This window comes from Neopsephotus bourkii, unplaced genomic scaffold (genome assembly GCF_033783945.1).
Source record: "Neopsephotus bourkii isolate Nb327-2 ecotype Australia unplaced genomic scaffold, CSIRO-AGI_Nbou_v1 NB_1630, whole genome shotgun sequence".
NCBI lineage: Eukaryota > Metazoa > Chordata > Aves > Psittaciformes > Psittacidae > Neopsephotus > Neopsephotus bourkii.
In genome coordinates this window covers 11,137,923-11,255,793 of record NW_026902105.1, presented here as the reverse complement: position 1 = coordinate 11,255,793, position 117,871 = coordinate 11,137,923, and the positions used below count along the sequence as shown (strand labels likewise).

Below are 117,871 nucleotides of genomic sequence, written 5' to 3'. Positions count from 1 at the left end.
AACTCATTTTGAGGCTCTTGGCTGATTTGGAGGCACACTGAGCATCCTCTGAATGACTCTTCAGGTACTCATTGTTCATCTGACTCCCCTTGTCCAGTTTAATACCATAGAGTCACCAAAAAGAGATTGTGGACTTGAGCTTCTTGAACTGGAAAGTCTTGGTCCTTATTAAGTACACCAAACAGAACAGTGTGGCATGTATGTGCCTTTTGATTTTGATCCAACTGCAGAGAGTCAGCAGAAGAGCCAAGAATATGAAATCAAATGCTTCTAAAATGCTTCGTCTCTCGTTCTTATCGCTCTGTCTTGGTGACAGCTCAACTCAACTCAACTTGGTAATGTGGTGTTGCCAGTGACTTCATGAGAAATGGAACCTGTTGCTTCATTCTGTCATCTAATTGTCACACTGGGAAAACTGAGAGGCTTTAATTTGAAGAAATGCATATTGTTTGAAATACAAGATTTCTTCTGTGTTTATGTATCACTGGGTACCTTATCGGGGTGGGGGGGGTGGGGGGGGGAGCTGCTTTGCCTTGGTGGTTAAGGTAGTGAGCTGGAGAGGTACACACTAATTTACAGTCTGAAGCCTCTGCTATAACAGATCACTTAATGGCTTTGTAAATCCTCTTCTGCATCCATAAAATGACAATGATTCATAGTCTCCCTTGTTCCGTGCTAGGCTTAGGGTGATGGATTAATTTGTACTTGCTGTAGTATGGCAGAGTACTGATTTTGGTGAAGGTGTTCTTCACCTGTAGTAGTAAATGGCTTTTCTTGTTTTGTGCTTCCCTAGATTTGTGTTTTGCCATGGATGATAGTAACAGTATGATCTGGAATTCAAAATTGCGTCTATTGTCATGATTTTGTTCAGTTAAATGTGTAATACATGCATATTAAGCAGAAGTACTTACATCTAAAAGGTGATACACTGTTTTTTAGAATTTGAAAGATGAAAACGTTTCAGCTGCTTGTATTTTTCAAGCACAGTTCGGTTGGTGAAAGGACTTCTGTTCACAGCAGTGGCTCACCCTTTTATCATCTGGAACATGATCTGGGAGGAGAGATGACAGCACTTGTGAGCAAAAGCTGTATAAAAGGAACAGTAACTGTGGGATGCTGGCAAGGCCTCTGTAGAATCTTCTTGATGTTGGAGGGGAAAAAGTGATGATGAAACCTTAACTGGTGCCTGCAGATGGTTTGGGTTTTTTGTTTTGTTCCCTCTCAAGGACAAAGCCCTTGCAAAATGCCATTAGAGCTCACATCAGCTCTGAAGGCCAGGTCTCTCTGCACTACTAACCAGGCTAAGTGTACCATGATGAAGACCATGGCAACTGGAGGCAGTGTTTAAATCAAAACCACCACAAGCAGTTTTCTTTCATCTGAATGTTTACATTTATTTCTTAAAAGGGATGTGTGCTTTTACTTCCTGGACCAGCCATGGGTTAAAGGGCAGGGGATGAATCACTGCGTTGATGGTTTCACTGACTTGTGGTAACCGGAGATGTGAGGATGCTGCCTGTTGTCATGGATAGAGTGATGCACTTCACTTGTAAGAGAGAAGCAGCAACATGTTTACTGATGTAAAACAGGGTTTGATAGTAAACGTGACAGTGGTTTAACAAGATTCAGTGGCAAGGTACACTTGAGTATTTACTGCACAGAGGACAGGGTCAGACAGAACTGACAGAGAGACCCTCCTGTTGAGTCCTGAGACTCAGAAAGGAATGTATGTGTGTTGGTGGATGTATGAGGTAGGGAGGCCTAAGGTAGTGCTTTTTGGAATAAAATATATTGTAATTCAATCAAGGAGGGATCTAAAGATGCTGAGGAGTTGGTTTTTAATTGCAGTTGAGAATGGGAAGAAAAAAGATTGTATCAAGGACCATATTTATTGATCAAAGAACGTTCTGTGTTTTTCAAAGTGCTTTCCCCCCCCCCCAGTATGGGCTCAGAAAGCGGCAGTCTCCATTCAGGCTGAAAAAAAGCAATGCCTGATGCTCTGTCCTCACATACTGAATCCTTAACCCCACAGCAGGTGGAGGGGTGAGATGAGACGCTGTTTACTATTTGTACCTGCAGCTGGACTGTGGATAAACCTTTCTCTAGAAGGAAGTCTTGAGCAGTGTCTGTAATGCTGCTTTGCCTATTGTTTGTTGACTCTGTACTTACTGCTGTTATGAACTCAAGCAATTGCGAAAAGAAAATGGCAACGTGTGTACTTTGGGAGTTGGCCTTGTTTGGTTTAGGGGCTTAAGCTAAGTTGTTAACTAACCAATGTTAATGTCAGTATTTTCACTTAGGAGCTTTTATGTACAGTATGATTTTCTTTAAAGCTTATTTGAGGCCGGGATGCTAGAGGGTTTGGGTTTTTTTAATGTATAAACCAGTAGCACAGTTAGTCTTGGCCTGTTCTCTGTTCCATCTTGCCCTTCTTCCCCAAGGTATGTAATTTGAGATAAAAATATAGTTAATGTTGGAAAAGTACAGCGAGATTTGGGGGCAGCATCAAGAAGCTTGAACACCCCAAAGCTTTATGCAGCTGATGGCATAAAGAGTTTGTATTGTTCTTTTAGCCCTTGTGTTGTGTCAATTCAGAAAACATTAAATCTTACAGGGACTGATAATCTTAGAAGATCCTGATCAGAACCTATGAGCAGAAGAGCAGCACTGTTGCAAGAGTTCAAACTTCTGCTGAAGCTGAAGTGCTCTGGATTGTGCAGTACAGCAATCTTTACTCTGCAGCCCTGTCTTAGCAACGCTCAAACCCAAGCGCAGTCTCCACTTGTTCACAGCAGTGGATGTGCTCCTCTCTAGCTGTGTCAGCATCTGGTTTGGCTTTAATAGTCCAAGGTGTGTGTAGCCAGGGGCAGGGGCTCCCCAGGGAGACCAGCACACCTACACACAAAACTATGATCTGTGGGAGCTGCATTAAGAGGAGGGAGAGTGCCGGGTGTGAGCTGACAGTCAGTTTGCTTTATTTGACTTTCCTGAGTTGGCTGTGTTGAACTGGTGGGGTTGCACAACCCAAAAGGGAGTAGGATAGGCAAGGATGAGGATGTGGTCGTTTGGCACCTCTGGTACAGCCTTTCCCAAGGAGCTTCAGGGAAGCCTCTTGGGATGTAAACTGCTGTTCCTGAAGGCTGTAGAGGGGGAGGTGACTCCTGGTGTGAAAATAAGGGGAGGTTCCTAGCTGGAGAGCAGACTTGCATGTGCTGCACTGGAATTGTGTGTGTAGGGGGCAGATTTGGAACGTGAGAATATTTCAGTTGGCTTATACTGGTGATGATTAAATGCTTCAGGTTTTTACATCTAAAATAACTTTTTTAGCTAAGTTAGAAGATACAATGGTTTTCCTGTTTGCTTTTAGAGCTCAAATCAACCCTTAAAAGCTGAAATTAGAGCCTGCTATTTTGATGGGGGCAAAACACTTCTGCAGCCTTCGTTTCCAGAAATGTTGTAGTGGTGACTTTTCACTGCAGTAAATAAATCAAACATATATATTTGTGTCTCTTGCCCGAGATGGGACATGCATGTTGGATCAATGTCAACAGGTTTCTAACTCCTTTGCTCTGTGAGCAGGGAGAACCTGGAGAGGTTTCAGAACCTATAGCTTCTGGGCAGAGAGTCTCTGCATTCCTGCTGAAAGCTTCCTAGCACGTCTGCTGCCCTCACTGGGGTAGGTACAATCCCACTTTCAGTTTTCCTGTATGTTTTAGTTAAAGAAGTATTATTTCATTTAAATCTCCTTTTCCTCTTTCTGATCTGAAACTGCACTCAAGGAGTTAAGGCCACATTTAATGTTTCTCAGTAGCACAGGAGAAAGAGGGATGTTCTCGGCTCTACTGCATTGTACCGGCACCCACTGCTGGTGTTCTGCAGAGGCAGGGAAGACTTACAGGAGCCATCAGATACACCTGCAAAATGTAAATCCTCATCAATTTAGAAAGCCTGAGCAGGCTGTAACAGGGATTCTTCATCCATCGCCTCCTGTGACAGCCATCGAATATAAAGAAGCGCTTCAAACCATTTTGAGAAGTTGAGTCTTGGTACTTAAGATCATGTGCTGAGTAGCAATATTGGGTTTATAGCAATTTATAATCTTTTCTTGCTTCCTCTGTTGGCTGTCATACAGGCAGTAAATTACCCATCTTTCTCTCTCTCTCTTCCCCCCGTTTCCTCCCCTGCAGGTGATAACCGGTTTAATACCTCTCCATTGCTTACATCCATCTCTGTTTTCCAGGTATCAGCTACTTGCTCTCTCAGATGGCCTGATGAATGTAACTAGTTAAACTCAGTGTACACACTTTGTCCTCAGATACCATACGTGATTTTAGAGCCTGTTCCTGCTACTTCAGAAGAGCTTTTGTGCTTTCAGTCTTGCTCATTTTTTTCTAGCTGTGTTAACTGGATGTCTAATGAATTCTTCATACCTTCTCCTGGTTTCTGTTCCCCAGAGTCACCCCATGAAGATGTGTATGAGCTGTTTTGGGAACAGAGGACAGTGTGAAGGGCCATGGCAATAGCGTGTCATTGCAAAGATACCACTGCTCCCAAGCAGAGGGGAGGCTGTTGCTAACCAGTGACCTCTGGTTGCTTCTTCCCTGGACTGTCTGGCGCTGGGAGTTCCCACCAGGCTGTGGAGTCCTTGCATGGATCGTTGCCTTCACAAGAGGTGGATTTTTGGGGTTCAGGGAGCCATGTGTTAAGAAACAGCTTTTCTCATCTCTAACAATGCAGTTTCCCCTCTGTCGCACCCATCACTCTGCCCTTTTCAAACAATGAGTTCTGTGTAATGTATGATTTCAAAACAGAAGAAAAGGCAAGAGCAATTGATACAAGTTGATGCCATTTAACCTTTCTGGGCAAGGTGATGGAGGATTTTTCTCCTTCATTGCTACTATCAGAGGTGTACATGGTGTGGTGATAGTGCACTTGAAGGTCTAGTAAATCTCTAAGAACCCTATCAGTCTAACTTCTTCAAAGCAGACAGATAACAATAGGCCCTACAGCTGTATTACTTGGTTGAGTAGCTACGTGGATAGGGGCACATTTTAGCTGGATGCAGTCCCTGTGCTGAAGGATCTCAGAAAGCTCTGTAGCTCACTGGGACCAAATAATTACTGTATAATTTAATGCCAATGCAAACAATGTAAGCTAATGCATCTGCTCCCATATAGAAATGTTTTGTCCTCTAAATATGCTCCTGCCAGTTCCTCAAAGTCATTCTACAGCTTTGCATGTCCCCTCATGCATCTTAAATGAGATCGATAACTTCCTAGTGGAGTGGCTCGCTCCACAGAGCTGCTTTCTGAAGCTGAAAGCAATGCAATCCCAAGGAAATCCTGCTGAGTAAGGAGAGTTTCTGTTAATGTGTAATCAAGTTGTGATAAGACTAGCTAATAAAGATAAGGTTCTCAAGAAGTGGCACGGGACAATGAACAAGGAAATGGAGTATGGAAAACCTTGTGATTGATCATGACCCTTGGCTGCATTGTTCAGAGGAAAAAAAAACCACTCCAAAGAGGATGTGTGGGCATGTTACTTAAGGGGAGGGAAAGCAGGAGGAATCTAGGGGAGAAGAGTAACAAGCAGAAAAGCAACTGCACCTCTGTGACCCTGGGGAAGGCTGTCTAAGGATATAGTCTTGATGCCTTCGTAGTGGAAAGGCCAGAGAGAATTCAATCACACTCATATGGGTTTATCTGGACTTTTAATGCATGGAGATGGGCTTGTTCCTGCTTTCTCTCTGGGGTTTCAGTGGGAGGTGAGGGGCCAGGCAGTGGAGAGGCTTGAGAGGAGCACCCAGCCCTGGAAGTGCTGATGTTGGCAGGACCTGGAGCAGCAGTTCAGGGCTGTGCCTCTCCCTGCAGCCAGAGTAAGGGCAAGACAGGAGGGAGCCATCCCCTTGGTATGTGGTGCTCTTTAACTCAGGGCTGTTCTCATCGTCAGGATCACTCACACTGGATATGCACCTTGCTGTATTGCTGCTGTTTGTTTGATCCAAAGTGAGAATTAATCTGCGGGTGAAATCGCTCGCTACGTGGCCTATGAAAGCTTTAATCTTTTCCCCTTTCAGAGGAGTATCTTGACATTGCAAGCTGTGTTAAAGTAAATGCTTGAAGGTAAGCTTACTTACTCTTAGGTGTTCCTTGCTGGGCAGGGAGCAATTGTAAACTGTATGTTGCTCAAATGAGGGCAATTCTGTGGGCTTGCATTTATTTCTGAGTATACCACTGTGTGTCAGGCTTCAGCTTTGCTGCGTTTGCCAGAAAACAGCCACTGACTGGTGCTGCAGCCTCAGTAAAGAGCTGGTGAACATGGGTGGGAAAGGAGAAGACTGGAAGAAAGTAGTATATTAATGCCCTGCATCTGCAAGCCCTCTTTCTGAATATCAGCTGCAACAGATAGGATGGGCATAATTTGCCCCTCTACCCCTGTATCTTTGTCTTGCAACCTGAATGGTGATGGGTTTAGGAAGCTGGTAGCCTAGATCCTATTTGAAACATTGATCTAGTGTGCATCAAGCATTAATGTCAATAAATGAATTGTTATTTACACATGGTAATTCAGGAAGAACGTAATTCCAACGAGCTGCTCATCTTTCTTGTCTGTGAGTTTGTTTTTTGGTTTGCTTAGGTGCTGGCGGCTGTGGTGCAGGAGCAGCACATTGAAATCAGTTATGCAAGGCATGGGAAGTAGGGCAGTTCTAGCGTGCATCAGAAGATGGATGGTAAAAGCTTCATAAGCTCTGAGTAGCTCTTATATTTAGTCTCATGCTTGTTACATTAAAAAAACCCGATGCTGTGAAGATGAATTAAGAACTTCAATGTGCAGGATGTTGAGGAGATACTGAGTTTGGCTCCACTGTCGGAGAACTGAGATGGGGCTTGCTGAGTGTTGCTGGAAGAGCCTGTTAACAACAGGCGAGCAGAAGCTGTTTGTGTATGAACTGCCCCATGCCTGCGTCCTTCAGTTCTTTTGCAACTGTTCAGGTAAATCAGCAGCTTCTGTCAAGAAACTGGCATTAGAAGGAGAGCTTGGAGTTATGACCCTGGCAGGCTGAGGCTGCAGATGGCCACAGAGAGCGGCTCTGGGAGAAGTGGGAATGGCTTTTTTCCTGAGGGGGGGTCAGCACCGCAGTGAAAGTTGAAGCACCGTGTGAGTTTTGCCTGTTGAAGGTCAGTGTGGCAGCATCCGCAGCTATTCTGAATTGGTGGGTGGTGCTTCTACTGAGCAAAACCGTTTCTCTCCTGCCAAGGGCCACCTGGAAGTTATTTGTGAGCAGCGGAGGAAAACTTCAGCACCCTGTATGGCTTCAGTTCCCAAGGCACTTGTGTTAAAAAACACACAAACAACCTCTAATCGAATAAGGGCTGAGTGTGTAAGAAACCCAGGAAAGCAATTCAACCCCTGAAAGGCCAAACACCTCATCAGTAACCCTGTTCTGCAGCATGACTTGCCACTGCCCAGCTGAAGGCATACTTCGGTGCCACCACCCCACTGCCTGCTTGCTCAGGGAGGGCTGTACTTGGTCTTTGTTCACATGCTGAAATGCCCTTGAAAGCAAAATCCCCTGAGAGGAGGTGGCTTGGGGATAAATCTGTGCTTGGGACTGCGATGAGCTGCGGTGATGGTAGCTGGCACTCTGGGATGGAGCTTAATGCAATTAAGCCATGGCCAGCACTGATGCTGAGTCCAGTGTCCTTCCCTCACACAGCATAAAGTTGATGTCTGTGAGTCCAGAAAGAGAGCAGCGATGCCCAGGTTCCAGTGCAGGCCAAGTATAAAGAAAACAAAACAAAACCTCTGCACCTCCTGTGATTTAAATGGGCAAAACTCCTGTGCCGGAGGCCAAAACCACGCTCTTTGGATAAGTGCTTATCGTTCTTGAAGCTGGCACAGCACAGCAGAGCAGAGCAGAGCAGCCCATGCTTCAAAAAGCAAAGTAATTAATTCTCCTTGCTCCCAGCCGCAGCAGTCTCCGTTGCGCAATGCTGCACCGCAGCCAGGCATGGAGAAACTTTCTTTCCAATCAAAAGCAGTATTCATTTCTTTGCTCCGACACAGCAGGGTTGGTCTTCCTTTTAATATTACTGAAGACAATGTCTGCCTTGCCGTTCCGTGACCTTCAGCCTGTGGCTGTGTGTTAACATCTCCATCCCCCCACATTCGAATGCTGGCATTAAAAAAGAAAAATAAAAGATTAAAATTCCTTTTGTTTAAATCCCTATCAGGGAGCTTTACTGCATGCTGCCCTTCAGAGGAGGGGATGTGTCTTGGCTTCTTGCACTGCTGGCCCTGGGCTCTTCACCTGGGCTGTTTTGGCAGTGGGAAGGTGGGTCAAACCCATGGACTCCCCAGCCCAAGTGCTGTGTGTGTTCCCTGTGTGCCCAGTTGTGGTTGAAGTCTGGTGGTAGCTGAGTCTGGGCTGGAGGATAGCACTGTGTGTCCCAGTACAGGCTACTTCTAGTCACCTTCTGTATAATGGGGATAATGGTGCCAAATTCTCTGGCATTCTCTTTTTTTTTGCAGCTGCTCCAGATGTGTCCCTGTGCTCTTAGCGTGTGCAATGCCCATCCCCATCTCCAAATGTGTCAGAGGTAATAACAACATCAGTGGGTCAGATTCAGTGGTGGTTTAAATTCCTGGTTGAAAGGAGCCTCTTTGGCTTTTATCCCCCCAGCTTTTGTGGAGACCATGGGGGGGAACATGGCCCTCCAGGTGAGGCAGCAGCCAGCCCCTAGGGCTCAACAACTGAAGCTGTGGCCAACCCAATTGAAGGCTGATGTTCAGAAGTGCCCTGGGAGAACTTGGAGCAGAGCTGTAGACAGCAAACCATCAGAGAGCATCCAAGTAAACCTGAAGCTGTGTGAAACCCCATTACCATGAGCAGGCCCTGGGGAAGATCACCTTAAGAAAAGATTTAACAGTTGGGTGATGTGATGCTGCTGCTTAATGTGTGTCTTGGGAGCAGGTCAAGGCAGGAGGCAAAGGCGAGTATTTCCATGTCACTGGAGAACTGCACCATCATTCACCCCAACACTGAGGTGGGAGGGACTGCCGTGGTGAAAAAACCCCAAAATACGTCAAATCTGAAATATTTAGGTACAGATGTATGTTGAATGCTACTGTGTGGCAAAACACCTTTTGGTATTAGTGACTGTGCATGAAAGGTTCAGGGAGGCCATAGAGGCTGAACGGCTCCATACCTCTCAGGCTGAAGAGATAGCAATGTTCTTAATGCCAAGAGGGATTTAATCACACATGCGTGCTAACGTGTTATAAAGCACCCCGGGGCACGCCACGAGCTCCTGCTTTAAAGGGAGGAGAAATTCCCCCTCTGTGGGAACAGAAGGGCAGCTGCAGCAATGGCCAAAACTGCCAGTTGTGCTGGGGTAGAGTTAACTTTCTCCACAGTAGCTGGTATGGGGCCGTGGTTTGGATTTGTGCTGGGAAGAGTGTTGATAATTCAAGGATCTTTTCCTCACTGCTGAGCAGTGCTTACACAGAGCCAAGGCCTTTTCTGCTCCTCACACCACCCCACAGCGAGCAGGCTGGGGGTGCACAAGGAGTTGGGAGGGAACACAGCCAGGACAGCTGACCCCAGCTGGCCCAAGGGATATTCCATACCATATGGCATCATACTCAGCATATAGAGCTGGTGGAAGAAGAAATGGGAGGACGTTCAGAGTGATGGTGTTTTGCTTCCCAAGTAACCACTACACGTAGAAGCATAGAATCATAGAATAGTTAGGGTTGGAAGGGACTTTAAGATCACCAAGTTCCAACCCCCTGCCATGGGCAGGGACACCTCACTCTAAACCATCTCACCCAAGGCTCTGTCCAACCTGGCCTTGAACACTGCTAGGGATGGAGCATTCACAACCTCCCTGGGCAACCCAGTCCAGTGCCTCACAACCCTTACAGTGAAGAACTTCCTCCTTATATCCAATCTAAACTTCCCCTGTTTAAGTTTTACCCATTACCCCTTGTCCTATCACTACAGTTCTTAATGAAGAGTCCCTCCCCAGCATCCCTATAGGCCCCCTTCAGATACTGGAAGGCTGCTATGAGGTCTCCACACAGCCTTCTCTTCTCCAGGCTGAACAGTCCCAACTTTCTCAGCCTGTCTTCATAAAGGAGGTGCTCCAGTCCCCTGATCATCCTCATGGCCCTCCTCTGGACTTGTTCCAACAGTTCCATGTCCTTTTTATGTTGAGGACACCATGATGGATCCCTGATGTCCTGGAGATGGCTGAACACCTGCCTTAACATGGGAAGTGGTGAATGAATCTCTTGTGTTGCTTTGCCTGTGTGTGTGGCATTTGCCTTACCTATTAAACTGCCTTAATCTCAACCCACATGTTTTCTCACTTTTACTCTTCTGATTCTCTTCCTCATCCCACTGGGGGTGAGTGAGCGAGTGGCTGTGGAGGGCTTAGCTGCTGGCTGGGGTGAAACCATGAGAAGCCCCAAAACGGCAGTCACTGGAGATGGGAGACTGAGGGAAGATGTTTATGGAGAGACTTAAAGGTGGAGGAAATCAAGGCAGAAAAGTGAAAGCTTTGCCCAAAGAGCTTTGCTAGGTAAGAGGGATGCCCTGGTGGGATCATGCAGGATGCAGGTCCCTGAGGACCCCCAGTCCCAGCCTGCTCATTTCTGCCCTTATGCCTTTGCCTGTTAGAAAGGGAAAAGCTTTGGATGAAAGAGTAAGAATCCCCATAAACAGCAATGATTTGGTACTAACATAAAATGAAGCTTCCCTGCTGAGCAGTCAAGACAAGGCCAAGCTGACCTCCAGGTTTTGCCTTTAGCGTGTTTGTTCTTCAGTCTTGTGAATAATACATACATCTCTCAGTTTCGCTGTCCATAAACTCGGGTTAATGGCATTATTCCTTTGCTGTTTCATGGCTGTGTTGCAAAACCAATGATATTTTTTAGATTAAGATTGCTGCATGTTGAATTTTTACACTATATATTGCACTGGCATGATCTAGGCTTTTAAAACAGAGGAAAAAAAAAAGAGTAAGGAGAGGGTGATTTTATGTCCTGAAGAAGCTTCACAGATGTCTCATTTACTGTGCTTGAGCCAATTTGCTGGCTGTGTGGTTTTCACAGTAAGCTTAAATGATGAGAATTGTAATATAATTACAACTACCATTTTGGAGCATCAGGTCTGATGGAAATCAGAAAACCGTGGAAAACCCCTGCTTCTGCTTAGTGTGCTCGAGATGTGTGCTGTGTGATTAGGGCTGACAATTACCCGGTCACTCAGCTCCTACCTCCATCCTTGCTAGAGCTTGTAGTAATCTTGATTGGGATATGGTTCAACTGTGCAACACACAAGTTGGTGTTTTTATGCTGCTTTTTCATTCCTTTGTTGTGTATCTCACGTTCTCTTGCTCTCGAGACATTCACCTCTCCTGCTGTATTATGAGTTTCAGAATTATGCTCAAGAGCCACAGGCCCCATTCATAAACAATTTCCATTAGTTACTGAGTACAGAAGCTCTCCCTTCTGCTGCTCTAAATGGTTTCAGGTCTCTTTTTACTCAGGAGATGATAAAAAACGTTCATTTCCATCACTGGTGTGCTCCTTCCTTGCTATCAGGAAGCCAAATGACTTCCTACAATGTTGCCTTATGTGCCTTTGAAATGAATCCTTCCCCCCCCCCCTTCTGTAAGCTAGTAAGATTTCAGGACGTCTCTTTCTGATACCTAACAAGATGTGAGGGCTACAAGGAGACGATAGGGAAAGTTTCTGTGGTTAAATTTTCCGCTAATGGCAAATAACACATTACCATTACTTATCTTGATTGCTTCTTTACCTGTATATTTCTCTATATGTTTAAGTTATCACCATATCATTATCATCATGCTGACAATTACCATAATAACTCAGATTTCTTGCATAACTGAGCACTTCCCCCCTACCCTGTGAAGGTCCACATGTACTGGGGTGAGAGAGAACCCTGTAGCTGCTGAGTTTCACCCTGCAGACACAGACTTCTTGTACTGCTCACTACCTGACCCTCAATGTGATGCATGAAATGAAATTCCCAGAGGTCACTATTGGAGATGGGAAGTTAGCAATGGTGTCACTCCAGTGATGTGGTTCAAAAGTGAAAACCTTTTAACTTAGAAAACCCCAACCAACCCAGGATTTGTAAAAAATGAATCATTTAGACTGCAGCAAGGTCAAATCTACACAAGTTTCTGCCCCAAAACTCTCCCAAGGCCAGGGTAGATGGGGCTTTGAGGAACCTGGTCTAGTGAAAGATGGCCCTTCCCATGGCAGTGGTGCTGGAACTAGATGATCTACGAAGCTTCCTTCCAACCCAAACCATCCTGTGATGTGATAATCTCTGCTCTCTGAGTGGTTTCTCACCATGATCACATTTAGTAAGGCCTCCATCTGACCTGTCCTAAATTGTAGCTGTGTTATTACATGCTGGAGTCCCCAGCTGTCTGACAGCAGTATGGAGCTCACTTACAGAGCAGCACTCTTCTCACAGACCAGGCAGGAGAAGTAATGTGTGTATACAATGAAAACCCATCCTCTTGTCAACATGCGATCAGTCTCTATTAGGAAAGTAGAGGCTGCCTAATCTAATTCATTGCTGGCTTCTGAGTGATGGATTTTTCTACAAGCCGCATTTAAAAAAATAAAAAAATATAAAAAGTGTTGCCCAAGTGCAAAAATCTGACTTTTATTTTAATTTGTGTGGTTTTGTGCTGATTTCTCTGATTACAACATTTCCATAGACCTAGCCTCAAACAGCTTATGGGAGATGCCAATGAAAACCTGAGCACCAGGGGCTGCCGGGGCACCCTGCCCAGGAAAGGCTTTTCCTGAGCCGCCTCCTCGCTGCAGGACTTTGCCAGGCTCAGGGGCAAGGCTGTGTGGGAGGAAACCCGGTGTCAGCAGCCTATTTTCATCCATGGGCAATGAAACCCCGCAGCCAAGGCCGTCCCTGATGGCCGCCACGTACAAACAATGTCCCGATTGTGCCTCGCCGCTTGGACTCTCCTAGAAACGCAGCCACTGCGGCCGTACTAATTGGAAACAAAGCCTGCTCACAGCGCCCGCCTTGGGAACCCGCTCCGGCAGCAATCTTAGCTTAAATCTAAGCAAACAGTGGCCATGGGATCAGCTTTCCCCGGTGAAACCTGGCCTCGGGAGGTTTGGTAGCGCACCACACAACCTGCCTGCGCACAGCGGCTCGGCACCGCCGGTCTGCCAGCGCTGGCAAGGCTGCACCAGTCTTTTGCAAGCCTGTTTTGTTTGCTGGGGGAGAGCTTCAGCTTTATTATCTGTGCAGTGACAGACTCCAGGGCCACTGCTATTGTTTTATTTGCATTGCAGAGATTTTAAAGAGCCCCAGTCCTGGGCCTTAATCCCACCGTGGGATCTGGGTGGTGGGGCCAAACAAAACCCCCCAGGTGGGTCTTGTTCTTCCTGAAGGCTCACTGGGAGCCCTGCTAGTTAAGCAAAGTAGGTCAGCACTCCAGACACGCAGCAGTACACTCACATCAGACAGGAGAGATGCAAACTGGAATATTAAGCTGCCAAGTGGCTGTTAAAAACTGCACAAGGGCAATTAAAGTATTAGCATCCTTTCATGTAAGCAAAGCAGACAGAAGTGGCAATTAGTTTCAGTTACAACTTTGGAGTCCTGGAGGAGCATCCTCAGAGGCATTTTCTTTTTGGCCACCTGATGCTGGCATCCATTGATGTAACAACCCGAATACGACTGTGCAGGTATCTGCCTCCACATGTGCAGGAATACGATGCACGCCACCATGTGTGATGGGACATGTGTACACTCACTGCCAGGCTGCTTCTGCTTGTGGAGGAGCAAAGGCTGCTTCCCTATCTCTTGCCACTGGCCTGCAACATGCAAACATAGCAAGTGCTGCCCCATCCAGTCATTCCTCTGGCAATGCACTTGGACAACTTTAAAGTAAGGAAAGTCTCCGAGTGCTTGCTGCTGCCCACTGCAAACATCCCTTGATATGTAAATGTTGTGCTGATGATCAATAAAAGTTAACTCCCTATAAGTGAGCTATGGGGATGGTTTCTTTCATTCAGGTTGTGACTGCAACTAAAATAAAGGTGTCCCCAAATCCCCATTTCCAGGCGCTATCTGATCCCCAGCATTCCAGTACTGGAGAAATAAACACCAATAGTTCACCGAGTTCACTTCAGTGTTTGCCAAGCTGATTACTGCAAAACCAGTTAAAACCCTAACTGCAGTTCTAAACACACTGAGCTCTTGTGCACCAAGGAGAGAGCTGGTGGGGGAGAAGTTTGGGTTCTAAATGGAATAAAATAAATAGAAACGAGAAGAGGTTACCAAAATGTTCAGCCTTTGTTTTATTGAGTTACAACAAATGAGCAACAAGTTAGAAAAGTTGGATTTATTCAAACTCACTAGCATCCTATTTGTGCAGCGTACTGAAAGGTGGGCAAGGTTTCTGAACCCAGCTCGTCAGAGGAACGCACCAGATGGCAATAGCACCCGCTCGCCTATGCACCCACAAGCCCCATCTCCCTCCTCCTCCTCCTCACACGTGCACGGACAGACACCTCCACACAACCCCAAAGTAGCAGTATTGGTAGGCAAAGTGCACTCGGGAACCTAGGATTGACCTCAAAATTTAGTGGCAAGGGTTAATCAAAAACATCTTTGTGCGCTACAACATCTAAAGCTGGAGGGCAGGCTGCTGCCTATGGCGTCCATCATTGTACCAGCCAAAGAAACACAAACCAAGTTCAGATCATGAAGCATCTTGATTTCCTCGCTGCAACCCCTCTGGGGGCTGTACTGCGTTTTTGAACAAAAAGTGCTAAAAAAAACCCAAACAAAAAAGGCACCCTGGCCAAATCTTCAGAGACTCACGGCTGGGGCTGGCTTGTGAAGTACAGGAGTGAGAGAAGATTCGCCTTGCAGGAGGAGCACGGAAAAGCAAGAGATTTAAATCCTTAACCAGTAGCTGGTGGCCATAAAACAAAATAAGTCAAAACAACAAGAGAAAAAACCCAAATCCCAACCACTCCAGAAGGACCCTCCCCAACCCCATAATGCGTTCAAGTGGGCTGAAATGTAAACTGCGCTGGGGATCTGGGCTCAGATGCTGATGCGCACCAATAGGACTCCAAAACTCTGTCTTAAAACACTTCAGGAAAAAAGAAATCTCCTCTCCCTTCCCCACAAAAGATACGTCCCTCCCCCAACCCAACCCCAAATTTTGCAGTGGCATGATATGCAAGAATAACTTGCACCTATTAAAAAGTTAACAAAATCTCCACGTTGTACAAATCTGGTCCAGTAGAGGAAGAGGCTCGGCAGGAAAGTGGGCGGGAGAAAAGCAAAGGAGAAACTTATGTACAAGGACCCTTTTCTCTTTCTTTCTTTCTTTGCTTTTTTAATGCAGTAGTAGGACTTTGGCACTATAAACGATCCCATGATGATGCTCTATAAGAGTATTTCTTGCTGTGCCTCCACAAGCAGGGTTTGAGAGTTGGAGTCACAACACGCTACCTCACCCCAGGCAGGAAAATAAGAGTTTTCTTCTATTCCCAGACAGCATTTCCCCTTCATCATCAGGACAGTGCAGCTGAGGAGTACCCCTGTAAAAAGTATAAAAGCAGCATATTATTTTTGAAGGCACTATGAACAAGTACTTGAGCTGTCAATGAAATACAGCATCCAGTTTACATCCCTGCACAGGCAATAGCATTGTACCCTGAAACCTATCCCTATCACAGCATGATGCTGCAATAAGGTGCTGGATGTAAATTCTGTAAGTAACCCAGCTAATAACTCCCTATAGAGTTCTGACAGGCACATATACCCCTTGACTCTGCTGGGCCCTCACGACTACATACCCTGGGCAGATCCTCACTCACACTGATCAAAGACGATGTGCACATGGGCTGGGGCAGCTACTTTGCAACCACAGGATGGATGGGGCCAAAAGTAAGAAGACTTCAGGTCTTCTTTCCCCAGTAAAATCCTCTCATTAAATACTTCTTTTTTGCATGGTTTTAGAAAATAATTTGACAAACTGCAAGACAATGGAAAAAACTCTATGTGCTTGTACTCTGCAGAGTAGGTCCCTCGCTCCGCTACAACTCCTGCATCTACATAAAGGCTGCACCATGGACTGGAGACTAAAAAATGAACACCCCAAAACCAACCTTTAAATACACACCTACCTACACTTATCCCCAGTTCCCAGCACAGAGCAAGGGCTCTGTGACAGCCGTCATGTTCAGCTATTTTTTCCCCATTGAGGTATAAATGTGCAAGTGCAAGCACACACTCAGACTGGAGCTGCACTCAGGGCAAGGTGGCTTTCCTGCACCACCCTCCTCGCCCATCCTGCAGCAGTGCTTACCAGGACCTGAGCTAACCTGTTATTTCACACCTTTTATGATTGTTGCTACCAGGTCTGTTATTCCCACAAAAGCAGTGAGCTCTGCCTGGCACCTGCAATGCAGAAAGCAATGGAGTCAAGCTCTGTAAAAGTCCTCCATACTTCGGCCTCACTTCCTGAAATTCTTTAGGATGACCAGAGTTCCACAAAAAACCACTGGTCAATGCCACTCTGACCTCAGGATGGAGCCTTGGAGCCCACCATAAGCTACTGGCACTATAACTAGCCTTATGGTTGAAACTCTAAACCAGAAGAAAAATGGGAAATTGGATAGAAAAGGAGGAAACCCCAGTGCTGTTCACTTTTACCAGCTTCAGACAGCAAGGAATGCATTGGGCCACCAGGATCTCAGCTCCTACAGTTGTACAGAACAGGCTGAAAACACCAAGGACCCAGACCACTCCTGATGCCCAGTACATGCCAGTGGACACTGCACACAGCAGAAGCAAGGGGTGACTTCCTCTGGACTCCTTTTTCTGGTGTGCAACTCCCAGACATGGTTTTCCATTGGCACATCTCCACAGAACAGTGGTCACAGCCATCGAGAGCCAGGGCACGCATCTTTTGGGGTATCCACCTACCTCGCTCCACCGTGAGCCACCAACTTTGGTGCCTACATCTTGCAGGGTTTGGGCTCAAAATGGATGGAGATCATGAGATAACTCTAAAAAAGAAAGTTTATGGCAGAGAAGGAGGTGGTGGGGACAATAAGAAGTATGCTTCTGAGAAACAGAACAAAAGCTCTGGGCTGAGGAAACACTGACCTTGGGAAAACCCCACAGGGAGACAATGCTGTGAAGAAAGCCAGCGGTAGCTGCCAGCCACTCTGGCACGCTCCAGTCCCGCTCTCATGCCTGAGCTGCAATTTGCTGTATTTAATTTAGGATCAGTTGCTGTTTGTCAAGCTTGTGCAAATGGGGACAAGAAACCTAACTTTGACCCAGGCTGTTGGAAGGCAAAATATCTCTGTTGATGGAAAAAAAACTAAAGCACACTCTTGACAGAGCAGTTGCAAGGGAAATGCAAGGCTTGTTCTGGAGCATCTTCAGTGATGGCTTTAGTGGACCCTACAGCAGCCACCCAGAATCTTGAAGGCCCTGATACCCTATGGGGAACGGGTCTCCAGGCCTCACTGCTCAGGAAACCTGACCTGCTCCATGGAGTAAATCCAATTCTGCCAAAAGCTTCAGATATGTACTCAATAACAGAGCCCTTTCTTAGCCCAGGGATGGTATTTTAGAGCCTGATGTGAATCCTGCTCTCACCAAGGCCAAGCGCTCATGAAGCTCCCACTAGCTTCACTATTTACGCTCATGGCCCAGCTAGTATGTTGTACACCCGAACACAGATCAGTTCCGAAAAAACTCCATTCTCCTAAGGCCTAAGTCTGTCTAGGCTGTAACACAGATACTCCCTGATGGAGTTTCTGACAGTCCTAAAGCCACGCACCATAGCAGATAGTGACCAACATGGTCTGGAAGAGCTCTGGTTTTACAGAAGCCACACAGAGATTCAGCCAACAACAGGAGTATGGAGATGTTCACTTTAAACTACATAAAACTAAGAAATTAGCAACACTATGAACATCAAAGGAGGGCTCTGACTAATGTAGGGCTCAGCAGTGAACATTTCACGTATGACTGTGGTGGTGTGAGAATCAAGAGGAGGAGAAATCCCTCATCAGCTCTCCAGTCCACCTCCTATGTGTGACCAGAACAATGGGAGCCCTCTAAGGTACAGAAAAGCATGATGTTAGGAAAAAATCAGACTTTCATACAACAACAGGCAGAAATAAGCTCTGTCAGGTCTTATGCAGTCTTTGCTTTGCAGTCATACTCTGGATGTCACCTAAGATAACACTTTCTTAATTTAGCACCAAAGTTTTAGCTAAAACTTACATGAGACAGGCTTTGCAAAGGTAAGAGTGAAAGCTTATCCTAAAGGAAAAAGGAACCAGTAGCTGGGATTTTTCCATGTGTCCCATCAGCATGGGGTGCTTTTGTGTCACAGTGCTTGCGACAATGCCTTCAAGAGGGCACCAGAGGTGCTTGTGTAACTGGGCTGAGATTTAGAGGGAGAATAAAAACGAATGAAAGAGAAAAAAAGACTTTGGGCTTTTGTCAAGTCCCCTGGCAAAGAGCAGGCAACAAACTGGTCCTCTGATCTCCCTGCATGGTCTGTGCTGTGGGTGCGCTGCTCCAGCGGGTCTCTTCTCAGGTGGTGTACTTTACAACCAGGCACTGGAAAGCTCCTCATCAAAAGAATGAGCCAGCAAGAGTTTAACCGAGATCAAAGTTCTTATTAAAATTCCTCTCTGACAACACTTGAGTACCTCCACAGCCCTGGAGCTTTATGAAGAGCTCTATGTCAGGGCATAGAGGCAGGAGGTTCACTCCAACGGACCCTACACTGCTTGCAAGGATGAAACTGCAGACACCAAACCCACACTGCTGGAAGAGAGTTGCTGCAGAGCTTGGTTTCATAGTACAAGAGGTTTGTAAGAAACAGTGGTTTCAGGCAAGCCCCCTCTTCTGCCCTGCTCCCCTTTCCCACAGCTGGAAGGGGGAAATGATCTGGGACTTAACAACCATGGAAAAAAAGAATCCCACAATGCATGTATTCATCACGCATTTCATTTTGAAAGGCAGATCAGATCCTGCCTCTCCTTTCTTATGTGGCTGCACAACAGTGGCACCCCAGCGTGCTGCCGGCTGATGTTCCCACCTCCTTCCTCCTTTAACCTCTGCCTTTGCCGCACAGGTAACGCTGCTCCTCACACCCTTAATTACCAACTTCTGCAAGCATAACAGAACCTTGCACTGCAGCATAGAGCTTTAAGATTCTGTGAGATACTTTGTGATACAAACACTGTGATTTCTCAAATCAGACACCACAACACACAGTTCAAAATAAAACCAATGCAAAACCTCTTCAACTCCGAGAAAACATCCAGGAAACCTCTGGACAAGTACTACACAAGGAGAAAGTGGAGGTCTCTGTGCTAGCCAGCAGGGCTTGCTATGAAAAACTGCACCTCTGCAACACATAGTAGTTCAGTTCAAGTACTGCCTGCTGCGACAGTAAAAGTCTTCAGTGCAAGTGTGGAGGGACTTCTACCAGTCCTAGCTTCCCCCCCAAAAAAGTCAATTACTATTTAAGAAATGCTGCAGTGTATTATACTTCTTAGACACCAGAAAATTACAATCTCATTCTAAAATAGGTGTTATCCCACTGTGGTTGTTAATACAGGAGTTGAGCTTTCTGTAGGGTACATTCTAGCTTAAAGAGACTCCAGTCTGGGAGAGACTGAGTTATACTGAGCACAAACTGTTACAGGCTCCAGTGAACTCAATTCAACATGCAACTCAATAAATGCTGACAGTGGTTGCTCCAGATTTATACCTGTGCAACCGTGATCAGAAACAGGCTTCAGGTCCCCAAATAACATGTCCTTTCACATTGTGAAAAATTGTATAAAACACCCTTAAAGAAAAGCCCTGCAGCTTGCTTTTAAATTCAAGGTCCTGTGAAGAGGAGCTGCTAAAACACCCACACAGCTTAGTCTGGGGCATTTCCTAAGCCTCTGGAGTGAGCAAACAGAACAAAGCGAGGTCGGAGACAGTTCTCACCTGCAAGAGGAGGAGAGCACACTGGTTTTGCTTGCTAATGCATAAAGAAGCATCTCCATCCTAAGCCCTTCCCCTAGCAACCTTTTATACTGAGCAGGATGCTGCAAAGGAGGGACCTGAGGTGCAAAACCAGGCACAGCCTCTATTCACAGGAGATCAATGATCTTTTAGCAAGGGGTCTATTAGCAACCAGTGCCACTATTTCTTTGTGTGGCTCAGCTAGCATGTTGTACATCAAGTGTTGCAGAGGTTACATAGGTCAATCAAAGGCAGAACATTTAATGTTTAATCACTTATTGGAAAAAAAATAATAAAAGATCTCCCTTATCCAGGGCTTGACCCACAAGGAAATAAGAAACAAGGCAAACGGCACTAAACCCTCCCCTACCATGCAGTTGCTTTAATTTACAAGCAGGATGGGTCTCCCTTTTGTTCAGGCATCCAGCAGGCACAAGGATCCGGCAGGGATGGGCTCCAGGGATTTATACCGAAGAGGGGCTACAGGATGCTGGAAGCACACCCAGACAGAGGCAGGCTCACAGAAACAGGGCACCATCAGCATTACCTGTCTATACGTGGGCATTTTCTCCAGATATACTTTCAGAGTCAAAATCTGCCAGCTCTGCCTGGCCCTCGGGTGCCGTTTGGCTCCAGCTGTCTGTACAGTCCGATGCAGCATCATCCTCACCCACCGTCACCTCCACCCAGTTGACCTCCGCTGGCTCTTCGTTCTCCTCGCTGCCATGGCCGTCGTGGCTGTTGCACTCCAGCCTGTCCGTTCCCTCTGCTTGATTCCCCAACAAAGAGTCTTTCAGTGGTTCGCAGTCTCTTTTTGCTCTCACCACTGGTTTCCCCCCATTCTCTTCATTCAGTTTTTTATGCTCCTGGTAATGCTGCCGAGACACCTCATTACCATTCTTTGCACTCTCCATGTGTTTTGAGCCCTTTTTCTGGCTTTGCTCGTTATGACCATCAACAACATACTGCTTCTGGTACTGGTCTATCCATTTAAGTGACCCTGTTCTTAGTGAAGACCGGTTTTCCTTGAACCAGCGAACAATTTCAGTTCTTGTGAGCCCAGTCTGAGATGCTAACTGGTCATACTCCTGGGGCGACGGCCACTGGGTCCTTGCGAATGTGCTTTTCAGTAGATGACTCTGCTCTTGAGTTTTCTTCAGTGTGGTGGAGGATCCAGATAAAGCACCAGGGAGCTGAGAGCTACTCAGCAGTTCTGCTTGGCTTATTGCACCATTGGGAGTTCCTTGCTCCTTAATTTTTCTATATGATCCCATTGAGTCCAAGACAGCTTGCTCCATGCTGTCCCTTATCTTTCTCCGCTCAGAGAACCATGAATCTATCTCCCTCCTACTCAGCTTAGTTTCTACTCGAAGCCTGTCCAATTCTCCTTGGGTAGGAAAAGAGCATCTTAGGAAGCTCTCCTCAAGGGCTCTAAACTGCTCTTGGGTTTTCTCTTTGAATCTCTGAGGAGCAAAATCTGTGTACGGGTGAAATGAGCGGCTGTGTCGACCAGCTGAAGGTGCTATTTGATCCTTCGCTAAAGCATCGCCAGGGATGTGCACAATACCCCTTTGACTTCTGTACCTATGGTCACTGAACCACTTCTTGATCTCGCTCCTGGAGAGACCTGTTGCCTCTATCAGCCGATAGACTTCTGTATCATCAGGAAACTGGCTTGCCATGAAACTGGCCTTCAGCTCTGCTATCTGCTCCTTTGTCTTCTTTCGCTCACTGGCTGGTGTCAATGGTACAGCAGTCAGCTTGGCAGGCATCTCGGGCACCTGAACCACGTGAGGACGCTTGGCCTCTGGGGCACTTGATAACGTCTGCATTGCCCTCTTCTGCCCCTGGTTTGGGGCAACAGCAAGTGTAATCGGTGAACAGGAAACAGTTGAACCATTTGACACAGGAGTCAAAACCAGACCAGTCTGGCCCAGTATCTGACAAGGCAAAGCTGTCTGGATGATGGGCTGGGGCATTTTTGCAGTTGTCAAAGGAGCTGGCAGGACGGTGATGGTCTGAGGGACTGCCTGGATGGTACCATTGAACATCTTCTTTCTCGCCTCCTCCACTTCTTCAGGAGACCAACTTATACCATGCTTCAAACGTTGTGTGGCAAACCAGATTCGGATTTGTTCTTCGGGATGTTTTGATGCTGCTGTCAACCATGACAATTCTGCTTGTGTTGGGTAAGGAAATTTATTAAAGGAGTTGATCATGGTCGCATTAGTGTCCAGTGCAGAGTTGTATTTGGTACTGTTCAGAGGTACCGGGACCTTGGGAACAAGGTTAATATTTGGTGGCAGCTGTACAGAGGGCATAACATGGGCTAGCACATCATGGAGAAGGTCTCCATTTATACAAGCAATAGCTTCAGTGGCTTCAGTTATGATACGGGGGAGAGCGCCATCCACGTGGTTTTCTGTAACTCCCTCCTCTGGCTTTTTGGGTCCCTTCTTGGTTTCCCCTTTAGGCTTTCCCGGTTTCATCATTGGTGTTTTATTTGCACTAATTCCCCCATGAAGTGAATCATCACACTCTGCAGTTTCTAGCCCACCGCTTGTGACAGTGACATCGTTAGCAGTGGTCTCAATAGACTGCTCTAAAACAGTCTGATTATTGCGCTTAATTAATTTCAGTTTAAAGTTAGTCTCCCCCGGGTGGTATTTTGTGTTGTGGTCAGATAAAGAATCGTATTTTTTGGTTGTGAAGTTGCATTCAGCACAGACATACAGGGGGTTCAGAATGACATTTGGATGCTGAGTGTCAACATGCTCTGTAAATTCATTTAAGTTCTGTGTTGAGTAAGGGCAGTATTTACACTCATAACCACCCTGGGGCTTCTTGGATTGACTTTCAGCTGGGGGCTTTGCCTCGACCACTTCGCAGTCTTTGACTGAGCTTTCTGAAGGCCAATTCTTTTGAGAGTCCTGCTGTGGTGTGCCAGACTCCTTCTCTTTAGGAACCTCCGCGCCTTCAGTGCCTTCCTGCTCCATGACTTCTGAAGTTCGCACCATGCAGGGAGTTGTTGATTTTCTCTTGCTAGCCATCACAGCCGCTGGCAGCACACTGCCGTCCCAAACGATGGCTTTTTTGACAGGGTGAGCTGTCAAAACTCAACAGATCTTGCAAACACCTCCAACTTTCCTTAATTATTTTACTCTGTTTTACTTAATGAAGACTTTCTGTCCCGGCTGTGACCATCAGCTCCTCCAGTAGACCTGTCAGCTGCATGACACCTGCAAAACAAAGCACACAGCATTAGGCACTGAGCAATAAAACACAGATTCAGCAGAAAGCCACAGCTCAGGATATGTCCATTTACAAAGCCCATTTTGGACAATGCTGAATTCTTCTTGCCCTGTTATCAACTTAAGAGTTAAAAATCTCCCCACAAAGAATAAAAGCAGTGGGTAATTCGCAATGAAGTGCGCCAGGGGAAGAAAATGGCTTTGAAACAAGTTAAGATGAACAGACAGGGGATTTTAATCTCCACTCAATGTGTTTAGCTGGAAAAGCAAGAAGATGCTGCTATAAATACTGCATCTTTTTATAGAACCCACGGTTTCTATTAATTATTATTTTGAAGCCTGCAGATTTTAAATTGAGTGTGATTTATATTAAACTTAATTACTTCCCACTGTCACTTACCTTGTAAATATGTCTGCTAAATGATTGTGGTTACTAATGATGGGTGATTTCTAAATAAAGCTATAGGGCCTGCCTCGGTTGTAAAAGTAAAGGCAGAAAAAAAGATTTAATGCAGATCAACACTTTCAAAGCTCTGTGTCTTGATGAGAGGTGGGTTCAGAGAAATTGCAGCACATCTATGAGCCCTATCAAGCCTTTTCTTGAACTAAGGTTTCCTTAAAACACCACTTTCCATTCAATATTGACAGAGGTAGCTAGCAAAGGTCACAGAAGCCCTTAGATAGCTTTTAAACAGGTTCCCTTCCTGTGACCCTCTTGATACTCTCAGCAAGACCAAACTGCCCTTCACTCCCTACAGAATTAAATCAATTTTAAGCATGATTTATGCCCTGAAATGGTTTTGGAAGCTCCCAAATGCAACAATTCTGAAAAACATTTGTAAAAGTATCTGAGATCAACATCAGAACCACCACAAAGAAAAAAACTGCACCAGCTGTTTTAGGATCCATCTCTGCTCACCAGGAGTGGGTGGAGGGAAGGAAGGGAATTTAGCTGTCAAAACAGTTTCAAAAACTGAGGGGAAAACAAAAGGTAAGACCTGCACTGATTTTTGTGGAAGTGCATTAAATGGAGAATCTGAGCTAGAGATCTAATGAAAGATGCTCCAGCCCAGGGCAAGAGCATGGACTAGATGATCTTTAAATGTCCCTTCCAACCCTGACCACTCTGTGATTCTATCCTCTCATGTCTAACCAAACAAAGATTTTCTCACTGTGAAACCTGTAAATGATTAAATGCATCCAGTACCCAGCAGACACAAAGATCAAATGAGATAAAATCCCACTGCAATCACATCTGGACACATCCAACATTCGCAGTTTATAGCCACCTCAGTGCTGTCCCTGAACCTACCTCTCCTCCTTCTGCACTGGCATGAGAGCCAGAAATAGTCACTGTGAAAGCAGCCACTAACTTCTCAATTCTGTTTGCAGCTGATGAATACTTTGCAGGTCTCCATAGCACGTTTCTGCCCCTCTCCCCATCACGGATCACACCACTCCTGTACATATGGAACCTCATGATACACTGCCAGAGGAAGCAGCTCCAGCTGAGGACAAGAGCCTGGATGGCAGCTTCCAGTCTGATGTACATAAAACCCAGCGTGATGAAATTCTCCATACACTAAGAACTTCCTCTACAAGTTCTCTATGAAGTACCTCGTGAAACAGTAAGTGTGCACCACAGAGCAGATGCTGTGCAGAGGTGCTATTTGTTATATTGTGGATACCCCAGCATAGCCACCACTGCCTGACAGAGACCAGGGATGCTCCCACACGCTCACTCTGATTTGGTGAAGCACTGGAGCATGTAGTTGACTTTCAAGGGTGCCTTTAAAGGTTCTTCCCTGGGAACAGAGTAACTGTGCTCAGCTATGTGAAACAGGGATGGGGCTGCCTCACTCAGGACAACAACACAGCAACATTTTCCTTTAACCTGGGATGACCAACATTGTTATTGTTATTTCTCTAAGCATCAGCATACCTCTGAGCCCATGTAACCTCTCTTGTTTCCTTTTTCCCTTCTCCCTTTTAGTAATAAACAAGCAGATGAATGGTGGAAGAAATGATGCCTGGTTTTCTACAGAGTTGTGCTGACTGATCTTTAAACTAGATCACACTGAATATTCTCTATTATTTCCCCGTATTCCTTCAAACTTCCCTTCTACTTCCTCTCACAACCATCTTCTGGCAGAGTATTTTGGCTGCGATTTGTGGTTTGCTGCATCCCACTGCAAATGCGATCAGAAATGAGAGGAAACCATGAAACTGTCCAAATACCTGTCTTCCTGGCCACCCGTTTTAACGATACTTGCAGAAAATTAATCACCTTTGAAGCTTTTTTTCCTTTGTGCCTAATTTAGCTGAAACATGCCAAAAGATGAGAGAAGAGGCAGAATGGGCTCTGTAAGCCTGGCTGCTCTAGAAGCAGGGTGAAGTCAGCCAGGTCACCTCACGCTCTGCCCTTCAGATCCCACTGCATTTGCAACACTGACTTTCATAGATGAGGGAAGAGAGGTGCAAGGCAGTGCCTGGGGACAGGGTGGTGCAGATGGGGATGGAGCCACATCTCCCGGGATGCTCCTCTGCCGATTGCTCTCCCTCCCAAGCCATGCAGCTGTACTCAATGGTCTGCTGCCTTTCTGATGTGTGACCTGCAAAATTCATGTGGCAACATCAGCAAAAGGAAGAAAATTCAAAAGACATCAAAGGCAGAGCAAGGCTGATTCATATTTCACTGAATATCCCCACACACAAAGGAAGAAAGTGCCAAGAACAAAACCAGAAAGGAATGGGATGGAAGAGAAAGAGGGGAGAATGAGAAACATCTAGGTTACAACTCTGAATCAATCATAGGTTTCCTAAGAGGCAGACTAATGTTGAATTCCACAGGCTCTGGAAGCCCAGTAAGCTCCCTGCTGCACTAAATTGCTGTGCTGAGCTCCCACCTCTCAAGAGCACATGAGGATCAGCCCCAAGCAAGGATGCTCTGATAAAGAAGAAGAGTGAAGGTCCATCCAAAATGTGTATCAATGGGTAGACAGATGAAAAATGCTCTCTGCTATAGTTTTACTAGAAAATTGTCAAACTGTTGCTTCTCCTCTATCTTCTACTCCACAGGGCAGTGTTCTGCACATATAATTGCTGGTTTGCTAACCCTACACTTTGCATAGTTTTTCTGCCACATGAGAATCACTACCCACCGCAGAAATCAAGCCCAAGTCAAATGCTTCTTTCTGGAGGTCAGTAACAAACCCAAATGCGTTTCAGTCCAAGATGCACAGTTTGGGGAGCTCACGAGCAGCCAGAGACTTTGTCCCTTCAGTCTGTGTCATGAAAGGGAGAAGAGATGAGAGCCAACACCTGCATGAGCAAGGAGAGTGTATTAGGACCTCCAACCCACGTCCCCTTCAGGACCTTGGTAAGGATGTCATTTGGGATAAATCAATACACAGTTGCTAAGGAGGATGGACCGCCCCCCATTGACACATCTCTCAGAGTCACATCACGTATGTTTGCAGGGGCTGCCACGTTTCATCTGGGGACATCAGAGAGCAGCAGGAGCATCTCACAGGTTTCAAACATGAGCCACTCACCAGAACACCAAAGCCCCAGCAGACAGCTTTAGATATATGGTGTTCTTCCTGATAAGAATTCTGAAATAAAGTGATACCACTTCACCTGTAGATGGCTTTTCCTCCAGCTAGTGACGGCTACCGAAGTTTGCATGGGGAGAGAAGATATCCCTCAGCAACAGCCAAGGCTTGGCAACCAGTGCATCCTAATGGGAACCCAAGCTACACATCATCACCTGAACCACGCCAACAGCATACCCATCCTTTTGAGAGGCAAAATTCACATCTGATGCTCAATGAATGGGGCTGCACTATGGACAGGTCAACACCCACCGTTACAGCTGGCCTGGTTCACTTTATGTGTTCTTATAGAGAGGGCCCTGGACAACTGACCTCCTTTTTGGGTTGCTGCCACTGCAGGGTACCCACAGGCATGGGGTCAGAGATGCAGCCAGTTCCCCCAGACACAGAGAAGGAAGGCAGCCCTCACCTCCAGCTCACCTGCTGCTTCTGCTGGTTTTGCCACATTGTGAGGGGTTGAAAAAAATCAAACCACCTCATTTTTTGATTTGATTTTTTAAATGAACACACAAAGCAGTAAAGGGCAACCAGCTGAAAACCAGAAGTGCTCAGCTCCAAGCAGACAGCTGCCATTGTGAACAAGGTCCAAACCAAACCACAGAGAGCCTGTGTGCAGGAACAAGAGCTTTTGATTTGATTTGCTTCAGTAAAGCCACCTGGGACATGAGCATACAGGTCAGAAGCTGCGTGGTGTTTTATACCTATTTCCCCCAAAGCGCACCACAGCAGTTATGAGCGAGGCCCTCCTCTGGTTTCGTTTAATTTGTGAAATCTGTTCAATTAACTGCATAACCCAGCCACAGCCCTCTGATCTTTCAAGCCCCTGTGAAAACGGCTCCACAGCATCTGACGTGAGAATGAAGTGGGACCTTATTTGGCAAACCTGTGCACAACTGAGGAAACATCGGGCTGGTTCCTGGTTGCTTGGCCCCAGACGGGGGAGAACCACACAGGGAAGACAAACCATGCTTTCAGGCACTGGAAACGTTTGCCTGTGTAGCAATGCCATCTTCCAGCAGTGAAAGATAACTGTTGAGTTTAAACAAAGGGGTGCAAAAATAAATCACTAACCTCTCTCTTGCTGAGCATTGAAATCTTTTCACTTTCCCACCTTCCCCTTGCACACATAGCTAGTTTTATACCACTCACCCCCTAAAAAGGCAAATATTTGGGCACAGACCGAACTCCCTTTCTGCAGAGCTGTTCCCACATGGACTCCTCCGTGGTGGTGTCAGAACAGGAATTTTCCATGGCAGCTGGGACACAGCCCGGTCACACAAAGCATTGGCCAAAACCCTGTGAGCTGTGGCTGGGGAAGTGGTAGGGCAGTGGAGAGACAGGGTGAGATGCTGTCTGTCTCCTCTTGTAGCCCAAAACCATGAGTGAGTCTGAGAAAGGCTGTCCAAAGACAACCAAATTTGAAGAAACTTTACATTAAAAAGCAGGGAAACCTTAACTTTGGCAGAAAAGGAAAAGCACACCAGAACTATCACCACTGCATGCTGCATCTTGCTTCAGCTAATGGCTGGAAGAAAGTAATACCAGAGAGGCTGGAACACGTTGAATCCTCACCCAGTGCAAATGGATCTTTCCTTTTCACAGATACACCTTGCCTTATTCATAAACAAAACAGAAAGAAAACCTCTTTAGTGACACTTGTGTGCTTTGTCAGTGTATCAGCCACCACCATAGGGATACCTGCAACTAAGTGCAGAAATACAGGGGCTCATGTGCAAGGACCAGCTGATGTTTAAAGAGGGTGGAAGCATTTTATTGCTTTTACTGCTTAGGAGCTCATGTCCCCATGAGCAGCATGCTCTCTGCTACATTGGACAAGCAACAGCAAATGACACTCTTGTAATTTCACACACCCCTGTCCCTCAAAAACCCTTCCCCATGTCTGAACATTATGTTTAATGTCATAAAGGTACAAACTCCTTACAGCTTTCCCATGCACCTTCCTAGAGCTTGGGGATGTAACAGAGGAGGAGCTCAGCACAGCACCAATCAGAGCTCACTAGCAAGGACTTGTTGGACACATGTCTTTTGGTTCCTGTTTTTTCTTTTTTGGGATATTATCCCACTTCATCATGCAGTAAATGGATCTCAGCAAACCTCAACACAGATGCCATGCTGTGCCCTTGGATGCCAGTCAGGCCCTGCTGCCCACCGCCTTGCAAACACTGCAGGTTGCTTCTTAAAGCAAAGACACCACTGCACCACTTCTTCCTTGAGTTGAAGACTGTGCCCCCCCCTCCAGGACGCATGACCATCCACACCAGGGTGAACCCCGCTGTGTTCATTTCTGGCTACTTTCAGTGGTCCTCTCCCTTTGATGACCTTACAAGCTTGCGGGTCCCTGGCCTCAAAAGTGTGTCCCCCTATGAGCATCTCTGCTTTTAACACTTGACTCCAACCCAAGTGGCTGCCCAGAAGTAACGTCCTTAAGAGTTTAGAGCAAAGCAGAAATTGATCTTACTTGACAGCATCATAGCCCCCACACAACCATCTACTCTTCACCCGTGAAGGCTGCAGCAATGCGAACACATGCAGCACAGAGCACAGCTCTCATCCTGCTCCGTATCGCAGATGCTGAACTCACATTCATTAACATCGCGGTAATACTATTCTACAAATCCAAGGATGAGAGGTGAGATACGCATTTCATGGTGCAAAAAAGGCACATGCCTAGGGTGATGTTTTTCCTTTCTTACAACTGTTTTTAGCATGCAGCTGCTTCAGTAATATCAAAAAGCACATCAGCTAGCACAGCAAAAAAAGTGCTGTTGCTCTCCACTGCGATAAAACACTTTAAAAACATTGCTTAATTATATGCAGGAGAATAAGCAGAAGCAAACCAGGGCAAATAATTCCTGCGTGGTGGATCAAGACCGTAACGATTTACAGAAGAAAGCCACAGAGAGGCAGGTTTTGTGAACTAGAGCAGAGCTTTTAAAACAGCATTTAAGTGAGAGAAGCCTGGAGCGCCGACACTTCCGCAGCTCTTTGTAACCTGAATAAAACACAGCTAATGGGGAGGTATACAGATTGTTACAGCAATAATTTTTGCAGACATGTGAAAAAATACATTTGAAATTCCTATACATTTCCACGTAGGTCAGTGTAGACATTTTTAATAAGAAAATAAAAACAACAAACCCATGTAGATGTTAATAGCAGGGAGCCCTGGCCATGAATTTTTGCCTACAGAGAAGCAGCAATTCATCATTTTTCTTTTATTAAGGACCAGAGGCTCACACCTTTCAAAGGCAATCAGCAAATCAAACTGCCTCCAGGACTCCTGGCTCCGCCGCCAATGGGTCCTGTGAAACCGCATGTCAACACATCTGAATGGGGGCAGAAACAAACCCAGCACACATCCCACCTCTGCCTTGCACCCCTACAGCACGGTCACTGCAACAACACATAGATAAAACAAAAGTGAGGGTTTCTGGTGGAGATGGGCTGAGGGGAGGATGAAACAGGGTTTCAAAAGGCACCAACAGTAGTAGAAATCCCTGGAGAGCCGTGTGCCTAAGCCAATCCACATGAAAGCGGCATCTTTAGCTTAGCAGCTCAGCTGCAATGTGACCACTGTGTAGAGATAAAGAAACTTACTCTGGAAAACACAAGATATTCTGGAATAAAACCCCCCATCCCTCTGCAGGCTTTACCAGAACAGGTTGTGTCAGGCAGTGCCACACAAGAGACGCATTTCAGAGTACACCACTCACAGGCTATTCTTTTGAACTGAAACCTTAATTGCACAGCTGAAGACATGGGCAATATGGTGGGGTTTCTGTGCCGCGTGTTGTATGAACGCAAGAGGCCAACCACTTCCCAGAAAAGGGGAAGTTGAACATTGTGTGCTGTGAATTTTCTATTATAAGCACTCATCTGCAATCACTGGCTTCTTGGGTTTGGTTTTTTTTCTCCCCTTTTTTAAATGCAGGCTTAAGTTTAGTTGCTAAAAACTGGATTAGACCTGATTTTAGTGTTTGCAGTGGAAAAACGATAGAATAATCTACTTGGACTGCTTCATGCCCTAAAAAATATATATTTATATCGTAGCAACGATCATTTGTCCCAGACAAGACAGTGGCTTTAATCTCAGGTTAGGCAGGAGATGGCCCCTCTACAGGAGGGCACACATCAGAGTGGATGGGGCGCGCAACAGACAGGAGGGAGAACACCAGAGTGCCAAGGTGGGGACAAAATTCCAGGTTTCCTTTCTTCCCAGCCAGTGCCTTCTTCTCCCCCCAGACAAGGGCTGGTAACCAACAGCCTGCACACAAAAAGGGGCACACAGGCAGCCACAAGGGCTGCAGCTCCCACTGGTTTCTGAAGTTGGGCAACCTGGTAAAAGCCTTTTTCCTTGTAGTTGCATGCTCCTGCCACAGGCACCTGCTCTGGTGTCTGCTGAACGCACAGCTCAGCTTGTGTTCTCCACCTGACATGAAGATGCTAAGGGACAGAAATGGACCCAAACTCCCAGTGGCATCTATGACTGCTCAAAACCCAAAGGGAGATAATAGGTGCAACTGCTGGGACCTTGCTCCCTCCTTTGGTATGGAAAAATATAAACTGACTTCTTCCAAGCAAGAAGATCACAGAATAGTCTGGGTGGGAAGTGAACTTCAAAGGTAATCTGGTACAACCCTCCTGCAATGAGCAGGGACATCTTCAGCTAGATCAGGTTGCCCAGAACCACATCCAGCCTGGCCTTGAATATCCCCAGGGATGTGGCACCCACCATCTCTCTGGGCAACCTGTGCCTCACTATAAAAAATTTCTTCCTCACATCCAGCCTGAATCTCCCTTCTTTTAGTTTAAAACCATCACCCTTCATCCTACCTCAACAGACTCTGCTAAGAAGTCTCTCCCCATCCCCAAAACTGAAAGGCCACAATAAAGTCTCCCCAGAGTCCTCTGTTCTCCAGGCAGAACAACCCCAGCTCCATCATCCTGTCCTCAGAGGAAAGGTGCTTAATCTCCCTGATCATTTTTGTGGTCCTCCCCTGGATCCTCTCCAACAGGTCCGTATCTTTCCTGTTCTGAGGATTCCAGAGTTGGACACAGTACTGCAGGTGGGCTCTCCCCACAGGAGAGTAGAGATGCTTGAACCACCCATGCAAGATGCAGCCAGATACACCATCAGATATTCTCAACACCTGCAGAGGGGCTAAACCTCTGCCCAGTGCCCTCCATCAGTGGCTTTCAATGACAGCGAGCTCCAAAGATGAGTCATGTACCCTGTCAGAATCATCTCTTTTAATCAGTGTGTGTTTACTCCTAGGGTGGGTACTTGCATGTTCCTAAGAGAGAAATAAAGACCAACAGATTTCTTAAGAGAGAAATAGCAACACTATAAAAACATTCATTCTAATTAGTTTAATTACTTGTCTGTGCAGCTCACTGAATCCTCATCATCGGACTGGATTAAACTCACTAGATTGAAGTAATTCTTCCTATTGAGTTTTTATCCACACCATGTGGTGGGAGGACGAGATCGTCACAGACACAAACCAAAAATTATCTGTAGGCATTATCTTCAGCTACATGGGTAAAACCCAGATGTACCCCAATTTCATGCAGGAAAAAATAGTTTATTCTATTTGAATGTTCAGCTTTATTTCTTTTCAGATATGTTTTGAAAGAGTGAATTATTTTTATTCCTGGGAAAGGGAGGGGTGTTGAAAATGTATTCTTTGCTTAAACAAATTTTAGTAATCATTTCCCATTTGCTCAGATCAAACACCTTCACAGCAATGTCTAGCCCCTCTCTCCTTTGTGTCATTCATCAGTCCATGACACTGTCATCCAGGCAGGTTACAGCTTTTTACATTTCCTATAATAAAATGTGTTTTATAAGTTATTACATATTCTTTCTTCAGATTTATTGTTATTATAGGGACTCCATCAGTTAAATACTTTCAAAACAGAAATAAGATGAGCTATCACAGGATCAAGTCATTTGATTTCTTTACTCCACATGCTTACAAAACTTAAACAGTACAGAACTTTTCCTGCTTTAGTACTTCTCCCAGTGCTTGTCTCCTTTGGCAAACTCTCCTGCTCTGGTAACCTCCAGCACCCCGCCTTTAGTCAGCTCAGGGTCAGCTTCTTCCACGTCAAATTATCAAGGCACTCACAAACGCTTTTGCAGATGAGCTGCACAGGGGAAACCCAAGTAAAAATCGCACGCACATTCTGGGCATCTCTCTTGCCTGGCTGCAGGGGAGAAATGAGCTCTAACTTTCTCAAATAACAAGCTTTCACTTCTCAAGAAGTAGCCCCCAAAGCCCCACATCTCTTGGCTCAGGCAGCACCGTGACACACATCACAGCAGGAAACAGAGAAAAGCACCCAGAGGACATGACCAAGGGAAAGGAGTAAGGGCTGAGGCCAGGGAATGATTTGGTGACCACTTCTTAGAAGGGTTTAGACTTGAGGGAAAGGGAAAGGGGAAGAAATCTGTCACCAGGATGTCATGTCCTAAGACAGGCAATACATGCAGACTTACAGGATGTTTAGCCAACTCCATTTGTCCAATCTGGGGAGCAGCCTTGGCATCAGCCTCATCCAACACAACATCAGCATGAAGGAGTCTATGGAGCTCCCAGAAGAGAGGAAGGAGCTCAATAATTAACACAAAACATTAGTAACCTGTGTGTGTCTATAGCTGCACACCTCCCCCTTTGACTCATTCACGATGTGTTAGGAAAACGCAGATGGTTGTGATTTATAAAGCTGATGAGTCACTGTACCTCTTTGCTTCCCCCCCAAGGGCTTCTCTGTATCTTCACATTCCCCGATGAGGAGTACGGATCAGAGGATAAAAAAACTACAAAGCAGACTAGCGTAATGTCTCCCCTCCCACACGATGGTTTTAACTGTGTCCCCTAAACACTGCCATTCTTCTCTCCTGCCCCCATTTCCCCCTCCACTCATTTATGCTCCAGTGAACTCAACAGCTATCACTTCAAGCCATCCAGATTGATACTGCTTATGCAGTCCAAACCTTTGCATCACCTGGGAAAGCTTCAGTACCCAATAATTTCCCCTTTTAAAACATGGCTTGTAATTGTAACAACTAAAATTATCCACTTCCTGAATGGGAAGTCTTGGGCTATGGTGCCAGATGCTATCAACGGAGGCCAAAAGCTGGGTTTGGGGTATGGAACAGCACCTCAAGCCCACCACACTAAATACTTGCACAGTGATGCAATGGAAACATTCATTTGGACATTTCTGGAAGCAGGAATTTCAACACCCCTCCTTCGAAACCAAGCCACCCCTGGACACTGCCAGACTGATTATCACAGGACCTGAACACCCAGTGTCCTCCTAACACAGCCAGAGGATATCAAAGGAATCTGAAGTCCACAGCACTTCAGGACAGCTCCCATTTTAAGCACAAGAACAGTCAGCTGTTGGCCTAACTCACACGGTTCAGTACCCTGATGAACCAAGGAGGCAAACCTCAGGCATCCAACATCAAAAATGCCATGTTTCTGTCTGGGAGTGCACGTGCTGGCTCTGGAGAGCACACTGCAGACACTCATGCTGCCTGTGCCAACAGCCAGGTCAGGTCTCCCCTTCCTAGCCAAATTCAGATGAACAACTTTAAACTGCTAGCAGATGATGCACATGCGTTTCCCAACCCAGATCTCTATTTAGGAGACTCCTGTGATACAGATGAGCCCCTGTGTTGCCAGGAAAATAAATCTCCTTCCTCAAACCTGACCCTATTTCTTCCCAAATAGCTGGTGCCCACTCTCCCAACCAAGATAGAGATGAAAAGCAGGTGCATAAGGTCAACAGGACACATCTCTGCCATGCCTGCACACAGGAAGGTGGCTGCTGCTGGTTAAGAGGAATGAGGTGCTCAGGCAATTACTTGCCTAATGCAGTGCTTTGCATTGGTCTGATCTCCTCAGCTCCCTCTGCCCTGGTGATGAGCAGATCTGGTTCTGCTGAGGAGCTTTGGAAGTATCTTGGTGTAAATAACATTCAGTCTCATCGCATTTAGCATTAAATTTCATTGTGCTCTACTTGCTTAAAGGAGAGTTTCAAAAATGGCCTCATAATAAACCATGAAAGACACAGTTCCTCATTTGGAGGGTTTTCTTCTCAAAAAGCAATAACATGACTTCTACTGACTATGTAAACCAGGTATCTTTTCTTAGTCCTTTCCCCTCATGTAGGAGTCTGCCTCAGAAACTTAATGACCTGTGGTGATCAGAGGATCCCTCTGGCCCGATATCTGCAGGCTTTACAGCTGTTAAGCCACCAATCTCACAGCAGACCTGTGAATTAAAGCACTGCTATTATTCCCACTGCTCAGATGGGCAATTAAGGCATGCAGACAGCGTGGCCAAGGCTTCGTTCAACGGACAAGACAATTTATACCTTTCTGTCACCAAAAGGGATGGGGTAGTGACAGTGCAGAAATCATGCCTTACCCAAGGGTCTTCAGAAGGGCTGGAAACTGCATTCAGGTTTTCCATGCTATAGGCTACTGCTCCATCCTCCAGTAAATCCAGGTTATCCTCCTGTCTCTCAGGTTCAAGATATTTAACAGCCTCCACTAAAGGTGCTGGTACTCTTCTCTTCGGCAAATCTGATCTCTCAGCAAACTAGCACCGAAGTTAGAACACCACCACAGCTCTCACCAGCAGGCTCACGGGAGGAAGCAAAAGTCTGAAGATCAAAGGTCTGAACTATCTGCTTTCCTTCAGAAATCACTCATCAGGCCAGGTGCACGCACACAGCAGAGGGGCCTGTCTGCTTCCGATGGTGCCAAACCTCCCTCCCTTTTAGCTCGGGTCCTTACACAAGCCAGAAGTTACCTTCCTCTGCAGCAAAACACATCGCTAGTGAAGCTGCACGGATTCTTCCTAGTCTTCCTTTGCCTGAACATTACAGTTCAATAGCTCTTCCAACCACTCCCTAAATTCTGGGAAAATTTAGTATTTTAGGGAGGGTTCCCATGTGATGAAGACCTTAAGACAATCCCATCTCATTTGAAGTCTCTGGGTACCATCAACATATTCTTCTCTTTCTGGCTCTGGAGGCTGTGGAAGAGTTGACCCACACCTCTTTCAGTCAAGCACATATTTTTTCCCTGCTGTTGGTAACACAAGCAGAGCATTCCTACCATCACCACATTATCCCTTCATCAGCTCCTTGGTCAGCTCTGAGGTCAAATACTGAAAAAGTGACCCTCTAAAAGACGCTTAGCTACTCCGTTTTCCATCATCCTAATCACATGCTATGGCTGTTGAAGTTTTATTACATCTGCTATACTTCATCTCCTGCAATTCCCACTTAGATCACCTCTGCACATCATTTGCCCCTTATTGGTTTCAAATTGTATCTCAGCACTTTGTTTTCAAAGTGTATTTAAATATCTCTCCTTCCTTTAGTAAGCACCCAGACCTCGTACTTATACAAAACACTTTGGTTTAGTATAATCCTATTAACTGTGTGACAGAGAACCTACCACATGTTCAGCAAAAGAGGCAAAGGCATAATAAATAGCAAGTCCAGCAAGATACTTTGAAACATCCACATGCTTTTGCTTCACTGAAGGTCAAAAAACACCTTCCTCAGCTTACAGGGCATTTAAGGCACCTAATACAAGACCAAAGGCCACCAACAACTGTCTTCACTGGAAATCAGAAGCCAGCTGATATTCCAGATGTCTATACCATCTGAAGCTCCGAATTCATAGTTATTCGTAGCTGAAGGTATTAATGAAGTAACACTGCTCTAATTACTTCTGTCGTCCAACAAATATGCTGCCAATCAAATATTTATCTTCCTTATGAAAAATCACAGATTAAGGCATAGGATTTTTACATTAAAATAAAAAGAAACAGAACTAGAAAGCCTTTCAAAACTGTGTTTGTGTATGAGGCCTGTCTTTCCATGTGGTCCCTCTGTGGTTTTCGGTGGGTGTGCACAGTGTATTAATCATCCCTACACACACCTATTAAGCAGTGCAAACAAACGTATTTTGCCCCTGTGGATCACGGGACCTATGAGCTTCCTCTTCCTCCCTGCAGCACCCTGTTGCTGCTGTGATTTGTCACAGGGCAGAGCCACTGCCCTCTGTGCACAGTAACAGTTCTGCTGTTGGGAGAATTTGGCACGGCCACAAAGGACCTTTGTTCGTGCCAGAAGTTGGGCACACAATGCAATCCTTCCCCCTTGTCACACAGAGTTGGGTTTCCACAGCCGGGTTAGAAACACTCCCCGATGACTGTAACCCACAAACCCAAATACCGTCCCCATTCCCAACACGAGATCCTTCTTCCAACATCAAGTACTGCAGGATGGAGGAGAAAGAGGGGAGCAGTCACTGCTTTTTGGGGCACTAATTCCTGTGAACTCCAACCATACTTGCAGCAAAGATGGGTCTGGCAGACTGCTGAAGCTTTGCTCTCAGTCTCTTTGAAGGGCTTATTGCTATTGGGATACTACAAGACCACCTGAACAGAAGGATCTCCAATTTCCAGGTATATTCTTGTCCTCAAGAGGTCAGAAACTTGGCAGATAGAGCTGATCTAACATTAGGTGATTCCTTTGTGCTTAATCTGACAGCCTGTGTGTGCATGTGTGTTATATCATTACATATATATATTAATCTATTTCAGCGCAGCAGCTCTGGAGCACTGCTCTCAATCCAGCCTGTCCCACCTTTCCCTCAAATGGCCCTTTCAACAAGGCTCCCTGGACCAGCAACCAGGAGCTCCATGAGAGGATGCCAATATAGAGGGCAGGGGACAGAGGGTGAGCACATCCTGACATGATGCTGTTGGAAAAAGAGTGGGATTTTGTGGGATGCAAATATCTCTGCATTTTCACCCAGTCAATAGAAAGAGATGATTACTGGATCACTCACAAATTATTTAAGATCCCAGTTCAAAAGAAGCAGTGCTTCTTTTGGAAACACGCAGAAAAGGATCTCTGGAAGTAAATGAAGTTTCATAAGACCCGATTATGTACCAAAAAATAATAGACACACTTGTAAAGACAATCAGACCAGCACAGTCCATGCCTTCACAGACTTTTGCCACAGAACACACCACAAAGGACACATTCTGTTTCTTCCACTTCTTGTTTTAAACATTGAGGAATGCAGAACAAACCAGTTCCTGCTTCCAAAGCTGAGTTTGATCTGGACCATCCAAAGCTTGGATGCTTTGGCATCTGCTTGGAAGGCCCCTTATGCTCCCAAACCACAAAAGGGACCATGTTGCACCCAGACAGATTATTACTGTGCTGGAGAATAAACTGCCAAGGGAAAACAAACAAACAAACAAACAAGAATTGGCAAAGCCTCCCATTCATTTAGTTCTCACCAGTGGAAGCGTTTGCCATCAGAACACCTTTAAAGTGTGACAAAGTACATTTGGCAGTTGCCTCCTCCCATCTCCTCCCACGTTTTAATCTGGGCATACTCACTATTCCCGGTGCAGGGCCAGAGTCATCGCAGGAATCGGCATCTTTGTCTCCCTGGTGCCTGTAATCCCCCCGGGGCTACTTCATAGCACGTCCAGATGAACAAACTGTAACAATGATGCTTGAGCAATACTTGAGAAATGCAGAAAAGGAGGAGAACTGCTCCTTAAAACAGTTTCTTACTAAAGAGTATTTTCTAAATCCCTGTTTTCACCCCTCTTTTCTGTTACGCTGGGTTTCTTCTCCCGTTTTGGGGAGGCCAGGACCAGGTCTGCAGCAATGTGCCCAGGGGTTATGCTTGCTCCCACCCGCTCCAGCAAACCCTCCTCCTTCCTACCCTCTCCTCTCTGCTACAAAACAGGCTCCAACCAACCAGTCATCAAAATCCAGAGTGACACTAATATTCAGTATTTGTTTGCCAAAACACATGTGCGCTCCTTCCAAGGGAAGAAAGAAAAGAAAGAGACACCCTTAATGATATAATTTCAAGAGCCACTGATTTTGTGACCAGCTTGCCTTAATTTAGTTTGTCTCCTGGGTTTGTAATGTTTGTGAAAATCCCTCTCTCGCAAAGAAACAGCCACCAAACACCCCACTATGAACTCAGTGCAATGTGGCAGCTCTTTCCATGGCAACCCACCAGCACTGAGCCTGCTTTTTGCATGGACTTCGCTGAGCTGGGAAGGAGGGCAGGGAAAGAGCCTGCTGAAAAGCTCCGGCTGTCGACTCCAGCCTGGCAGTCCTGCCACCCCAGGGAACCAAATGCACCAGGGAAAGGCAGCACTTTACAGCCTTGCTGCTAAAACCTGTCTTTGCTCCAACTGTTAACCAGCTGCTCGGTCATTTGCAGGTTGGTTGGTTTGCCTGATTTGTAAATCACAGTCAGTGTACTCTGTTCCCTAAACAGCATGGAAAATTACTTTCTTTAGTCCCAAAATCATTCTCCTCACCAGAAGGGAATGGAATTAGGCAACTGGGCCATGATCTCAGATGCAATAGCAGGATGCTTACTGGGGATACCTCCTTTTGGAAGAGAAGTTGTGTCACCCCCAGAACTGTCAAGACAACCATGCTGGGCCCACCACTGCCATGGGCAGCCTGGACAGTATGAAGGGCAGGCAGGGTGCTTGTGAGCTCCCTGACTGCCCCCAGAAGCCATCACTAGATGTTGTGCCTGATGTTCTGCTAGGACCAACCTGCCACTGCCATTGCTACGGCATAGCTATGCCATAGCATAACTAAACATGGGCCAGGCTCCCAAACTTGTCTCTGCAACCACAAGCTTTCCTCCAAAACACACCCCACCACCCTTTGATGAATACTTCAGAAATTCAGCCACCAGACATGTGGGAGCTCAGACCTCCTGTCGTATCACGTCTTTGGCTATTCTTCAACCTAACCACGTAGCTAAACCTTTTGCATAACTAACTCAGGATCCAAAGCTGACACAAGCCAGCTCCCAAGAATTTCGCCCCTTCCCTTCCCTGCAGCATTCCCTCCCTGTCTTATCACCTGCTTAAGATTGTGCCTTAAGCACTATGATTACCCAGATTGGAGCAATCCAGGGTTATTTCTCCTGAAGCTTTATGTGAAAGTTTCGCTGCACAAGTTTCTGAGGGTTAGGAAAAACCACGTTCCACAGCAAGAACTGATGCTATTACTGTAAGTCACTTGACCCCAAAATCCAAATAAGAAGGGGAAGGGGAGAGAGAACAGTCTGGTTGGTAAGGTTGGAGATAGAGATCTGAAATAGCATCTCAGAGAAGCATTCATCAGCCATCACCTCTCCCAAATCCACTGTGGGCTTCAAGCCTCTTTCCCAAGAAATGCACTGGAAAAACACATGTGTATGTAAAGAGCCTCAGTTCTAGCAGACCAGTTGCCTTCTGATGGGGAAACACTTGCTCAGGAATGTTTCCTGAAGCAACTCCAGCCTCAGGACTTGTGATATTCAGTGAACTAGATGAAGACTTACTGCATGCTCCTCACCTGAGAGAGGAGCCCAAGAAAAAAAACAAACCAAACCAAACCAAACCAAACCAAACCAAACCAAACCAAACCAAACCAAACCAAACCAAACCAAGAATTCTTTAATTCCTTCTGTTTTTTTTTCTCCCCATGAAGTTCCTCTTCATGATTTCTTTGTCTCATGGTCGTGATTTGCTTCTCCTCCAATGCCTTTTGCCATCACCCCCACCCTGAATTGTTCAGTGGTGAGGGAAGATCGGCAGAAACCAGACAAACCGCTCACATAGCTCCCAATTTGTGTGGCCTCTAGAAATGCTCCTGAGAGACAGTCCTGTAGATGAGGGCTACTTCTGGCTAGGGGAGGAATCAAACCCGATATGACCCAAAGCATTTAATTCCCCTGGTATCTCCTGTGGCCCCACAACAGTAAATTAAAGGGTAAAAATCAGAGGGGAGAAAGGCAACAAACAAGAAGCCATTAAAATCTTGTGGTACTCATGCAAGCCACAGGCCCCTGCTCTCCTTCTGAAAACATTCATTTCTACACCAAAGTTATCCCGTGCATGGTACTGCAAGAGGAGGAGAGACAGCCAGAGAGCGTGAAAAGGCTGCGGAGCCTGTAATGGAAAATCCTCACTCAGTCACTGAGCAGTCCTCTCGTAACACTTATTAAAATAAAGCGAATATGATGAAACACAGCCTAATTGCACACGACGCTGCTGAGAAATTGGATCCAGCTGCTGAAATCGGCTCCCAAACCCCTCCTCTCCAAATACTGGTGGTTCACATCAGTTAACCACATCCAAACCACCCCTGAGCAAGAAAGGGTGAGAGAGACAAAACAGAATGGGCACCCTGTGTTTGATTTACCTTCAGAGCAGGGATGGCGTCTAAATCTTCTCTAGTCTCTTTTGTCACTTGCCAAGGGTCTAACACAGCATCTCTAGCTGCTCCCTGATGATGAAAGGTGGCACTAACTGAAAGAGTTCAAGGGCGACATCCATGGGACTTGGTATCAAATGTTCCATGAGCGAGTGAGAAAGAAGCCTCAATATTAGGACTGGGAAAGCAAGTTAAAAAAGGGCCTCTCTGTTTTCTTCTCATCATTTGCTTTTAATTCTAGATCTTATTCTTTCAAAACTGAATTCAAACAAGAATAGACATTTTTACTCCTTTTGTGGGATAAATCAGCCTAACTGCTGAGGTCAGTGTTTTCAGACCAATGCATAAAAGCAGAAGACCCAGCTGAGGAAATTCAGTGCTGGCTGATTCATCCTTTAGAAAGGATGAAGAACAGCCATCCCAGCACGTCAAGTTTGTCCTTTGAAGGTGAAACAATTTAGTGTTGGTATTAGATGGCAGGAATAAGAAAAAAAATGCAAACCCTTTCCAGAGTGCCCCAGGTATCTTTTGAGGGCTTCAAATGCTAAACAATGGGATAGCCCCCCTGGTCCATTGAGCTTCCAGTGAACCGAAGTGACATGAAAGGCATCCTTCCCCATTTGCTTCTTGGCATGGTGGTATCTCCTGCCCCATACATGCATACAGAGACTGGGGCAGCAAAGCAGAGGAGAACCATAAATTACTTAACCCACGGAAAGGGATTTTAGATGGGGTCCACGCCTCGTGTTTCAGAGGAACGAAAGCACAGCCTGAGGCTTGCAGAAACAAAACCACCATCAACACCCCCAAAACCACACACAGAAAACCCATCTAAAGAATACTATGAGAGAAAAGGGAGAAGACTGGGGGGAAGTACAATGATATTTCATTCTGATCTGAAGAAATCAAGAGGGTGTTTGCGTGGGGAAAAGAAAGTCCTCCTTGGACAGCCCTATTTCAAAATGCAGGTGCATATACACACTACCTGTATCAAGCTATACAAAACCAGCACTTGCCATATCCTTAGGGTGTAAATAGCACCAGGAAAGAAACACCTTTCAACTTGGTCCTCTGTTTGCTTGCAGTCTCAAGTGACTCAAAGGAAGGGCTGTCTGAAGATGCCCTGTAGTGGGTCAAACTTACCCAGCAGGTAGGAGAGCTACAAATCAATCACTTTAAAATAAAAAACCAACAAAAACTCCTGAGGCTTGCTGGGAAGAAGTAAAATTTTGGGGAAAAAAGGTAAAGATGAAAAGCACCTGTAATGTCTTTAACACAGCACTAAAGTTCTTCTGAAGAGAAAGCACAGAAGTGCTAAGAAGAGAAAAGAAAGGAAAAGAAGAAAGCAGCTCATTGACATCAGCTATAGATACATATTTTTTAATGGGCATTAGGTCAGCAGGGTGTTTTCCATGTGCCCTGCTTCAACTAGAGCTTTGATGATGTTACATGTGCCATTTTAATACAGTATTTATCTTGTTGGGACCGTAAGTTTATTCTTCGCATGTGCACATGCGCACGGATGACAGTGCAGGGTTTTCCCCGGGGAAAAAGGGAAGAAGGGTGATTTATACGCAGATGAGAAGACAGTAGATGTTGGGATGCACCTCAACTGGTTTTTGGGTTGTTGACAAGGGGAAGGCGGGAGAAATAAACAAACAGCATGTTGGTCAAGGCAGCAGTGATAAAGCACATTTTTTGCTGGGTTTTTTTATCTCTAGATTTGCATCTACACATAGATGAAGACACCGGAGGTTTCCTCCTTCACAAAGACTACAAAAAAGGAAAGAGCATGAATCCACATTCTCCTTTCCTTTCAAATTCCACAGTGCTTCTCTAATCTAATTCAATAGGACTGTGTAAACAGACTGGAGCCCGTAAGAGTTCCCAGTGAATTAGCTGCTTGACTAACAATGTGGAAGTTAAAGAAGATTAGCTGGAAGCTGAGATCAACATTGAAAACACAGACTAGGGACAGACTGAGCAGGTTTGGAAGCTAGCTTTCAGAAAAGCCTACCCTACAACCATAGTATTAGGATAGTATTACCATAATTAGAATAGATTATATTTTTTTTCTTAAGGTGTATAAGAAGCCTGGAGAACACCATTTGTGCTGATTGACTGTAATAACTGCATGCGGTACACTCAGCTACACACAATACCTTTTATAGTTGAATATAGCCTATAAACCCCAAACAAGCCCAGAGAATTTTTCTGATTACATTAGACACAGCAGTGGTATTACCCACTGTTGAACAGCTGGCAGAGACAAAGACCAAAGCAGAGGACATCCATACCTCTGTGAGGAATCTCCACTACAGGCAGCATGGGTGTAGTGATGATATAGATGGATGGTGCATGGATTTGCTTTGCCCTTTGGCAGGTGATGCTGGGGCAGGAAAAAGGCATAAGACCCACCAAGAAGCTTAACATTTGAAAGTTGCTGTAAGAACAAGTAAGGGGTTAACAATTTCCAGTGGTTTTACGTTACAAGGGGCAAGACAGAAATGGGGATACATTTTCAAATTTAATTTTACATTCCCTGAGGATTATATTCCAGGAAATGACTCTGTTATGTGAATATTGTTACTGCATGACATTTTGGTCCCATTATCTCAGACTCTTTTTGGCATGTATGTCAGATGTGATTCACCATATGTTTAATGACATGCAACACACTGGTTCAAATATATCCTACTAATGCAACAAGCCAAGAGAACCTTTATTTTCTTATGCTTCAAGTTACAACTTAACTCAGAAACGCTTCAGTCACATAGTCCCCATCCAATTTTAAGATCTCCCATGTAGATTTATGTAACTTTAAACAACAAAAGAAAACCTCCTGAGACAGATAAAACTGTTTTTCATAAATCTGAGAATGACAGGATATGGTTTGACTGTTAGCACTAGAAACATCCTGATCCCAAGACCTTCTTGAGCATTTCTGAGCTATTCATGTGAAGAAGTTTCTCTATGACTGTTAGGCAGGTTTATCATAGCAAGAAGGTTTTCCCAGATCAACAGCTTCGACTCAATCACAGCTTCAGTGCTACAAAACTAAACAAGCCCCAATCCCTGTCCCAAAGGGGTTACATGGTATTTCCCTGCTCAAAGGGGAGTTAGGAGGATTATTAGCTGTGAATTGCTTTGAAGGGAAAAAGATAAGTGCTAAATATTGCTGTTTCCATGAGTCAACACACATGCTTCAAATATCCTTACTAGCCATTTACACTATGATGAAAATGGCAATTTTGAGCAATAAGCTAGATGCTTTACAATCAGTAGTTCAGGAACAACAAGCAACACAATGCGTTACTACCTCTGTCCGTAGCCCCTTGCAGACAGATCTGTTTTAAGGTTAAACCTTAAACTCATTCATTTCAACTCATGCAGGCAGCCAAATTTTGTTCAGAGCCCCTTCAGGGAAAGGGCTGAGTGTGCTTCTGCAGAGGGCAAAGAGCAAGTGGCGCCCACCAGAATGTGGTCAAACTTGTGAAGGGGTAACTACCCTTTTGGACTTCCTATGAAAACACGGCTTGCCTCAGGTTAACCACTGCAATTCTGAAGGTGCAAAGAGCAATGTGGAACCAGCCCCTGCCAAAGAGGGTCTCAGATAAGGGGATAAGGAGCAGCAGAGGAACACCAGCCACCCTCCACTTTCCACACTGGAAAGGATACACAGGGGAGCAGTGTGCGTGGATCTAGCCATACTATCAGTCACCCTTTTGACCAGGTAAGAAAAAAGTCCACCAAATTCACTCACAGGAATACAAAGCCTCCCCCTCCTGAGCTTCCAATTGCTTGGATAAAATCCAGCCTTTGTAAAGCAGCCACAGACTGATTTTCAGTTGTGTCCAGTACACAAATATCCAAACAACTTAATGGGACTCCCAGGAGTTCAGTGTCCTGGAAAAACATGGAAGTCCTATGCATTTCATACAGGAGTCTGACACAGCACTGGTGCCTAAACCCTGACCAATACGCCAGCTATGATGTTATCGGTCTGCGGTGCCATCCCAGCCAAGGCTCCCACCAGCAGGAAGAGCCAGGGAAAGCACGAGGACACACACCAAGGGCTTTACATAATGCCCTGGCTAGCCTCACTGAAACAAACTGGCTCCTTCGCTCAAGTAGATTAGGTGGTATCCCAAAAGGAAAGCACAGCTAGTTACATGAACTCTTTAAACAGCAGTGTTTCCTGAGAGGCATCCCTGAGGATTGTCCCTCTTTTTAGAGTTCTCAAGGCTGTTTGAGGAAGAGCAAAGGCACAGAGCAGTGCTGGACAGTGCCAGCAACATTAATCCTGCTAAAGCCTCCTGAAAAGCAAAGTGAGCTGACTGATAGCAACTGATGGGGCTGCACAGAAGAGGGTGGTTTCTCCCCCAGAACAGACCATGACACAAAACATGAGCATGCTGTAATGCTCAATGCACCCCAAGAGCAACCTCCACCTGAGCAGATACTACACCAGAACCAGGTGAGGCCACAGACATGCACTGCAGGGGCAAGAAGTGATGCATCTTGAAATCATCTATTACAAAATCCAGGGTTTGAAGGCAGCATGAAAGCAGTGTGTTTTAAGGGAGGCTTTCAATAGCCAGCAGGTAGCTGGTATGGCAGCACCTCGGCACTTAGGGTGTTGGGAAGGGATCTTGGAAAGGGACTCTGCAATTTTCCAGCAGCTGTTGTGCTGTCAATGCCGTATGTGGTGCAGGGTTCATTACATTGATGGTACTGCCGCTAAATTTACAGGCATATGTTTTAGGCAGCCGTGGAAGAGGACAGGATGCTTGAGCCCAGTTCTCTGTCCCACTGACATATCACACAGCACAGTAAATAGACCAGAGCAGAAGCAACAGTTTCAACACATACCTACGACTGGCCAGAAGCCTGATGGGCACTGCTATGTATTCGCTGGGAGACAAGTGACAAGTTGAAAGGCCACGTGTCGGAACCAGGGACCGTGATGTGCAGGGGTCATTCACCAGCTAAACCTACTAGTTGGGTTTTGATTTTTCATATTTGCTGAATGGGAAGCCCCAGCCACTGCCAATGGCACAGTAAGCCCCCTCCTGCAGACGCAGTGCCTCTGGTGTAAAGCCAAACCTTCACAAGCCTGATGCAAACCACCATACAGCAACGATCACATGGCTCCATCACCTGTAAGCACTGTGCTATGCAGCACACCTAGCCCAGCAATGCTGCTCAGGGCTGCAGCCCAGAAGCTCCCCATCCTTATAAGTGAGTTTATTCCATGTTTATTCCTTTTGCAACTAGGTTATGAAACCCTCAAAAGATCTTGCTAATTGCATATGCTCTTTTAGAGTCACCCACCCTTTTACCAAAACCAAAAGCAGCTAAAACACTGTTTTCTTCCCCACTGCCACCACGGCAGCTGTTTGGATGTCACCATCTCCCTCTCCATGTATCACATCCCCACGCACAGCTGTGCATAGACCAGATACATCAAGATCACAGAGTGGCACTGAGGGCACTACTGGGGGATGAGTACAGGATTTCTTTTTGCCTGGTTGGCCTCAGGCTTAAGGACGCATCAAAGCCATCCTCCATGGAAAGGGGGATGCAGACCATTGTCCCCTTGTGCCTGCCTGTACCATCACCATGGACACACAACATATGGCAGGGGACGTAAACCCAGCTTCCAGCCTGCCCTGTCTGCCTCTCATGATGAAAACCCCTCTCTGGGATCCCTGAATGTATGTTACAGCTGGCTTTGGAAGCTTTTAACACACAGAACATACCTCTGATTTCACCATCACCTCCAGTGGTCAGGGCTAGTGAGAGGCTAAGGTATGCAGACAGTAGTTCATCCAAATGACACAATTACTCAGCCAGACTTGGCTTGAAAGACGTGCTCAGAGAGCCTCATAACACACATGAAATGCACCCTTCAGGTTTTCACAGACAGCAATGTAAGGTACTTTTGCATCTTCTCATATGCCAAATGGCACAGTTTTTAGAGTGACAGACCAAAACTATTGCTGCAACAGGCAATATGGTACATTACTGTGGCAGAAGGCTCTTTGGCTTTGATAACATGCACCCAAAGAACTGCGTTCATAACGAAGCAACATCTATAAAGGGTGGGCTCCCTTCTCACAACACGCATAAGGCCTGCTTCTCACCTACTATACCTAATTAATATATACCAATTAGATAAGATTATAGAAATATATATAACTAACAGAACTATGTTCTATGAATCACAGAATAGTTAGGGTTGGAAAGAACCTTAAGATCATCTAGTGCCATGGGCAGGGACATTTCACACTAAACCATATCACCCAAGGCTCTGTCCAACCTGGCCTTGAATACCGTCAGGGATAGAGCATTCACAGCTTCCCTGGGCAACTCATTCCAGTGCCTCACCACCCTTACAGTAACATATACATCTATTATCAATAAAAAGCAATAACAATAAATGCAAGACCATTCCCCATCATACTGGAGCTTGAGTCTCCTTCTGTAGTAGACCCTGAGCACTGCACTTGCTCCTCACCCTTCCTACACACGCTCACAGCAGCATCTGAAACCCAGAGCCCTGAGTGTTGCAGGGTTTGATTCATCCATAGCAAGCCTGGCTGGATTGAAGAGTGCAGCAAACACAGCTACAGTCTGTGTTTGAGGCATGCAAGCAGAAGACCATGCTTGCAGAAGTGCAGACAGGAAACATGCCGGATTGTTTATACCTGAGTCATGATTAATGTTGACAGTGAAAATCAAGACAATTCAGAGACCACTACCGCACTCAGTGCCTATGCGAAGCTCTTGCCTAACTGCAGCAACAGCAAAATTGGGACTAACCACATGTTACCCATGCAAGTATCATGGCTGCGTTGCATGAAACTATTAGTGATGTAAAGCACATGATGCTCACCCCTCTCTTTATTTGCTGGGTTAGGAGACAGGAGCAGGTTTTCAACACACAAGCAGGCTCACGGATTCAAGCACTCCTGCTTTCAGGATATCAGCCTTCCTGATTTTCCAACAGGCACCCTAGCGAGCGAGCAGCCACTGAGAAGACAACACTACCAAAACCTATTGACAGCACGGAAGAGAAAAGAAAGGTCTGGGACAGGTGGAAATGGGAAGCTTCAGGAAAGTTCCCTGCGATTTTTGTTGCTTTCGATCTCTCTCAATTCACCTGACTCCATCCTTTCATGGTCTGGTTTACCAGGCAGACATGGAAGTAGCACTTTGTGTTTTAAGTCAGCTGCGACCAGTAAAGAGGAAAGCTAGCAAAGCCTGGGTTAGCTTGAAAAGTAGGGGGTGAGAGGCTGGGTGAAGGGAAGAGACCCCATGCTTGATTACATGGGGATTTGGGACAGATCACTAACTTGCAATACCAGGTGCATGCATGGATCCCAAACCTCCATAGAAAAAACAAAAAACAACAACCAAACAAACCAAAAGGCCCTCAGGCTTCAGTCTGGGGAGTCCTTGTTTCTGCAACATCTCTCAACACTTGCTTGGGAGAGATGTGCCCTTTGCTCCCACACAGGGCTTTTTGCCAGCTTGGATCCAGCCTCAGCCTCAGGGGTGGGAAAGTCAGACCTGCCACAGTGTGCGTTGTGCCTCTCCAGAGGATGTGCCAGGCCCAAATAACTGTCAACTGAAAATCCATACAGCACATTACACCCATACAGAGAGGCTGAGCTGGGGAGCAGCAGGTAAACTCTTTTACACCAGCCTGTGTTTGCAGTGGAGATTTTATTTCCCTTTGCAAAACACGTTTCAGCTTTTCCAGAATGACTCCAGTACATGTCTACCCAAATAAAAACATAGGCTCTTCTGTTCAACACACACACACACACATGCACACCCTTGACTAACCTGATTTCCCTCTTTGGGAACAGTTTTCCAGGGCAGATCTGACCATGCAAACCTACTACCCACTGTGGCACTCAAGCAATATGCATCAGGGATTCCCTGGCTCACTCGCTGCTGGGTCTGGTCCACCACACAGGCTGCTGGCACAGCCATCCCTCCCCAGGAGCCCACTGCTCGCCTGTGTGCCCCCACCACTCGGAGATGGCGGTGCTCCTGACCTTCCATGTTTTCCCATCTGCTCTGCTGTCTGGGTTTTGGCCATTGGCCACAGGTCTGTCACCCGTAACCTAGGAGCATTTCTCTTACACCCCAGCACTTAGCCCAAGCAGGATCGCTATCCTGCAGCGTTTTTCTCTGTATCCTTTCCAAAATATGGCCACAAGATGAAAATTCCAAGTAGAAATGTTATTTCTCTGCCTTCTCACCACAATTCCCATTCAGCTACTTAACCATTCACCCTATGATATTCAAAAGCACCACTGCTCAGACCCCTACCCACGCTAGTCACTGTCACCAAACCCTTCTGACCTGCTCAAGGGAACAGCTCCCCTTGTCCACAGTGTTTGGTTCAAACCTCTCAGCCCCCCTTGTCCCTCTGCAGTTGCCTGATGGCGTTTGTTAACGTCGCAGCGCTAGCCTCCTCCGCTCCACCAGCAGTGCCAGCTTCATCCATCTGCTCCTCAGCTTCTCCCACAACAGTTACTGCTGTCCCTCACGCTGCCCCTCCGGCACGGCAGGACCTCATGCCATCCGTCTGCACAGCCTGGCCTGCAAGCCTCATGGAGACCCATGTCCGCTATCAAATCAGTCCAATTTCATTTCTGCAGTGTATTTCAGTTCCTTGCTGGTGGGACCTTGCCAGACCTACTGAGAACCAGCCGCTGACATGGGTGCCTCCAAGAACGTGCTGCTCTGTGGTTGCTGTTATCCACCCAGAGACCCTGCTCCCGTCACATCCTGGGATTGCCTTTGGACTCCTTGAGGTTGCCATCAGCTGGCAAAAGGGTTTAAACAGAGATCAAGAAACTTATTGCACTAAGAAGCATAGGATGTAACTCAGAAGAATGCTTTAAAGAACGGCCTAACACACCCATCCTGTTTGCAGTGTTACTGCAGCAATATATCACTACAATTTCAGTTGCAACAGCACACCATCAGCATAAATAGGAAGAAAGCTTAAGGCTAACTTTCTTCTTGGCTTGCAGGAGGAGTTTGAGCAAATCTCTTGCACCTTAGTTTACATGTCTGGGGACTGGGTTTGTACCTCCTTCTGAGCTGCTTAATCCCAAATGCCAACCCATCAGCCACATGTGGCAGAAACTGGCTGTGCTGCTTTGGAAGGAGGACCCAACACTGCGTGATCAGAACACTGTAACGACTGAAGACATCCTTCAGCTTGGACCACTTGTAGAAATGGGTACAAAAGACATCTGGTACAGGATGGTACTTCTCTCACCTAATTTTCACCATCTAGTTTATGGCTCAGAGTGACTGGGGAAGAGATGGACAACCAAGGGTTATGCCTGCAACCTGCTTCAAACATTTGTCCTAAAGCAGGATGCAACGTCTCTGCAAGTGGTGCAGTCTCTGAACCGAAGCCAGAAGTGGTTACACAGCTACTACAGAATAACTGCTTAGCCTAGAAAGATCCAGGGTGAAACACATCCTGCTCCATCTCCCTAGGTCTATCTTTCCCACCTACAAGATGGGATAACAGCACCATGCCGGCCTTGGGAGAGCAAGAGGCCAACTGCATCAGTCCCAGGGACCTGGCAAGAAACCACAGTGACACGTGACAGAGGAACCTATAGCCTCAGACTCCTCTGCCTAAGACGAACATTCAACAGCCTTCCTCTCAGGAAATAAAGGTGTTATCATCCAAACAAGGCTTCAATACGATATTAAGGAATGTGATGTGAATAGAGATTAAGTGTGCAATAGTGAACCACAGAAAATAGGGGCTGGGAGGGAATCCCATGAGAGTGACACATTTACTTCATTATTATATCACACATGACATTAAGTATCCACCAAGTCCCTCAAGGCACAATTCTTGCATAAAAAGCATCCTCGCTTACTAAGCACAATAGAACCTGCAACCCCTCTACAAATCAAGGGTATTTACAAAGAGAGCTGTTAAATATTTATTTTTCTCTGGAGACAGAGATCTCTGCTCACTTGTTTCCACTGCAGAATCAGGGAACAGAGGAGCTCACCTAAAAAAAGACCAGGAACCAGTCCAGAGCCTGATCCGGACACAGCACCAGCCTCCTCGACAAGCTGGCGAGTGAAAAGCATCCAACCTGACACAGAGGGAACATGAAGCAAACAAAATGGGAATGATCTCATCCAGGAGGCAAAGGTAGAAGAAGGAATGCCAGTGACAAAGCAGCGCTTAATAAACACTGTCACACCGCTCTGTCCTGATAGAGCTGGCTTGGCAGTATACATTAATGAAGTAACAACCTTCAATTGTGAAGGGTAACTGCAGATTTGCATTACATTTGCTTTCTGTCTTGGGAACAAGCATGGGTTTCTCAACTAATAAATTAGTGATTTTTATTTCTTTTTCACCTTTATAAAAATTATTGTTTGGAAGCTGACAATTTTTTTTGGGGGGGGGAGGGGGAGGAAAAAACCCAACCAAAAAACCATGGCTCTGAATTACACTTCACTGCTAACCCTTTGTAGTAGTAATTGTAATAGTTCCTACTCCAGCTTGCCAAAAGCTGAGTTTTAATTAAATATTAAAAAGCTATTTGTTAAAATAATGTTGCCATAGCAACTAGAGAAAGCTAAAATACCCTGGCGTTTCTGACTCACAGCATATTAATCAAGCACCAGCCATTATATAATGAGCACCCCCCTGCAAGCGCCCACAGGAGCCACAGCCCCGAATGCCCGAACCCACAGCCCCAAGCTGGTTTCTGCTCCTGGATGGACTCTGCCCATCTGCAGGGCTTGGTAGTTATCCAGGCTCAGCCCAGGAATCACGTGCCCAAATATTCTGGGGAAGCCATTCTGGAGCACTCATGGTCGGTATGTCCCTATGGACACATTGGGCAAGGGCAGGTTTTGGTGAGGGACACAAGGATGGTGGCTCCCCAAGTGCCTGCAGCATCAAGGAGCTTATGTGGCTCCTTCCCAGTGAGCCTCAACCATCTGCCTCCAGCGCTTGTCTCTCAAATGTGATGCTCACATCAGATCTAGTTCTGTAAAAATGACTGTGTTTTTAATTACTGGAATTATTTCCTGCAGCAGGTGCCTTCCTACCACCAGGCCAACTGTGCAAAACTCCAAAGACTATAGAATCACAGAATGGTTTGGGTTGGAAAGGACCTTAAGATCATCCTGTTCCAACCCCCCTGCCATGGGCAGGCACACCTCACACTAAACCATGTCATCCAGGGCTCTGTCCAACTTGGTCCTGAACACTGTCAGGGATGGAGCATTTATCACTCCTTCGGGCAACCCATCCCAGTGCCTCACCACCCTCACAGTGAAGAACTTCCTCATATCTAACCTGAACTCCCCCTGTTTAAGTTTAAATCCGTCACCCCCTGTCCTATCATTGCAGTCCCTAATGAAGAGTCCCTCTCTGGCATCCTTGTGGGCCCCCTTCAGATACTGGAAGGCTTCTATGCGGTCTCCACGCAGCCTTCTAACCTTGCGAGATTAAACCCTGCAAGTGCAAACCAGTTCAGCTGCCCACCCAGAACAGCTTAGTTACACATTTAAACCAGGACAAACAAAGTAACCTCAAACCTCATCCCACCCAAGCTGAAAAAACCATTCTACACTCTGTCCACACACCAGCAAGGATGGCATGGCTTAGTGTGAGGTGTCCCTGCCCATGGCAGGGGGGTTGGAACTGAATGATCTTAAGGTCCTTTCCAACCCAAACCATTCTATGATTCTATGGAAACTTCAGCCATCCATCCAGCTGCCGAAGCTTTCTGACCCGTGGCACAGTGGCACTCACTGCCAGCCCTGGGGGAGGCTTTTCCCAGTGGACACAGTTTGTGTCAGAGGCGATGGGACTTTTCCCATTGCTTCCATCCATGTTGTGGCATCAACACATGGTCTGCAATGATGGGAACAGCGGCAGGAGGGAGCCAAGTGATTGAGGTCCAGAGCAACGTTGGCTTGGGGGAACAAAACCAGGAGGGAGAAGGGCAGCTGGCTGCTCAGATGGAGTTGGGGACAACTTTCCTCCCCCTCAATGATTCAATTTTGTGCTTTTAACTCCCCTTCCTCTTTTTTTTTTTTTTTTTTTTTTCAATGGAAAATAAGTACCTAACACACGTACTAACTGAAAGGAATGTGATATTACAGCATTTGTATGCCAGCTTTGGTTTCCTGCTGCTTTGTTTGGGTGTCACAGGCTGTGACTATGACAACCAGAAGCAGTTACTGGACTGATGTCATTTGTGACATCATGCTTAATGGAAACAAAAAGGAAGAAGAGACACTACCAAAAATAAGGAGAATGGAACAAAACCTGCTTTTGCCTCTTCAAGCACCATCAACTCCTGTTTATGGAGTAATGTCCCAAAGGATCACCACACTGGGGTGGCTGGAGAACCAGGCAGCAGCAGCCCTGTTCTTACCAAAGCCTGGGCTGTGCTAAGCACTTGGGAAAACCTGCTCTCTTCTGTCTCTTGGCTGCAGGATGAACTGAGAGTCTGCAGTTGCATGGAAGACATTTCACCCCTTCCCGGCTGGGAACCACTGGCATGATCCAAAGCTTACGCCTGGCTTCCAGGTCTGAGATGAAGGGAGCAATGGAGGCTTTTGGCTAAACCTCATCTCTCCTGACTCAGTTTCTCCTGCTCTCCAAACAACCTCTCCTTTCCGTCTCTATTCTTCAGTCATAGCAGTGTTCCCCCCTCCCTTTTAAAAATAAGGCACAGTCTGTCCAACATTGCTGGAGAGCTGCCTGGCTGAGCACGGGCAAAACGTGCACTGACTTTGTGAGGAGTGCAGTGCTCACAGAGGTGGCTTTTCTGGTGACAAGCCTTACAGGGCTGCCCCATCTGGAGCCCAATCTCTCACCCCATCTAGGAGCAAGGAGGCAGCATCACCACTGTGGTTCACAAAGCCATTACTGTGAGTAGCACTGTCACTCACAAGGCACCATGACTAGAACTGCTGTCAGAGCCTTTCCGTGCTTTGACAGAAAATGTTTACAAATCCACTTCTCAAGCTCCAAGTCACAAAAACCCCCAAACCCTAAAGCTCCCATCCCATCTATACCTTACCTGGCAGACAACAGTCCACTGCAGCGTCACCTTTATAGGTACACATCCAGAAGTCTTGACACAAACCAGTTCATTTTTTCGAGTTACTTTTCCCAATACATGGAAAGTGCTCCTCTACCCTCTGTGCTCTCCTGCTAAACCCACTATACCTTCACAGCACAATGTTGCATCCTGCTCCAGGCACTCCCAGGGCCCCACTGATCTGTAGCCAACCCACCAACCTGTCCTCACATGCGGTGTCCCAGAGTGGGAGAGCAGCCACACCACTGTGATACAGCTCAAGATGCTTCTCCTCAAGCACATACAACCTGAATCCTCCCAGAGCTTGGTCCCCCACAAGGAGACGGCTCTGCCTTGCACTGCCCAGAGAATAAATCCCCATCAGGGGGATCTTGCCCATTAAAAAAGTGGATATTGCTTTTAAACAGCAGAGCAGAGATGCTGCCTTGCAAAGGGGAGGTGGGTAAAGCCTAACAGGTAAAGCCATCACTGCTCTCTGCCCTGCCTCTTTGTGCTCATCAATGTGCCCAAGCCCACTGGAACCGGCAGGAGCTACCCAAGGAACACCATCCCTGACTGCTCATAAAAGCACATCAGCACCTGGTGCTGGTCCCCTCTGAATGGTGATCAGCTGGATGCAGCAGTGGTTTGGGTTTGGCTTCAATGCTGCCAGCCTGCTGCATCCCATGCTGCCACCCCTCACAGGGGACAGCACCTCCAGGAGCAGCCACAGGGAATTTTCACCTCTGGGTGTTGGGTGGGAAATAGGAGAAAGGGAAATGTCAAGCAAGCCTCCTTTCCCTTCTCACCATCAAGTCTCCCACTGAACGCCTGATCCTAACACATTTTCCAGGACAATACTTGAAAAGGATGCAAAGAGCGGATGTACAGGAATAGAGCTCCTCCAGCTCTGGTTTCTCTCTGAGCAACTAAGGGCAGAGAGTTTCTTGGTTGGCATCACCTCACTGCAGCCATCTCTCACTCCTCAGTTCATCACTCAGGCTTCTGCCACCAGGCAAAGCATTATGAGAGAGGTAAATGGGAATTTACAGACTCCTTTCACTGCTGAGCAACAACTACATCTTGCTGCAACAATTTCAGAGCCATCTGAAACCATATACAAGTCACCTAGGCAGCCTTCCAGGCAGCCTGCTCTTGCTTTCTTTCTCACCCTCTTAATACAGCTGTATCAGAGGCACCCACAGGCTGCATGCTGCCCTCAGCATCACTGCTTTGCTTTGACTTAACATAGTCAACAGCTACCTGGGACTAGCTGTCCACCTCTGAGGAGCAGCTCCTCGTTTATTCCTTCTGTGGAAGCAACCACCAATGGGATGCATTAGTATACAGATTCATTAGGATCTCAGAAACACTTTCCAAATTTCAACACTGCCTACTTTAACAATAAACCAAGCAAACTTTGCTTTTCAGATGAACAAAGAGCATTTCTGGCATATGGATATACTTCGACAGACACAACACGTACATGTGGCATCTTTCTGCTGAATTCTATTCACCTAAATAAGTATCTACTGTTCCCATCAATTTGTAGACAACACAGCTGTAGAAAAGAGACCAGAGCCCATCCTGTGCAATTCTTGTGACTGAAAATAATAAACCCCACAGCTCAATTAATGGGTCTCATGTGACAGTTTAAACACCAAAGAGCGAGGAGAAAATGTTTGTATGGACCTTAGTGAGGGAGGACCAATACAAAACATCATCCTAATTTCACATCCCTTTTCTCCCAGTAACTACACTCACTGCCTTCACAAAAGGCTGAAAGTAGGATTCCTTATTCAGTTTTTTTCCTTACCAGTTTCTGAATGCTTGTTACATATTTATTAAAGGCTTTTTACCACATCTTTACCAAACACTGATTGACTCAAGTTTCTCTCCCTTTCTTTTTTCAGGCTCATTTCAATGTGGGGTTTTTATTCTACTCTAGCCCAAATACAACTGTACTGCCATAACAGCAAACAGGCTGTAAGCCACTGAAATAAAAATGGAAACAAAACTCTGCTGATTTCCAAGTAACCATAGATTTCTATCACCATAGAACAGGGTAAAAATGGGATGAGAGTTGGGCTGATTTTAAAAACCTCAATCCCTCCCCATATTCAGCCCTTTCTACTAAGAAATTACTTAAAGCAGTAAAGCCCAGAGCAATAGCATCCAAACCTCCAATCCAAACTGGAGCTCTGCTATCGAGCCTTGCACCAGCCCAAAACAGCTGCTTCAGGAGCCTGTGCTGCATCCAGGACTCCAACCAGGGTCTACCCAGGTTAGTTTACTGAGGCCCTGGCTGGTCCACTTGGAGAGCTGCAAACCAGCCACAGCTGCTAAGAAATCCTTTAGCAATGGAAAACACCATGGTGAAGTTGCTCCTTAAATGTACACTTCTGTATTTATACATTTATATGCACACTTTTATATTTATACATTTATATATAAAGCTCCTGGCCAAACCGCTTTGGAGGAAGGGAGGGAGCAAAGCATGCAGGTGTCTCCTGTGCTGTAAAGTTCCTCCAATGCTGCTTTATCACATCAGGGAAGAGCTAAGTATTGGATAGCTTTCTGTTTTGATGACAGGGCTAGGGTGGTGTGCATGCACACAAAACCAAACCTCACAGTCAATCTGTGCTCTTCTCCCCTTACAGACTTCCTTCCCAAGGAACGCCTTCCATCAACTCTCCAGCAAGATTTTGTTTCTCAAGGCTGGTAAAGCTTGGAAACAACAAACAAGCTTCAGATGGTGCTAATGGTCCATTCTGCTGACCATATTCTCAGTTAATGCATTCATGTGGTTCATATCTGCAGAGAGATAATTATTCAGCCTATGTGGTGACACAATGCTGACTTTATTTTGTGGCTTGTGAAGAGGTGCCAAAGGCACACAACTGGCTCCAAAAGACTGGATTTGCTTGCTGTAAACATTTCTTAAAATGTCTTTAAAAAAAGAAATTAAGAAAAAAAAATCTTCCTTCTGTTCAAGCGAGCTTGTGTTTCTCACTTAAGGGAAAATAGGGGAAAAAAGCTACTCACAGCACTGTATTTCTTACATCCCAGGAATCTCAGTACTTACACCTCTCTGAAGGCGAGCAGAACTTCTAATACCTACAAAAGGGGGAAAACTATGTAAGTTGAGGGAAAAAAAGAAGTGAAAATAGCAGACATCTCTTCCACTCTCTGACTTGCAATGTTGTTCTTTTCACCAGCACCCAGGAATGCCGACTGACAGGAATCGCAGCGATTCCCTTTCCCATTGACCACCACTGACAGAAGCAGAATCTGAAAGAGCTGGTCCTCCAGCCCTGTTACAGGAGCACAACAAACCTTGGGGCCTCCTGGGAAAAAAAGAATCCACATTTCTTAGGCCAAGCAAACAGTGGGGAGCACTCACACACTGATGTCCTAAGATACCACTGCTGTGGTTTGGACTGGAAATACCCACAAAACATCTGCTGCTGGAGACGTGCACCAGAACAAGCTCTGTTTGACTACTGGGGCCTTGGACAAAATGCCATCCAAATTGCCTTTCTCCTCCTTCAAGGGACTCACCTGCTGTGTCCCAGAGCTAAAGGCGGCTTTCCTCATTTTTCCCCTACAGAAATGGGAGAGGAAGGTTTAGCTTCAGCAACTGCAACTGCAGAACTGATACAAAAAATTTCACCTTTCACACCTGAGAAACACCATGCCTGCAGGTCTGCAAAGAACAGGCAAAGAGAAAATAAATGGTCATGGGACCTCTCTGAGTAAAATACACACAGCAAAACACCCTGCTAGTTCCTCAAGAGGCAGAAGCTAATCAATTGCTTCAGCAGCACCAAGAGCACTACCTGCATTTTCATCTCAAGCTGAAGTACTTGAGTTTGAAACTTCAGGCTCTTGTTATCTGGCCAGAGGAAGGGCAGATTCCACCCCAGATTCCTTCACTGGAGTTTTTTGCTCCTTCCCAGCAGGTTAGGAGGGTGTTTTTCGGCTCTTTTCAAAAGGAACTACAACTTGATTTCCTGAAAGAACATCATGGCTAGTAGAGGAGATGGGAGGCCAGGAGCTGTTACACAACCAAACCCATCTTTTAAGAGCTTAGAATAGAAAAAGCTGCATATTTATTCATAGATAAAAGGGAAGCTGCTTCTCGCTTTGCTCCATCTCAGAGTAAGGCAAAAAATTGCCAGTTTCACTGAATTGCAAAAGAGCAATACACATACGGGATAGCTGCTGATTTTGTGCTATTTACACCTCCAAAGCTTTTGGACTCAGCCGGCCACCTTCTGCTACCCTTCCTCTCTCTTTTGAGTTAAATCCTCCATTCTCCCACTGTAGGCTGCATGCCTGGAGCCAAGTTGTTCCTGTATTTAATGGACTTAGTCCAGTTATCTCGTACCAAAACCACTATCTGAAACCCTGCTTTTTCAGTGCTGTGTCCAACATGCAAAAGTGACCCTGCATCTTGCCAACAGGACCAAAACCACCCCCGGGGATAAAACACTTTAAATGAACAACAAAATCACCTGTAGTGCAGCACAGCCCCGTCTTTCCCCTCTAACCTCTAAGCAGATCTCTAACCTCTGCTTAGAAAGTTAATGAAAATGAATATGTATGTTGCTTTTGCTTCTTAGGACTATAATGAGCCTTACAATTTTTGGTGCCTTTCCTAAAGACCCAGCTGGTGAAGTTTCTGTGATGATCCCTGCTTTCACAAACGTAAAGCAGAAAGACATCTCCAGGGTTATTAAATCCAGCCCCTTGCTGGTGTACTCGTACTGCACAATCATCTTCAGAAAGCGTGTAAAAAGTTTCTACTCCTTGTGGCTATGAGAATATGATTTGGGTTTAACATAACAGCTCAGAAAGAAGTTGGTAATGTATGCATATACATATATATACATACATATTTCACATCTTTTAAACAATTTAATGATTTTGGGAGATCCGCTGCTTTTGAAAGCCTGGAGTTAGGCAATAGTGAAATCATAGAATCATAGAATGGTTTGGGTTTGAAAGGACCTTAAAGTCATCCAGTTCCGACCCCCTGCCATGAGCAGGGACACCAGGTTCCTCAAAGCCCTATTCAGCCTGGCTTTGAACACCGCCAGGGATGGAGCATTCACAACTTCCTTGGGCAATCCATTCCAGTGCCTCACCACGCTCACAGTAAAGAACTTCTTCCTTATATCTAACCTGAACTTCCCCTGTTTAAGTTTAAACCCATTACCCCTTGCTCTATTGCAACAGTCCCTGATGAAGAATCCCTCTCCAGCATCCTTGTAGGCCCCTTTCATATACTGGAAAACTGCTATGAAATCTCACCACATTCATAGAGAAATGCAATTTTTCTTTGTTGCAACAGTACGTAATTACTAACGAAAGCTCTTGCCCAAGTTTATTTGTCCTGAGCATCCCTGTGTTGGCAACTCTTGAGGAGTCTCCCGTGGGGGCACGCTTACTCCAAGCCAGCTCAAGGCAGAGGAGGCAACTCTCCTTGCCATGAAAGCATCATGTCCCTGAAACGCATCACAACTCCAGGATCAGGTGAATTCAGACCAGACCTCCCCACTCCATGGGAGGGCATCCATGCAGGCATCATGTCCTCATTTATACGAGCCATGCCACATGAACACCCGCAGACTCATGGACAACAGCTTGGGAGGTCTGTATCTGCTGGTCCTTGTACACATACAAAACAGATGATGGTGGTTCATGAATTACCACACCCCACCTGGTTCACAGGAATAGCTTGTGCATAACAACGCATGGTGAAACAAAGCGAAATGAAGATTTTTTAAACACTTTATTCAAGTAGGTCACTTGAGAAACACCGGCACTCGCACGGTTTCTGCCCCCCAAACAGCACAGCAGTCACCACCTGAAAACGGGATTCATTTGCTTGGTTCACAATGAAATTGCTCACAAAAAAAGATTGCCAAGATACCTTGAGTGAGCTAAAATGTAAATCTCAAGCTGCTGTTAGGGCTGGGAAGAGAAATAACGGTACTTTTTAGCTGCTTGACAAAAAAGCTCCTTTGAGACTCTCAACCTACAGAAATGATCAATTTTGCAAAGGAACATTTTACAGACAGAAATGGGAGCCCTGAAAGTGCTTGGCTTTCCCCAGCTGCGCTCAAAACGAAGCAAAACAAACCCCAACCTCCTCCCCACCTCTTTTCCTGAAAGATGCCAACTTGGTGGTTTAAACTCTGTGGTCAGACAAAAGCATCGCTGCTGGGCAGGTCATGCCCATCCTCTGCAACCCCATGAGGCTTTGGTGCTTCTCCGCCATCACTGCCATTGACCTTACCCCCACGGCCTGCCTGGCCCAATGCCCAAAATGTGCTGGCTCAGGCAATGGGTCAGGGCAACTTTCTTCATTAAGCTAATGAGCCTGGGGATGCTGCTTTCCTCTGCTGGCTCAGTGGGGCAGGAACACAGCAAGGCTGGCAGCCACCCGCATGTCCCTGCTCCTCCTAGCTTATACCTAGATTTCCCTAAAAGCTACCATGATCAAAATTACCACCTTAGCGATCTGAATTACTTCTAACACTAGAGTAGAAATGCCTTCTATTGAATTAAATATGCACAGCTGTGTCGGAAATGGGGGGTTTGCAGCTCGTAGATTGCAGACTGTTATTACAGCGTGATTAGCAGATACAAGTGTTCCTGAAAGTCGTCTGTCTTCACATGCTGAAAAACCCAGTTATCCCAACAGATCCTGAGTGCCCCATCAGTTCCTGGCTGCTGATCCAGTCCTTGTTAAACATTCACCAAACCTGGCAGACTTAGCACAAGGGAGCAATGTGCTCACGAGCATCCTTCCCTTCAACACCACTTTTAACGCTAATAAAATTAATCCATCCCTGCCCCCATCTCGATGACAAATGCATAAAACACAATCCAGAGATTCCATCAAATACCTAAAGAGGCAGTAAGAAAGCTACTAAAAAACCCTGACGTGAAAGCACACAGAACCTGTGTAGATGGTGATGCTTGGAGAGGCCCGGAGATATCCCTCACCCCTCTCCATCCCCAGCAGTCTTACCCCTACCCCACTTGGTGCTCAGGGACCTTTCTCCAGCCTTTTGAAAGAAGCTGAAACAGGGATAGATATTTCCACCCCACAGCCTGGGAAAACCACTGGCACCAACCTGGAAAACACAGAGTAGGAGGTTCCTGCCAAGGGTCACCTTCTCCACCTCAGCAGTGTGGCAAGCACTTGCATGAGGTCTTAATCCTGCACCATTTGCAGGTACCTGTGAGCAGAGGCTGTCCCAGGGAGTCACTCCAAGGCCACAGCACTCTGCAGCTCCCCAGACTTTTCTTCCCTCAGGAAAGTGTCTACAAGCTACAGGAATGGCTCAAACCCCTCTTTGCAATGCCCTCTTGCAATGCCAGCTGCTTCTGGAAGTATTTGGAAGCATAAGTGAAGACCAAGTAACAGCAAAATAAGAGTAAATGAGAGCTGAGGTTGTACAGCCTTTCTGCATATCAGTTTGCATTGTTAAATTTAGTTAATTGGGAACCAGAGCACTGACCAAAATGAAAGAGAATGGGAAAGCATTGCTTGAAGTGGATTATATTTGCTTTTCAACACATCCCCCAGCTGTGGATGTCAGCAGAGAAAGGTATACTACATTCTTTCCTATCTCCTTAACTGTTCTTAGCTTCCTTCAACAAATCAAAGTGCTTTCTTGAGGGGTGAGAAATCTCAGTATTGTACAGTATTTTGGCAGCAAGGGCTCTGAAGCAAGGAGAAGAATGCTTGGTCACGAAAGAAAATTCAACCAGACAGAGTGAGCTATGTCCTGTATGGTTCTGGCCAACAGAAAGTTCAGCATTATTTTATCTGGCTTTCAGTAGGGTTGAACTATTTAACTGTATTCCTCTTAAACCCTGCATTTCAGACTGCCACTCTCTGCTTATTTACCTGCTTGTCCATAGTAATAAGCACACTGGAAAACAGTTGTTAGACCCTCCTCTGTCAAAACCATGACTGATAACTGTTTTCCAACACAGTGGTTGCTACAGTACCACCGCTGTAGGACGCTTTTGCTGCCTGACGTATGTACAGCAATAGCTTTTATTTTCAAACAACCAAGCTGCGGATGGTTCGTCTGATAATTAATTATCAACATCACGGGATGCCCAGTCATAGAATCATAGAATCATTTACTTGAAAAGGACCTGTAAAATCACCAAGTCCAACCGGTAATCTAACACTGCCAAGTCCACCACTAAACCATGTCCCTAAGCACCAAATCTACTCACCTTTAAATACCTCCACGGATGGTGACTCCATTGCTTCCTTGGGCAGCCTGTTCCAATACTTGACAACCATTTTGAGAAGAAATTTTTCCTACTATCCAATCTAAACCTCCCCTGGTGCAACTTGAGGCTATTTCTACTCATCCTATCACTTGTTACTTGTGAAAAGAGACTGACACCCCACCTACAACCTTCTTGCAGGTAGCTGGAGAGAACAGTAAGATCTGTCCTGAGCCTCCTTTCTCCAGATTAAGCAACCCCAGCTCCTTCAGCTCTTCCTCATAATACTTGTGCTCCACACTCCTCACCATCTTCATTGCCGTTCTCTGGACGGACCCACTGTAGCACCTCAATGTCTTTCTTGCAGAGAGGGACTCAGAACTGAGCACAGGATTCAAGGTGCAGCCTCACCAGTGCTGATTACAGGGGGTCAATCACTTCCCTGGCCCTTCTGGCCACACTACTGCTGATACAGGCTAGGATGCTGTTGGCTTCTTGGCTGCCTGGGCACAATCTGGCTCATCCTCAGCTGGTCATCAACCAACACCCCCCACCCTTTCTTATGGGCAGCCTTCCAGCCACTCAATCCCACAGCACTGCAGGCCCTGTGTTCAGATCCATCCAGGTGTCATCATACAAGTTTGCTGAAGGGAAGTGGTGTATGCTGTACCCAGGGGACGTAGCCAAGAATCACACCCTCCTCTCCCCTCCAAATACCCTTACTCACAACAACAGCAGTGCTATAGAGGAAAAGACCAACAGAGAGAGAGACAGAACTGAAGCAAAAAATACAAAAACATGCTAACCCACATCAGGCCCCATGGTCTAAATGCACGTGCCAATTTGGAAAGGATGGCGCTCATCATTCCAGACTGCCTCTAAGAGGTATTGCTAAGGCTGATAGGGCAAGCGAAGCGAGCAGCAGCCCATCAGCACAACTTCATGTGTGCACAACACTATTTAACCTGGACTGCAGCCAGAAACATCACTAGCTACATTCACTGCTTAGATGACTGTCAGAGTAACACAAGTTAAAGCCTCCCAGTACTGCTGTTAGGTTTGTCCTGGTGTCTCCAGTTTCAGCCTGCTTTCCTCACCACATGACCCAGCCCAACAGCAGACACTCTTTTCTCCTGCTCTTAATTTATTCCCTCTTTTGTTTCCCTCAACCTTCAAGCTGAAAATCAAAAGACAACTTAAAAGGAAAAACAAAAAAAGGCTGATCAAGGCCAGGCAGTGACGATATTTTGCCGTTATAAAAATAAATACAAGAGGAAGGGGTTTCCCTTTTCCGGCTGCTCAGACCATTCCTACTTTTGGCTGTAAGCACCCATGTGTTTGCAAATTCCTGCCAAACACAGCAGCCGTCAGTGAAAAAGTGGTACAAGAAATGAAATGAGCACAGGGTGTAAATATAAAGCAAGAAAGCACTTTGCTCCTTTCAAGTAACTGTGCTTGTGCTTCATTCGCTTCTGAAGACCAGCACCATTCAGTGTTACCGAGTATCTTATTCTCAGTAAGAGTGTTCAATATCTGGAAGTTAAGTGAGATACACCTGGGTCAGCATCCCCTACATTCATGCCAAGTGACCTATTTCCAGCTGCAAGTCATCAAGGAGGCACAGAGAGGCCATAGGAAAGGTTGACGGAGTGCCCTACACATACGTTGCCACATGGTCCTGTGCTTCAGCTCTCTCCTCACTGCAAGCTCCTGAAGCAGCCTGTTGGAGAGGAGCCCATCCCAGGATACGTGCCTGCCTGCTGCACTTGCTCCCCAGCCACACAGCCCCCAGTGCCCACACTTCAGTCCCCCCCCATGCTCCAGTAAATGCAGTCAAGAGGGGAAAGTCTGCACACACCAAGCACTGAACAACAGCGTCCAACCCTGAGGACCAGAAAAGTGTATGGAAATCCCCACAAAACAGCTGTTTTGTGGCATTTTCTCCCTATCCTGGGGATAGCCAGCACAGCCTGGACGCTGCAGCTGCTTATTCTGTTAAGAATGGGTAGATTTGGCCCATCCTTCCCCTCCAGCTAGACTTTAACAAAGGGATGGAAGACGACTTTCTCCTTACAGCCTGCCAGTCTCACGGTCTCACAAATCTGTCCTATCAATCTATTACATTCACTGTGATTATGTCTGCATTGAATGCTGATGTGTTATGCTTCCAGGTCCACAGCACTGAACAGCCTCGGATGTTTTTGGAAGCCAAAGCAAAACAGATTCAGACACTGTGTATCTGAGTCCTGCAGACCCAAGAGCTATACTGGAATCAAGATTTGGGTCCTACGTACACTGGAATACATCTGTGGCAGCAGATGCTTTTTACAGCCTTCTACCTGATTCAGGATCCAGGGCACAATTACGTTTCTGAGAGTGAATCCTGCTATTGGGATACACCTTTGCCACTCACTCCAGCACGAGCAGATTTGAAGCAAGGAAGATAAAATGCAATTCACATCCTACTGTGAAGAGCTGTTCAGGAGAAATGCACCTTCACCCTTTAAAAATCAGACAAAACCAGATTTCATACAAAATTTATCCTATCCTTCCTCATAACCAGCAACATGACATTGATTTCTTCCGCCTCATGATATATTTAATGAGGGGGAAAAAAAGGTTCACATGTACACCCCTTTCTCCAGTGCTCCTTGTTATTCCTCCAGAACAATTCTTCAAAGCTGCCGAGATCACTGTATGTTACCTCCTTTTTGAAGGATCACATACATTGCATCAAAAAGCATGCAGGAAAAGTTCTAGGGCATGAAACCAATTTTTGTGCACTTTTATCTGGGTCAGCTTTTCCATTGATTCTGCAAATACCACACCGTTTTTATTTTTTTTTTTCTTTAAAGTTAAAGCTTTATTAGTTTAAAAAGAAGAAAAAGATAACATCAAAACTTGAGTCAAACATTCATCTGAGCCAAGGATTAGTTTTGTTGGGTGAGTCCAAATCAAGAAAGTAGATATATATATAGAGATATAAAATAAAGTATAACTAACAGTGAAAGAGCATCTGGATTGATTTCTGAAGTCAGTAAATGCCCTCTCCCCATACTGCTGCTGCTTTCAGTAAATACTATTTAACATCTTTGCTGTTAGGTGTACAAAACTTAGAGAGCTGACAACATCTAGGAAAGCTAACGTCTGACAAACACATTAAAACCACTCAGGCACGTTTTGCCATTAATTCATCCCTCCCTTTCTCTGCCCCTCTGCCAAGTTTTCCTCCATGGTTATGAACCATTTGGCACAGCCTTCAGCTTTGCTTTATGTTGTTTCATCAACCCAATGTGTGTCTTGAGGCGCTCTGAAATAGAAATAATAAATAAGAACTGGTCTCGGGTGACAAAGGGCTGGATCCTGTCTTCAGAGGAGGTGACTTGTTGCAGAGAGCATAAAAATCTCGTATTGGCTTCACCTGTACACACGGGTGGGAAACGGAGAAAGGACACTTCCAGAAGCATACCTACAAACAGGTGACGGTTTGTAGTAAGAGCAACTCAGATAATTCGCTTGCAATCCACACGACAGCAGAAAAAATCAAAGTAGTTGGGAATTCTAATTAACTTCTGGTGAAAACAGCCAATGAACCGTCTCTCTACTGTGTTTCCAGGAGTCCTTTCACTTCTGAGAGATGCTTTTGCATATTTCGGTGGTGGTGTGATGCTGGCAATAACATCACATTGCCCAAGAGCCTGATTAGCAAGCGTGCTTCTGCTGAAAGCTGGGCACCCGCTTTGGCAAGATCAAACCCAGCACACAGCGAGCAGGGCCATTTGCACTTCCCATTCAGAACCTGAGAGGGGTCTGACTAAGCCGAGCACTGCTTTGCTGGCTCTGGGATGCCCATCTGGCACTCTCGAGATCCAGAGGATCATCAGGAGGATCCCTCAGTCTTTTTATATTCCATTTTCCCAGCCTGCAGAGCTGGGGGAAAGATGAGTAATCATTTCCACTGCACCCATTGTGTAACACAAACAAAACCCCCAGCCTGGCAGACTTCTGATATGCAAACGATTAAAGCCAAACATTTTCTTGCCACAGTTTTACCCAATTAAGCCTTGCTGTCATTAGGGGCACTGTGCCAGTCCTGCACTAGGCTGCTGGATGCTGCCTCCAGCGTTGCACATCTGTAACCAAAGAGCTGCAGACAAGTGAGCTGTGCTCACTGCAGTCCCCTCACTCAAGGGGACCCTCCTTCAAGCACCCCACCCTGCTGTACACCATCCACTGCTGAAGTGCAGCTCTTCATATACAAGAATTGCAGGAATTGTTGCTATATTGCACCTCAACTTCTCTCCTCCCTCATGCATTATCTGGATGCTTGAAGCTTTGCAACCTTTCCAAGAAAATGCCTTGAAAAATAAGACGGGGGAGCTCACGTTAAATAGGGAAATGAAAACTCAGTGCTAGCTGCCCTGGAAAACTAGGCCAGGCATCTCTCAACCAAATCTCCAGGTATCTCTGAATGGCACAATTCTTAAAATACGCTCAGGCTGATGAGGGGCTGGCCCACGGCTCTTGCTACACTTGGAGCATTAGCAGTGAATTTGAAATCAAACAGGCACAATCATTTTTGAAATAAACCTCCAAATGCAGGGCTGCTCGCTGAACCCCTGCCCTGGCTTGCTCTCCCATCCCAAAACACACTGAGACATCAGCTGGGGAAAGCCAAACTTGGTAGCAACAGAGGTGCCAACACCTCTTTCAACCATCACTGAAACTGGCTGCGAACCCCAAATTCCCAAGGTTTCTGTCTGCTGGCAGCCATCCTACTCCTTCCCAAGGCTGGGCTCTAGTGCCAGCCTTGATGGGAGATGTGACGTGGATGGCAGAGGGGAAGTGGATCGACAACCGGTTGATGGACCTCCCTGCTGGGGAAGGCAACCACAGAGCAGAACTTAACACACACATCCCATCCTAACAGGACTTCCCTTGGGGGGAAACAAGGGCTGCTTTCCTTCAGCTGCCTTCCCCACCTTCCTCTCAACTATCACCCCACCATAATGAATTTAATATGGGAAGTGTTCATCTTCTTATTACAGATGAGATAAAGCAAGACTGATAGCTCGGATTTATTTATGTTACCTCATTTTAAGCTAAGGCTGCAGCTTTGCAAGTTTGCAAATCCAGCTTTGTTGTGCACATTACTCAGCTGAAACCACCATGTCCTAGCAATGCAAAGTGCTCAGTGGCTATGAACCCCCAGCAGACCCCAGTGGCTGGGCACTGGTGCCGTGCAGCGTATCACCTCTGCAGTCACTGGTGGCTGCCATTTCTGCACCGGGATGATGGTCATGGTGCTGCAATGCCCATGGGAATCGGGTGGCCTCCGGCTCCCATCGCTACCAGGTCACCCTGCTACTCATCCCACACCCTTAGATGTGCATTTTGGCTGCTTACTAACACCTAATTTAAATATTGAGGTCACTGTGTGGCAAATATACATGGTTTTGTGCCTGTGCTCTTGCATGTGGGCTTCAATGAACAGGTCACCCATCCATCGCCCTTTTGGTCACCCGCCCCATGACAGGTTGTAATATGTGACGCAGTTTACCCTCTTCAATGGAACTATCAGGCAAGTGGGTAATGTTTGAATAGGCTGAACCTGAATGGACTCTCTCAAGCTCAATTCAGAAATTACTACAGGCAAATATAGTCAGAGATCACTGGAGAAAGTGACTGGTAATGCTCACATGTATACAGAATCCTAGAAGACTTTGCCTCGGAAGGGGCCTTTAGAGGTCATCTAGTTCAACTCCCCACATACATACCATCTCGTAGTGAAGAGAACAGTGGCTTTGAAGTATTTTGCATAAAGCAAGTTAAATAAACACCTTTAAATAAAGCTGAGCAACCCTTCAAATCCAGGCAGGGTAATTTGGCTCTCTTTACCCTGTCCTTTGCGTGTCTTCAACGTGGTCTCTGAAACTGGTCATAACTTTGCCACCCGATTTCTTCACAACACTTTAGGACAACTTCTGAATAACTGGGAAGCAGCACTGCTACATCAACCAGAACATTCTCCACTGTCCAAAGGCAAACTGCATGACTTGGATTTAATTTATATTCATATGCTTGCATTTTCCATATTGAATGTGTGGTCTAAGCAAAAATCTCAGCCAGAGTCTCCACTGCCTTCATCCAAACTCAGCCATGAGCTTACTGAAACAATCAGTATCCCACTCAGGCCCCAAAATCCCTTTTATTTAGAGCACTTTGCCCTACAAGGAGCTCTGTAATGCCCCATTCAGACACACACAGTGATCAGGCATTTTATTCTTGATGGAAGCTGTATTAAAATGTTTTTCTACTGTTCTCAGCGGGGTTTCACATTTTGCATGACACTGCAGACACTGTCTGCAAGAAGCTATAAATCTTGACTGCATAAAACTACCCTAAATCTACAGCATCCACAGACCAAATTTGACCCCTAGAATCAAGAAGCTCAAATCATCTCTACTCCAAAATAAAAGCAGAATTTGGTCCTGGAAGCTTAAGGTTGCTCCTCAGTTCACAGCAGAGCCTAACTGGAAATCTGTCAAGTTTCTAGCCAGCCCTTCAAATAGCCTTGTCAAGTTGTACAATCAGCAAGAAGCAGCCAAGGCAGAGTTTTATTGTCAGGGAATGTAAACAAATAGCAGGCAGTGCTGCTCATCTATCTCAGGTTGGTGCATATAATTTTAATTAAAGCATTTATGTAAATACAGATGCAAATTAGGTGCAGTATAGCATCTGGCTATCAGATGCTACACTATACTATCAGAGCCCTGAGGCTACTGGCAAATTATCAGCATGAGATTTCATGACGGGAAAGCACCAAATCTAGTGTTGGTCCAAATGCTGTATATTTTATTTGGTTCAAATTGGCAGTAAGATGCCATATTGGTCCATACGTAAGAAGTTAAATAGCCTTCTATTTGAAAAAGAGCTCTTAGGAGGTAAACCAACATCATTAGAACCCATCCTTTAGACAGCTCATGTCTAGCAAGAAAAAAACCCTTTCCGCATTTCTGCAACACCTATCAAAGGAACTCAAAGCGCCTCTGAAATGTTAATTAATCCATACTCTCCCCAAGGGAGATCTATTTTAAAGATGGGTATATGGAGACTGCATTCATCTCTCATTTGCCAAAGGTTCACAGGAGGGAAAGCCACAGAGATGAAATCTGGACCTAGGAGCCTTGATTCCCTGCTCCACCATGTTCTTATCACAAGACCTCCCTCCCCAAAAATCACAAGAACTTGCTCACACCAGAGGTGCAAACCTCTTTGGCCTAGATATCCCTGCCTCAAAGTAGTGTTAACTTCAGAACCTTTTTAAAACTGCAAAGGCAACTACATGACAAGAAAATTAAGGGAAAACAAATCACGAGGGGAGAAAAACAAACTAAAACCAACTTTTGAAAATTGCAGGAATCTCTGGATCATGCTGGAAGGATCTTATCTCTGGAAAATGAAAAGGTATGACCAAAATAACATTCACAGCAATATCAGCATCAACTTCTGCTGACTGTTCCTTCCCTCAAGGTGCACTTCCGCCTTTACAGCCTTGCAAGTGGAGACCACTTCGCCTTCTTTCAGAACCCCCCACTAAGACCAACTCTTAGAAAGAGCCAATAGCTCCTAAGGCTTAAGAGCACACTTAACCTGATCAACATCAACGAAGCTTAAGCACATGCATAACATTTTCCCTACAATACCCTTGCAAATTTCCCAGGATATGGATTTCCCATTGGCACTGAATGAAGTGAAATCACATTTCCAATTTATTCAGAATAGATGCAGAATTGCCTGGAAACAATTGCTATTACTATTGACAAAAAACAGGAGGAGGAAACACAGTATGGTTTGGAGTCACAGAGGTACATCCACAGCGTGACAAAATGTGACACATACATGACATATCATTACTATGACAACATTGTTTGGAAGATGTGTAACCACTATTTTGTAAGCATATGGTCATATACTGGCCCCTTCCTGTGCTCAAAATGAAAAACAAAACAGAGGGACAGGAGCTAAAGGCATCAAGCCACAGACTGGCCTGTTTGCATTCCTTTGCCCTGATATCAGTTATAATGGCTGCACATTCATTTAAGTGCTTTGCTTACTGACTTATTTATTTGCCTTTAGCATTTTGCTTCCAAAACCAATCCCCAACAGACAGGTAAAAATAGCAAGTGTTAGTTTTTAATGCTGGCTCGCCGGTGTCAATTCCTACAGTAATGGTGAGTTCTCGGCTGCAGGGTGAGTGTGAAGAGGAGGAATGGGGAATGGAGATGTAATTAAGGACACTGCACTGAGGTCCCATCTCCTGTTATCTATTGGAATGGGCTAAACATAAGTGTTCATACCCTGGGAAGCTGGGCATCCCTGCTCTCCATAGCTAGGAAGAGGACTGGCACATATATATAGCAAACTTGCCGGGGATCAGTAACATTTCAGGCTCAGCTCCGCTATACCATGTCTGCATCTTGACTGGATCCTGCTCTACCAAAATCATCTCCCCCTTGCAGGCAGAAAAAATGCCAAGTTTCACTGGGGGGGGAAGACTGTTACAAAAAGTGAGACACCATTCTTATTCTGGGAGAAAACCAAGTTGAAATCACAGCCTTGCCATGTATTTGTTTCAAGTCAGAACCCACATTCCTCATGGAGGCCAAGTTGGCCATCTCAATGCTTTCTTGCTTATAATTGCATCTCAAAAGACCTTTATCTGATCAGAGCCTTAACTGGGCAATTCCAACAGACTGAATGATTGCACTGGTTTTGCCAAAGGCAGTAACTTTAAAAATACAAGCAAACAGATAAATAAGAGGCTTGCAGGTCTGATGTATCCATTGTCATCTGTGACACCGGTTGTCACATCTTTAGGGACCCATTCAGAAATTGATGTATCCTATACTGTACTGAGAAGCCAAGCTATTCAGGTAGCAACACATAACCCAGGGACACAAGTGCACCAGAGGAAAAGGAGAAGCGAGAGGGTATGGTGCCAGCCAGGCTATGGAAAAGGAGGTTTTAATTCTCTGCCTGATCGTGCATAAACCATTTTTATTGTTCAGTGCTTCTACACCTAATTCTTGTAACAAAACTTTTCAATACAATATTTCTATTTACTAATTATTTTTAAATATTTCTATTTACTAATATTACAACTGTGAGGATGCAAAAGATCCAAGCAGGTACTGGGTGCTTGCATTTTAAGAGAGATGGGATAAAATAAGCACCAACAAACTGCTCTCTTCTCTGCTTCTCCATAAAGGCTGGGGATGACCTTGTGTTTTTCTCTAGCAAAGAAATGTGTAACTAAAAGGCTGGGGTGGAAGAGAGGAGCAGTTATTTCACCAAAGGACCTGTAGTAGCAGTGTAACAACATAAGCTCTTGAAGGGAAACAAGGATTAAAACTAACTGCACGATGACAGGGTAGATGGTAAAAACTCAAGAGTTACACATCTTTCCTGATGCAGGGGGTGAATCTGGGCTAGGAGGAGGGAAGGGGGCTGCTCTGCCGTAGAGGTAAAGTTGCGCCTTGTTTCCTCTGTCTGCATATTTTTCCACTTTTTATTTTTGGATCTTGCAACATTATCCAGCATGAGATGGCACAGAGCTAGAATAGCAGCTGCTGTGCCCTGCTCCAGAGCACGTCGGGAACATCAAAACCACCCTGCAAAGGAACGATGAGAACCTGCAACATTAAAGTGTGCCTTTCACCTCTGTTTTATTTGAGGAGGATCTGAAAACACCCCGTTAAAGATTCACAGGAACTACAACCCCAGAAGCACTCCAGCAGCAGAGGAACATCCATGTAACCTTGTTGAAATCCTACACGGCAGATAGGGCTCTAGCAGCAAAGCTCTGGTCTACAAGAGCCCAGCAGGCTGGAGACAGGGTGGATTCCCCAGCGTATGTACACAGTGCCTCTGTGCCTTAGGGCTGTGCCAGCACGGCTGTGTGGCTCAGGAATCACACCTCTTCACACTTCCTGGCCAGTACAGCTTTGCTGGCAGAACTCTAGTGTAGGCATGGCTTAACCCCAAGCTATTCTCAGAAGAAGGTGCGATGCGAGCTAACTTCCCAGCATACCCGACAACCCACACAACACAAAATCCACCATTTGAACCTTTCCACACAGAGCTGCTCACTCCACTGGAGGTGGCGACCATCAGATGCTGTCAAGCAAGTTAAGATGCTGATGCCCTGAAAGAAATGGTTTTATAAGAAGCCCAAAAGGACAGTTTTCATGGATCTGCAAACTCTAGATGAGTGCTGTTTTGGTCCCCATCACATCGTCTTAGTGTGGGTGGACCCAACTATGCAAGTATGGCAGCTGCAAGGCAAATCTGCACTCCTTAAGCCAAAGCAAGCACAATACAAATAAACAGCATCGATGGCAAAAAAGAGAAAATAACACATACCAAATAACAATTAAATTCTTCTGAAAAGTCCAAGGTTAGCAAGTCTTGCAGGACAGCTTCATCCCAGACTCAACTGAGAACAATTCTGTTTGGTCGCCTGTCCTGTTCCCCCCATTTCTACCCATGAACTATAAGGCTGGTTTTGCCCTTTCTTCTTCTTCTTAATTTTAGGCTTAGATCACATTTTCCTGAGTCAGAATTTATCGTGATCCAAAGTGGCTGTTGGCTGGAGTACCCACCAATTTAAAAGCACGTGAAAATTTAAGCTCCACTTCCAAACCTGGGTACCTCCCCCCTGAGGACACAAGATGCAGCTTGGTTTCTACCAAGAATGCTGGAGACCCACAAGTCCCACTGAAATACTAACACCTCACTGATCACTTAGATGCCAAGATATCGTTTTGAAGGCTAGATTTTAGAAATCACCATTCATAAATGTGAGCAATCATTTTTATCTTGACAAGACATGAGTACACTGGCAGGAAAGGAAAACGAATAATGAATTGCAGCATTCTCCAAAGCACGGTCCTGTCCTCAGACCAAACGTGTTGAAATCAGGAATCTGCCCAAGACTGCGAACGGACATGCTTTTTCCTTGGAAACGTAGTCCGCAGCTGAGCAGAATACAGAAGACACATCTGGAACTTCTCTGCTGCCAGCAGCTCTTTTAGGTCACGTTATGATACCAAGGAACCAAAATCTCATGTTTCTATATAGAACCCCTCCCTCTTCCAGTTATTTTGTGGAATACAATGACCTTACTAAAAATGTTATTTTTCACTGTATTTTCTCACATCACTGACACTTGATCATTGAAGCCTTTAGCAGAGATAGACACAGCTCCCAGTATTCTGAATTACACTGGTCTGCCCTCTGCTCAGGAACAGACGTTTTCCAACATTCCTCACCTGTGATTCAACCCCAAACTCAGAGAGGAGAAACAGGGTCTGTTCGGGCAGACTCCTACTAACTGCCAAGGAAGAAGCGAGGAAAGGGCTCCTAAAACTTGCATGGCGCTTCATGGGATGAGGGGGCAGATCTTCCATGAGGAAGAGAGTAGCTCTGAGATGGCAAGGTACCAGCACCACTGGTAACTAATAGTTAATGAGGATGTGCTCTGCAGCTCCACTGCAGCTGTCTCTGGAAGAGCCAAGGGACAGGGACTCAAATCCTGCGTCTACCTATTTCCTTGGGTAGATGGGTACTGAAGCTATTGAATTGCTTCAACAGAGTGACAAGGGTTGCTCAAGATCTGGATGCTATTCTTGCAGCAGCAGAGTCCCAGAAGTCTTCCCTAGAGACACACTAGTTTTGAGGGCAAAACCAGATGGCATTCAGCACACTGCTGGGATGTTCCTGGAGATCATTGTGCTAATGCAGTCCCACCAGGGCCTGCTGCAATCGTACATGGCACAATATGACCATGTTCTACCACTAAGTTGTGGCTACTACTGGCCTACCTGAGCAGGCTCTTCCTTCCCCTTGGCCTAGCAGCATGAAATAAAGCTGCTAAGATAAACTCTTAAATGCTGTTCCGGTGAAGGCCAGAACAAATTCTATCCTGGATCCACCATAACTTTGCTCCATCAACTGAAAGGAATGGCTCCAGGAGAGAAACCAATCATCCCTTGGGATCTGATTCAATGTGGGATAGAATATTCACACTCTCTAAGAAATAATGAGAAAATTGTACCAGCAAATGCTTCTGATATGGATCTGTTTTGCTGCCTGGCTCCACTCTGGTGCTACCTGCAAGCCCAGAAGCTCAAGCAGTATTAAAGGATGGTCATTCCTGACACACCCTGCATCTTCCAAACACACAGGAGCCTTGTTACTCTGAAAGCTGTCTGCATATGGGAAAGACGTTTAACTTTGTACAGACTAGTCCTCACTCCTGAGGTCGTACCTGTTCTCTTTAAAGCATATATACTTACTTTACAGAGAAAAGCCTCCCACATGTATTTACACTGGTGTTTGCTCTGCAGATGGCTGTGAGAAAGAAATATAGATTTTAATCTGCCTGGTGCACCACAAGCTGAGCTGCAGTTGGGATTTCGTGGACAGAATCTTTATTGCTGTAGATGAAAGTGATGGGAAGAACACAATTTTCTCTCCTAAATCTGGATGGAGGGGAAAAATAGCTTCCCTGCTGCTTCGTGGTACTGGAGGGAGCTAAAACAACCGGCGCCTTCCAAGGGAAAGTGCCACTCAGTGCTCCTCTCTGTGATCATGCAGGAGCTCTGTTTGCGATGGGACAGGAACGACTTGTATCAATGTTTTTAGATGAGGCTTGGTGAGTGTCCCCCTCTTTCACATTAACTAGACTAATCAAAATTAACATTACAGTTTTGGGCAAAACCACTTCCATCCTCTGCAGGCTTCCCATTGCTCAGCTCCAGGCAAGCTGTTCAACTTTTGTGCTTCAGTTTCCCCACCTATTAAACAAGAGTAATAAAACCTCCCCTGGAGGTATCATTTACACCTTGGTGCTCGTAGAGCACAACGCAAAGGAAAGCACTACAGGAACTATGAATCATCAGTAAAGCAGCCAAGTCTCTGCTAAGAAGACAGAAGACCAGACACTAGAATAGTTAGTCTCGTTACGAATCTGACGTGTTACAGAGGGTTGTCTGCAGTAACAGCTTATCAAGGGACCAACTGAGCCACTGATGCTTCACCAAACCACCAGCCTGCTCAACCCCTACAGCCAGACGCGCAGCACAAGCTCAGAAAGCCAAAAAAAGAAAAGAGAATCTGGCAGCTTCTTCATATTCATGAGCTCTTTAATAATGCTCAACAAAACTTGGAGGCATGTTCTCTGCTGTTGCTCCTGCCCTTTTGCACAGCAAGCTCATAAATATTTCAGGGGAAGAAGTCCAGAAAATTTGCAAGATTGGTCCTGCCTTTTACAGCATTAATGAGCAGGCCATTAATAGTTAATGAAGCAGCTGCTGGTGATCTCAAAGGTAAAGGCAAGACAAGAACAGCAGTGTTTGCCCATTCACTACAATGCGATAATGTGAAGGAATGGCTTGATCCTTTTATCAAATCCTCCCCATCATGGCAAGACCCAGGAGTTGATCACAGGGCCTCCAGCAGAACTGGCCTCAAGGCTCCAGCCCTGCTGCTGTCACCCAGGAGGGACGGATACTGCTGCACAGGGTCTGCACCAACTGTCCTGATGCTATGCGCACATCCGCGAGAATGCAGAGGCCTCAGTGCTGTGTCTTAAATACAACCGCAACATCCCAAACACTTACCCGGGCAGGACCACACAATGCATGTAGTCATTTATGCCAATAAAAAGAGTGGGGTTGCTGGGCCTTTTAGAGGTCTCAGCTGTCTGTTCAAAGCTGCACCCTGAAAGCCAAATTCACAATGCAATTAGGCAGCCAACTTCAAAGAACAGCTCCTATGATTTCAGCTTCACATGCAGCGAAAACTGTTGTTAAAAGGTGTTTTTGCTGTACTTCCTCTATCATACCTCTGAATTGGCATCACCTCGCCTGTATGTGTGCAGCCAGGAAAGCACATCACCTCTTGGTACCTTCACTTGCAGGGAGCTTTACTCAGGAAGGGCACCCAAGAGGCTGCTGCCTGCCAGTCAGGTTGATGGGAGCAACTCCAGTGCTACAGCCTGGGCAGGGGCAAAACGAAAGGGGATGACAAGAAGAACTGGGTAAAAGTTTAGTCATTGCCAAACTCCGTTTCCTTCTTTTTATCCCTGCCAGCATCACTGATTGTTAAGGGATTTGTGACACTGGTTTCCGGCTGCTTCCATGTTCATGTGGGTCTATCAATCCCAGCACTACAGTTCTTTTAATTTGCTGACTAATGATTGTCATTTGACAGAGGTGAAAATCTTGAAGGCAGTAACTTCCTAGCAGTCTCATGAAAACAGACAGGGTGTGTAGGAGAGATCCCCATCACCAGGCCATGAAGTGGAGAGGGGTTAGTCTGACTCCTCTTCAAGCATATGCAAGAATTCAATCTCACGAGTCAAACACACTGGAAAGTGTTCTGCATCAGTTCCACTGGCCTCAGGAATAATCATTCTCCTGGACTTCAGGTCACATCACATCTGGCTTGTCACTTGTGAATCTTCTTCTGCTCAACAACTGATAGGGGTCTGCACAAAAAGCAAGGATTGGTAGCAAAGAGACTCCCTGAAGACCTCCAGGTGAAGAGGGACAGCACAGACCCATAGTTTTCAACAGCAAGCCCATGAACTGAGTGGGGTTTGCAAGTGATCTGAATATCTCGCTTTTATGTAAGTGTCCTTAGTACAGAGTGCAGAAGTTTGCACTTTAGCTGCTAGGGCTGTAATGCTCAGAGCTGGCAGTCAAGAGCTTTGCTTTCTTTGGGAAGAAGAAAAGGAAACGAAAAGTTTAACTTCAGAGTTGCAGGCTTAATTCCACCCTTCAAAACACAGATGTTAAATAGAGCCAAGAGTCAAAGGCAACTGAGCACCGGGCCCTTTGTTAAATAATTAACTATGACTTGCCTAATCTATCTGCAGGCACTCACTGAAGAGACAAAAAACTTCCCTACCAACACCCTACACTCACCTAAACAGTGGGCTTCCAACAAGCTTCTACTGCTCATCTTCCAACAATCCTGGAATGAGGTCTTCTGATTTTTAACAGAAGTGGTCCTTGGCTTTGCTTGCCTTCAAACAAGACTCTGCCTGCCTGTTTTCAGTGCAGATCAAAGGTGACCTTAACAGATCCTCACTGTATTAAGACCTATAAAATCAGTTTACTATGTTAAATTTCAACTAGTTACTTTATTTTATTTTATTTTATCATTTGATAAAAAAATATAATTTTCCCAACATGCCTTGGGAAAAAACCCCCACAACAACTACTTGAACTTAATAAAGTACATAATTAGGAATGAATGTATAGTGCTTCTTTTTAAAACCCATAGCATGTCACATTCCTTCATGCTTTAAGTGCGGAACATCTTAAAGTTGCTATAAGTCTTGATTTAAAGACTTTATTATTATTACTACTGAACTATTTAAATCACATTAAAGATGTAACTTCACATATGAAGAACCCTGCCAAACCCGGATGTGCATTGGGCTGTTCCTAACCCTTATACCATTTATTTTACATAATTTAAGAATGGATATTTCAAAACCACAGACAAGTAAAAAAAGGTTAATGATTAAACTACCCCTACTCATCTTCAAATGCATCTTAATCAGATTCCCATTAGCTGCCTCTTTCATTTAAAAAAGAAGGAAAAAGATTCTTGATATTTTTCCTCCTCTTTTCTCTACATTGTAAAAGTTTCAGTACTAACTGTGTGTTAACTTGCTGCTTCCAAATTCCTGAGTACTTATTTTTCACTGCTTTTTAAACACATCAAAGGGACAAGTAACATTCATGTGCTAGCCAAAACCTAATCAAGTGGCAACCCCAACCAAGCCAAGTGGCCACAGTGAAAGGTGAAGAGTGTTTCAAGATGAGTATCTGTAGGTTGTAAAAGACCAAGAATACAGGGTGGCTACTCCACCGCTGTGCAGGCCAGCAATCATGAATTTGAGCAGAATTGTCTCCTGGCTGATCTGTGCCATAAGTTCACTGCAGGAACTCTTCTGTAAGATGCACAAACCAAACCCAAAGCAACAGTGACCTTGTGACACTTGGTAGCAGCCTCCACCCTGAGATTCAATCAGGGCAAGAGTGAGAAGGAACAAATAAACCCTCCATCTCTACAGAGACACAAACAAAATGCAGCCAGGTTAACAATTAAAGTAAAATAACAAAAACACTTTGATAAAAACACGAGTCATTTTGAGCAATCCTGTGAGAGCTTCATCTACCGAGGCACTGCTCATGCCAGGAAGAGGCAAATAGGAAAGGATGCATTGAGTCCAAGGCAGCTAACTGAAAAATGTGATCAAATTCTAACCTTGGCTGCAGAAATCAATACAGAGAGGAGGCTCAGGGAGGAATTCAGCTTTCCTGTACAAATACACCAAATGCAGCAAACTACACCTCACATTGTTGCATACAAGACGTCTAAAAGAAAAGGTGAAAGCGTGGCAGAGAAGGGGTGATAATAATCCCAATCCTGCTACCTTCTGTAAGTAAAGCATCCTGCAAACAGCCACAAATTCTCTGTCATACAGTAGTGCATATTGCATACATCACTACCAATTTCTGGATGCAGCAGTGCTGATGTTAAATACCCAATATCCCCCTTACAACGTACCTGACACACTTTTCAGGGGGTGATTCACATGTAAAAGCACATTTCAAAGCAGGTCCCTCATTCCATCAAGCACAAAGCTCTTTCCTTGTGGATGGAAACGAGCCTTCCCTGCCCTGCAAGCACCCTGCTGTGGCAGGCTCCCTGCTGGGATGCAGACTGAGCCCTTTGAAGTGATGGCATGGTGGGAACAGGCAGGTGAGGGAAGAGAGGAAGGAAGAGTGTACCACAAAGAAGTTCAAAATGCAAACCATGATCTCAACAACGTGCTTCCTCCTAAACCGGTGCTCACCATGAAACAAGGGCAGAGTGAACAGACAGGAGTTCAGAATACTTTACCAGCTTGGTGCTCTGATCTGCTGATGGAGAAGAGATGGGGCTGCAGCTAAGATCACCCCAATGTACGAGATCTTTCTGCCATAAATAATAGGTCATATCACTCCTCCTCTGGCTCAGACACACACTGCGTATTTGCATGCTCTTCTGGACCACCACACAGAGGGTAAACATGTAAAAATGAGGTAAGACATGAAAATAAGGTACTTATAGATAAGGCTAAGATCCAGGATAACAGGGCAAGCAAACAGTATTTAAGGCACTTCAAGTATATTTAGGCTTGAAAGCAAAATACTTTAGAGAGATAACTTTTTTCCCCCCTGTATCTGATTAACTGCAGATTTTGAAACTTGTGTTTGCCTCCAACAGCATTTTTCAAGCCACCTCATCCCCTCAAAGGCAGGCAGATGAGATACCAGCAGCATTGCAGTGGAGGGGCGTCCTGTAAAAACTGTTTTAGCAACAGCAAAGCTGAGGATGCTCCAAGTCTAAAGAAAGAGAAGCTGCCAAGTTAACAGAAATTAAGAACACAGTTCCCTCAAAACATATCCTTCTTCCTTGTCACTCCAATTGCTTCAAAACTTATTCCTTCCTTAATGATGCTGGAGAATCCCAGACAGATGGAGGAAGGTTAAAGCTTCCTAAGGCAGCAGTTTCCTCTGGATTTACTCATCACCATTTGCACGTGGAAACTTCCTACCCATTGGGAAAAATCCCGCAGGTCCTCAGTGGCCACCAGCCCCTGTACCCAGCATCCTGGCACAACTGCACCGGAGACTCTGCTGCGTTCGCCATCTCTCATGTGCAGCATCCCAACAAACCTTCCCTGGTTCAAACACCTCACACAAGTCTTTGTCAGCATCTTATCACTGCTGGCTTCTCAAAGAAAATTAAACCTAACCCTCAAAATGGTAACACATCTTCCTGGTAAGATGCCTGTACCTGAACACAGGCTAGGGAGATCTGTTTCTTAGGCTAAGAACCAGGTAAAAGGGCTTTTGGCTCTCAAAAATACCTGGCTGATGAGTCTTGAGTGATGAGAAACAGATCCCAAAAATGTGCAAGTGTGAGGTCATGACTCCTCCTAGTACCAAGCATGACATGACTGTAATGAAAGGCAGCACCATAACTGTGACAGGCTGCAAGAGATGCCATGGGGATGCCAGACAGTGACAAGGAAATAAACGAGTGATAAAGAGCTCTGTAATCACCTTTTGCTGAAGAAAAGGAGGGTGTTGGTGCAGTGATCCCAAGGGTGGGAGTAGCGACAGCCACATGGATACCCAGCCAGGCAGCTAAGCACTCTCCCCAGGAGGGAGGCAAGCATTCAAACCACTTCCTTGCCTTTCAGTCATATGGAAATAAAGAGATGTGACCCAACACGGCTCTTCTCAGAAGACTGGGAAGGAAAGCCTAGTTGGAAAAATGCAGAAAAGCCTCAGGTTCGGGGGAACTGTGATCCTCTGGGATAACCCCATCTTCCACAGTTTTCAAGTAAAATGTACCGAAGCCCAGGAAGATGACAAGCACCGAAGCCTGTAACAGCAACGTGCTCCCAGCATATCATTTAAATAAATCAGTTTCTGGAGAGACAAAAGACAAGGAAAAACTCCCTGTGGTGCCTGACAGTTCGTGCTGAAGAGGATGCTGAAAAATAACAACCCCACAACAAAACATATTTGCTTTAGAGGTGGGAGGCAGGAAGAGAGGCGGGGAAGGCATCTCCTCAAAAACACTCCAGGCCAGAACCATCAGGACTTTCCTTTATTTCTTGCGAGAGTGAATCAGCAGCGCTCCGCCAGCAAAGCTCGGCGATGCTGGCACTGTCTGCTTTGTACCGGCTTCCCCCTGCCTGAGAGGATCCAGAACCTCCCCACATGGCTTCCTGGGGCCTCTGTCCCAGCACTCTGTGAAATCCAACAGAACTTACTACCTCCAGCTGTTTACTCTTGGATTTCCTTCTTGCAGATAAGATTTTTGACAAGAACAAGCATTTTCCCACTTCTGCTATCCAAGTGAGTGTAACATGAAGTAACTGAAACTAATAAGCACAAAATTAGGTTGGGATATATATAAGAAGTCCAAGGCTTGAAGAGTGAGAAAAAGGAATACGTACATCAGAGGCAAGGGAAGGAGCATGGAATTCTTGAGAAACATTGGCATTTTATTAAACCCACCCGAGGGTGCCTTTAAGGAGCAGCTCAGAACCTGCCTCTTTTGGCTGCTATTTAAAAAACCATCAACCAAACACAAAGAGATTCCGTTTAAAATGGAAACATATTTTTCCCTATACAGCTTTGCTCACAGAACTTCCTCCTCCACTCAACTGACTGGACATTAGGTTAAATAACCCTGAACTTCAGGCTGCCTTAGTTATGGTCACTGACTGCAAACAAGCCAGAGAATCTCTTTCTGTTGGTGTCTGGAGCTTTGTTTGTTTGCTTGTTTTAAGCTCCAACCAGTGAAATACTGCAGTTTTAACACTTACTAGAACATTGTGGGAACAACAGACCATTTAGGACAAAAGAGAAGCCAAAACTGACAGGTAATTTGAGGTTGCGAGTTAAAGAAAAATATTTAGTATTTAAGAGGAGAAATAAGGGCAGGACAGGAAGAATGGGGGGGAGAAATGGGAAGAAAACTAAGGTTTCAGGCCCATAATGGGGCACAGAAACCAGAGAGAGAAGCTCCTGTCCCAGCCCTCCCACTGCTCACATGAAGTTAATTGTCCCCTCTCTTGGTGCCAACTGGGACCACACCGTAAATCACATCACCAAAATACTGCAAGTTAAAAACCAGTACTAATACATATCTATACATCACTTGAGAAAGAAGGGACTGAAGCAGAGAGGTGGTTCTCACTGAGATTGTTTCCATGCAAACTCATAGCTAAGGGAACAGTGAGTGGAGTACCACAAGGGAAATAACTTTGGTTTTCAGCTTTGACACATTTTTCCAGGAGAGGAGATGAATTTTAGGCTCTGGAGGAGTCTCTCAAGTGGGAGATATGACAAATTAGATAACACTGGTCTGGAGGGAACTCTGTGATGTGCACAGAGACACTTGTGTTTGGTCCAGGATGCACCCCCTCCTGTGCCCCAGAGCCCCAGTGCAAGCTCCTGCAGGGAGGAGTGGGCTTAACTCGGGCTTAACTCAAGCAGTAAAAAAGGTTTCCCAGGAAGAAGTGTTGATGTGCAGCCATCAAGAGCTGAGCAAGCACATGACAGCAGACATCTCTGCATGGGAAAGTCTCATGTCAAGTCTGTAACACTAACGCTTACCATGCGGTTCTATCAGCCCAGGGCAGGATATGTCACTGATGCAGCTGTGCTGGCAAAACCCATGAGCAGAAGGGCTGTTACACCAGCAAAAGCACGTATTTTGCTAGTGTCACTTATCAAACTCATCAGGCAGGGCTGGGACAATAAAACTACAACCAGCAAATTCACCCAAGGAGCAAGCTTTCGGTGTGGTTGTGGGATGCTGACCCCACCAAAGCACTCATGCACTCCTAGGATCTGGGTATCCCCTGTAATGAGATAGCAAGCAGTCTGAAATATATCCATGCTCACTTTTGCCAAAGCCTGTAGTAACAGGATGAGGAGCAATGGTTTTAAACCAAAAGAGGGATTGGACATAAGAAATTTTTTACAGTGAGGGTGGTGAGACACTGTAACAGGTTGCCCAGTGAAGCTGTGGATGCTCCATCACTGCAGTGTTCAAGGTCAGGTTGGACAGGGCTCTGAGCAAAAGATGTTCCTGCCCATTGCAGGGGATGTTGGATGAAATGATCTTTAAAGGTCCTTGTCAATCTAAACCCTTCTATGGTTCTATGATCCTACAGATGCTGCTGCTGCCCTTTAAGCCAGACCCCTGGGGTGTGGGCAGCCAGCAAACTTTGCATGGCTGTGAGATGAAGGGCAGCACGAAACAGAGGAGACCCACGTCACTTCAGAGCTTGTGAATGGTGTGGATGACAACTGAGCCCAAGGGTGAGCCCTGATCACGGACCTGCTTAACCTGTAGTCTATGGCTGGGTGGGGGATCTGCAATTTCCTCCCAAAATGTGTGCAAAAGTTAATTTGAGAGGCAAATGATGAGCAGGCTTTGATTTGCTTGATCAGGTAGGTCCCTGCTGGAAATCTGCCTGGGGCCACAACCTGAAGATGCTATAAACAGTAGATGTAGCTGGGGAAGCTTGCTGCCAGAGTGACACCAAATTCCTTGCATGTGACCTGCTTTCACCACCCAGCACACCAGTGTGTACCCTGCACACTGGGCTGATCCACAAAAGGTTGTCAAAAACTCATTGAAATCCCTGACGTTCGTGTCCCACCTAGCTCCCAATGTGTTATTTCTAACCACGCAGGTGTTACAGATCACTTTCTTCTCCATTTGCTTTCCAGCCCTTTATCCCTTCTCCATCAGCCCTCCAGATCCAAATGCTGCCCTCCACCGAGCACCGACATGAGCCTTCCCATGGCCAGCCCTGCCTGGGGCATCACTTGCTGCAGGCAATTTGGGCACATTCATCTCATCCACGCACTCAAGAGCATGTTGTACCACAACCGATGTCCTCAGCCTCCAGAATAACCCCCACCCAGGAGGACTCCTTTAAAGTCCCCTCCTGGTTGTCAATGCCAAAACCTCCTTTGCTTGCCTGTGTCATTCTCCCTCTGCTCACTAACAAAACCAACCCATCTGAGGCTTCTTCACTGCTAAATTCACAAAGCCACTTCACACACCTCCCTCAGTGTGACCGGATCTCCTGGTCTCACCAGCAGACTCACCACGCTGGCCACTTTAGGTAAATTCAGCTTAAGGAAAATCCAGTTTTCACTTCAGAAGCACATTTTGCCTCTCAGTTTGGAGGAAAGCTTGCCAAGGGCATTGCCTTATATCCAAACCCACAGCGTTTCTTGAAACAACCCCAAATGCATCTTTATAAAAACAAAATAAACAACCCTTCTGACTTGCGAAGGTGGTGTGGGGGAGAGAGGGCTGGGTCGGTGGTTTCTGAACTGCCTCTGGACGGGAAGGCTGGAATTGAGCTTTTGTCCTTTCATCTTCCAAGGGCCTGACTCACTTCATTCCCATTTTGCTACACGTTTGCAAACCTAACTCTCAAACACTGCCCTGCTTGAAAAGTATTTGCAACATTATGGAAATCAACAGCTTTTCCGCCTTTTTCAGAAATCAACCCAAAGTTACTGTGCCCTGGGACTGAACCGCATCGTGACACCCAGTGAACTTCAGACCTACCTATTTTTGAGGGCTTGATAAAACAAACACCTCAAATATTAGTTCCAGCTGAAGTGACACATGTAAACACACCTTGACAAAGGGGTAGCAATTACTTTAATGGCTTTAAGTTAAAGCCTTCATAGATTATTTTAATGCCAACTTTTGTTTATTACTTTCAACAGGAACAGATGCAGATGTGCACACTGCAAACTTCATTCTGCAGTAACTTTTAGGGAAAGCAGCACACTTCCTATATTACCCCTGCACTTGAAAGAAAGTCAAAGCTACAATTACACTTTCTCCACCTAAAAAGCAAATGCAGCTTCAGGGCACCCTGTCAGCCACGGTAAAATCTCAGCGTCTCAAGTGACACTGTCCATTTCTAAACAAATTATGAACAAAATACTATTTATTTTCAGTGGATGCTTTCACTCCGTAAGTGGCCACACTTGAAAATTAGACATGGGTCAAAACATCCCAACCAGAGAGACTCCAAATAATATTGCTGAGGATCATCTGAGCTAAAGCAAAGCTAAAAGGAATAAAGCCCTAAGATGTCGCACATGCAAATACAGTGATGTCATGCCTGGCATTAAAATCTTCATCTTGTATGAGGATGAGCAAACCCTGCTGTGTTCTCACTCCAGCCTGAAGCAGTTTGAAACTGGTTTGAAAACGTGAGAAGCAGTAACTTTGCTATATCGAATGTCAGCTTTCTTTTTTCGACTTTTAATAAAAACTCAATAAAACTCCCCCTCTCTAACAAAAAAGAACCAAACGTGACACTGCCAACTTGGGCTGTCTCATACAATGGATTATTGGTTTTACACACAGTTTAGAAATTACTGATTGTAACTAAGGTAAAAGACAAAGAAAGTGGTACTTTGGGAGACAGCGGTTGGAAGGAGCACACACCTTTTAAACACCAACAGCAAATATGTCCTGTGGGACAAAACATCGACAGGAGAATTTCTGGGGTGGGCAGGCAAGACAAATGTCATTTCACGAAGGTGAGTAATCAGGCAGGCTTTGGGCTGATAACTGAGCTATACACATGTATAAGTGCCTTCCAGCACCAAGTTCCTCATGGGTACGAGAAGACAGGATGAACACGGGACAGCTTTCTGCCATTCATTCTGCAGAAGCCTGGAAGGGGATAAACACGGCTCCTAAAGGACCACACAACAACTTTAAATGTGCTGTTGCTTTTTAGCCTTTATATTCTCCCTGACTGTTGGCCAGTACCTTGTTTTCCCTGACCCGGAGATCAATTTGCAATTCTGTGTTTCAAAGAGCTGCAGGGTTCATACAAGAGACTGAAGTCACATCTACATGAGAAAGGCTTCAGCAGGACAGGGGTAGATTACACTGGCAAAGCACTTCAGTCACAGATACCTCTTAAACAGCAAAATTACTCCTCTACCGGTCTCGTAAAACCACGGCAGCACACAGCAGTGCTACTCCACATGTCATTTCCCATACGGCTGCATGGAAGAGGTTTCTGCTACAGACATCAGACCCTGCTGGTCACACCTGCACCTTCACAACCATCCCAGCCAGAGCCAGGAGGGACAAAACCTGATCTGAGTTTAAAACCAAAACCAAACAACAAAAGACAACTAACTGACCAACTACATGTGGACTATTTGTAGGTGAGCTGGATGGTGACGCAGAGAGCGGTAAAGATTTACCATCATTTGCTGTAAAGGAATTACATTGAGGCATTTGACATTTTAGTTTTCAGCCCCAATATTGAAAGGTTTTCTTTTTGTTGGGAGGACTGTCATTGCCCCACTAAAGGATGTGCTAAAATCCCTTTCTGAACTTGGATCTTGGCATCTGTGGGACAAAAGAAGATCTAATAGGAAAGAGCAGTTTTGCCTAGCTGACAGGCTTTCACTGCACCCCTGGCATTGCTGAGGGAGATCCCCTGTGCTGCCAGAGGCGCTGGCTCACAAGGCACCCTTGGTTCACTTACCACCCTTGTCTGCTGCTCCCCTCACTGCTGCCTCAGGACCTGCTGCCAGGAGGTGCTGACCCCCATCACCAACTCACCTTCCCACACACCAAGTCCTTCTCTTCCCTCCCATTCCTACTTCTTTCGACGCTTTTTCCCTTTCTGCTCTCCACCTTCCAACCCCAAACTTTTAGCGAGTTTCTCCCTGCCCAGCAGGGCCCTCACAAGCTCCCACGGTTTAGAAGGAGCACCTGCCCCAAGAGGATGGGCATCACCATCGGATCTGCCATCGGAGAGGTGCCTGGGCAGCCCAAGGGGTGAGGAAATCAGGGTCATGTCCTCTTCCAGGCTGTTACTCCCTCGGAAGGAATTCCCATGCGCAAAGTGAACTAAAGGGCTCAGGGAAAAGCCGGGCAGAAGGATACCCCGAAGTCAGGCAGGCACATCCCAACTCCACTTCCAAGTTTTATTCCTAGCAAAGAGGGGAGAAAAACCTGTGTCTTTTGCTATCTCCCTCATCCCAGAGGGGCAGACAGAAGGAAGAAAAAGGATACGGTTGCGTGATGCCTTTGGAAAACAGCGAAAACAAAAGCAAAGTCACCCCTCCTCACCAATAAAAGTGGATGCAGCGCTCCACGGGCCGAGTTTCCCCAGCCTCCCCATCCCGGAGAAATAAAACGCCACAAGAAGGCGTTGGGGGAGTGAAGGGGGGAGGCGGAGCGGGGAGCCCGGCTCTGCCCCGGCGCGGTGCCACCCGCCCGCAGCTCCCCGCAATCCCCGCCAGCAGCCCCCGAGCCCGGCCACGGCGTCACTGGGGAACCGGTAGCGGGGAGGTTCGGGGGGGGAGAGGAAAGGGGGCGGAGAGGAAAAACATAATCACAAATTAAAGCAGGAGGAACCGCTGCCAAGTGCGGCCGCTGAGCCACGCGTGGCGGGGGGCCCCTCCCGCGCCTGCGGCACCCCCGGGCGGCCGCGTCCGTGAGTCCCCCTCCGCGGGAACCAGCAGCTCCGGTTTAGAGCCCGCACTGACAAAATCGCCCAGCTCGCCTCTACGTAACGCCCTGTCGAAAGCGGACGCCATATTTTGTGTTGCTGATGTCGACACAGACAAACGTAGACATGTTTCACCCCCCCTCCCCTTCCTCCTCCTGCTGCCTCCCCCCGTTCACCCAAACTTGCGATCGGGAGCGGCGGGGAGCGGGGAGGAGGGCAGGGGGGAGGAGGCGGCATGTCGAAAAATTAAACATATAGCGATAAACCATTGAGAACCCACCCGAACAACCCTCCCGGCTCCCACCCCCCGCGGTCCCCCCCGCTTCCCCCTCTCCCGGTCGCCGCCGGAGTCCCGGGAACCGGACAGTTTGTGCGGGAGGAAAAGTTGGGTGTGAGCGGCCGGGGCTGGAGCGCCGGCGAGCGCCCGTGTGCGGGGCGGGGGCCGCCGGGGAAGCGGGAGGTTAAAGGAGAGGGGGGGTGAGAAGGGAGAAACCAGCCTGGGAAGTTTTCCTACCTGCGCCCAGGGCGGCGGCACCGACAGTCCCGTGCGGAGCGGAACCGGGGCTCCGCGCGCCGCTCCGCGCCCCTCCGCGCGCCGCCGCGCCAGCCCGCGGGACCCCGCGCCCCCGCCGCGCCGCGCGCAACGCGGGGGGGGTGGGGGGGGGAAACACGCGCGCACCGCCACGCGCTCGGCGCACGGGAAAAGAAGGAAAGAAAATAAAAAAAAAAAACGGGGAGAAAAGGGAAAAAAGAAAAAAAAAAGAAGAAAAAAGGAAAAATAATAAAAAAAAAGAGCCCTCGATCGGTGGGGATCTACGCCAAAACCCACATGATCTCTGACGTCAGCGTGCGTATTTGCATACGATACCACCGCCGGCGCGGCCGCCGGGGTCCCTCGGCGCGGCGGAAAGTTGCGAGCGGGGCTGTGCCCCCCCCATCCTCTCCCCTCCCGGCTCCGGCCGCTTCTCCTCCGGCTCCGCGCCGACGGGTTTGCACGCACCCCTTAAACACCCCCCGCCCCGCACCCTCCGTGTGTGACACCCCCCGGCCCGGCCGATGCCACCGCCGGTCCCCGTCGCACCCTGTCCCCATTGCACCACCCGCCGGGCTGAGCCGGGGGTCGTGGTGGGAGCGGGGGGGCAGGGGGGCGAGGTACGGCTCCTCGGTATAGGGGGTGGGAGAAGTACTCGCTGTCCGGATGGCGCGGGACTGACCGCTCCGTGTGGGGATGAGAGAGGCTGGACCCTCGTCGTAGGACATGAGGATAGGACCCCCATGTTAGCGTCCCGCTATCGGGACGGCGGGACCTTCCTCCCGGCTGGATCCCCACTATCGGGATGGAAGGGTTAGAGCCCCGTTAGAAAGACTGACGGCGGGGTCTGGACCCCCGCTGTCGGGACGGCGATGGGATGCTGGAGGACGCTGTGCCGCCTCCCTGGGGCTGCCACCCCTCCGAAGCGGGGCAGGTTACCTGGGGAGATAGGAGGCATTTCTTCATCCTCGGCTTGTGATGGAGGTTTTCCAAGCCACCCGGTTTTGGTGGGCTTCAGGCGATGGGTGTTTATTGCTTTGCAGAAGGTGGTGTGTATTTCCGAGGGATGCTGCTGCTGCAATCTCTGCTCATCTGCTGCATCGCAGGAATCCTTTCCCCCATTTAAAACTGTCGCTGAACTCTTGCACCTCTTTGCCTGTCTGCCAAAGAGATGTAGACATATAGGACCCAGGCTATTTTCTCTTTGCTTCAATGAATTAATTAAAATAAATAATTTACCGATTGTATCTTGCTTCTAGATAGCAGATCTTCCAACAAGTCCAGGCTAATAGGATTTACGAGTAGCATAATCTCACCGTAACTTCAGGGGTGTGCTATCTGCCGTGCGGTGGCTTTGATTAGGGCGCATTAAATCAATCTCTTAATTGTAGAGTTAAAGCTCCAAAGGCTTTGAACCTCCACTTGCTCTCGCTTTGCCCGGATCACCAGTGTGCAGTCAAAGCCAGGCTACGGACCTCAACCCACTTGGGTAACTTCTTTGGGCAACGTTTTGTTTCCCTTCCCCGAGAAGGGCTGGGGACTGGCTGGTAGGAGAGTGTCAGCAGAGGAGCTCTAAGTTACTGCAACTGAATAATCGCTGAAGAACGTAAATATGTCAAAGCAGTGTCAAGAGATTTCTGTGCAGGGATACCCTTATCTGAGTAGGCGTGTTTTTGACTGCCTGACTGAGTACAGTTTCTGCAACTATTTGATAACAGAATAGACTCTTTCCTAGCTGCCACCAGCTCTGAGATTTCCACTCACTTTTCCTCTTAGCTGTTAGGAAGGGACAAGCATGGGCATCCTCTCCGCGCTCGCTGAGCGCACAGAAGATGACCATTAGAGCTTGCTGACGCTTATGGAATTCAGGGTTTTTTAATGGAAATTCGTTTTTTGTTATAAATACTACAGAATATATTTTGTTGATCTCTTCAGTAGCTGTTCAGCCCTGGCAATAGTTCTGAATTTTGAATGCGTGAGAAAGAAAGAAACAAACAAAACCAAACCTATTTTAGGGGGCAAAGATATTTCCCCCAGGACACTCTTTTTTCCCTACTGTCTCAAATTCTGTTTCTATGATTTAGAAAAGAAAGAAAAGCCGAAGTGTTTTAGTAAGGCTACTATGCTTATGAGTATCAAATACTTTTGAAAGGGCAGATCAATGGAAAGCAGGTGAAAAATCATCTCTTGCGCCTGTCCTAATTGACACTTTCAGGCCTCTTTAACTTCTTTTGCTTTGCCAAATGCAAAAGGCTCTTTGATTGATTGGGTGATAGCGGCAGCTAATGCTGCCTTTTAAGTGCAAAACAGGGCCGTCAGTGGGAGCCGGGTCCGCGTCTCGGACTTTAAGCCCTGGTTATAACAAAACCAGTCCTAACCTGAGGTCCAAGCGATCCCTGCAACAAGCAAGGGCACCCGTGGGGTTCATCTGCCTTCCCCCAAATCTTGGATGATGTCACACATTAAGAGCTGAAAGTTAATTGAATATGGGGCATAATACACTGTATTTAAAGTGAGGAGGTTGTGGGTTTATAATTGCACCAGTTACTATTGCCATCCTAAATGAACAAACTCAGGACATTTTTCTAAGCAGTGTGTATTCAGTGTTACTGCTGGCCAAGCTGCTCAGGCAGAGGAGGTAAGCCTAAGGATACCTGCTTGTCTGTGACTTTGCATTTTCCCACATCGAGTGCAAAATATGGCACACAGGAATCTGTTCTGTGAACGTTTTTCGACCTGGTCATCAAATTCCTTGAGCAGTGGGACCAGGCAGCTGTGTGGCATCTCCACCCAGGTGCTGTCTTTTAGGAAGCTTGTGGTTAATCAGTTATCTCCAATTCTGTTGCATTTAATTGAAGTGAAAGGATCAACAAGTTTACTGAGGGATGAGAGAACTGTGCTATGATAAGAATTTATAATTACAAAAGCCTTGATTCCTTAGGAAATCATGTCTGTCCCCCTAAAAAAAAGAAGTACCAGTGATAAATGCAAGGTGAATAATCTTGCTGAGTCTCGGTATGTAACTCATTTATGGAAACCTAACATTAAAATGATGCAGGGTAACACAACAAAATGGAAACTGCTTTTACAGAAGGAGATGCAAAAAGGAAATTTGCACATTTAGATTTCTTTTGCATAAGGCCTCTCTTCTTCATTAAGAACACAAATGGAAGCCACGCTGATTGCAAAGCGCAGTGAACATGTGTGCACAGTTCCCCAGGAAAGTGAGGGCAGAGCGCTTGCTTTAAATCTAGTGCCCTCTCCATTTCCTCGACATGCTTTCTCTAGATTTAAAGTGACATCTGCTCCATAAAGCCCTTCGAGGAAGTTGCAAGCTTGCCTGTGAGATAATACCTTGGTCAGAGATAATGAACTGTGTACTGATATATGTTACTGATATATGTGTGTATATATATTTTATGGCGAGGAGGTGAGTGTCTGACATATGTACTGTCACATATATCTCAGTCTTCTTCAGTTTAATGGTTTCTTTCAGACTGTTTAATCCTGTGAAATTGCAGGCTGAGTCAGCATTACAGATCTAATTCCCTCTCTTGGAGGTGCAGTTCTGAATGTCGATCTGAAAAGACTGAGTTAAATATCCTCAAAGGGAATGTGCATCCTGTAAGAGCCAAAACAGAGGTACGTAAATAGAAGAACCAGAGAGTCATTTTTTGTTGAGTGTGTGGCTACATGTTGCTCATGTTTATCCTGGCCTAACACTGTGGGATCAAGTAGAGTTTTGCCTAAAGGATGCATCAGCAAATGGGTGGGCTGTGAGCTTCAGGACATGTTTACTTCTCCTGGGCGAGGTGAACCAGCCCAAGGCTGTCAGGCCAAGCTGCTGTCTTAGAGCTGGTTTGGGGAAAAATCAAGACCAGCCTCAACTGACAATTTCTACAGCTTGCTTCTAACTCCTCTTTCACCCTGTTCGTCCCACCCTGCACAGGTACGGTGATTCCCCAGCTCTCATTTGGTGCTGTTAGTGACAGCTCAGGTAGTGTTAGGCCTTTGATACAGGCATCAGTAGAAATTAAGGTGAAAAACTAAATAAAAAGAAGTCAGCACATGAACACTGCTACCTTTTTTTCCCTCTTCTGTGGAGATCTTGGTCTCTTAGCTAAGGACAGGAAGCAGTGCTTGGCTGCTGGTCAGCATGTGTTGTGGCAGAGAAACAAAGCTCTTTAGATGTGTGTGTTTGCCACTCCCCCCCCAAATTGTGTGTTTTGTTTTTTTTCACCCCCCCAAACCCCAACTTCCCAGATCAAGCTTTCTCCTTTGCTAATTGTCGACCCCACCAGTGCTCTCAGTCACTGGAGTGTGCAAATTCGAGCTCAGGTAGTAAGGACTGATCAGATGTGTGATCTGCAAAATGAGATGTTAGTATAAATGCACAGAAGAGCAAAGCAATATCGAAGTCTGATCCAATTATAAGGCTGATCTTATGATTTGTAGTGTCCTTAAGCTGGGGGAAGCTGTCAGAAGTCAGGATGCCTCACCTTCAGGATGCAGGGCTGATGGGTCGATTAGCTGTTAAGCCTGGATGGAGTGAATATCCTGAGCGCAACTTCCCTAAGCATTTACACTCATTGCCTGAGCTTAAGATGGGTCCTGGCAAGAGGCATGCAGGCATCTGTCTTTTTCTCTTTCAAAAACTCCAGGAGAGCTGATCACTTATCACGGGAACCATCTGGCTTATTCTTAGAGAGATCAACAGTTAGTCACTGAACAAATGAGGAACATACTGCATTGAAGTCTGCTCTCCCCATTAAATATGAGGACTCAGCCCAAGGTCCCTGAAATACCATGTGCATTGACTGCTGCAGGCAGAGTGGAAAGATATCTTATTCTGCCTTGAGGCTGCTGAGCTGCTGTGAAGTGGAAGAGAGCTGCTGCAGAGAGCCGGGGGATGCTGGTGTCTCTGCAACAGCCATGGTGGCCATGGGGATGGGGACCTGGGGCTTTTCTTCCTCAAGGTCACTGCCAGGGATGGAGAAGCCTGAGGAGGGAGCAGGGCTGCACCATGGCTATCTGGAAAGCTTGACACCATAAGCTCTGCTTCTGTTGTTTGCTGTTGATCTCAGTTCCCAAGTTCAGCGGCAATCAGTGTGACTGGGCTATTGTTCTGCAAGAGAGATGCTGAGGATGTAGGGCAAGGCCACTATGGAGGGTCAGTGCTGAGAATTAGGGGGCCAAGGGGTTTCACTCTCACCTTTGAGGGGTAACACTTCACCATGTCCTTGACAGAACGCAAGTGCAAGCACACCGGTGTGGCTCTGGGCTCCTCACGTGCTGTGTTTAGAGGGCCATTGAAGTACCTAAGCCAGCTCCTTGCTAAAAACTTCTGAAGCCAGGCCACTACACCTCCCCTTCTGCTAGGCAGTTTGTGTGTTAATAAATCCTGTGGCACCCTCCGCCTGCCCTCTGCCATTCCTAACAGGTCCTTGTGAATGGCGGCTGGCCCACCACTGTGCTTTGAAATGCAGTGATGTGGAGGAGGCTTCCATTGCTCACCACTGCACCGGGCCTCCTGCAGACGGGAAGGCTCCAGACTTTTATGGATCCATCACCGATCCCAAGAGCTGGGTGAACTCGGAGGCGCAGCTCGGTTGTCCTCCCCTGTGGACAACCTGCAGATCCCACGTGAATGTGTAACCTTTGTTGAGAGTGGCAGTTTGGGGATTTTTCTTTTCTTTTTAATGTCTTTTTCTATTGCTCTTGCTAATTACTAAAGCAATTTTTAAATTTTAAATGAGGGCTTCCTCCCTCACAGCCCATCTGCTGTGAAATCACAGCGCACATCCTTTGTGACAGTTCAAGCATCGCCATGGCAACGTGCTGTGATGTGATCAACCCTGAGTTATGACCTCACTGCGGGACCAGGCAGGCCAGGCTGCTTTGGCAGGAGGAAGGGAAAGCAGCTTCTGTGTTAACAAAAGTGGGATCTCTGCTACAAGCTGATGGGATTTGTCCTGGAGCAGACAAGCTAAAGTCCTCCCTGGAGCTTTTTACAGGACTTCAGTGCTAGGGCTGGGGGCATCCATGGAGAAATCAAGTATTTTTCTCCTTAGAGAAAATGGCTTTCTTTAAGAAGTCTTTCCTACCAGTTTATGGTACTTCTTCAATGGAAATCCTCGGAATTTTTAAGACTTTTTTCCTTCCCTCCCCCCTGAGTATCTGTAGATTGAAAGTGCTGGAGACCAAGCTCTCTTTTTCCTGTTTGGAGGAAGGTACTGTATGGCCGGTGGCAATGCATACCTCAACTATGTTCTCTGGTGACTTAACCCAGACCCCATCCAGAAGATAACAGGGCTGGGGGTGACTGGCTTGGCTTTGCGAAGCATTCATCTCACACTTCCCTGCTGAGCCTGGCTTGAAGGGTGAAAACTGTCGCAAGTCTTTGTGGACAACTGGAGGGGATTAGTGACCAAAGACCACCCAGCAGGTGTCATACCCAGTGTTATCCATTTCCAATTAGCCAAAGACCTGGTTCAAAGCCTCTGGTTCAAAGTAGGGGATTTTTTTCTTTTCTTTCCTTTTTTTTTTTTTTTTTTTTTGTGATTCCTGTGGATTTTGCATGAGATTTTAACCATCAAACTGAGCCTGCTCTTTCAGGAAGCTCTTCGCACATGTAACTAATTCACTGAGACAGCTTGTATATTTATCTGTATTTTAGTATGTATTTCAGAATGTCTTTATCTGTCCCTTATGTGAGAATATAGCATCTTTAGCCTGGGGATGCAAACTGAACTGATGGGCATATTTGGCAATTCTAAGCGGACTGGTGGTACAATTTGCCACCTCTCTGGGGAGAGTTAACAGGCAGCCTAGTTTGACTATGTTATTTGCTGCTGAACAGAAATGGTGCTCTTTATGAGGACTTAAACAATAGGTGCCTATTAAATGATACAGCGAAGCTGAGAGGTGTTTTGGGAAGGGGAGGAGAGAATGTGGGAGAATGATGCAGTTCCTCAGGTGGCACACTGTGCAGAGGACAAGTATTAGACCTTCATAGAATTAGACTTTCAAGTATCAAGGCTTTTATATGATGGTAAAGTATAAGGGACCACAGTGGGTCTGCTCTGCCAAGGTCCGTACGGTGATAAAAGAGCACGCAGCCTTTAGCTGCTATAGGTTCCTCTGTCCCTTATGGTGGAGTTGGTGCATAAGGCTTACAGGCCTCACACATCTGTTCCTCTCCCATCCCATTTTGAACATATATAATCATATAGCCCCAGTACATTACTAATCAGGCCACTTCATTTTGCACTGAGGACTCTCTGCTTTACCTGTCAAGTAAGAAAGCTGGCAAATGGTTGCTGCAGTTTTGTATTTAAGCCATTTTAGAGAGACAGCCTTGAAGACCTCCATGATTTTTTAGGCTAACAAGAAAAAGGTGATGTGTATGTGGGGAAGAAATCAAGTAAGTTACTTTCTCCCTCCAAAACTGGCTTTAAAAGTACTCCATGGCTTAGTCTTTTTATGCCATTTTACAGCCTCCAGCAAGTTTTTACAGCTGAGCTACTTTCCAGCCCCACAAAATGCAGCGCAGGCCCCAAACTATTGAAGTGCAAATGGCTTGACTGTAATCTAGGAAGATTCAAGAGAAACGGTCAAATGTTACACTAAACACTTATGGCAACATATTTTAACAGCAGGAGGATAGAAACATGTTTACCCTGGGCAGGTTTAAAGTGAGAAGATTAAAATCTTCTCTTTTCTGAAGGTGAATGCAATCAGTTTACTGGTGTCTGCTGTGCCGTACTTCTGTAGCTCCATCCATACCATGGTTTCAAGGTGCTTAGAAGATTAACTTCATAAGCTTTACAGCACACTCATGTTATCAGCCCCTCTGGTTATTCTAATTTACTGATGGGAAACTGGGGCTTGGGGAAACTGGAGATCAAGCTCTTCAGTGGCTTTGGCTATGGCCAAGCATTCATAAAAATCAGTGCCAGCACTGGGGCTGTTGTGATGTTTGCTGACTTGACACAAGGAACCCATGTTTGGTTTCCCTGAGTCTAAACCCATAGGTTTAGCTATGCCACCCACTGTTTACCCATCTCTGGCTTCAGCAGAAAGGCTCAGCTTGGGTCACTACATGTTACAGTAAATGTTTGTAAGACTGGCCTGGATCTCAGCAGTGGCAGTAGGAACTTTCCTGCTTTCACAGAAACAAACTGGAGTCTTTATCCAACCAGGGCTCAGCCAAGAGTCCCTATCATCTTCTCAGTAAGAGATCTGCCCTTAGGTCCTCAGTGCATAGATTTCCCCTGCATGCTGGGGTAGCTCCAGGTTTTTGTTTTGCTGCAAGGCCATGTTAGTAATAACTCCTGTAAGTTTTGGAAAGCTGGATTTGCAAAGCTAGCTGTAGGAGAGCAAGCTAAATTACAGGTTAGGTTATGTGTATTTACTGCAACTAAAGGGAAATGGTTGTTTGGTTTTTTTTTTTTTTTTTTCTGATCTTGAAAATCACAGAAATGGAGCTCTCTCAGTGCAAAATATTTTGTCACAGTAGCCACCTTAAATGTCACTCTGTTTCAGTGACAAATTTATTGTGCTGTCTGTAAAACACTGATTTTCCTGCACTCTGAGAGTGTCTGGGGGGAAAAATGATGCTGTATGTAAAATTTGATTTATAAAAACATATGTCTGTTTTTTCAACCTCTGGGTACGTTTGCATTACAAGACACAAATGAAATTTAACATCATGCTGCCGATAACTGTGTTTCATCCAGGGCTGAGCAGACAGGAGGGGAGCTAGAAGTTGCAATAAGCGAGTGGCAATACAGGGAGAGGCTTGAAAAAGGCAGGGAGAGAACACACCAGCAGGGTAACTGAGAAAGGCGTATATATTTATAAAGACATGGACATACATTTTGCTGGCTGTGAACTAGAAATGCCCATCTGGTTTCAGAACTACTCTTTTCGGTATTAAAGAATATGAAGATTAGGGATCCCTCTGCCCCAACCTATTGAATTTATGTCCAACAGTTTGTAGATTTTATTAATGATTTGCTTAATGCTGTAATGCTTCAGGAAAGTGCTGGGATCTACTGTCTGGAGGGGATGTGGGAAAAGCATTGCTCCCTGTCCAGGTCCGACTCACTGCTTTTACTGATGTCTTAACACGTTAGTGAAATACATTTAAAAATAAATGGTATGCTAAGGATGGTGTGATGGATACTGAATTTGATGGATAGTGATACAAATGAAGATTAATTATTAGTCATATGTGGATGATTTAATGAAGGATATAATGCCACCTGCTGTGTGGTGAAAACAAATTACTGTCTCTTTAGTTGCTTTTGACTAGTTCTGGAAAGAAAATGAATTTAGACTAAACTAATTTCCCTTTAATGTCGTATGTGTGTAGTTAAAGATTAATGTTTTGCAACTAAGTGTAAGTACTGTGTAAAAGCCCGTACAGGAAAGGCCTACAGTGTTAACCCACCAATTCCTGGAGGGTACAGCACCCAGCATCTTCTAATTGAGCTCAGCAGCAGTTTTATTTTCTTCTTTGGTGACCTAGAAGACATCCTCATACACTTCCCTGCTTTGTTACAGGTACAAAGAAAATCCCCATGGGGGCAATAATATCCTTTTATTATAGAGCAGTTCCAGATGGAGACATATATTTATATGCTTAGTGTGGGCAGCATACTTGATGGGCCTTGATTCAGGGCCATGCTGTGTTGGTACATGTCTTTGCTGGTTGATGCACCAGTGTCTCTCAAGCCAGGTATGACATATGAATCCAAAGAGTGAGTGGTGATGCTTGGAGCAGGTGTCTCTGCTGTGTGCTGACCACAAGTGGCGCCAACAGAAGGCATTAAAACGCAACAGAAGGCAATGGCTTGGAGCAGCCTTCCAGTACCTAAAGGGGCCTACCAGAAAGTTGGAGAGGGAATTTTTACAAGAATATGTAGTGATAGATCAAGGGGGAATGGCTTTAAACTGGAAGAGTTTAAATTTAGATTAGACATTAGGAAGAAATTATTGTGAGGGTGGCAAGACACTGGAGCAGGTTGCCAAGAGAAGTTGTGGATGGCACAGGCAAGGCTAAGTTGGATGGAGCTCAGAGCAACCTGGTCTGGTGGAAGGTGTCCCTGCCCATGGCACAGGGGCTGGAACCAGATGATCTTTATGATCCCTTCCAACAAAAACCATTCTGTGATTCTATGGTATGACGTGGTGTGACTTTTGACTAATCAGTTATTTTGGAGCTCAGGATGTCCAGTCCAGCCAAGCTCCTGCACTGGAGCATGCTATGTCTTGCCATACCTAAAGGCTGAATAGCCTACCTGCTGGACAGCATATTATATAGAGCAGACTGGCAAATGGTGGTAACAAAATAACTTTTCCCCAACAAAGTTAACTGAATGAGATTTAATGTTGCTAAGAGATTTGGCCTGCATCCCTCAAACTTGAGATTAGACTGCCGAGCAGGAGGCACTGCAGCGGGGCTGGCGTTGTGCCAGTAAACAAGGCTTTATCAGGATGATATGTTAATATTTGTGTGTACTGTAAAGTTAAAAAAATAGAAAAAAAGGGGGCAGGGTGGTGACTGCCTCATCTGCTGCTCTGGCAGAGCGATTCCCATTGAAGCCGATGGTAAAACACTAATGCTTCAGCAGTAGAGACAAGTGATTGCAAAACAGCTTGATTGCAATGGAAAACAGATGCCTAATGCAGCAGTCCACCTTCATCTGTGGTCCCAGAAGATCGTAGATGGAGAAATAGTTGACTTACAAGAAGGCCCAAAGTCCCAGCTGAAAACAGAGCTGAGTTCTGCAAAGGGCTTCTTCAGGATGCAGTAATACTGGCTCAGCAGGTTGAGGGTGGATGCAAGCTCTCTCTACCCAGCCATGCATTGGGTTACCGTCACTTGAAACCTTTGTGACTATGTTAGTGTAAGACTGCACTTCAGGTAACAAACCATGATGAAAAACTCAGACTACAGAAAAAAACCTGCAGTGAACTAGCTGGTAAGAAATACAGGCAGTGGTGAGACTCCTGGTTTCCTTCATCTGGTACAATATGGACAGGGAAGATGCCGAGAGTGCAGCAGTGGGTCTTGCAGGCTGAGAAGGTGGTACTGAATTTCATCTAAATTTTGGAAAGTTGAAACATTTAAGCTCATATGGGTTTTTTGTGAATTAATTGCTGGAGGGAAGTTGAAAGATGATAGAGCAGGTGCTGAACAGAAGAAACAACAGGATGGTTAGGAGGGAATGTCCTGTTGGTTTAGCTAGTGGTGTGTGCCAGGGTTAGAAGAAATGTTTTCTGAGCATGGATGTGTGTGAGAGGTTTAAGGAGGGTCTTTCCCTTCCCTTTGAGCAGTGCTCTTCCCCAGTCCTGATTGTTTACCCCTACTAGGTTCTCAGCTTGGAGGTTTGGGGAGCCAGAGCATCATGATCCTCACTGATATTGTGCTGATTAAAGTCTTTCTGTAAACCATGTCTAGGTTGCCTGTAACAATCTTCTTGCCTGCAGTTTAGAGCTTCTTTGCCTACTTTCGTAAGCACTTCACCTGAAATACCGGTCTTAGTGAAGCAAAATTGCAAATATCTCATGGACTCCAGTGGGACAGGAGCTAATTCTCGGGTAAAATGACTATGCACTGGCTATACTCTGAACTTACACACCCAGAAGTCATGTAACAACAACACTGAGGTCATGTGAAAGTTTGTGTAAAGCATGTGAGTACAATTTGTAGGCTGATGCACCCTTAGATCACTAAGGGGATGGATAAGGCTGGGGACCCTTGTGTAGCTTCAGCCCAGAGAGAGGTTCAAGTCCAGCTTGATTAAATGTTGTCATCTCCACAATGTAGTTTGGATATGTCTGCCTGGATTTAGTAGACAAGTTTTACACCTACAAGATATTTCCTCTTTGTCAAAGCATCCCCCAGCCCTGGGGTGAAGTACAAACATGACATTTGTACCATTTCTGTAGCTGGGCTACAAGCCCGCCAGTTGCTATTAACATTCCCTGAAATACCCAGACTTCAGGAGAGGGGGATGAAGAATGCATCAAGCATTTATTGGCTTTGCTGCTGATAAGTGGGTGAAGATAAATATTTGTGCAACGGTATGTCCCACTATCTGGCTCTGGGAATAAAGTGATGATTCAGTCCAAGTGCTTTATCACAGCTACATATCAAAGAACAACTATATAGAAAGCTTATCTCAGGACTGTTTTGGCTTTTGTAGATCTGAATAATTATGTGAATCTGGTTAGTTTTGTATTCCTTTAATGAGGCTTTTTCATCTGAATAGTCAGTTGTTCACACGAAATAAAAATCCTCCCACTTCATATTGTTTTTTATCGTTCTGGGCTCCATTTGTCTAATTTATTTTTGTATTCCAGAACTCATATCTCTGGTTATATTTTTGGGGATTCAGTTTGAGTTAGGACCTGCCTTCTTGAGTGCTGAGGAAAAATACAGGTTTGTAGTTAGCACTCTGTGTGTAACCCAACAACAGAAACAAGCAAGACTATAGCTAACCTCAAATTCATCCTGGTGGAAACTTTATTCTAGTGAATGAACCATATCACTGAAGAAAAAGCTGGGTTTACCTCCAAACACCACATCTCCCACATCCTTAGGAGTTCAAATGAGCTAGTCTAGCAACTTTAAGTGATGCAAGGTGACCTTCACTCCTTTTCTCTGGTTGATTTTCTCCATTCGGGTGTCTTTCCACATTCAACTCATGGCATCCACCAGAAAGGGTGGAAAATAATAACAACAGCAGTCACTGCGAGAGCAAAAAAAAAGTGTGCAATCTTTTTTGTAATGTAAGAGGGGTAAAGATGGAAAGATTATAAGCATAGAAACTTGTGTGCTGAGTTTAATCTTAACATTCCTTTTAATAAGCCCTGATGTTGTAGTTAAAGAAGGAATCTCTAAATTGGTAAAAACAGGCTGTATATTAAAGGTATTATTTCTGGTTTAAAAACCACTAGTGGAAAGTGCTTTTGTTGATATTTTCCTCTCTCTCTGGGCTGCAAGGATTAATTCGTCTGTTTGAGCATAATGATGGTAGCTGAGACCATCACAAAGGCTGGAAGCTCTTCATTCCTCCCCTGTGTACTCAGTTGGGAAGGGTCTCGCTGGCCCCATGGGGAGCTTGCTCCATCATGAGCAACCTCCTTCTGCTGGGGCTTCAGCAGCTAGGGGAACATGGGGGAACAGAGCAGCCAAAAATCCTTCTCCTTTGTCTGGTTTTAATGTCACTTACGAAGGAGCTATCGGAAGTTCTTAGTTTCACATTTTGATCTCATTTCCCATTCGGCAGCTTGGTACAGATGTGGATTTTCCAAGCCATCTGATCTGTTTGGATAATAAAAGCCCGTTAGGTCTTTTGGGGAAAAGCTGATATACACTTGCCAACATTTTTGTAGATGTTTTCCAAGCACATTTTTCCAATTGAACCCCAGAGGGTAGGCAGGCTGGGAGCTGCTGGAGGGCTGTGTGCTCATTTTCATCCATTTTTAATGTGCTTAAAAAAAGAAAGAAAGAAAACAATGCCCTTTCCTAGTGACCAACTTCTCTAAAATGATACAGTTTTTTGGGGGGTCGTGCTGAAGACTTTCTTTTGTAATAAAGTCTTGATTTATATCTTTTAATCTAGTTTCCTGGTTTTCTGCCAAAACACTGAAAAAGTAGCAGTCCCTTCCCCATCCATGTAATGATGAGAGATCCTCACATGCTCTGAGTCAGGAAAAGCATATTAAAATCCTATATTGCGTTTTTCAGAAAGCACTTTGAGCTGTCAGTTCCCTTTGAAATCTGGTGATGGTGGTAAACTTGTAGCACCTTTAGAAATAATGCCATGGATGCTAATCCGTGAGCTCCCACCATCTCTCCTGTATTTTGTGGGCTACTCCCAAGCTGGTAGTATTGCATCCACCGCCTTGATGAGCCATCCTGGAGCATGTTATACTCATCTTGTGGGACTTGAATTGACAAGAGGCTCTGGATAAGTGTGTTGATCCTGGACTCCCTACTGTCAGGATGCTCTTGGAACTGATGGTGGGTGACCCAGCTGGTACCTATGGGGAATGCCCAGGATATGCTCTGCAGTGCACTGTGTGCCAGTTTGCAGGCCTGTGGTGTGATGGGCATTTGGCTGAGAAGATACACCCTAGTCCTCTATGATGCATACCCTCTTTTCACTCCCTTCTGCTGTTCTGAGTACCTCTACTCTTTCTCTGAGAAATATTCTCTCCTGCTGAAATGGATCCTTTTCCGTTCAAGTTTCTTCTCTTCCTCTGTTTTCTGTAGCTCTTAAAAAATAAAACAGAGTAATGTGAATTACTCCCTCATCTTCTCTCCCTCCTTTCTTATAACATACCTTCTCCTGCTGAAAGTACAAGTGCAGTCTGCTTCCAGGTCTATGTAATTGCTGTTCATGAGCTGGAGAACTTACATGCAAGGCTTTGCATGTGGATGTAGAAACCAGTGTGACAAAGTGAACCCAGGACTCAGGAATACAGATTTATCAAAACGAAGGTTGAAGACACCATTGCTTTTAAAGCTTTGTGCAGTGAGACCCATCAGAGGGCTCTCATTGACCTCAGAAGGTGAATGCAAGCCTCATCTTAGTAGAGCAAATGGTGTAAAACCAGGCTTATCTTCTCCAAACCTGCTTCGTTTTGATGTTATGCGAGAGTTGGAGACCCTCATTTGTGTTACAGAGAAAGGAATATGTATTGTTTAAAAATACTAAGATAATCAGAATATTTTTTTCTGTTAGAACTTGAAACCAACAAAGAAGCTTTAAACAGCAGGCAAGAAGACTGACAGAGGTGATCCAGACATGATTTACAGAAAGACTTTAATCAGCACAATATCAATGAGGATCATGATGCTCTGGCTCTTTCTTCCTCCCTGAGCTGTTCAGTTAATGGTTGGGCTAATTGGTAGCTGTCAAGCTTGTGCTGAATCTACTGGAGGTTTTTGAGATACTGCTCTGTCTGCTTGAAGGCAAGTGGTGTGGTTTGGGTTTGAGTGTCAGTTACAAAGTGATTTCCACACATTCACAGCTTACTCAGAGCATTATAATTTCGCCTGATGCTTTCCGTGTTGCATTCTGTTTCAAAGCTGATCTATTCATTTCTGTTATCTGCCTCATTGTAAACTCCCAGAAAACATACTGTCTCCTTTACTGAGTGTGTGCACAGTGCCTGCCACGATCTGGTTTTCCTTTTTGCTGGGACTACAGGTGCTGCTACGCTTCATGTGAAGATGGAAAATTTGAATAACCTCCTTGTAGCTGCTCTGAGTGATGAATGTGTGTGAGGAAGTCTCCTAGGACTTTTCCTATAATAAAGCATTACTTTTCACTTTAACAGTTCCAAAATAGCTGATCTTTGACTTGGACTTTTCAGTGCATGTTTCCCAGAATATATGTTCACTAAGCAGTGCTGCTGAGGGTGAAATTCTGGCTTCTGTGAGCTGTACACAGTCCCAGTAAGCAGTGGCCAACCCAGCTGTCCTTTGCTGCTTGAATTTGAGGGGCGGATCATACATCTTCTTTGTTTATACCTCTATAAACTTTCAGATCATATTATAGCTTGAGCACATCCCTCTAGAAGGCATTTAAAAATACCTGGTTTTGAAGATGCTTCTCAAAGACAAGTATTTTTAATTGGTCTAGATATGCTTATTAAAGGGCAATACTCTTTTTACAGGTATGTCACAGTCATGGTGGTGTAGGGGTAATGCTGGTGAAGATTGGTGGCTTTTTAGCTTCCTTTGCAGCTTAACTGTGAAGATAAAGTGTTTGGGACAGGACCTTGGAGAACTAGGCTCTGAAAATAACCTTATCTTACATGTTTGTGGCAAATCACTCTTAGCTTCTTGCTACCTGAACATCTTCTCTCTATAGTGGGACCTGCAGACAAGAGGGGTGCCATCCTGGGCTGCCACTCCTGCTTCTGAAACTGCTGTGCCACCAGGCCCTGGAGCCAGGGATTACATGGGTCCTACCTGTCCGGAGGAGTGAGTGGCGGTGAACTTCTATCAGTTTCTAAGGCAGAGCTTGACAGCTGATGGGTAGAGCTATGTGATGTGTCTGGCGAGGGCACCTGATGAATGTCTCTGCTAGCTCTTTGCTTAGGTTTCAACTTATCTTACCTGCACAGTGAAGCAGCTGATTTAAGCAGGTTTTGATGCTTCACTGAAACATTACCAGTGCAGCCTCGTAGTGAAGTACATTGGGTGATTCTTGTAATTATTATCCTCTCAGAGCTTCTTTCTCAAAGTATTCAACAAGGGCAGGAGAGCATAGTAGAACAATTACCTGAAGGAAGATGGAGAGAGGAGGTGGCTGATCTCTTTTGCCAAGTAACAAGCCATAGGACAAGAGGTAATGGCCTCAAACTGCACTAGGGGAGGTTTAGATTGGATATTAGGAAAATTTCATCACTGAAAAGGTGGTCAGGCATTGGAACAGGCTGCCCGGGGCAATGGTGGAAGCATTGTCCATCCCTGGAAGTGTTCAAAACTCATGTAGATAAGGCCGCTAGTGACATGGTTTAGTGGTGGCCTTGGAAGTGCTGAGGTAAAAGTTGGACTTGATGATCTTAAAGGTCTTTCCAACCTAGCTGATTTTATCATCCTGTGAAATACAAGGGCATTTGAGAGCTGTGGTTGTCCATACAATTTGTTCTTGGCACCCATTTAATGTTCCTAAACTGTGGCTGGATCCTTCTGCAAGACCATTGTAAGGTGTCCAGTTAATCTGCAAAACATCATTTTCAGCCATTTCCCATTGAAAGACTGAGAAAAGGTGAGATGAGAAAGCCCCTTTCCTTCAAGTCCCACAGGTCAGACCAAATTTCCAGCCTCTCTAGGTCCCTCTGAACATCATCCCATCCTCCAGTGTATCTGACTGCCTGGTCTGGTGTCCACAGCCTTTGGAGTTTGAGCTCAGTTTGGTCACACACGCCATTAGGGGAGACAAGAAGCATCACTGGTCCTAGGACTGCTGTGGGGGACACTGCCAGTTCCTGACTTCCAGATGGACTTTGCATTGCTGGTGACACCTCCTTCAGCCTGGTGGCACAGACAATTTTCCACCCAGCTTATTGCCCTCTTACCCAGCCTGTATTGCACCAATCTGATGATAAGGACACTATGGGAGAATGCCTTGCTAAGTCGAGGGGTACAACATCCATTTCTCTCTCCTTGTCCAGAGTGCCTGCCACCTCAACGCAGAAACCAGGTTTTTGCTAGCTCAGGCATGGTTTAGCTTAGGCACAACATCAGCCAGCTTTGCACTGCATTCTCTCCACCTTCCAGGCTGTGATGTTAGTGGGGATCAAATTCATTCAGTCTCCCTGCCTCCCCTGGAGCTGACATACCTTCAACATATGCTCATGCTGCTGTAAAAGCAATTGAATGTAGTACTGAGCAATTGAGTCCCAGATATTCCCTCCGATTATCCAAACCACTTGTATTCTTGGAGAAAAGTACAGATGATGACATTCAAGATGGAATAATTATGTAGTGGAATCTTGCAGTATTTATGTGAAGGGTTATTACACCAGACCTCCAAATGTTAGCAAAATCACCCCTAGTAAACAGCATGCAGGGTTTGCATGTCCATCTCCCACTCTCATAATGCTCACTCATGTTTATGTGCAGGCTTATATAGGTTTTTATTGCAACATCTTTCTCATTAATAGCTTGCTTGAGTTTTATGGTATATCTTTTTGGCACAAAAATCAATTGAGAGTTTGCAATTACATTTCCGGATGGGAGATGCTGTTTACATCGTGTTGCTCTGTAAATCTTGGACAAAGAGATCTATGTGGGAGCATCAGGCATGGTGCTGGGCCAAAGACACCAGAGAGTTGCGGCCAAGAGGACAGAGTTAGTTGCCAGAGATAGTGTCTTCCCTCAACTGCATGCAACAGCACAACCAGAGCTACAGAAGGGACAGGAACTTTGAACAGGGTTTGCCATGAGGCGCTGCAGATTGGGAAATGCATGAGCTCTGTGGGATTTAGCTGGAGAAGAGCAGGAGCATTATGGGCAGTGATGGCAGCCCTGCCTGCCCTTGCAGAGGTGGGACCTGCCTCAGTGCAGAGCTCTTCCCACACTTGTGAGGCCTCGTATGGGCACACTTTGTGCAATGTTAGGCAACATGCCACATGAATCACTTTTCAGAGGCTGGAAAAATGTAGCAACATATGGAGCCGAGTTTGGGGAAAGAATTGAAAACAAACCTTATAACTTGAATGGTTTCCTCCCATGGCAGCTGTTCACATGTGCTCTTGATGCTCGATATGGGCCTCACTGCTCACTGGGGAGATACCTGGAAGTTGTCAGTGGAGCACTTGCTCTCCAGAAGTCTTTCATCACCTCTGTTTGCAGCTATTTGGGATAAGGAGTAAAAGCTGCGCTAACCTGAGGATAACACAGTATCTGCTTGCCTGCACAAGCTTCGTGAACTTCCTGGACAGCATCTCCACAGCCTCTGAGCTAGATTACATCTAAACCCAGCAGCTATTAAATAATCTGCATTGAGGGTGTTCAGCACGACTTGATGAAAAGCCTTATAACCAGGATAGAACCAGTTTCTAGTGGACACAGCATAGCCATATCCACGTCTGATTAAAGCACCATAACTCCAGTGCAGCCCAAGCTAGCATCACAGGTTCCATGAGGTTTATCTCTTTCACTAACAGCCATGAAACCTTGCAAACTGAGTAGAACCCATACTCTAGTTAGGATGTCATGAGGGTAAAGCTCAGGAGGAATGGTTTATATCTGCTGCTACAGAGTTAACGTGTGACACTGGCTATCTAGTCTCTATGGACCTCGGCTCTCCAGCTGTAAGAGTAGAGAGGAGTAATACTCTCTGCCTTAGCTGTTTGCACTTTGACTTTTACAATAGGCATATTACCATACACAAAGAGATCCAAGTCTTACCCCGGGGACAGAAGCTGCAAGTAAGTTAAATCATCTTAGAATAAAGCAACTTCAGTAGAGAAAGGTAAACACAAGAATTAGAGTAGAATAAACTCACCTGAAAGCAGAAACTCAACAGAGTTTGATGGACTTAACCCACGACATTGCCAATGTTAATGTTATATCTGTTTAGGACTGCCAAGCAATTCCCGTTGGGGCATGTCTTTCAGTCAAGCTGCCACTCAGGCTTTGGATATGCATGTCTGGCCCTGTTGTCTCTAGCCTGGAGCCCTGGCAATCATAGAGGTAATCCTTGTGCTGTAGGAAAACCATGGCTAAATACTTCTTTTCTTGTCTGGTTTTTGCATCTCTCAAGGCATTGGTATTGCATTGGGCACTGAATGCTAGCTAATGGATGGGGCTGCTGGTTGGTTGATCACCCTTTCTTATGGACTAGTTTGAACTGTGGGTGTTCTCAGGAGCAAGTCACTAATTTTGCCATCACAGACTCAGTGCTGTCGGGATGTCCTTTCCCTTATCATTTCTCATCAGATTGAGAGGCAGTTTCTGGGACTGCCACAGGGTCAAGGGCTGGGAAAAGGAGATGGGTAAGTGGGTCTCCATCTCAGCGCTGGGTGGGCAGTACAAGGTGGCAGAGGTGTCTCCCAGGCTGTGCTGTTGTCTGGGGCCCTCTTGTGGAGCAGTTGTCTTGCACATCTAGGGCCAGGGTTAGCTCACTGGCTTGAGCTTCGGGGTGGCTTTTACTGAGCGGTGGGGATTTTTTCTCAGGTTGCTCCTCAGAAAGCAGTTTGGCAGCTCCAGTTTTACTGGGCCACGACAGATAGGTGCAGTGTTCATCCCATAAAGGCACTGTGTCTACACTGAGCTGTCCCCTATATAATCAGCTGAATACTACTCAACATGTTGTACGACCTCTAGAGAGATCAGCTGAAGAGCAGTTCAAGAACACATTATCTTTCTCTAATTCCTATAAAAGGAGCTGAAGGTGATAAGCAGATGTCAACAACTGTATGGAAAATATCTGCCATGGGTGAACTGAATCCCACCGGTGTGCCTGAGAGCTGAGCAACCTTCACTCGTGATCTCACTCTGAGCAAGAGTCCTTCATGTGAGGGGCCCTGCTACAAATTGATTTTGTTGGCTACTGCTATAACCATGAGTATCCTTACCCATTAGGAGCCCTGCTCCATCAAAACTTGAGTGTTTGTTTAATGCCTAAATGGGAGTGGGTAATTATGTACTTAAACTTATTTAGAAAATGCTCTGATGGAGCGAGCGGTGCACAAGAATTATCTGTGAGGTTGGTTGCAGTAGATAGAAGCCAAAGTGGAATTTGGCCAGGGATTCTCTCACTCATTTCCTTATCCCAGAGCACTTCACTGAGCTTAATGGGCAAAATATGGCCAAGACTGTTCTTTCCATAGTCTAAGATTTCAACTTAAAATATCTGTACTCCAAGTACTTTTTCCTCTAATGCAGATAGGCTGTGCCTTCTGCCATCTGGGACATGTACAGACCTGGTAACTCTGATTATGGTTGTTACTTATTTTCCTCTGTTTGTTAATTTAAATCTCTGAGTTTTTTTTTTCTTTTCCTCAGTCACTTTCTGTGTCTGAAATGTGGATTTGTGTAGGAAGATGTTTCACTGTGTCCTTTTGGGATAGGGCAGAGCTGGCCCTTCTGGTGTCCAGCTTATTCTCAAACAGTTGGAATGACTCCCACCACTTTTTGCAAGGATGGCTCATCCGTCCATGCAGCAGCAGCTGAACTGCCATGAATTACAGCCTCGTGTACTAAAGATTCCTGAAACTGAAGCCATTTTACCGTAAAACACTGTGCTGCAGTGGTAATTCATTCTCAACAGCTTATGAAGCAGCTGCTGGAGCTTCACGTTAGGACTATGGTTTGCTACCAGGAGAGGTGGTTTTACTTCTTTCTCACCTATCCCCTGCAGCTGCCTGTTTCGTACTGCATGTGCTATAGCTGCGGGAGAGGAAAAGCTGACTGACCCACCTGAACTGCAGGAACTGTTTTACTAATGCATGGACAAACATCTCATATACAACAAGAGGAATGTGTCTGATAACCACTGGGGTCTGGTTTAATGCTTGTGAAATTGGCTTTCGCAGATCTGTCTCTTCTCCTCACAGGCCTGCATTGACCTCAGGTGTCAATGCTCTGCTGGTGTAAAATGAACAGTTATTGCACCAGAGGCCTTCAGTCTACAAGCGCAGATGTGACATGAATGGGTCTAATGTGCATGTGGCTTGTAATGGGTGACAGCTTAAGAGCTGCACTTTGAAAATATGGTCCTCTGTGACCCATTTTCTTTACTTGGCTTTTGCATACTTTCTCAGACGTGTGTGGGAGATTAAGAACAGAGCACTCACTACTCTCTAGCAATTTTGCACTGCTGATGCTTGCTCTTTCTACACCAAAAAGAAAGCAGGGGCTACCACAGAGCTCCACCATGGATTAGCTGATACGCTGCAGGAACAGCAAGGAGATTCCTGTTTTTTTTTTTGGCAATGCTGCAGGCTGGTTTGGGTGATTTTTATTGTCACCTGAAGCCTGAAATCCATTCACCTACAAAATAACAGAGGCAGACTGTTAACAGTTTTGAACCGTGCTCTGCTTACACTACGTGCCTCTCTATTGACTTCTGAGCATCAATGAAGGGAGCACTGAGTGAGAAGGGCCAGATACCTAAAGTATAAGGTTTCTGAACACTGCAAACTGCCTTGACTCGCTGTCCTGAGTCTTGCAGCAGGCACATGAATGCACTGTGCTTTAATATGCATCTGGAGACTTTTCACGTGAGGAAGAGGAAAGAGTGAAATGTATTTCTGTGAGCATTTTGCGGGTGTGAATGAGGCAAGAACAGTATTTAATTGTTCTTGTCCTCATGTCACGTACTTAAAGTTACTTTTCCTTTTCAAAGACATAATTTCAAGCTGTCACTGGGTACACTTTCCTAGGAAGGCAAATTTGCTGAAAAGACTAAAACTACATGATGCCTTCTCACTGATGCCAGAACAGCTGTTTCTCCTATTGCCAGTCATTCCCCTGCCTTTTCTTCCTGGAAAAAGAACCAAACACAAATATTACAAGCTCATATTACTTGCAGCCAATGAGATGAGCAACTTAAGAAGGTTGTATTGGTTTTATTTTTGTGCATGTTAGTGGAGGGAAGCTGTTGATCCAAAGAGAGTTGTGACCATCTTTCCCAGTACAGAAGGAAACCTGGATCTATTCAGGAAGGATTTTCTTTCATAGGTACTACTACTACCCCTGCTCCTGTCACCATAGCCCCAGTCAAACATTAAACTGGAGAGGATCAGGATGGAAGAATGGTCTGGTTGTTCAAACATTGAAGCAAAGGGTAACAGTCAAGTTGATGGCATGAAGCTCTGGAGGTCTCCAGTGCAACCTCCTTCTCAAAGCAGGCCTATTTTAGTCCAGCTCAGCTGTGCCTTTGCATGTCTGAGTCCTGAAAACCTCCAAGGACAGAGGTGCTACAACCTCAACAGCATTGTCCCATGCCGCCTAATGTGCGTCACAGTCCAACTTGATCCTCCCAAGCTTGTCACCCTTGTAACTACGCATCAGGTAGCTGCTGACCTGTGTTAGATCATCCCTTAGACTCCTTTTGATCAAACTGAGCAAGTTCATTTTCCTCAGCATCTCCTCCTACATCTTGTTCCTTAACTCTATGCCTGTTCATCGGGAAGGCCACAAACCAGACGCAGCAATCTAATACTCAATAGAGGGGGATAATGTCTTCCCTTGATTTGGAGCCTTGCTGCTTCATATATAACTAATAATGCAGCTTGCTCTTTTTTTCCTGTGATAATACACTGCTGGCTCATAGTCAGATGGTGTCCACTGTAACTCTTGGGTCATTTTTGGCAGTGCCCAGTTGCTGATAGAATCAATCAATTCATACTCTTAGCTAAACATGGTTGGGTATGTGCTGCCATGACAGGGAGCTGGACTAGATCCAGTCCTCTAGGAAGGACCAAATTAATTCCCTTTTTTCTACCAGAGCATGGATAGAAGCAGTAAGTTTCTCTATACTGAGAAATCTTTTGTTATTCCCATACACTGGTCAAATCCATGGACTATAATCTGATATGAAATCTGGAAGCAAAAGTATTATTTGATTCTGCATTTTCAGGGAATTGAGTTTGTCTTAATTTGGTGATAATTCTGTATCTTCCTGGTTTAGAAATTTTTAAAGAATCTCTCCACATTTTTTGTTGTTCTGCTCAGTAAAATTAGTGTTATTCATTACATTTAAACAATGATTGACTTGCTGTTCTGCTTTGTAATTATATCTTGTCCCTTAGGAGTACATGAACAGACACATTTGTAGTACATAAAGACCCATGTCAAACTTACATAAGTAAATTAAAGAAAGTGTAGTGTGAGCTGCTTTTGTGAAACTCCTCATACCTGAAGGACTGTTCTCCCACTCACAGAAACATCAAACACGGGTCTTGCAATAAGTGCTAAGTACTTTCGTGGAATTCACTTCCTGGAATATAGAATTTGTTCAAGTGTTTGAAATTATTTACTTACAGATTTCAGTTCAGCATTGAAATGCCCATTTTGGTGAGCTAGCGATGAGATGTCATTATTTGTTCCACTGCCAATCTTCCATTCAATAATTAGCCACCCCACTCATAACATTTTTCTTGATCCTATCAAACTTGTATTCACTTTGATTGGATATATTCATTGGCAGAGGCTGTGAGGAGGCACGGAATTCTATTTATGTTCATCCCTTAATCTATTTCTACAGTTTAAAGGACCTAATAATTCCAACTTTCTTTCACCCATGATTGTAACTTAATTTAGTAAATTCTCATGCTGTATTTTGTGAAAAATTTGACTTTCACTGCTGGAATGAGCTGCTGTATTCCTTACAGGTAAGAAACATTCTGCTAAATGTAAGGTATTCACACCTTTTTTTTTATGATTAAGAATATTAAAGTTTAAACAAGCCACTGAAAAATTAACATTTTTGGTTCTCTACAGGAAGAATAAAATCCCCCAGGAAAACCCCTGTAATATGAGGAAGTGTGGTCCTTGGAGTGTTTGTCACTTTATCAGTTGCAGATGTGTACAGCATTAATATCTGCATCTGAGCTCATCATCTAGAGCCTCTTCATACTCAACAAATAGCAATAGACATGTCCATCATGAGATTCATGTAATCACAAAGAGCCAATCTGAAGTAGTTGGTGTGAACAATAGAGGGTTATCATTTGTACACACATGTGCATCAAGTGCCATTTGAGATGCTGTGCATTTGACATACCTGCATGGGCTGGCAGATATGGTGTAAGACCTAAAGGAGACAAGTCCCCTTCTGGAACTGTATCTGGAGACAGTAACTTCAGGTAGCACTAGGTGCCTGTGCTAGATGACCAGACACGACGGCCTGCATAAAAGTGGTTCAAGGTGTTCTGGGAGATCAGCCCGGGGGATCACGCTTAACCTCTGACATTGCTCAGGGAGGAGCTGAGCATCTCATGGATGCAGTGCCATGTCATCCAGCCCTCTGTAGATCTCCTGGATCACCTGCAGCATATCAAACAACATGAGACAGTTGTATTTGTTCAACAAAATTAAATCCTGGAGCTGACTGCAGTGTGAGTTTATACTATTAGTGCACATGTGGACAGCTGTGTTTCTGCCTGTGAATCTGGAGCTGAATTCCAGTCCAAAAGTTAGTTACCTCTAATTTCCAATCTTTGTCACAGGTGGTTAGTGTTCAGGGACAGGTATGAATGAAATTCTTTCATTGATCTTGCTTCAGAAAGTGTCTGTTTGCCTAGTACAGCTCAGTGCAGTGTAGTGTTTCTGACGTATCCTTTCCACAGGAGAGATGCCTGCAGTCATTCTTGGGTGGTGACTCATAAAAAGACTCTGAATTACCACAGTTGAGACTATTTGTCTGTTTAATGCAAAGATTTGGAATTAAACACCTTACCATAAGCACATAAATCCTCCCTTAGGATCTGATGGAAGCTCTTACGCACAAAGGTATGCATGAGTAGTTAGCTTTTTTGCTGGGAAGTGGTCCCACTGAAGACAGAAGGACTATATGTAGAACCTCTTGAGCAGGAAGGTAGGAGAGATGACCCCCAATGGTCCCTTCCGACCTCAGCCATCCTCCATAGGATTCTGGGATTCTATGATTATACAGAACTGGACTGTGCCCAGCTGCAGTGGGGTCAGGAAAGCTGGTGTTTAAAATCAGGTACCTGTATGAATCTTTTCTGAATCAAGATTTATCCAAGCCCAAGTGGAACATAAGACTTCCATGAACTGGTATAACAAAGCTGTGCCTGGCTTCCATTTGGGTGCTAAGATCCTGCTGATTTCATAGATTTCTGTATCTACAGAGCAGTTAGTACCAAAAACGCTTCTTTGGATCTGAATCTGAGATCAAAAAAGATGACAGCTGGAGCCTACCTAACTTACATTAATACTCTTTTACCCATTGCTACTAAATTGGTTTCTACACTAAAGCTATTTTAATTTTTGTTCTCTTTCTGAGATTTTAGAAGTTTATCACTAAATCTTGCTCTTTTGGGATAATCCGTTCTTTAAAAATGAGGTTTAACACTGAGATTTAATGCAGTTCAATCCGTATCTGACTACCGTGTGATGTTTTTAAAGGTTTCTTCTGAAGTACATGGGACTTACTGTGCTAAAAACCCACAGGATAGTGAGCTAGATGGATCTCTGCTCTGATGCAGGACAGCAGCCCTAGGACAGTTTTTGACCAGCCTACTGAACTTCCTTGTATACCACAATTATAGCTTAATATAAAAATGTGGCTTGTATGTGGGCCTGTAGTCTGTCACTTTGGTAGTCAAAGGGTGGACCAAAAAGATCAATGTCATCTGCATTTGATTCACGGTAGTTTGCATGGGATCTAACACTGCTATGTACAATCCCTTGAAGTAAGGTATGGGTTACAAGAGAGACATCATGGTGACTCCAACAAAACACAACCAGGAGATGGAAGTAACAGAAGTTTGTAAATTAACTCTTACTTTTCAGACAAACCTTCTAAATTAACAGCTATTGGCATTGATATACCAATAAATGACTTTTAAATGAAAAGTAGTAGAGTATAAAGCTAATGCAATCAGTATATTTACACAGTTTCACCTAAAAAGATTTTTATGTTAACTTTTATAACATTAAAAATACAGCCTCATACAACAGCCATGTTAAACAGAGTCATGACACACTGCAGATGATGAGGGATGCTGCAAAACCTGCCATGGCAATTGGTTTGGATGGAACTCTCATGTGAGAACAGTGAAACAGGCTGCCTGGGGAGCTTGTGGAGCTTCCTTCTTTGGGGAGTTTTCACAAATAGGTCACAGAAAGATGAGCTGGGAGGCTTCTTAGGCAGGATTGCTTCTGCTTCATTGTTTTGTCTCCTGGGTTCCCAAAGACTCTCTGGGAGAGTGAATCTGTGCAGTCTTCAAAAGGGTTCTTGAACTGTGATATTTATTTGAATTGGGGTCTTCTGTGGTGGTGGAGCCCCCAGACTGATAATCCAGTGAACATAATCAGTTTCTATTGCAGTCTCAATATTTAATGAATAATAATTGACTTAAACATTAAATTTTCTTTAATTTTACTGCCATTGGACTTGAGTTTTACAGTGTAACAGAATCACAGAATGGTTTGGGTTGGAAAGGACCTTAGGATCATCTAGTTTCAACCACCCTGCCAGGGACATCTCACACTAGACCATGTTTCCCAAGGATCTGTGCAGCTTGGGCTTGAACACTGATAGGGATGCAGCATTCACGGCTTCTTTGGGCAACCCATTCCAATGACTCACCACCCTCACAGTGAAGAACTTCCTTCTTATATCCAACTTTTCCTGTTCAAGTTTGAATGCATTGCCCCTTGTCCTGTCACTACAGTCCCTAATGAAGAGTCCCTCCCCAGCATCCTTATAGGCCCCCTTCAGATACTGGAAGGCTGCTATGAGGTCTCCACACAGCCTTCTCTTCTCCAGGCTGAACAGCCCCAATTTTCTCTGCCTGTCAGCATGACAATAGCATGCTGCAGCATGCTGTTTTCTTAATTGTTTTCAACAGCTGCTTGTGCTAACACTTCAGTGGACTCCTCTGATGCTCCCTTCTTACACCACTGTCTCCTCCACTTTACACTTCTGTAATCATACCCCCGCTTTGATGACATTTTTATTTTGGCTTTTAAAATTAGGACGTGAGCATGCAACATCTCAGGGAGCTGTGAATAAGAGTACAAACGTGAGCAGACCTGCTTATTTCAGTGGGACTGTTCAACACCAAGCACACTGGGAGCAGGCAGGAATCATGCTGAGCCTGAAAATGCTTTGACCTCATGGTCTGAGCTTTACCTATGGATTCTTCTGCCTCTGAAGACACACTGACTTCATGGGGACCTGTCTGAACATGGGGATCTCCAGGCACGTGTTGGCTGACAACAGGCTCCTGTAAAGAAACCAAGGGGGCAATGCAGTCCCTTTCTCAGAGAGGGGTGCTTACTTTTAAGCAATATAGAAAATCAATTTTCTCTGAACTTTGAAAGGCTTGGGCAGCAAGAAGCAGTGGCTTTTGTCTATGAGCCACGTGCCCTTTCCCTCACCTTTCTGCTTTCTCTTCTACCTTGTCATTCTGGTGATGTTTTTTCAAGTTGTACCCTTTGCATTTCTGTTCCCTTTGGTCTCCCTGTTTGTCTGCTTAAAATATGCACGTTCAAACAAGAACTGCAAGTAAACCCCTTTTGTCTTTTGTATGTGCGTCTTTTCTGGGTGATGGCATGTGCTGTGTTTAGGCTGGAGGTGGCTATTGTTTCAGTGATCCATTCCCACAGAAGAGCCTAACTTTTTCCTTACAACTCCTAGAAGATCAGATAATCACTTTCACAAACTTTTTAATCTAACATATAATATCAAGGCTCAACGAATCAATATTGGCTTTTCTATTGATATATAAAATAATATAAAAAAATTACTAAGTTCTTTTCTTTTGTAAATTCTTTACTGGATTACAGCTACTATGGAAGTTAATATACCTAGTCCAGTGTATAAATTTTAAAGCTTTTTAAAGTAGTAAAATAAAGCATAATAATACTGAGAGTACCTTGGGGTTTCCAACAGGAACCCTCCAACACATTCAGTTTAAGAAGTGGTCACAAGTCTTAAATTTATTGTAGGTGTTTATTGCTCTTTGTGAATTTCTGCGGAGAGAAGAATGGTTATTACTGCTTTGCTGACACTACAAAATGTAAAACTTCCTCGGGGTTTTGTAGAAGTTCCACTTTAGGTTTTAAATCATTCCTAAGTTGTGCTGGATGTAACACTGAATGTTTGTTTAATTTCGTTATTCCTTGAGACTCTCAATTTGCCCTGATTGACATTGCTGGAATTTCCAGAGATGAAATTACAGAGTAGAGAGAAGTATGCACAGTGCTAAAGGGATGATGGATTTTGCTCTGACTCATTTAAAACAATTTTCTTTGCCCTAAAATCTTCGAGTGAATAAAAATGGTGATATAGCTAATTTTCCTTAGGAACTGAAATCAGTGAGTTGTCCTGATTTATGCCTATGAAAGAGCTCCTTTGAGCACTTGCAAAGAGCAAGAGGAAAGTCCTACCATTCAGGATCAGTTCAAAAGCACACTGCAGTAGTGGGGGAATTTGTCATCCTATAGCTCCAGAGACCTTCTGGAAGTTTTCCCAAGTACATGAATTTTAATCTCCTAAAATTCTGGGACAAGGAAAATAATCTTGAAATTATCCAGGGGGAAAACCACTGTCCCTCCAATCTAATCAGAGAAATCACTGCCTGCAGAAGGATCCAGCAGTCTGTGACAGTAATAAGCTCTTGACTATGTCAAGACTGGTTCTTCCTGTGTTATTATTGATCATTTGACAGTCACTTTCAATCAGGACACCCTGCCTCACTTGGTCACCTTTAACCTCAGCCTCAGTTCAATAGGTTTGCGTATTTATCTAGGAAACATGGTGAGCAACAAGCCATCCTTATACACGCTGCATAGGAGTGACTGCAATGGCAGTCATTCTGATCTGCCTCTTGTACCTTGGAGGGTTAATTTTTCACTATTATCTTGTTGATTACCTGTATCTTATTATGAGTCTACAATAATTTCTTTAATTGGTTTAGCTTCTTACTTCTGTGCTTTTCAGATCTATCCCAGTTACGTGCTGTGTATGTTGGATGTTGCTTCTTGTTCCTTCTTTCTTTGACATCAATTTTCCTAGTACAGTGAGAACCTGGAAGAGAGCTGTTTGATATGGCAGTTTTCTGCTGCTTGGGAATCCATCTGCTCCTGGAAAGGATTAATGAAGGCAAAGCAAACTTGCACTGCGTATAGCACTACCTGTGAACTGCGCATATGGACACTTAGATCAGCTCATCTGGGAACGGCAACATGCAATCTGTCATTAAATGGTCCTTATTCTGTAGTCTAAGGAAGGTGAAGGTCTCGTCCCAGGGATCCCAGGAGGCTGTGTTGTGG

The 117,871-nt window shown here is 45.5% G+C and overlaps 1 protein-coding gene across 4 annotated transcripts; it reads right to left on the bottom strand.

Moving 5' to 3' along the window:
* Positions 1-14,960: 14,960 nt before the first annotated feature.
* On the bottom strand, positions 14,961-89,923 carry ZHX2 (zinc fingers and homeoboxes 2). 4 transcript variants are annotated; one of them, XM_061373487.1, is made up of 4 exons: positions 89,299-89,923; positions 57,431-57,502; positions 20,637-23,328; positions 14,961-15,633 (listed from the first exon to the last, which is right to left on the bottom strand). In XM_061373487.1, exon 3 carries the CDS (start codon positions 23,137-23,139, stop codon positions 20,641-20,643), a length of 2,499 nt encoding a protein of 832 aa, XP_061229471.1. In that variant the 5' UTR covers positions 23,140-23,328; positions 57,431-57,502; positions 89,299-89,923; the 3' UTR covers positions 14,961-15,633; positions 20,637-20,640. The 4 variants fall into 4 exon arrangements, with proteins under 4 accessions (XP_061229471.1, XP_061229470.1, XP_061229473.1 ...); XM_061373486.1 differs by lacking the exon at positions 89,299-89,923 and adding an exon at positions 88,342-88,448; XM_061373489.1 differs by lacking the exon at positions 57,431-57,502.
* Between the last annotated feature and the right edge of the window lie 27,948 nt (positions 89,924-117,871).

Bases quoted from the DNA above. Each gene is read 5' to 3' on its own strand.
- ZHX2 (XM_061373487.1), bottom strand. From the start codon at position 23,139: ATGGCTAGCAAGAGAAAATCAACAACTCCCTGCATGGTGCGAACTTCA.